General features: G+C 33.1%; 8 protein-coding genes and 1 long non-coding RNA gene across 18 annotated transcripts in view; 3 read left to right on the forward strand and 6 right to left on the reverse strand.

The window, feature by feature from the left end:
- Positions 1 to 9,180, reverse strand: part of LOC110116257 — a 22,051-nt gene extending 12,871 nt beyond the window's left edge. The window contains exon 1 of the mRNA XM_028699110.1: positions 8,999 to 9,180. Coding sequence (XP_028554943.1) covers positions 8,999 to 9,180 — 182 coding nt within the window. The remainder of the gene's footprint in view (positions 1 to 8,998) is intronic.
- Positions 9,181 to 13,632: 4,452 nt separating this feature from the next.
- Positions 13,633 to 20,711, reverse strand: LOC110109065 (telomere repeat-binding factor 1-like). Of its 4 annotated transcripts, none has more exons than XM_020839961.2 (7): positions 20,418 to 20,710; positions 18,870 to 19,065; positions 18,383 to 18,600; positions 17,645 to 17,729; positions 16,397 to 16,480; positions 13,891 to 14,238; positions 13,633 to 13,814 (listed from the first exon to the last, which is right to left on the reverse strand). In XM_020839961.2, exons 2-7 carry the CDS (start codon positions 19,017 to 19,019, stop codon positions 13,800 to 13,802), a joined length of 900 nt encoding a protein of 299 aa, XP_020695620.1. In that variant the 5' UTR covers positions 19,020 to 19,065; positions 20,418 to 20,710; the 3' UTR covers positions 13,633 to 13,799. The 4 variants fall into 4 exon arrangements, with proteins under 4 accessions (XP_020695620.1, XP_020695617.1, XP_020695616.1 ...); XM_020839958.2 differs by having other exon boundaries at positions 18,870 to 19,073; XM_020839957.2 differs by having other exon boundaries at positions 18,870 to 19,096.
- Positions 20,712 to 30,806: 10,095 nt separating this feature from the next.
- Positions 30,807 to 31,377, forward strand: LOC110109061 (photosystem I reaction center subunit psaK, chloroplastic). Its single transcript, XM_020839953.2, has 2 exons — positions 30,807 to 31,024; positions 31,099 to 31,377. Exons 1-2 carry the CDS (start codon positions 30,851 to 30,853, stop codon positions 31,324 to 31,326), a joined length of 402 nt encoding a protein of 133 aa, XP_020695612.1. The 5' UTR covers positions 30,807 to 30,850; the 3' UTR covers positions 31,327 to 31,377.
- Positions 31,378 to 35,982: 4,605 nt separating this feature from the next.
- LOC110109066 (cytochrome P450 84A1-like) lies at positions 35,983 to 37,726 on the reverse strand. Its single transcript, XM_020839962.2, has 2 exons — positions 36,809 to 37,726; positions 35,983 to 36,621 (listed from the first exon to the last, which is right to left on the reverse strand). Exons 1-2 carry the CDS (start codon positions 37,724 to 37,726, stop codon positions 35,983 to 35,985), a joined length of 1,557 nt encoding a protein of 518 aa, XP_020695621.1.
- Positions 37,727 to 50,592: 12,866 nt separating this feature from the next.
- LOC110109062 lies at positions 50,593 to 51,552 on the reverse strand. The gene is made up of 4 exons (XM_020839954.1): positions 51,325 to 51,552; positions 51,155 to 51,184; positions 50,847 to 51,056; positions 50,593 to 50,757 (listed from the first exon to the last, which is right to left on the reverse strand). Exons 1-4 carry the CDS (start codon positions 51,550 to 51,552, stop codon positions 50,593 to 50,595), a joined length of 633 nt encoding a protein of 210 aa, XP_020695613.1.
- Positions 51,553 to 58,205: 6,653 nt separating this feature from the next.
- On the forward strand, positions 58,206 to 66,665 carry LOC110109067 (TATA-box-binding protein-like). The gene is made up of 9 exons (XM_020839963.2): positions 58,206 to 58,766; positions 60,667 to 60,754; positions 62,027 to 62,098; positions 64,207 to 64,257; positions 64,361 to 64,405; positions 64,497 to 64,589; positions 64,760 to 64,861; positions 64,940 to 65,013; positions 66,390 to 66,665. Coding segments are annotated over exons 1-9 (600 nt in total). The 5' UTR covers positions 58,206 to 58,692; the 3' UTR covers positions 66,391 to 66,665.
- Positions 66,666 to 73,454: 6,789 nt separating this feature from the next.
- Positions 73,455 to 84,884, forward strand: LOC110109068. 5 transcript variants are annotated; one of them, XR_003702266.1, is made up of 8 exons: positions 73,459 to 73,950; positions 79,650 to 79,704; positions 79,886 to 79,960; positions 80,513 to 80,604; positions 81,723 to 81,804; positions 84,084 to 84,243; positions 84,371 to 84,454; positions 84,542 to 84,599. XR_003702266.1 is itself a non-coding variant. In XM_028699158.1 (7 exons), exons 1-7 carry the CDS (start codon positions 73,610 to 73,612, stop codon positions 84,591 to 84,593), a joined length of 735 nt encoding a protein of 244 aa, XP_028554991.1. In that variant the 5' UTR covers positions 73,464 to 73,609; the 3' UTR covers positions 84,594 to 84,884. The 5 variants fall into 5 exon arrangements, 2 of the variants coding, with proteins under 2 accessions (XP_028554991.1, XP_020695623.1); XR_003702267.1 differs by lacking the exons at positions 84,084 to 84,243; positions 84,542 to 84,599 and adding an exon at positions 81,255 to 81,429 and having other exon boundaries at positions 73,455 to 73,950; positions 84,371 to 84,428; XR_003702268.1 differs by lacking the exons at positions 84,371 to 84,454; positions 84,542 to 84,599 and adding an exon at positions 81,255 to 81,429 and having other exon boundaries at positions 73,455 to 73,950; positions 84,084 to 84,106.
- A 4,418-nt stretch (positions 84,885 to 89,302) lies between these two features.
- Positions 89,303 to 93,926, reverse strand: LOC110109063 (YTH domain-containing protein ECT4). 3 transcript variants are annotated; one of them, XM_028699159.1, is made up of 10 exons: positions 93,634 to 93,925; positions 93,209 to 93,285; positions 92,954 to 93,116; positions 92,546 to 92,610; positions 91,557 to 92,141; positions 90,789 to 91,328; positions 90,491 to 90,703; positions 90,261 to 90,407; positions 89,767 to 90,064; positions 89,303 to 89,678 (listed from the first exon to the last, which is right to left on the reverse strand). In XM_028699159.1, exons 1-9 carry the CDS (start codon positions 93,659 to 93,661, stop codon positions 89,810 to 89,812), a joined length of 2,073 nt encoding a protein of 690 aa, XP_028554992.1. In that variant the 5' UTR covers positions 93,662 to 93,925; the 3' UTR covers positions 89,303 to 89,678; positions 89,767 to 89,809. The 3 variants fall into 3 exon arrangements, with proteins under 3 accessions (XP_028554992.1, XP_020695615.1, XP_020695614.1); XM_020839956.2 differs by having other exon boundaries at positions 89,303 to 90,064; positions 91,581 to 92,141; positions 93,634 to 93,926; XM_020839955.2 differs by having other exon boundaries at positions 89,303 to 90,064; positions 93,634 to 93,924.
- Positions 93,927 to 106,512: 12,586 nt separating this feature from the next.
- Positions 106,513 to 107,279, reverse strand: LOC114580713. The gene is made up of 2 exons (XR_003702265.1): positions 107,131 to 107,279; positions 106,513 to 107,038 (listed from the first exon to the last, which is right to left on the reverse strand). It is a non-coding gene; the product is annotated as an uncharacterized LOC114580713 (long non-coding RNA).
- Between the last annotated feature and the right edge of the window lie 415 nt (positions 107,280 to 107,694).

Consider the following 107,694-nt stretch of genomic DNA (forward strand, 5'->3'; position numbering starts at 1 on the left):
AAATAACCTCAACCAAAACACCAAACACGAAAACCAAAAACACTTATATGAACACAACATTCAAACTTTCAAAAATTTACATACACACATTAAATAATTACACACATTACAATATATTACACACATTCAACAATAACACACATTTATAATATAACAAATAATATTTATGACTCTCCCTTTTGACAACAACAAAAAAAGGAAGAACCTTGAAATAAAAAAATTTTTTTTTATAGATAAAACTAAAAGGAATTAAAGGTGAAAATGAATTTTAACCAATTACAAATACAATATTAATTTGTTAATTACGAAAAAAAAAAAATTTTAAATCAAGACAACTAAGATAAGAAATAGGTTCAGCCAAGTCTAATTATGGTATGCTAGACAAATTTAAGATAAAATGTTATTACAAAATGACGGAAAATGAAGATTAATTAAGTTTGAATCAATATTGAATATGATTGAAAATTAGATGATTTGTATTAGAGATTGGGATGATAAAGGAAAGAACACTATAAATCACTTTCAATTAGCGGGACATTACACATCTTTCCAAAATATTTATGACACACATTGATATATCTTTTTTATTTTGGGCTTAATTTTGTGCCTCTTTTTCACTTTTGCGATACCATTGTGCATATATTTCTATTTTTTGCCATCACTTTTTGTATTTTTTTTTTTACTTTTGGGTCTTTTTCAATATCAGTAATCTAAATTCAAATTTCCACTAATAATAAAAATAAAATAGTATTTGAAATATAGAATAAAAATAATAAGAAAATCAATCTTATAATAATTATAATTTAGATATATTGTCTATAAGAAATATGAAATTGATCTCATATCTATATTTAGTCATAATTTTAATTTTAAACTTTTTGAAATATTTAATTTTATAAAGAAATTAAATTTATAGAGCAAAGTAATTGAGGAATCCATTTCTAAATGAATCAACTACAAAAGATTTTTCTATTAAAACAATTAATAAACATTCAAGAAATGTAATTCAATGCAAGTGAATAAAATATTCCATCATTCCATTGATATCAAGGAGCATAGATAAATATATATGCTCATTTCATTCCACGATAACAAACATTCAACTAACACCATCACTGAGATTCAAAACAACATATGGAACAGCTAAACTCATAGAAGAAATATCAAAACAGTAAACACAAAAAACTCATAGAGCGACAACGATCAAGAATTACATTCTAGGAAAGCTAAGGGGCCCTCTGATCTGGAGGAGGTGGTTGGTTGAATATTGAAAAAGTAACTATTCATCATAGCTACATTCATGTTGTCCGTGTCAAATTGACCACAGATACAACCCATGACTTCTTGATATCTTACATCCTGCTATTTAGGTGATTCTCAATTTGATCAAGCATTGATCCAAATGAGTTTCCAATCTATCAAAGCACTGGACTATTTCTTGATAGAAGTTATGGTCAGGTCAAGGTGTAGGTGCATGTGCTGGAGTAGGAGCTACCCCTTATTTCTCTAAATCATCACTCTTAGAACTCTGATCCCGCCCAAAAAGTGCCTGAAAGTAGGCATAAGTAGAGTAATTAGGGAGTTCAATGGGAGAATTAGGATATATCAGATTGTACTTATTTTCTAGGATGTAGGGAACTAAATGTCCTAAAGCCACATTTTTCTTTCTTTTATGATGAGAAAGTTCAATCTTAGAAAAATTATAAATATAATCCAAAATAAGTTAATCTTCATCAAAAGGCTTTTTAGTCATTATCAAATAAGTGATTGTAGATAAAAGAAGAGTTATGTTAATATGATCACAAGCTTTTAGAATAATTGAAGTTCTTAAAACATGCTAAATGACCCAGGCATTTTGATTTAGAGTGTAAATCCTAGACAAATGACTCATTGAGCGACACCTTTAAGAGTTTGATTAATTTCAGACCAATCAAAGTTGGCTCTAGAGGTCAAATTATGGGCTTGAATTCCTTGGGTTCTTAGGTGGAGAAAGTTTCCTAAATCTTCCTTTATAATATCTACCTGTTACTTGAGATCATAGGAAGTAATCCTTGAGTGGTCTTGATTAACTCTCATGTTGGCCATAAAGAGATGGAATGTCTCTTTATTGTAGGCATATATGAGAGTTAAGATGAATGAAAGTTGAGATGAAGTAAATAAGGGCATGACAGAGAAATGAGTATCACCCTGTATGAGAAGCCGGGAAGGGGTGATTTTAACAGCATAATACCTAAAGTAGGCATCCTCATTCTCTTTGGATAAGAAGTTATTATCCCTAGTAGTTCTAAATAAAGATCCCTTAGAGAGGTGGGGTCATTTGATGCTACTAGCCATTCCTAGGATAAGGGCTCTAGAGGGTTTGGAACAAATGAGAAAGTGAATGAAAAAATGTTTTCAAAGACCCTTTTATTTAAAGGAAAATGACCTATCATACAGTACAAAATTTAAATCGTAGGTATGATTTTAAAATCATACGGGACGAAATAATTTTTATACGTACGAATGAAAAAGGCCAAAAATGAAACGGCTCTTTGTAAAATGTCATTTCCTAGGCATCCTTTCATGCATGCTTTTTAACCATATGATCATACAGATAAATATGTTTTCATCCGGAACGATCAAAATATTATAAATCATTTTAATGACGGTTAGGTTCGTCCCCCCACAGAAACTAACAATAGGATCATTCATTTGAAATGTAATTTTATATGTACGATCTATATTTAATAACTGAACCTAATTGGAAAATCAGCCCCACTCATACAGATAAAATTGCACATATCGTATAGTATGTTGATGCCATCATACAGTACGAAATCCTATGAAAAATTAAATTTCGCTTGCTCAACTCAGAAACCTATCATGTACAAGATATAGAATTCTTACAAGACAAAAAAAATTCATGCATTATGAAAATAACACTTAGAAAGTAATACATGACAATTAAAAAATCTTCTAAAAAATAATCATCTCACATCCAATGACATGCTTCATAGTAAAAATAAAAACAAAACTAAAAAGCACAAAATTAAACACAAAAAAAAATAATAAATAGAGACAAATTAAACAAACACATATTTATAACATATTAAGTTTGCAGAATTTTTAATTTAAGCATTAAGATCAATTACACCTAACCTGGTTCTTAAGGTGTTAAATATGTCAAAGGCCATTAGTTTTATTAAAATATCTGCAAGTTAAATTTTCAAAATAATGTGATTCAATTCAATCTCCCCCTTAGCTATATGATATCTAATAAAGTGATGTCTTATGTCTATATGCTTTGTTCTAGAATATTAAATAAATTTTTTTGAAATGCAAATGACACTAGTATTATCATAGTAAATCAAAAGTATGCAAATAGAAAATACTAAGTCAATCAATTATTATTTTAACAGAAGTACTTGTGCCACACAACTACCTAAAATAATGTATTCTATTTCAGCAGTAAATAGGACTACTAAATTATATTTTCTACTAAACTAGGAAACTAAAGAGTTTCCTATGAATTGACAAGTTTTAGATATACTTTTATCAAAATATCCAATTAATTCAAATGAAGAGCTGTGCTTGGGATATCAAATCTCTAAGTTTTGAGTTCCCAAAAGATATCTTAGATTTCTTTTTACTAATGTCAAATATGATTCTTTTGAATCAGATTGAAATATAGCACACAAATAAATATTGAATATTATATCTAGTATGTTAGCAGTCAAATAAAGTAATGATCTAATAATTCCTCTAAATTTTTTTTGTCAACAGATTTTCTCTTAGAGTCCTTATCAAACTGCACTAAGGAACTCATTGGTGTAGTCACTAGTTTAGTATTATCCATCTTATATTTTTTTAGAATGTTTAATATACTTCGACTGACTAAAAAAATATTCTTTCCTCATTTTATTTTATGGTAAAATTAAAAAAATAACTCAAATATCCCAATAAGCTCATCTTAAATTCACTATTCATTATTTTAAAAAAATCATCACAAAGATTTTTATTTGAAGATCGAAGCAAGATAGCATCAACATATATTTGAATAAAGAGTATTTCATATCCTATCCTTTTCAAAAAGAGAGTTATGTCTACACTTCCTTTTACAAATGATTTCTCTAATAGGAAAGTGCTTAACCTCTCATATCAAACCTTAGGTGTCTATTTTAGTCTATATAATACTTTTTTTAATTTAAACGCATGATTAGAGAATTTAGAATTTTTAAAACTTAGAAGTTGCTCAATATAAATATCCTCTTATATTACCCCAGTCAAAAAGGTATTCTTAACATCCATTTGATATAATTTAAAATCTTTAAAATAGGCTAAGGCTAATAAAATCTTAATTACTTCAAGTCTGGCTATAGAGGCAAAAGTCTCTTCAAAATCAATCCATTCTATTTGATTATACCCCCTAGCCATCAATCTTACCTTATTTCTAATCACAATTCTTAAATCATTCATTTTATTTTTGAATACTTACTTAGTTCTAATAACACTTTGATCCTTTAGCCTTTCAATCAATTCTCAAATATCATTTCTTACTAATTGATTTAACTCTTCTTGTATGGCCAAAATTCAAAATTTATCCAAAATTTCTTGATTTATATTTATGGGTTCAACTATCAATATAAAGGTAGAATGATTCACTTTTTAGCTAAGTCCAAGCATAATCCTAATACCCTCACTGGTTCACCTAAAATTAATTCCTTGGGGTGATTTTTAAAAAAATTTCATTCCCTAGGCAAAGGGTTTTCTTTTCCAATATCTTCTTCTAAATTTATCTTTTCAATTCCTTAGGAGTTATGTTCAATATAATCCTCTTCCAACCTTGACTCTTCCAAAATGCTATATTTATCAAACATAATATGTGTGGTCTCCTCAATTACCAAGGATCCAAGAAAAATTCATTCATTCATATTTTGTATCAAATTATTCTAAAGGAGTTTTTCCATTATTATGAATGAATATCTTATATCCAAAAATATGCAAATATGACAAATTTGGTGTTCTCCCCTTAAAAATTTCATAGAATGTTTTATTCAATTTTGATATAATATTCATCATATTTAGAACATATCAAGTTGTACTAACTGCTTCAGCTCAAAAATATTTTGAAAATGAGTATTCTGCCAACATGGCTTTAGCGGCTTCAATTAAAGGAATAAAATGATGACTTCATCTATTTTCCTAATTGACATACTTCACGCAGGTAATCCTCAATAAGTCTAGTTTGGGTATTCCTCTAACAAGTTTTTTTAGGTAACTTTTCTAAGATTTTTCATATTTACGTGACAAAATCTCTTATGTCATAACCATGATTCATCAATAATTATTTTTAGACAAAATACATTAAAAAATTTAATATAATTCAAATCAAACATGTATATATTATTTACTCTAGTTCCATAAAAAACATTAATTCCATTTTGACTTATTATGCATCTAGTGAAAAAAAAATTTTTACACTATAACCCTTATCACATTGCTGATTAATACTCAACAAGTTGTGCTTTAAGCTTTCTAAAAGTAAAATATTTTCGATAAAAAAATTGTTCAAGTTTCTAATCATACATGTGCCTACCACTTTCCTAGTGGTATTATCTCCCAATATAAGCTTACCTCCATTCCTGGCATCCAAGGATATGAATTATATAGTGTCTCCAATTATATGCTTCAAATATCCACTATTCAGGTACCAAATACTTTCACAAGATCTTGTATGAGATCATTTCTATAAGATAATCAAATATTAGTCTTAGAAACTCAAATAAGTTTGAGTTCTCCTCTTAACAAAATTAATCTAGATGCATATTTGATATGCTTTATTTTATGCATATTTTGTCTCCACATTAGATATTATTTACTATAAATAGTGCAAGTGTGAGATATATGGTCAAATATTCTATAAGAAAAACATTTAACTACGGGAATAGAATTTATTAATCTACGTGAGTTAAACTATTTTTTCCTAGGTTTTAAATTTTTTTGCTTCTGATCAGGATTAAAAAATTATGTAGGTGTGGGTAGAATCCTATTTTTCTCAAGTGATTTTAATTCAATTTTAAAAAAAGAGTTAGCACTTTCTAAAATAGTATTGTCAAGTTTTAAATAGTGCTCTCTATTATTAGATTCATTCATAAATATTTTAAGACTATTTTCAAATTTAGTGTGAGATGATTTCAATAGTTCATATTATTTGTTTAATTCATCAAACTCATCCAAAAGTTTTGTGATTGCTATCAATCAGTATGTGATCTTTCCTAAGAATTTCATGCTCTTTTTGTAATTCTAAAAATTCAATGTTCACCGCTCGTGGGGTACAAACGCAGAGGGTACGGCCGCACTATCCCGTAGGACAAAACGATCGTAGACCTCTACACTCGACATAAACAGGTCGATGGAATGCCAAATTGGATCGTGCATACCACTAACCATTGAGGATAGAGGCTTTCACCAATACACATCGATAGCAATATACACGACCCAGTCACAGGTTTTCGTCATCCGATACAACAGTTCGAATGGGGTAGTAGATGTGGGACCGAGTTTCCCACGGGCGCAAGCCCCCGTGGTTAATTACATCCCAGGACGGAACCCGAGAAAACTCTCGATAAATGATCATACATTATCCTTCCCAAAAGTGGGATAGGCACAGGGGCATAGACTAAGAAGTCCTACTCATAAGGAAGAAATGTCTCAAAGAGGCTCAATCAACATGCGTGGCTTATACTAGCATTCGGAGGCTCTATGACACTATACAGAAACTGGAAAAGAAAATTAAGCACTCAATCACATGCGTGAGAGGAGAGATAGAGGTGGCATCATCTCGTGACGCAAATAAGTAGGATTTATAGTCCCTGAAAGGAAGGGACCTACCTACTATTTAAGGCATACTACGAGACCGAATGTAGTAGTCTCGAATCCTAAATCTAGGTTGGGCTTAGTGTTATACGAGACACTAAGACCCGTGTCCTAGCTAATGTAGTGCAAAATCTGGACTTACCCCGACCCGGATTGGGGAGCCAGCTAACCACCTAATCGCTTTAAAACCATGTTATCAAGTCAGTTATGAAAGATGTGTGGGAGGTACAATTTTTGGAAGTAGGACCGATATCTAGAGAGTTTCCAAAGTGGTATTGGACTTATGTGGGTCAGATGCTCCTAGCTAATGCAATTAAATTTTATTTAGTTGGTTACTAATGCAATGCATGCTAGTTGAAATGTCAGCTCATGAATGTTATAGAATTTTAAAAATAGGCTTATAGAAAATAATTTTTTTGAAAAGACTGGGTCTCCCTAGGTCCGGCACTTAATCTTCATAGGCCAGATTATCCGAACTCTACCCGCAAGCAGAGAGATGTCTTATAGCAAGGAAAGAATAATGCAGTAATATGCATGCAACCCCGGACGATTCCGATAGTTCCCTAGGTTCGTTAGATTTCTATGTTATTTAAATCTTAAAATTTTGTAAGATTAGTTATGAGTAGAAAAAATTTATAATCCTTAAAAGAGCCTAACGAAAATCCAGGCGAAAGCAAAAACGGGTGGAGTAGATGAAAGGTTTTTCTAGAAAATTCTAAAATAAAATAAAAATTAATTAATTAATATAATTTTTGGAATTTTAAGAGACAAATTAATTATCCTCATTTAATATATAGATATATATAAGAATTTGAAAAGCCACTCTAGAATTTTCTAAATTTTTTTATTAGGGAATTTAAAAAGTAAAAAATAAACTCTAATAATAATAAGCTAATTTAATATTAATATATATTAGTTATTTCTAATGAGTAGGCTGCTATTTTATATTAATTATTTATAATTAATATGAGGCAGTTGCTATTTCATATATGGGTCTTTTAGCCTTCCCATTAATTAATCTATTAATAAATTGTTACGAGTTATCAATTAAGTATGAGGGGGATGAACTAAATATATTTATATATTCAATATTTAACAAAAAGTTTAATTATTCCATATAATTATAGATAAAATATATGTTATCTGAACTATATCATATATAACATATAACTTATATTTAATCATATTAGTTATGATTTGATCACTTAATAATATATTTTTGGACTTTGGTATGAATATATGATATCATAACTATCATAATTAATCAAGGATAACTATCAAAATACTCCTTGAAAATATTAAATATATTATTTGGTCTAATTTTATTATGGCCGCAATGTTGATATGCGATCTTATTTGATCTAATGACATAGGATATTATCCGTAATATTATCGATATTATCACAGATATATCAAAATTATTCCACAAAAGTATGAGAATCATCTATTTGAGCAAATATGAATCAAAAGTCCCAATTTATTCTAGGTTTAACATTCAGGAGACAGTAAAGAATCATAATAATAATTATCAGTCACAAGATGCTCGAAAGGTACAAATATATATTTTTGGACAATACAAGTTTCGTTGTCCAAAAATAGGGAGCAACTGATATGTCACCAAAAATAATCTTAATCAAACACAAATCTCGATGTAAATATGAGATTGAGGCATCAAAAATTATCATGGGGACCATCTAAACTTTTATTTAAGCAAACTTATAGTCGAACTGAATGTCTTGGAAAGACGAACTGATCAACACCAAATCCAGCCAGATTTGAGCCCAAATCAGCCCAAATCAAGAATTAAGAGCATATTTGGAAGGTTCAAAGTATAATTTGGATTACCAAACTAATTCCGAACATGACATGCTTATAATCAAATCGAGCGACTAGGCGTGACAAATCCAACAAGCCCAAGATCATTGAATTCTGATATTATTAAGACATTCAAATGCCTAATAAACGATCAATGATCAAGGGGATCAATATCGGCCATCCATTCAAATCATTCCAATTTTGACCTTGATCATCAACATATTTACAAGTCATGTCACTCTCAAAAAACTATAAATAGCTCCCACTCTTCTCATGAGATAAAGGAGAGAAGAAGGAAATGAAGGGAGGAGTTTGGGAGCTCTCTTGCCACCGACAACCGCCGAAGTCTTCTCGAACACCATCGAACTTCAACCAATCCATCGACCACTGCCGAAACTCTTCCCCACCACCGCCGGAGTTCTTGCCAGAGTTCCTCTCAGCCACCATCGGTGTTCCTCCCGGCCACCGCCAGAGTTCTTCCCGACCACCAACGGACTTCCGCCAGTCCATTGACCACCGCTGGAGTTCTTCCTAACCACCACTAGACTTTCGCCAGTCTACCACCGTCGAACTTCCACCAATCTGCCAACCACCGCTGGAGTTCTTCCCAACCACCACTAGACTTCCACCCATCTGCCAACTACGATCTTTTCTGGCCTCTATTGTCTCGCTGACTATAGACCTTCCGACCTCCATCGCCTGTCGACTACGATCTTCATGACCCTCGTCATTATTTGACTATGGTTTGCCCAACCTCCGTTACCTGTGGATTACGGTCCTTTCGACCACCGTCACCCCCCTACTATGATAATTCCAATAAACATTGCCAACTATTGTCATCCCGACCTCCATCGTCTATCGACTACAATCTTTTGGACCTTTGTTGTCCACCGACTATGGTCCTCCCGACCTCCATCGCCCACCGATTACGATCATTCTGACCTCTGTCATTTGTCAACTACGGTGCTCCTGACCTCAATTAGCCATTGATTATAGTCCTTCTGACCTCCGTCTCCCACCGACTACTATCATCCCGACCTCTATCACCCCCCGACTATTATCATCCGGACCTCTGTCGCCTTTATACTACAATCTCTTGGACATTCATCATCCTCCAACTATGCTCCTCTAGACCTCTATTAGTAGTCGACTACGGTCCTCTCAACCTCCATCGCCCACTAACTACAATCCTTCTGACTATCGTCACCCACCAACTATGGTACTCCCAACCTCCGTCATTGCCGACTACGGTCCTTCCGACCATCGTCATCCAACTATGGTCCTTTCAACCACTGTCATCCAACTACGGTCCTTCTAACCTACATTGCTCGCCAACTATAGTCATGCCACCAAAATGAATATATCAACACTGATTCTTCCAACTCCTACCATATAATGCACTCTATATGATGTATATTTGCTACTTTGAGCCATGACCTTCCTCCTAAGGAAGGGCCTCATTTGTAATCAATTGCAAATAGTAGTGGATTCATTCAAATTGGGTTGAGCCCCGTGGTTTTTCTCGCTTTGAGAGGTTAAATTTATGGTGTCTTTAATAAAAGCTATAACCATACTCTCTTATCTATTTGTGTGTTGGATCTTTGTACAAAGTTAAGACACTAAATTATATCACTCTCTACCGCCTCGAATATTTTAGGACGCAACACTTCTTTTATAAAATTTTTATCAAATATATTAGAGATTACATAAATGTAATACACTCATCGGAGAATGAACTTGGTGATGGTCGACAAACAGAAAGAGGTCTGACAGTGGTCGAGAAGAACTCTGGGAGAGGTTGACGAACGGAGAAGCTCTGATGGTGGTCGGGAGGAACTATAGTAGTGGTCGATAAACAGATGAAACTCTGACAGTGGTTGGGAAGAACTTCGGTAGGGTCAACAAATGGGCTGAACTCCAATCGTGGTCGGGAGGAACTCTGGCGGTGGTCGACAAATAGGCGAAACTCTAACGTGAAAGTTCTTCAGGGATGTTAAGCCCTTATAAACTAGTCCCGAGTCTAACCAAGAGGGGGGTGGGGGTGAATTGGATATTTAAAACTTTTTTAATTGAAAGAAATGTCTTTTTATATCTTGTAGTGCAAATAAAATCAATCAATAATAAAAAGATTAATCAGATATTTCACCCAAGCAGTTAATCGTAATACAAATAAAATGAAGAAATAATAAAGGAAAGAACACACCAGATTTATAGTGGTTCAGTCAATTTGACCTACGTCCACACTTCGGAGCATCTCCTCCAAGTATTGCACTAAACTTAGTGACTCTCCTTTTGCTCCCACAATAAGGCGGAGAAGCCTTTACAAACCACCTTTCCACCGATACCGGTGAGGCAGAGAACCCAACTCTTTTTATTTCCTCCTGAAGCAGGTAGAGAACCCAACTCCTTTTTCTTTCTTCTGAAGCAGGCAGAGAACCTCGATCAATTGCTGAAGTATACCTCTCTTGAACATCCAAGAAATCAGGGATGACAATCAGAGAAGAAAACTCGGATCCTTGCTTGGAGCAACCTTTTATGAAACCCCTCACAACCCCCCCCCCCCCCCAACCCCCCCCCCCCCCCCCTCACAAGATCCTTTTTCTCTCTCCCTTACTCTCCCTCTCCTCTTAGCTCTCTCAAGCCAAGACAACAGCAAAAGATACAATTTTGGGTAAACAAGAAGTCTTATATAGAAGAGCTTCAAATTTGCTCTTTGTAACACAAACCGACATAATCGTTTTGGACGATCAAAGGATCATCCTGTACGATTAGTACAAATTCAACTCAATCAGCCAGGATGATCTGGGAGAGTCTGGACGATTAAAGGACTTATTTATTCCGATCGTTCTATATGATTAGTTCAAAATCATCGAGTATCGTTCAGAACATCACTCTGATTGCATGTCTGGACGATGGAAAACTAAACTGATCATCCCAGAAGATTAGTTCAAAACATCAAATATCGTCCAAAATATCGCCCTGATTGCATGTCTGGATGATGGAAAAATAACTAACCGTGCAGGATAATTTTATATCATCCCTGATGATTAGTGCAAAATAATACACATAGTCTAAAACAGTGTTCTGGTCGTCCAGGAAGAAACTAATGTATGTTTAACTGATCGTCTCGGACGATCTTGAGATTGTCCAAGATGATAAGATCGAGCAATCAAGCCTTAATTGCTTCCCTTAATTACCAGACTAGTTTAGGCATAATTGCACTACATCGTCCAAAATGATGTCCAAAAATTAAAAACATGCCTAAAATGATCTAGAGACTGATTCTTTCAAATTTGAGCCTATCGTCCAGGACGATGCTAATATTGTCTAAGACGATTTGCTTAACTATGGATGCCTTAACCATGATGCCCTAATTAGGGTTTCTATTTTTTCTGATCGTCTAGGATGATTTTGGATCATCCTGAATGATGTGATAAAAAATAGAAAACTCTAAAATCAGACAGAATTTTTCTCTGTGTGTGTGTAATGTTACTTAGCATTGGGACCCACTTTATTTATAATTGACTCAAAAAAAGTAAAAAAACAACTTAATATCTATTTACAGACAGACTCTGTCCTAATCTACCCAATCTTAAACTGGCTTGATTTGCAATTGACCTTATGGACCTGAAACGTTAATAGGCAAGACAGTCATAGAAAAATAGAAGTGTCAGAAATGTTTGCGATCATCAAAATTATAATTCATGAATCTAGATTTGTAACACGACGGTGGCCGGAAGGAACTCTGGTAGTGGTTAATGAACGGGCCGAAGTCCAGTGGTGGTCTAAAGAAATACTGATGGTGATCAACGAACGAGTGAAAGTTTGGCAATGTTCAGCGACAAGTATGCTCTTAAATTCCTCCCTTTACTTCCTTCTCTTTCTCCCCCCTTTCATTTGAAGAATGTGGACCTATTTATAGGTTTTTGAGAGTGGCATGACTTGCAAATATGGGGAGGATCAAGGTCAAATGAACAATTATTAAGTCAGGTGTCCTGACGTAGCTCTACGTTCGGATGCCAATAACATTTCGTCACGTGCTCTTACTCTTTACTGCACGGCCCGACGACTTGACCCGAACAGGAACCCGGGATTGCTATGTTCATGTATTGCTAGGTATTGCTCGGTATTGCTAGGTATTGCTCAGTATTGATAGGTATTGCTTTACAATAATGAAAAATATCGCTCTGTGAAAATCAATACCGAGCAATACCTAGCAAAACTCGGTATTGCTCTTCACATAATGATATTTCTCGTTATTGTAGAGCAAAATCGACCAATACCTCGCAATACCTAGCAATATGTGAACATAGCAATCCCGGGGCCGTTCCGGGTCGAGTTATCAGGCCGCACGGTAAAGAGTAAGAACACGTGGCACTATTTTACTGGCGTCCGAATGTAGAACTACGTCAGATCACATGACCAAATAAAAGTTCCTTTATGAGACTCCATTGGTATCAACTTATGCTTTGATATTAATGGCTACTTTAGGGTTTGCTTTTGATAATATTTAGAGCTATCTAATATCTCCTCACAATTCTATACAAAACAATCAAACTCATAATGGTGCTGGATTAAACTATTAAATTCTTGCTCACACAATAAAGCACTTGCCCAATTTGTTAAGGTTTTGTTTGGGATTGTTTTCTTTCTACTTGTTAAAGCAACTTCATAGTATAAAAATTAACTTTAAGAAGCAATAAGAAAATCATCCTAAACAAAGCCTGAATTAACATCAATAGATTTGATTTATATTGATAATATTCATTAAAAATTTTTCATAATTTTAGCATTATAGATATCATGATTTATTGTTCAAGGTGATGGTGAAATAAACCCTCCTGAACCTGGAAGGATTCAGGAGCCATCCCTCCTAAACCTTGAGATTATTAATTAACCTTCTATTGTAAGCATATAAATGAACTAACAGGGGACAGATAAAATTGTTAAGACAATCAGAAATGTATGAAAACTGAAGTACAAATTGATTATGAAAAAGTTATATAACAAGAAGCTGTCATTATGTGAGAGATTTACAACACCTAGTACTACTGCATCTATATATGAACATAATACAGGCTGCTCGGCTTGCAAGCAGAACATCAAATACAGCACAAAGAAGCCCCCCATCAAAATTGAAAATTCTGCACAGGAACGAGTACCAAATCAAACTGTAAGTAAATCATCAAATGTATAAAGAGATGAGTGAGGTTAGAATACCGATTTAGCTCTTTTCTTGAGAGTCTTCAATGCGGCTTCGGCAAAAGCCTCAGCTGCTTCGGCATCAGCTTCGGCAGCCTCGGCTTCTCTCGCTGCTTCTTCAGCTTCAGCCATGGCTTCTTCAGCTTCAGCAACTGCTTGAGCAGCAGCAAGAGCTGCTTCCTCTGCGGTCATGTTTCTCATTCTAGCTAATTCAGCATCAATCTGAGGTTTTGTGAGTGCTTTTATGTCCTTCTTATCTACTCTAGGTGGTTCTTTTTGTCTTCCCTCTGGAAGAAAGAGCTTCGATTTGGTTCTTCTATGTTCTGATTGCGGTAAACTTTGAGGTATTCGATATCTGCGTTTCACCTTTAAAGGCAAGCCAATTAATGTAAATAAAGAACGAACTACATTCTAATGGACTTTTCCCAAAGTTTCAACAGAATGCAAGCAGAATAAAGATGAGGAAATACCCTACACTATGATGTTCAAAGCTCATCAAAAGAATTAAACATAATTTCGACTGAAAATTGAATTTCTGATTCCCAAATCAGGTTGGCCAGAAGAGTCTACATTTGATCACAGTAAATTCTAACAGTATAGCAGACAACCGTTACTCTAAAAGGATAGAGCGCAAGAAGATTCTTTTTGGAGCTGCGTTTTGAACGCATTTTATTTTATCGCGTTATAATAAAGTCTATTTGTTTTTCATGAACTTCCAGTGAACTCGATTACCTACTTATTAATATGAGCAAAAAAAATGGAAGTGCACTAAGTTTGTGATGGTTGAATATTATTACAAGCAAATGATAAAATTGATAGCGAATTACAATCCTTTATTTTGGATTTCACTTCTCACCATAATGAAGTTCAATTTCAAGCAAACAACTCTTGACTATAAGAGCACAGATTGATGTATCAATCTGTCTAAAGAGTGTTTTTCACTTCGGTTACCAAACAAACACTTGAACTCAACTTGAAATTGTAATCCCAATCACTTCTACATTTTCCATCAAAACAAACAGCTCTTGGACACATCGGCTATATATAAGAGCATTCGATTGATATATTAAACTGTTCATGAGTGAGTTTTACTTCGGTTAGACATTCATATTACCAACAGTAGTCTATGTATATTGGGGTGGGGAGGGGCTTGGCCCAAGATAGTAATCCGTTTGAGACTACTATTTTATAACTTTGTTTCCAAGAATATTAATACACTTCTGTTTGGATAAACTTTGTTACTTTTCAAAAATTTTTGTGATGAAAAAAAATTTCTAACGAGATTTGCTAATACAATAGTTGTAAGGGAGTAGTAGTTCAAATTTTCAGGAAAAAAAAATCTATAATATACACACAGCAAGTTTGAAAAAGAATCTACTTTTCCACTATAGTTATACAGCTAGAGTTGGAGATGTGCGTGTGGAAGACAAAAACCATTAGAGCAATCAGGCAATCATTCTATAATTATTTTTGTAGATAGTTGTAGCTACCATAAACAGTCCCTACAACTAAAAAATTTATATAAACAAAATTCCAACTGCCATAAAGCACGCGGTATATGAGGTCAAAATAGATGGATAAATAGATCGTAACAATTATATCAACCACAAAAATGCATCATGTGGGCTGTGCCAAAGGGGTCTAGTTTAGATCAACATCTACCCACTGCAAAGGGCATATCTACGTGAGTCCTGTGGAAAGGTGGTTCTTCAAAAGTATAGAATTATTTAAGGGCTGTTTGATTTTAAGTAAAATAATTATTTATATGTGTTTTGAAAATATTGATGTTTGGTTTGCTGAAGAAGACATGCAGAGTAATAAAAAGAATGCAATGCAAAGTGTTTTAGTTTATTTTTTATGTAAACTAGCCCAGTTCTGAAAGAAAATCATTTTCACTGCAAGCAACCTCTCTTGCCATGGCTAGTTGCCTGCCACCACCTCACCACCCCCGCCTCCTGCCACCACTACCACTCTGTCACCGCCACCTGCCACCACCAGTCGCCGCCACCATCTTTGAACTTTAAACTATATTCATTTTACTTCAAACCTAATAAAAAATATATATATTCACCAACATTTATCTTACGCTCATCCAAACAACACCAAAGTATTCCTTTTACAAAGCATTTCTTTTTCAGCCAACCATACGACTCCTTAATCAAGAAATTGTCCTTAGCCAGCAAAGAATTTCACAAGCAGACAAAGTCGGATACAAAAATGCAAATCAACATTACCTATGTCAAACAATCTCTCAAATAATTAACAACACTACCGGACAGTTTCAATCTTCATTTTGCAAACAAATTTCAATCTCACCAAGTCCAAATGATTTCTTATTCCTTGTGAGTTCTAGCATTTGCAAATTAATTTAAAATTAACAGTAACAGATATAAATAAATGAACTAATGAATAAAACCGATCCGGATAGTTCGGAAATGGATAAAGATGCATCTGATGGAGAAAAACAGCATATATGATTCATAAAACACATAATTCAAGAATATTGTGAGTTTTATTTCATTACCTTGGATAATTTCCCATTTGCAGTCAAAGCCTTGAGTTTAATAGATAACAATTTTTTTAAATTTGGCGGAGCAGAGTACTGATCCTGCGTATCAAAAGAGAAGAAGTATGGTATCTTGCTTAAAAACATTATTAAATAATGCCCACTATTGAAAAAAACAATATTCTCTATAAACAACAAAAAGGAGAAAAAACATAAATAAGGCACCGGGCATCCATCCCATATAATTAGCTGAGAAATGTACATCATACTAAAAAATGAACAGCAAATATGCAAGTAACAAAGAAAGTAAAACAATGCCAACTGCTGCATAACAACCAAGCTTAAAGCATTCCATAAATTTTTTTATTCATGGAAAGCACTCTCAATGTGTAGACACCCCATGATATCACGAACATGGAGAACCTACTTTCAAAGTAACTCAACCATATATGAGAGCGTGGCAGAAAATTAAATCACAAAGCAAAGCCCAATATGACATTACCAAATGAAGCCAATTATAGTTTTGATTCATGAAAAATAGGTTATATAACAATATTGCAGCAAAAAGAAAAATTTACAAGCGACTTCAAAAAACTACCCCTCTAAAATTGTAACTTCATTCATCATCCCCAAAACAAACCAAACTTTTCTGAGTAATTCTATGATGTATTAAATAACCTTATTCATTTTGCTCCTCTAAAAAAGTGTATTACTTGAAAATTCTCATTTAGTAATTTATTTGAATAATATTTTCATATTTCCATTTTTTTTTTCATTGTTCAAACGTTATTTTCAACTTTCAATATAATCCTATTGTACTCTCTTAATAAATCTAACTTTATCAAACTCTCCAGATTGAGATTTTGCATGTTTCACTAAAGCCACAATCTTAATTAAACCTTTTGGACTAACTAAATCACCATTTTCTCCTCTAAAGCTTTTAAGCTTTATTGTGCACACAGGCATACATGAAAAAAAACAATCCCGCCACCGCAATACACGGTAAGAATTCTCTCCCATGGCGCTTATTGATCATTCAGGGAAATGCCAAATAAATTATATGAAATTCCTACTCTATTGTAGATAACAAACTCACATCCAGATATAAAGGGAGGACGAGCAGTTATTAAAGAGTAAAATATTACACAAGAAAATAAAAACAGAGAGGAATAGGTGGTACATATAGTTGTTTATAGCACGACATAGCACGCAAACTGACCAACATAGTTAAAAAGTTGGAAGAGAATTGAAGGCATTAATTTGTACCTCTATATACATGGTGATGGCAGTTTTATTGGACCCACTGGGCTCCTTCAAATTAGATATGGCTTCAAATATGAGACTGTCTATCCTACATGCGTTTACAAAGATCAAGCAGGTACTCAAAAGATAAAGTCAACAGCAAATAAAATTAACAAACAAATAGCTTCGTGAAATGGTGCCATTCATACAAATTTCTTCTGATGGCCAAAAGTAGGCCGCATATAAACACATTATTGGAAATTGAAAGGAAAATAAGAACTTTTTTAACACTTTGACACTAATTTTTGGACACATTTTTCATCTACCCTTCTTCATAAATTACCAAATCTATTTTCAACAAATTTATCTTCTCAATAAATGTCATTCCAACTGCCTCTCTAATATAATCATTCCTACTTTTACCATACATTCATCTTAATATCCTCATTCCTCAAAGTTTGACTTAACTAATGATTACTTTTTTTCTATCCATATAATATAATAATCAATCTAATTGCAATTTTAAAAACTACAGCAATATACCATCTTAACATCAACCTATTTGAAAAACCTAGAGTTCCTTTGAATAAGGAATCAGAAAAGGTTAATGCGAGAAGTTTTAAAAGCTACAAAATAGATGTCTTTGGACAATGGAAAAAATGAGCCAACTGATGTTGTGTGTGTGTGGGGGGGGTGGGGGTGGGGGCGGTGAAGAGAATAGTCAAAGGCAAGGCAAACTATTCACCAAACTAAAGCACTAACTTTGATACCAATTTTCTTGGAGCAGTAAGAAGTGGAAGCGGGCTTGCTACAGCAAGAGGTTTAACATCAACAAGCTCATCATTGTGATCATCAACCGCGGTTAGGTCCAAAGGGGCCTCTTCTTGTTTAGGAACCTGTCGGCTCTTTCTCAAGGCCATCCTAGCCTTCTCTCTAGAACCCCAACCATTTGCTGTGACACTCATGTTTCGCCATTTATCCTATCAATTTAGAGAAAAAGTAAGTTTGATCATAAATGAAAATAATAATGATAGTACCAAGTTATCATTTGAAATCCATATGATTATGAATCATGAAAAAACAACAAGCTTCGATATTTCTTTTTGGTTGAAATTAAACAAACACATGAAATCCCAAATAACAAAGCCACAATGGGAGAGAAAACATAAGCAAAACATAAAAATAAATTTTAAATGAAGTCTTATTATGCAGCAAAACAATTAGAAGAACATCAGTCTTAGATTGGTACCTTGAGGTCAACATTTGATCGCAAAGACAAAACACTACTAAATTCTGGATCTTTTAATATTGTGCGCCATTTCCCAGCTCCATGCTTAACAACTCCAGCTTTGAGAGCTGATTCCTCCTCGGATGTCCATTTCTGCTTTGGAGCACCCATTGACAATAGCACAACCACCCTCCCAAAGGAAGTTGAATTTGCCCACCTAATAGCCTATATAGTCTGTGTAAGCATTTCTAAGGACAATATATTACAAAAAAGAAGGATCAGCACTACAAAAAAAAAAAACTCAAATACAAAAAACAATAAATACTACCACCATATTGAACCCCACCTCGTTGTCATGAGAATGAATTTTCCAACATATTTATTTTAACATTAACAGGAAGTATGTACGTACTTATAGCCAAAAAAGTTCCTTAGCATTAACAAGAAGTAGCGGCAAAGGCAGCCTATAGTCTTAATGAAGATTAAAATTGCATGCAGAGACAACAGTACATAATGTTTGATAACTTCAATACAGCAAACAACAGTACATGTCAATAAACTTAAAGCTCCAATAGTTTGATAACTTACTACATTGAAAGCTATCTTTGATTTTAAAAAGACCTTCCAAACTATTAGCTTAAGAACATTTTACTTGGGGGCTATTTGGTTGCAATATTTAGTTAATATTTAGCCAGGATTTAGGCTAAATCTTAACAAACAATTTTCGAACCACATTAATACAACTATTTTCTTAAATTCGGATTTCCTCCTTGTTTAGGCTAAATGTTACCAAGCAATTTTTTTGAGCCAAGTAAATCCTATTATTGTCTTAAATACAACTTTCCTCCCGTTTTAGGCTGAATCATGGATTTGCACAATTTATCCTTGCTGCGCCTTTCTTCCCCTTATTTAAAATTCTAAATATTAAAAATATATACCAAACAATTTACAAGGATTTAACAAGATTCAAAATCTATGATGCCAAAACAGTTTTCTATCACGCCAAAATAGTTTTCAGGATTTAACGCCTCAAGGATTTATTAATATTATATCCTAATAATCAGCTTTCAGGGTTTAAAAAACTCAGCCTTATTGAAGATCAAATTTGCAACATGAGACCAGCTAGCAAGCAATGCACTTCAAAACAGCCAGAAACAGTCCATTCCACTAAATTTAAAGCTCTGATCGTTTGATAACTTACGACATGTAAAGCCACGTTTGACTTCAATACTACAAGAGATTGCTTAAAAAAAAAACTGGTCATAATTCAAATGCCAAGAAAACAAAAGAAATTAGGAAGTAAGCTATCAATATAATTTCGAGACACTTTAACACTCAATCAACTGATTGAAATCGCAAATAATACAAACTGATAGCATAAAATATATAAAGCTGATGGTTGGAAAACTGCACTGTAAACAGACCCTGGTGAGCGATAACAATTGGAAGGAAAATCTAACCAATAAACTAACAAACAAGTAAGCCTAATAAAAGGGGAAATTCATAATAAATAGATGTGGAGAGCAAAAAAAGGAGCGAAAAATCAGAGATCGGGAGGGAGATGTAAACCTTAGGTGGGGATGGCCATTAATCCAGTTCCATAACGCGATATTTTAGGGGAAAGGGGGGTGGAAGAGATGTGTTTGGTGGCTGATGATTCATGCGCACGACCAGAGTTAGGGTTCATACGAAAACTGTTCTAAACATCGATGAAAATCAACGGTGCAGTCGAAATCATCTTGGCCGTGCTTTTTTCATTTGGATGGCCGGGATCGAACTGTTCTTAACGCGTTGCGACAGTTCGCAGCTGAGTAGACAAATGGAAGAAATTTTTTTTTCTTCACGCAGCTCGCTTCATCTTGGCCGGGAGGTTTAAATAGCACAAATTTTTTAACTTTCCACAATATCTATGATTATTAATGATATTGCATAATTTTGTCGATAGATCTAAGAATTGAATCAAGATTAAATTTTGATTGGAGATCGTGCTGTACAATCTAAATCTTACATTCTAATTAAATAGAGAGTTCAATGGATAAAATTTGATTCATCCTTAAGATCCCTAATTCGATATAGGTGACCGTATTCTATGAACAACAAATATGATAGTCTTGACCAAATATCTGCCAATCCTTATTTTTTCAAGATTTGGGTTTGGACATATGGTGATTGCAATCGTTCATAAGTTTTGATTATTTGGAAAAACATTTGTTTTAAATTAATCATTAGTAATTCTATAGCTCTAAAATTTTAAAGAAAAAAAAAAACAGTCTAAAACAAAAAATATATATTTTTAGGATTATTTGCTTTCATAGCATCATTATTGTTATCCAAAATTATTTTTTGTTGCATATTGATTTGTCGCTCTTTAGTTAAAATTTTTAAAGTAACAAATTAACCGTCCTCTTAGTGTGCCATAATATTTTCACAAATATATTTGATCATGGCTTGATGTAGGTTTGAACTTGTTTAAGCACGTATTTGAATATGATTTGATTCATATTCGATCTATGTTCAAATTATATGCTAATGAAGTATTTCTATTAGTGAGTCAATCATCAATATTTTAACATTTTAATGGTAAAGATAAATTGAAGCTGGTTGGACATTAATCGGCAAGTAGAGAAAATGATTGATGGTATAAAAAAATATTTCCTTTTAAAATCTCATCATTCTTATATACACGACGATAGAGGTTAATAAAAAATATTATTTTTCTGAAACTGAAATAGGTGTGTCAATATCTGACCCGATCCGACCCGAAACCTACCTAGAATTGACTCAGAAAATTCCAGGTTCGGTCAACCCATTTTCAATACAGGTCGAGTCTAGGTTTAGTAAACCAACTCGTTTTTAAAATCGGGTTGGTTCATGTTGAACTAGAAACCTGACGCTGACCTGATGATAACCCGCATCTTTTTTTAATTTAGGGTTTAATGGCATTGCAACTTGCATGCGGCGTGCTATGTGCTCAACTATTCTCATTTCTCCACTTAGGAATTTCTGATTTATGATGTCTTGACTCTCGACTCGCGTTCTCTCTTCTTCTCTTTAAGAGCTCGTCTGTTCTCAAATCTAGACCTCATATGTATTGTATACTATGTTTCTCTTGTCGATGCATATAGCCTTCGATGGAGCTGCAGTTTGCCACCTTCCACGTTGGACCTTTTTTTTGTATCTCTTTGCCTATTTTATATTTTAGGGTTATGACTATTTTGTGTTGATAATTTTGGAGGTCATTGGGATTAGAGACTTAGATGGGGTGCAAATTAAATTAAATAAAATGTTTGTTTATAAAATAATGTAAATACAATTTGTAATTTTTATTTTTATAACAATGTAAATCACTAAATGTGATGTATATTTTTAGTATTTAGTTAGTATTTTGCTAGTATTAAAAAAATTAAATTATTGTTAGTATTTTGTTTTTTTTGCTTCTGATACATAACTGAGAAAAAAATATCGTTTGGATTCCTTTTCCTTTTACCGTTCTATAATCTGTGAGATACTCTTGTTTCTAGGTTAGGATTTCTGAAAGCTAAGCTGAATCCTACTCTTGAAAGTTGAATCTATAAGCTATTAAACCATAAATAATTGATGAAAAAATAGTGCTTCTAAAATCTAAGAACTGAAAAATAAATAGTGCTTCTAAAAATCTAAGAAATCTATTTGTTTGCATTTGAATGATGACTAACTGTAGAATCAAAAAATTTCGGCGGAAGAAGCGAAGAAATCAGCGAAAGAATCAAAGAAATGGGCGGAAGAACGAAAAAAATGTCGAAGAAGACTTACCAGAGCACTTAGAATGATGAAAAATGAAGTCCTTTACGGTCGCCTCCTCCAATTCAAGCTTCAAGAACAAAAAATCAAAACAGCCGGAGATGTAGATGGCAATCGCGTTCGTTCGGAGCCAGGGGCGGAATCGTGTTCGTTCAGAGCAGACAGCGGAGCGACCGAGCGAGTATCGCGTTATTTTTTCGTTCGGCGGGGCAAATGTGGAGAAAAATCTGATATTAGGGCAAATTTTAACCTATTGAAGGGCAAATTACCTAACAGCCCTTACACTTAAAGGGATTTTACATTTTTTCAGGGGGGGCAATTGCCCCCCCTGCTGCTACAGTGATTCCGCCCCTGTGCATGAAGCATTAAAAATAGTTGGTTGAATCAAGTTTCTTATCAGCCTGCTCACTAGCTTTAAATGATATTGTTCATGAATATAAAAGAGTTGGAACACATAGTTATTCAAGCTTATTTATTTAACTATCGAGCACTTTACAAAAATATTCAAGATTGTTTTATTACTCAATCAAAAGATTATGAATGAACTACAATTGATCTGAGCCCTGAGTAGTTTGTCGAATGCTCAGGTTATTTGTAGCACTAAGTTTGGACTAGTCTTCACATTCTTATTAATATACCCCTTTAAACCTCTCACCCTTCTACTATAAACTCAAGAACACTTATTATTTTAATCTCATTAATCTCACCAAAGATTGCCCAAAACCATCATATTTGGAATCAAGGTGATTAATATGTGAATTAACAAAACTAGTAAGAACTTTTGGACAACATACAGACAATTTTCTTTTTACAAGCTTTCCTCCAAAGGCTTGTGATTCACTATAGCAAGTTTTGGGTTAGTAGATGCTTTGTATGATAAATTTGTTTTATATTAATACCTTGAATGCATAGTATATTTCTTACAAGTATATAGTGTAAACACAAAATTCAATTAGTAAAGCCTGATAATTTTCCATTGTTAACCTATTAATAAACTTTTATCTTGAGTGAAATCTTAGTAAGAGTGTGCTTCACCTCAAGAAAATTATAATAGTACATTGATGCATGCAAAATTTTATGTAACCTTCTTTATCTTTGGTGTTAATTTCTTATTGTAAGCGTGATTATTTATTTGTTAAAATTTAAATAATTTATCATCTTAATGGCTCGGGCTTATAGACCTAAGCATATTTTTCTTACATTCATTTGCATAAATATATATTCATATAAAATTAGTATTTTTAAAGTTAAAAATTATCAAAATAGCTTAAACGCCTAATAAGGGCTTGAGAGGTAAGAGGACTTTTATGCCCTTTACACTTGGAAGTTAATTTAACTTAAAATTTATTTTATTTTATATTTATATTTTAAATTTCACACTCTATCATCTATACCCCTTTTCTCCTCATCTCTCTCTTCAGCTTTAAAAAAAAATCTCACAACACCTAAATTAGTTTCCTCAAACCAGATTGAATATTTAACTCAATGGTTGATTCCTTAGACATTAGGACTCATGAAAATGAAAATAAGATTAAAAATCATTTAAGTGAATAAACCCAAATGTAATAACTTAAAGATCAAATATAAGCTATCTTGAATCATCTACAAAATAATAAAAATTATGGCCTATGTCCTACCCAAAATCATAAATTATAGTGCTTTTTACATAGACTGATGAGAAGACCAATCATAAATGATGGTGCTTTTGAAAGTTAGTTAGGGATGTTAGGCCCCTTATGAACTGGCCCAAAGCTAATTAATAGAGAGGTGAATTGGTATTTTAAATATCTTTAAAACAAAACTTAAACCAAACTAAAATTCACCACAATGAAAACACAATGAATAAATTAATTTTGAAAATAATAAAGGAAAGAACACATCAGATTTATAGTGGTTCGGTCAAACCTTGACCTACGTCCACTTCTCGGAGGCACCCTCCGAGTATTGCACTAAACTAAGTGTCTCTCCTTTAGCCCCCACAGCTAGGCGGAGAAGCCCTTACAAAATCACTTCCACTTTTCCCGGTGCGGCGGAGTCGCCGGGTACTTTGACACCAAAGAGATATTCTTCTTCTGTGAACTTCCCTCAAGATAAGCATTGAATCCGACGATACTAAGGTGCAAGCTTGCTGGCGCAACCGTGTGGAATGCCCCTCCACACTCCCTTGAGTCCCCCCTCACAGGATCTTCTCCCTCTCTCAAACTACACCCTTTCCTCACTCCCTTTCAAGCTCTCTTAAATTTTCCCCCAAAAGAATGAAGCTACAATGGCTGCCAAAGACGCTTACAAAAGTGCCATGTCAAAAGCTTAAATTGAAGATCTCAAAAAGAGCTCATTAATGCAACTTGCCGACTTTATCAACCAAGACGATAGGAATATCGTCCTGGCCAATTAGTATAAAGTAAGCTCAATCAGCCGGGATAATTTGGGACAATCAGAAGAAAATTGGTTACATCATCCAGGCCGATATAATATCGTCCTGTCCGATTAGGTCAAATCTGAGTACAATCATCCTGGACATCGCCCATAATAGAGTCTGGCAGATGTTAATCGTCCAGGCCATCATCCTGGCCGATATTGACCTGCATATTGATAGCATCGCCGTGCTTTGATTTTAGTTGTAGGCTTTGGTGACCTGCTGGGCTTTGTAAGCTCATTATATGTGGTTTAAATTTTTAGGTCCGAGCAAGACAACTAGAATGGAGTTCGATCAGAATGTCAGACGAATCCTTTCACTATTTGATTCTGGGGCGTTACATAATTGTGCTGCATCGTCCAAGCTCTTAACATATACAAGAAAGCTTTTATGTGATCTATTATTGATATTTGATGGATTAGTCCATATAATAGTGATATGTTTAAATGGATAGTCAATGCTTTTAATTCATGAATAGGTGCCTTTAGAAAAGAGGTTTTTAAGGTTTCCCAAGAGATAATGTATCCAAAACTTCATTTTTGTCATTAAATATTATAGAGGCTTCACTAATCATCCAAACAAAATCTCCATCTACTTCTTCTAAGTCATCCTGACATAATGGCAACTCCAAATAAATACAACTCAAATACCCATTCATAACATCCTCCACACAAGCATCAACTAAATCCACTCTACATCAATCCTCATTTTGATCCTTAGGAAACATCATATATTTAAGGATATTGAAGGTCACTTTAGTCCTGAACTCTCATAATAAATTCTCCCTTCATCACATCAATCATAGCCTACCTATGACTAAGAAAGGTCTACCCAAGCTGATAGGTATTTCTTTATCTTCCTCTATATCTAGTATAATAATTTCTATAAGGAAAATAAACTTATCTAGCTTTACTAATACATCTTCCATTACCCCCTTAATATAGATGGATGAACGATCAACTAACTAAAGGGTTAATAGTGATATGTTGGACTTCTCCTAGGTCTAGTCTTTTAAATATGAAAAAGGTCATGAGATTGATGTTAGCTCTTAAGCCACATCTATCTTCCTCTATATCTAGTATAATAAAGTCTATAGGGAAAATAAACTTATCTAGCTTTACTAATACATCTTCCATTACCCCCTTTAGACAGGTAGATGAATGATCAAATAACTAAAGGGTTAATGGTGATATGTTGGACTTCTCCTAGGTCTAGTCTTTTAAATATGAGCAAGGACATGAGATTGATGTTAGCTGTTAAGTCACATAGTGCTCTCCCAAAAAGCATATCTCCTATAGCCATAAGGATGGTAAAACTACCAATATCCTTAACCTTCTATGGGATCTTCTTTTGGATGACTGCACAACATTCCTCAATAAAGGCTACTCTTTTAAAGTTTTCTAATTTTCTCTTTTTGCTCAAAATACCTTTCATGAATTTAGTATATGTATGCATCTTCTCTAAGGATTCTATAAAGGGTATGTTAATTGTTATGTTTTTAAATACCTCCAAAAACTTAGAGAATTATATATCTAATTTTTTCTTTAATAACCTTTAAGCTAAAATGGTGATGGTCTCTCAACCTTTCTAACTAGTTTTCTACTTCCTTAATAGGTTAAGGTTTTTCTTCATACTTAGTAGGCTCTATGGGTGCTTCCTCTAAAATCTCTTCTACAGACTTCTCCACTTTCCTAACAACTTACTCTAACTCTCTTCCACTCCTTAATTATATACTTTCAACAAAAATAAATAATAATGTCATAGATCAAGTTAAATAATGATAAGGATAAGATTAAATTAGTAATTCATTCAACAATATAAAGTGCAAGACACCAAAACTTGACTGGTGCACTACTATAATTTAATTGCGGTTACTAGGCAATGGTGTAAATCATATTCTATGTAAGTATATGTGTTGTTTCAAGTAATAAAGTGATAAGAAGAGTATAATTCCTATGAAAATTTAAATAATTACCCTAAGTCATTCTAGTATTACTTATATGAACTACTAAATTAATTTTATCGATTGAATAAAAAGGGTGTGCAATTCAAAATTAACAGCTACTAATTTAAGAAAATAATTTTATATTTAAGTATTATGTACCTATTATACTTAAAAAATTATGTTTATAATACTTATATTTTTCCTAATATAGTTATGAATTATAACATAATTACTCCTCATCTCTGTCGGTCTCATTACATAGCTTAGTTTTCTCTCAACTATAGTTTTGATATATCCTAAAGATCCTATAATTCTAATCACCATATATCTATGTATTGCAAAGTTAAGTTTTAAATCTCCTAATTATTCTTCTACTCCTGCATTGAGGTTGTAGATCACACTATAATTTCAATTCATGCAATGTCTCTACATAAACTAAATTAAGCAAGTGGAAGTTTTAAAAATATCATTGAATATTTCTTATAATTATAAATATAATTTAAAGTAAAATATTTCTCTAAATTATCACAAGTCTAGAGAAAAGTTTTTAGCCCGATATTAAATTTACACAAAAAAATAGGCTTCAATGTAATATAGAAAAATAAAATTACAATAAATAAGTAAGGATAAAAATCACCAGGAAATCTTGTACAATTGAATTATAAATTCCTTGCATTTCTACCTCTTCTCTTCAGACTCATATTGGACTTAACACAACATAAGCATTTGCTAGCCTTAGGAAGCCTATAAATGTCTTAATATACTTCTTAGTAAGCTTATAAGTTAAGGGACACACTAAATTAAACCTTAGGTGAAACTTTAAAATTATCTATGCTTAAATAAATACTCCTAAATCATAAGCTTTATCCTAGGTAACCCATAACCCTAAGGCTTAGCCTGGAAGCCTTACACTCATCTTATGAGTTAAGTAGTATTGGTCAACCACTTTGAACCTTAGTAAAAGGTGATTTAACTAAGGTTAAACTTTAAACTCTAAAGCTACCTAAAAATTTAAAGAGGACATCTATCTGGCAAATTGAGCTACAACACTCCTAATCCATCTTAAGAATGTTTTGATTTAGGCTTGACCCATGGTCAAACCCCTTTAACTATGGTCAACACAAGTTTGACCTACCCAAATGTCCAAATCAACTATTTTTCCCCTGGGATTGGATATAAATGATTTCAAATTCATGTTAGATTCATTTGAAATCACTTCCTACTCTTAGTCAAACTATTTGACCAATAGTGGTAAAATTACTAAACTACACCTAAGTGCCATATGTGGACTTCTCAGGTGAAAACCCCAAATTAAGCCCTGAAATTAGTTTGAAATGATCTTAAATCCATTTTTAGTAACATTTAAAATCATTTCATAACCTTGGTCAACTCTTTTTGAAAAAAAGGTAAAATTATCAAAATACTCCTAAGAATCCATCGTGGAATTCGTAGGACTATAGCCATAGATTTTGAGTTAGCATTGCTCCCAACTAATTCTAAACCCTTTTATAATTGGAATCATGTGTGATCAATGTTGAACCTTTGTTACCATAAAAGACAAAAGACTCAAATTCCTTGTAGGTTCATATCCTATTTATCTTAGGAAATTCTCTTACAATTGGCCCTAGGTTTGCATCCAAATTCCTTTGACTCATTCAAATATCATCCTAAAGTTCATTTAACCCATGGCCAACTGATGTTGACCATGTTTAGGTCAAAATTTTAAAATTGTTCCTAAACTTTCTAATCCTAGGTTTCATAGGATATTTTATCCATTTCACATTAGCTTTTGGATCAAGTGATTCAAACTCACTTAAAAATCACCTTTGCAATCACCTATCACTGGTCAACCCATGTTGACCATGGTTAGGTAAAAAAGACCAAAATTCCCTTAAGTGAACAAATTTAGATTTCATAGAATTAACTCATCATGGCATTATTTTACAAAGGTTCCTAAGACCTTTGTCATGATTCCCTAGGCAACCTAGCCCATCTTGCTAACCCAAGTAAATCAACTGAGTTGATCCAAGGGTACCTCAAGTGTCAAATAGCAGTTCAATGAAACCTAAGCCAAATTGACCTAACCTATTACATTTGTTAGACTCGTTACCCTTCTTCCTTTAACCTCAGGAATTAACAGTTCTAAATTTGAACCAATCCTATTTGAATTTTGAAAAGAATATCTTTTTTTTTAATACTTTGAAATATTAAAAATATTTATCACTACTTTAATTGAAAGTTTTCTTAGGAGATTAATCTATCGTGAGATATAATTAACTATAAGGGCTAGTTGTTATAGTGAAACTATACCTAGAACAAAATAAACCAAATCTCATTGATATAAGGTAGGGGAAGCCTTTATGAACATAGATATTTTTGCCAAAACCCTACTTTTATTTTAAAATCCATTATTGAATATAATTTTTTGCCATTTGAGATGGCATGTTATTCTCAATGTTGCATTTGATTACAAAAATAGAAATATTAAAATCATGTGGTTTTTATTCCTACACATGGTAATAACTTTGTATTTACTTTCCCTTAACCCTTTTGTAGCCCAATTAATTTATGACCATTAACTCACTTGTCATTTTCACCATAGCTCCTCCAAAGGTTTAAGGGAGTCTTGGAACACTCACATATGAATTTTCAAGTATTTAATAGGTAGTCAATAGGTCATAAAAGGTGCATTCATACTCATGGACCTTAGTAATAAAGACTCTACCAAGGGTCAAAAATCCCCAATTTAGTAAAATAGGTAAAAGGGTGTTGTCTCCTCAAGTTTGCATCATAGGTTAAGGGTTCATATCAATCACCTAGGTCGAAGCTCACAGCCCAACAATAAGCACCCATCTATATACTCACCACCACATAGGATGGAATGTTATTAGTACTCATTTAAGTTACATGGAAGGATACTCTCGATAAGATTCAAGCTTGCCTGATTGTGCTCATGTAACTATGGAGTCTATGAAGCAACATTTGTCTATTGTTGAATATGATGGTTGTCTAACATTGCTTGAAACAATGCCCCCTCCCACAAACCTCATGTAACATGATGATAACTTAATCGAGGCAAGCCAAACAAAACTCTGAGTTTAGCAAATCCAAAGCCATTCATATTTTAAATTGATCAATTTTGTTGTCTATGAGCTCAACATGATGCAAACTTCATTTGAACAGGCTCAAATAGTTTATTTAAAAGCTCTGAGTTTGGATTATTGTTCATGCAAGTTTCAACAAATGATTTTTTTAACATACTAATAACATCTCACATAGACACACACACACACACAAACTTCAATTGACATCTAAGTTAATCTTTCATTGATAATATTTTATTGTCTCAAGATTAGTTTGTTTAGAGGTTTTTGTTCTACTTATTAAGATTTGAAACCTACATAATGGTATCAAATTCTTAGAGGCTTGGAAGGATGATGTAAGTGCATTCTTAAGTCTAGTTTGTAAGGGTCTTTCTTAATTTACATTCAATTAAAATTTGTTGTAATGAATTGTGAATTGAAGATCTATAGAGGTTGCAATATTTTTTTTTTAATATTGAAATTGTTAAAGAACTTATACATGATAAGTATTTATTTTTAATGTATACTTCCTTTAATGAGCGGCCACAAAAATGACTCAGCGGCCCATTTTCTTCCCGTGGATGCCTCACTTATGAAATCTTATCCAATCTAAGATGAACCAACCAGTAGTCTCCACATCAGCACATAGCATCCATTGGCTTCAATGTAAGCCACTAGTACTACCCACTCCTCTTCCACCATCTTCTTCCAATCCCTTCTGCTCTTATAGGCCTCCTCCTCTCTATTCTTCAACTCTCTCAAATCAGCAGCAGCTCCCATGGCTTCTAAGCTCTCTTCTCCCACTGCAATCTTATCCTCTCTCCCCCAATTCTCTGGCCTCAAAGCTCAACAACCATCAACGGTGAAGCTTCCGGCCAAGGCGGGGCGGCGACATGGGAACGGAGCTCTCTCCGCTCGCTGTGACTCATTCATAGGCTCACCAACAAACATTGTGAGCACATTTTGATCATCAATCATGCTTAGACAGAACAGATGTGATGTTATTATACCACTTCTTTGTTGCAGATAATGGTGACGAGCACGGCTTTGATGTTGTTCGCCGGGCGGTTCGGTCTGGCGCCGTCGGCGAATAGAGTGGCGACGGCGGGGTTGAAGCTGGAGGCCCGAGACTCGGGGCTGCAGACTGGGGATCCGGCTGGCTTTACTTTGGCGGATACATTGGCTTGTGGTACAGTTGGGCACATTATAGGAGTGGGAATTGTGTTGGGACTCAAGAATTTGGGAGCTTTGTGAAGAGCAGCTGGATCTTATGGAATTTTTCTGCTCTTTTCAATTATGTTGTTACAGTATCTGTAAATGAAGTGTTTTGTGCTTTACTCTATCAATTTTAGGCTAATTTTTTAGCTTATTTTGATCCAGTGAAATTACTATAAGATTGGAGAGCTAGCTTTTATCCAACTATATGTTGGCGGTTACATGGATCCTTTTCTTCATTGTGTCATGTTAAGGAGCAATTATTACATCCGGTGTCTGAATGCGTTCAGAGACCAATAATCACACGCCACATCACCTAAAACTCGGTATTGCTTGGTATACATTCGGACCGTTCGGTTTTTGACCGGATGTAATAATTTCTCCATGTTAAGGGGCTGTTTGGTAGCAGTATTTAGGCCGGATTTGAGCGAAATCCACAAATGAAAGTCGTCGTAGACGGAAAATTCTGCCTTTTCGAGCTAAATCCCGGATTTCCAAAATCCTATTTTTTGTTGGATTTACGAAATACATTGCCTCCAAAGGAAGAGTCTGTTCCTTAAATTGCTTTATAGCCAAATAGTCGCTCGGGATTTAATAGGATCTATCATGAATGTTACGAAAAAATCGCATGGGATTTAATAGGATTTATCATGAATGTTACCAAATTGCTTTCAGGATTTAGGCCCATCAGAATTTCTGAAATTTGGATTTAGAGGATTTACGAAGTCCTGCTTAAATCAAATCCTAGGTGCTAACAAACAGCCCCTATGAGCCGGATTCACATTTAAATGTACTAAAGAAAGATCATTTCTAATATTTTATAACCAATTTTTTTTAGGTCTATATTTATCTTTCTTAACATAAGTCAAATACAATACATTTATTTTTCTAACTAGGTCATCGTAAGGCAGCCGTTTTATGTGACCGAATCATCTAAAGCAACTCTCTCTAATTTTACCTTCGACTTGAGCTACTTCAACCTTATCATGTGATATTTTAAGATTGGAAAGTCATACATCAGAAAAATATTTGATCAGTTTGAGTTTTTAATCATAGGGATAAATGAAAGCTAAGAATAACTGTTTATTTTAAACATAATTTCTAATTAATAAATTTTATATGAGATTAATTAAAAAAATTGATTAATGATGTATCATACTCATTTCAATTATTTATTTTAATTAGTTATTGAAAAAATTAACGGTAATGTTTGTATCATGAAATTTAAAAGAGAGTAGAGTGATAGGGTACTAGTCTACTAGGAGATAGAGCATTAATAGAGGTATTATTTTACCAATATTTATCTATATTGTGATGCTTGGTCATGTAAATTTGGACTATTATATATGAATATTTTGGAAGAAATGATAAGCTGAAAATTGTATAAGTTATATTTTATATTATTTTTGGAAGTTTAGTGGCTCTAGAAATATGACGCTTGAGGTTGAGACAATCAAATTTAGGATCTATTTCTTCCATTAGAGCTAGTGGTATGACAATGTGGTATCAAAGCAAATTTAGAAGAATTGGATAGTAACCAAACTGATCTATAATTGAATAGGGAATAATTAGGGATCATTAGCATTATTTTATGTATAATTAATTATCATTTGTATGTATAGTTAAACTTTTCGTGTTACATAGAAGCATTGTTGATATAGACCCCGAGATCAATAAGCAACTAATGGACAGTGTTCCAGTAGAGCTACAACATTATAGAGTATAGTGGGAGTGATGACTTCTGAAGAAGTGTTAATGTAGTAAGTACTGTGAAGCTAATCTCTCCTTTTTGATGCTTGGGAGCAATGCGGCATTGAGCTCTCTATCTTGAGCATTTGGAATATCGTATGACAGCGCTATGGTGCTTGCAGAATGAGCGACGCAACATGTACAAATTTTGAAGTTTTTATATAAATATATAAAAGCATATCAATATCATCCCATTTCTTAATTTCGTTCACCATAAATGTTGGAGAAGGGGCAGAGAGGAGAAAAAAGAGAATGAAGAAGAGAAGCTAGGTTTTTGAGGTTATGGAGTTGGTTTCATCCCTTTAGCTAACGGGAAGAATTGTTTAGCTCAAGTTAGGCTTCTAGTATCCTATTTTATATTTCAATTTTGACATTTGCAAGGATAATTTTGGAGTTTTATTTTATTTTATTAAGTTTTGACAAATTTTCCACCATGAACATTTTTATAATGCATGTACACTTCTAGAATTGATTACAGCTCATTAAATTCTTTAAAATGAAGTTATAAATGTTCCGTATGAATAATTTTCTAAATGGTTAATATTGAGTATGTATGCAAATTTTATATATGTCATCTATTGAAATATCGTAAATATGACCATTCATGCAATTTTATTTCCATGTTAAATTTTGCATATACATGTTGAACATATTGATATTTCTATGTGTATGGTATGTAAAGGAGCAGGAATGGAGGTTATGTATGTGGCGGCTTATTATGTTTGTTGTAATACAAGCAGAGTTATAAGGGTGTATTCCCATTTGTATATGTTTTCCTCCATCTATCTTAAACATATATGAGATATCAAGTTGAGGAATATGTGAAAGTGAAGTTATAAGGGGAATGAGGCTATCATAATCAGGTGGAGGTATAAGTAAAAGTAGAGATATAAGTAAGCATTGAGACATGTATATGTCATATTTCATAAGTTGTGTTAAGCATATCATCTTATATATTGATACCTATGAACAAGTCTGAAAAATATTCATGTTAATGTTTTGATACCTATGTTCAAATTCAAGCAATGCACATGTTCAAATTCAAGTAATGTACATGTTATCTTTTCTAATGAAGCCTCAAAGTACAATTACAAGTTCTTGTTACTGCCTTGTAAATGATAAAGTCCCACACCATTACATAATATTTTGATTTAAACTATACAATTTTCTATTGCTTTATATGTAAGTTTTACTAATTTGGACTTTGACTTTTTTTATTTAGAATTGTGTAGTCTACTAAGCAATTGGTTTGCTCATTATGTATGTTAATGTCATTTAAAAAAAAAAAAAGATAAACCCTCACAAGTAGATTAGAGGTTGATAAAGTAAAGATCCGATTAGGGATGCATTCAATGTAGAGATATTCTTTTGATTATTCCAAGATAAAACTGGAAGAAAGAGAGGTTGAAATGGATGACATAATAAATATTTAAATTAATTAAATGATATCTAAATAACAAGATAACAATATAATAATTATGAAATAATATAAAGTTATGATTAAAAGATAAATAAAATTTATACACAAATAATTGATTTTATCATTTTAAATTTAAATATTCTCAATCATTAATTTGAATTCAAATTTAATATAAATAATTACTAATTTATGCTATATATTTAGGTGTAATTTATACCAATAGATTATATAAAAAAATCATATTATAAAATTAAATTACATATATAAATTCATGTTGCATTGTTTATATTTAAAAGATAGTTTTAATATTAGTTTTTTATATTATATAATTACATAACTAAATATATACAAATTCAGTATTATTAATTAAAAATATATATTATTTAATTACAAAATTTAATTAAAAATTATGTTTAAAATATATAGTTTATGTGTTGTAAACTTAAGAACTTAGCTTTAGTTATATAGTTGTGCATCAATTAGCTTGGACACTTTGACTTAATATTGTTTATATAGCATTTTTAGTTTTAAAAGAATTAACAAGCTGGATCATAGTGAGACTATATGAATAAGTTTGCTTTGAGATTGTTTGATAAATAATTTTATGAAAATTATAAGTCATCTTAAGATTAAAATATATTAAATTTAAATTAATTTTATATTAATTTATTTATGTAAATGAGATAATATTTGAAGCGGCTAAGTCCATAACTCAAGGCTTAATTGACAAGTTATGTAAAAGTAGACAATCAACTCTTTGTACTCTTTTTTATTTGTGCAATCTTATCTGTTGGTCATATCTCTAAATCTAACGTCTAAGAAAATCATATGTTAGTTAAGCCTCAGCTCAAAACTATAAATTAAAGGCTCAAGACATGTGAAGATTTTCAATATATACTTGAGCTTAGTTAGGTTTGATTAAGGATGACTTTTTTACTATTTTTTTTTTAAATAACTATAAATTTTTGTACTAAAAAGTATTTTACAAAGCATTAAGAAAGCCGCCCCAAATAAAACCTTAGTGCAATCTCATAGTTTCTGACTCTAAAATCCTCTTTCACTCTCGTATTCTTTGTTCACTCATTTATTTTGGCAAAATGTAAGGTTCTTGTACAATTTTTGGACATATTTAGATTTAGTTGCATGACCCAATATAATCATGAAGTAGTATCATTATTGTACACATTGCTAGCAATGTTTCATACAAACATATTTTTTTACATGTCTCAAATCAACTCATACACGACCCACAATCATAAATTAAAATATTAAGGTTTCATTTTGGACGACTTTCTTTGTGCTTCTTAAAGCCGCTTCTTAGTAAAAAATTAAAAATTTTATACTAAAAAGCAGTTTTAAGAAGCAGTAAAAAAGCCGTCCCAAACGAAGCCTAAATATCATGGATAAAAAACAGCAATTTGAAGATTATTTATTAAAAGACAAGCAAGCACTACAGTTCTTTGAAACCCACAGAAACAAAATAATTAACAGAAAGCATAAAGCTTTTTCACCATATTTTCAAAATTTTAAACCTCCAACGGGCAAGAGAGCCGTAGGGTTGGCACAGCCACCAATCTGAAAGCACGCGGCACAGTGAGACCGAAGGAATCCTCCATACTTAGCTCTGAAGAGCTCATCCCATCCGGCAGCTCCCAATCGAAGCAATGCAGCAACTCGGCCAACGCCAACTCCATAGCATAGAGCCCTAACTGCATTCCCGGGCATGATCGCCGGCCCGCCCCGAACGGGATGAACTCGAAGGAGCTCCCTCGGAAGTCTCTGTGCGCTGCCTCTCCCTCCCCTATCGCGAACCGTGATGGCCGGAAGGCGTCGGGGTCCTTCCATGCCGACTTACTCCGACCGATGGCCCAGATGTTGATCATAACACGAGTGCGAGCAGAGACGAAACGACCGTCGAGAATAATGTCGTCGGCTGTCTCATGGGGGGCGAGGGGGATCGGAGGGTGGAGGCGGAGGGTCTCTTTCACGACATAGTTGAGGTAGGTTAGTTTGTCGAGGTCAGATTCTTCTACTCGTCGGTGGAGTCCGACGACCTCAGCAAGCTCAGTTTGTACCTTATGTCTCTCGTTTGGGCAGCTCATTAGTTCTGCCATTGCCCACTCTATTGCAGAAGCAACCGTCTCTATTCCACCAAACATAATGTCCTACATTTTTGGCAAAAAAATATTTTTAAATTAGTCGAGTTCGAATCGGTTCGACTCACTTACACTCCTAAGTCCAATCATAATAGACACTCATTGATGCAAGATATTCATATTTAATGCTGAGCATGAGCAGTTTTTCAATAAAAAAAATTAAGAAAGAGATAAAGAGAGATTATCCATAATTTACCATGATGATAGCCTTAATGTTATCTCTAGTAAGTCCCAGATTCTTGAGCTCTTCAGCCTGGCCAAAGTTAGATTTCGCAATCACTTCAGTATCCTCAAGAAAATCAAGCATTTCATCAACCATATCCCTATTTACATCATCCTTTGCCTTAGGATTCTCCCTATGCTCTTCAATAATCTTATCAATAAAGTAATCAAGCTCAAGCCTAGCTTTCTTCAACCTCTTATTCAGTCCATTCAAATCAAGCCATCTCAGCCATGGAAAAAAATCACCAATATTAAAAGCTCCAAAAAGCTTAGAAAATTCTTGAATTATGCCTATCAAGTCCTCATTTCCATGAGAATGTGACCCAAAGGCAGCTGAGAAAATTATACTCTTAGCCAAACTGAAAATCATCTCCCCAATGCAGACGGGACGACCAGAGCAGTTGGCAATGGCAACGACGGTGGAGGAGACTTCACGGCGAACGCTAAACCATGAATTTTTATGACGGTGGCTGAATAGCTTTGTAACACATAGTTTGCGCATGTGGCGCCAAGTTGGGCCATAGTGGGCAAAGGCCATATCAGCACGATTGTAGGTGAGGTAAGTGATGGCGATGGAGGCAGGACGATTAGAGAATACAACGTCATGAATTTGGAGGGCTTGTTTGGCCATGGGAGGAGTGGAGATCGTCAAAGTGTTGAGATGGCCAAGACGAAGGCCAAGGAGTCCCCTACCATCAGTGAAATGATCTGCTAGGTAGGTGAGCCCTCTATGTGTCATTTGACTGGCAAGCAACATGTGACCGATGAGAGGGAGAGGTAGGGGTCCTGGTGGCAATGAAATATGAGATTTTTGCAATCGGTTGAGGAAGAGACTGAGGAGTGCGAGCAAGAACAAGAGAGATAAGAGGACGAATGTCAATATCCAATTCATCTTTTTTCTTTCTTCCTTGTGTTTTATTGGAGTTAGAATGCTCAAAGGAAGCTTTGGCTTTATAGTGCTTGCACCATTAATGAATTAGATGATTCCTCTACCTTGGTCTATTTTAATTCCTTATCATAAATGACGGTTTATAATAATTTATCTAATCTTGCCTCTAGTTGTTAGTTGTTGCACATTGATCAAAATTTTAAAAGGTTATGCAATCACAATGATAAATTGAAAAGAAGATAAGGTGAATATTCCTCTCCTTTGTGCTCTTTTAATTCTCTATTACACGTTTTGTCTTTTTTTAGATTTTAAATATATACATTTTTTTTTAAATTACAAGTAATATGTTACTAACATATCATTGCATGCAATGTTTCTTGTTTTTAAAATATATTGGGCATATGCCAATCATGAGAATTATTGATCCCCCTTTCTAAGTACTAAGATACCTTCTTGTCCTTCTTGATTTTTTACTCACTATTTTTATATGAGGATAAATAAGAATTTAATTCTTAACATGACATAATGGAGAATAGGGATTAATGTGTAGCTGACCTCACGTAGTAGGATAAAAGCTTGATGTTTTTATTTTTGCATTTTTATATTAAGATTAAAGCCACAGATGCAAGAAGGGTTACATGAAACATTATAAGAAAAATTATATGATTGAGTTTGATATAGATAGCAGTGTCGTATATAAGAAGAATTAGAGTTGATAAGAAAAATTAAAATGATTGAGCTCAAAAGAATTAGGATTGTCAAGAGGAACTCAAAAACGCACCAGTAGGATGTTAAGAGTCAGGCTCCTTGATGACCGAGAATTGTACTGATGAGTAAGTGCAATTAATAACAGTGTAATCCTTTTTTTTTTTTTTGCGAAATTGGCATTAAAATCAACATTGCTTTACAATATTTTGTGATCATAACTTATTATTTTAAAATCAATGTTCTAGTTAGTGTTTATACCTTATAATTAATATTTAGGAGCTATCCAATTATAATTGATATTTCATTTAAAATTTATTTATATAAGTGTGTTTGTCTGAATTCATCTAATCATATGTGAGATCATTATACAACCCTAAGCTCTATATGTTTTCATGATTATTGATACATCATCTTCATTTGATCGACTCAAATCTCGAGGCAATATTCAAGTTGGGAACTTTTGAAATTAAATTTAGGATCATCTGACTCTGATTTTAGCAAATTTATAATCAAACCATATGTTTAGACAATATGAACCCAAATGCACTAAAAATAATCCAACTCAAATCAAAATAAGCCCGAATCGAGCACTTAAGGTATGATTAAATACTTCATGGCACTAATTAAAGTATTAAATAATATCTCATCATCGTAAACTTATAATAAAAATAACCAGTTCAACGACAAGAATCTAATGAATCTAATATAAGCTAATCATGAAGTCATTAAGACTTTAAAATATTAAAAGAAAAATATATAATCAAGTGAATCACACTGGGTTGTTCAATGGAGTGTTTTGGGACTCTATCTAAAATAACCAACATTTCACTCTCCAAAACTATAAATAATTTCTCATTCTTCATATGAAAGGAGATATTGGACTTTAAAGAGTTTATATATCTAAATAACTTCAGATTCTTATTTACAGTTTAACGCAAATGATTCCACAAGTAACTGCCATCATCGAATCAATTTTGACCATCAACAATCATTTGAATATAGTTGCATGCTCATTGTCGCATGTCTACTATCATTTGACCATAATGACATGAAATTCTTCTTTTGTCAACTATCATCCAACCGCTATTGCCCACATATCTAGGAGGAAATAATTTCCACGCACATTTGATGCTCTCTTATTTTAAAATCAAATACTGTATTGAGAATAAAGCACTATCTTGGGAGACTAACACAATATTGAGATTTACAATTTAAGATGAAATTTATTATTTAAGTTGACATTTTATTAGAAAGATGAGATTATATTTTTGGAGGGTGTGGACTTAAGATTTTTGCTAAGCCTCAAAATCTAAAACTAAGATAAACCACTATAGGGTAGTGATTCAAATCTAATCTAATGATATGCATAATAATGAAATGGGCCATATATCTTAGACTCATTATAAGATAGTTTTTGGAATGTCCGACTCTTTTGGTGTTATACTTTCACCTAGGTTGAGAATGCCATCTACAATTCCTCCTAGTCACTTCAAAACTATAACTCAAGTTTTTTATGAAAGATAGTTAGACTATTATTCATTCGAAAATGGGAATGACATCTAAGAAAAGTTCTAAATAGTCCTAGATTATGAATGGTAGGTTATGATTCTAAACTAGCGTAATTAATTTTTTTTTAAATTAGTTTCTAATATAAAACATGCTAATTGACTCTTGTGCAATAAATCAAAATGAAAATTTTTAAAAAGGCTTAAAAATAGGTTTATCCTAGAAGAGAAAAACTCCCCTGAGTTAGAACTTCACCCTCATAGGTCAGGTGGTATGCTTCAACCCACAAGCAGGGAGGTGCCTAAGAAGGAAAGAATGATGTCTATCATTTATGCAATTCCAAAAGAGCTATAACTTACTTTCTAAACTGATTGTCTTGCTATGTAATCCCTAAAATTTTTGTTAGTTTTGAATAAAATTATTTTTATTTCCTAAGATTCTAAGTGGCATCTAGGCAGAAATAAACACACACAGAAATAAACCTAAAAAATATAGGAGTTCTAAAGCGATAAATAATAAACACACCAATCACACCAGAGCAAAAGAAAGTAAAAGAAAAAGTCCAAAGTCCATAAGGCAAGTGACATACAACCCAGGGTCTGTAGGAAGTAAATGTGTCCAGAACCAACCAATAATAACTTAAATTACTAATCCTATGACTGATGCAAGTCCTTATACAAAAGTAAATTGGTTTGTTTATTGGTTTTAAAGTCTCCTATAATTGGTTATCCTCTAGAAATGCTTCCAAAAGAAAGAAATATCCTAAATGAGGAAGAAATCTCTTTACTTGTGGTTCTTTTTATTCTTAAATAAACAAACCAATTTTATAATGACTTTAACAACTCCTTTTTTACTCAAAGTATATTTAAAAAAAAAATAAAAAAAGACTTTAAATTCTCTACATGATTAGTATGCTTATAATTATAAAAAATAATCATACAATCACTAATTATCATCACTTTCTCATTTATGAGTAGCATGTGTTAATGCCATGCTTTTAATAATTGGGGGTTAAAGCAGCATAAGAACCTATACAAAATCTTGTTAATTTAATGATTTTAATTATAACTTAACTCCCATATAGCTCTGTATAAACAAGACCACATGCATAAGATTGAATTAGCAAACATGAATATCCATATCGTTCCTAACTTAGGGGCAATCTAATACACCCATGACAGATTATAGAACACTATCATATAGTAAATCACATCTAGCCATGCCAAACAACATCACACACCCACAAAGACAAAAATCATTTTTCTATTTCAAAAAAGTATAAGAAATAATAGTGTCCTAACCTAAAGCTAGAGGTGATTGTCTTAAAAAAAATTCTAAGTGTGTGCTAGATGATAAATGTAAATAATATATTATCTTATGTATTATATTTTTAGTAAAAAAATGTTATTTTAATTGTGTTGTGTAGGAAAATTATAAAAAGGGGGCACAAAATTCTAAGTATCATCCAATACTGCAACACCATCAAGGACACTGTCAGAGCATCATACTTGGACATGACAACATAGTGTTCACTGTCTTCAAGCACTGTAAAGTCAAAATAGTCATCATGGCAGCATCGTGTTCACGATCTTCAAGCATCGCGGTGTTATAATCTATCATGCATTGGCTCTAAATTTGTCACTTAGGCACCACAACATTTAAAATTTAGTAGCGCCACGTCGACGTAGTAGTTGTAACTTCTAAGCGACACAATCTGTTAGCAAAGCGATGTGACTGTTCATTAAGTAACAAGTCCATATCAATAAGCACCGCAGTGCCGGAAAAGTTCTAAGGCCAAAGTGCTAATTCATTTTACGAGCATTGCGACATAAATTTTTAATGTGTCATGGTGTCACCTGTTATTTTTGTGTTTTTTTATAAATAGTAATGAAGTTTTATTTGTAAGAGAGTTTAGTCACCTATCTAATTTCAGTATTTTTTAGAGTACTTCTTTATATCTCTCTTAGAATCAACTCTAAGGGAGTCTAGAGAAGTGTTAGATACAGTCATTAGAGTATTTTAGTCATTATTTATTTGAGCAACTATGTACATTAAGGAACACGGAGTGTAGAGAATGTAAATTGATCCTTCCTGGTGATATCATTCTCATGTATTTTTGTTCTTCTATAATTTCAATGAAAATGCATTTGTTTATCTTTTCTTTTATGTCTAGCTAGCTAATTCATTAGTTTTGGATTGATGATATAGAGAATATCTAGTAATAATAAATATTCTTGTGCTATAAATTTAAATATATATTTTTAATATTTTTATTCTTTATTTAATGCATATAGTGACTATATGTCTAGTTAAAATCTAGTGTGATGTATATCGTCGACAGAGGAATATAAGAACAACCAGGAATATTAAAATAGTATATTTTCATACCTAAATATAGGATATAAAATATGTTAGGTTTTTAAGAAGATGATATAACTATAGGAGGTTGAAAAATATCTTTTAGACCTCTTAAGAATTATACAAAACCTTTAGTAGACAGAATTCATTAGAGCATTAATATGCTTATAATTCAAGCTAATAATTTTGACTTAAAGCCTGTCATTATTCAAATGGTTCAAAACTCTCAGTTTGGGAGAACATTTGTATAAGATTCTAATTTATATTTAACCATTTTTTTATAAATTTATATAAATTTAAGTATAATGGTGTTAGTGATTATGCTATTAAACTTAAATAATTTCTCTTTTATCTAAGAGATAAATCTAAGATGTTCTTTAATTCTTTTCCCCCAAGCTCTATTGCTACTTGGAATGAGTCAGCTCATAAGTTTTTTGTTAAGTATTTTTCACTTTCAAAAATTACAAAACTTAGAAATGGCTTAACTTGTTTTACTTTGTTTGAAAGAGAATTCATTTATGAGAGTCGGGAAAATTTAAGGAATGCTTAGAAAACACTCTCATCATTTTTTACTTGATTTTTAAGTCATTCAAACATTTTATAATGGATTAGTATGATCTCATAGAGCTATAACTGATGCTACAGTAAGATGATCATTTATGTCCAAGCTATTTGAGGAAGCCTATGAATTAATATAGGAAAAAATAATGATAATTTTCAGTAGCCTGTTGATAGGAGAAATCATAAGAAAAGTAGTAAGAATTTATCGATCTAACGCTTTATTAAATTTTAATGCATAAGTTACAGTAATTTCTAAGAAGTTGAATACAAGAGGAGTAAATTTTGGATTATGAACTGAATCTTTAAGGGACTAAAATTAAATTTAAGATTATAATATTCAAGGGATAAAATAATTAATTTAATTGGATGACATAATAATCAATATTTAAATACATATAATTCAGGTTGGAGGAACAATCCTAATTTTAATTGATTAAATAATATGGGTGATAACAATCAATGGAATAATGGGCAAAATAATCAAGGATTAATTGGATCAATATTTAATAACCTGTTGTTAATCCTAGACTTACATATCCTCTAAGATTTATTCAAAGAAATTAATTTGGAAATAAAAAATTAGCATGGAAGATGCATTAATGCAGTTAGGGAATTATTCACAAAATTTATGCTACTTCTATTAAAATTTTGAAAACTCGATTAAGTTAGCTTATAATTTAAGTAAGTAGTAGACTTGGATATTTACCTAGTAATACTGAAGTGAACCCAAAAGAAAAAGAAAAAGATCTTAGCAGAAGTCATTTGAAGAATGGAAACTATGTACCTCAGCCAAATCAAAAAAATATTGGCATAGTCTGACTAAAGACTTAAAACTTAGCTCTTATGAGAGGCAACCCACTAGTGATGATTGGTATGGTGCGTTAAAGCACTAATTATCTTGTACTTGTGTTTTATATTACATATTTTATGTATTTCTATCATTCATATGAAAATATGCATTTGTTATATTTTATTTATGTTGTAATTTACATTGTAATAAATTCCCCTCATACTTAAATTTTTATGTTGTTCCTTATTAGTATCTCAGCATTTTGATTATTTAACTATCCTTAATAAAAAATAAAACTAAAAATTAAATAAAATTAGGATAATAATAAAATCCTATATCATAGTTTAATGGAACATTACTTTATACTTCAGAGGTTGAAAAAAACAAAAAAAATTAACTAATTTAGAATATTTAAATTATTGACTTAATTAGAATACATTAGTTATTGATTTATATATTAATCTTTGAATTGAAGATGAATAATTATGATTAAAGATTAGATATGAGTAGATGAAAATTGAAAATTATAAGCAGCCTTAATTTGGAATTTGTAATTTTATTAAATCCTTACATAAAATTCATTAAGAGTATAAAAGGGTTTGAAGCAAAAAATAATATTCAAAATTATTAACTATGTACTCCATAAAATAAAAAAAGAAAAAGAATTGTGAGAATAGTTATAAAATGAAAAAGAAAAGAAATAAAAGAAAAAGAAAATATGAGTATATTAAAAAATTGGTATCAATTAAAGCTTAGAATCTGATTACAATCTTATACTTAAATTTATAAATGATAAAAATAAGAAAACTAGTACAAATGATGATGAATTAATAAAGTTTTAATTTTAATTACTAATATATTTAATCATTTAAGCTGCATTATTAACTTTAAAATTTAAATATTAATAATTAAATATATAACCTATGAATTCAAATTAAGCAACAACAATGATGTCTAATTAGTATAATTATTAGTTTTTTTCCAAACTAGAATTATAACTTTATTCATTTTTACTTTTTTTAGATCATGATGTATATCCTATAATTTAGTCATTTTAAATTGTCAGTTTTTACTTTGGTTAATCATTTAATGAGAATTACAAAAATTTTATTTTCTTGAGGGTAAGCAAGAGTTTAAGCATAGGAGAATTTGATAAGTGTAAATAATGTATTATTTTATGTGTTATATTTTCAGTGAAAATATGTCTTAGATGTGTTGTGCAGAAAAAATACAAAAATAGCCTAAATTTTAAGTATCATATAGCTCCGTAGTGTCGGACAAATAAATGCCACAACGTCATCAAGGACACTGCGAAAGTGCCATACTTGAAAATGGCAACGTCGTGTTCACTATCTTCAAGCGCTGTTGTGTCAAAATGTTTAGCTTGGTAGTGTTATGTATAATGTCTTCAAGCACCACAACATTACATTCTATCATGCCTTAGAGACAAATTTGTCACTTGGGTGTCGCAGCATTCAAAAGTTAGCAGCGCCGTGGCATAGAAATTGTAACTTAATTCCATGGGACATGATTTTTCAATGAAGTGACATGACTGTCCAGTAAGTAACTGATCTACATCAGTAAGCATCGTGGCGGTGCAAAAGTTCCAGCGTCAAAGTGCTAAAATTTTACGGGTGTCGTGGCCTACTCTTTCAAGCACCGCAATTCCACCAACTATTTTTGTATTTTCCTATAAATAATTATGATGTTGTGTTTGTAAGATAGTTCATTCACTTGTTTAATTTTAGTATTTTTCAGAGTACTTCTTTAGATCTTTCTTAGAACCAATTATAAGAGATATTAGAGAAGCACTAGATACAATCATTATAGTATTTTAGTCAGTGTTTGTTTAGAAGATACATTGATCCTTCCTGATGATTTCATTCTCTTATATTTTTGTTCTTCTATGATTATAATGAAAATGAGTTTTTTTATCTTTTCTTTCATGTCTAGCTAATTCTCTAGTTTTGGATTGATGATGTAGAGAACATATTAAGTACTAATGAAGATTCTTTATTTTTATACTCTTTTTATAATGCACAGAGTGTCTATATATATATATATAGTTAAAATCTAATGTGATGTATAGCCTCGACGGAGAAATATAAGAACAATCAAGAATAGTGAAATAATATGTTAGCATACCTAGACATAGGATATAAAGTATGCTAGGTTCTTAAGGAGATGATATAACTGTAGAAGGTCAACATATATCCTTTTCACCCCTACAAGCTCGATAAAGATCTAGGAATGCAGATGTTTTGAATCACATTACAAATAAGAATTTCATTAGGAAAGATATGCCATTTTCATTATCAATCCAAAATATTTTATTTAAATATTGTATCCTTTATTTTATTATTTTTATTTAGTGATTGAATCATACATATGCAATTTATTGCATCGTTTATTATTTTCTTTAATTCCTCTTTTTTCTATGAACAGAATGAATGAAATATATTTGGAATAATATAAAGAATATTCATAATTATGTAATTCATTTGTATTTAATGCTCTAATAGTAAACAACAGAAATCACTAATTTGTCGATTTGTTTCAAAATAATTTCTATGTTTCAAGACAATTCCAACAACAATGTTACTTTTTTTATTAAGTTGAATTTCGTAGATGTCTTTTTTATCAAAATGTTAATGTTAATTAAGCTCTAAAAGAGTTTGTTAATTAAATGAGCTTAACAACTTAAACCAAAGAAGATAAACCTTGCAATTGGAGATCATTCTTGATTCCATTGCTTCCTTTAATTGCTTGTTCATTTAAGAAGAAGCAATAGTAGTATTGGAACAACACCCATATTAAACATGGAAGATCGCCGAAATTGTCGCCGGTGATGAACTATTTTCCTACAGTGAAAGTCATTTATTTACAAATTTTATCCTTTAAGCATAATCATCTTCCCATCACAGCTAAAATATGCTTGCTTAAATATCTGACCAACAATTGCTTCGACAACATCATCTGTGAGAAACATAGAGAAGCAAGTGTAATCTACTTCTGTATGGAAACAAGTTTAAGTATTTGCGTTGTGGTTGTTTTGATCAAAAACCTTTTTTATTGAATCAACGCCTTTGTCTTTTTATGTACTTGGATCGACTAAATAGAGGAAATGTTCAGACTCCATCTCTCGTTCATAAGAAGGCCAAGCATACAAGCTTGCTCACTCGTCAGCCCTCTATCTCCTGTCCGGCTATTCGTCTCTGGTTCGCTCCATCAAAAAGAATGCAAGAGTCCCTCGAGAAATTATGTTGTGTGGAGTCCGGATGTAATTTTGTGTTCGCTCTCCAATAAAATCATGACAAACGGATTGGACACTTAGATATTCAATATGAATTTTGTATTTTATTTCTATCTTATCAACCTGTCTGATCCAATCCAAAATAGATTTCTTATTTTATTTCTATTTTGTCAGCCTGACTAATCTAGCCCATAAAATTTTAAATTTGCAGGAGATCAAAATCCTCGGAGCCTGTTCATTTTCCATCATTAGATTCACTTTTTATTTTCAACATTCACTGTTCACTTTCTGCTTCAACATTCAAGATAGTTCACTGTTCAACTGCATTTATGTGCTAAGTTCATCATCCACCAACAAGGTTAGTCCATCATTCTTGTTCAGTTCATCTTTGAAGAGATACTTCTTTAGGCTTATCTCTCAAAATGGGGTTTAGAGCTTGATGTTTAGGGTTTTAAGGGCTTATTGTATATTTACTCCATATGAACATCATATTTTTTTAGTATGAACTTCGTATTAACCGTGTTTGAAACTGCGTATTAACTATATATTTATTATGTATTTACTGCGTATGAACTGGATATTAATTATGTATTTACTGCATATTCACGGATATCGACTCTGTATAGACTGTCTTTCATTTCCAAAATTATATTGCATAGTTTCTAAATTTTTATGTGTTAATTTTTATTCATTTTGTGTATCTTTTTCAACTTGAGTATTTACTCCTTATTCACTTGTATCAACTCTGTATTGATTGTCTTCCACTTTCAAAATTATTTTGCACATTCTCTATGCATGGTTTTCTAAAATATCACTATTGAATATGTATAAAATAAATTAACATCAACATTAAATCCCAAAAATAAACTATAAAACATACATGCATGCATGCAAACATAATACAAAAACACAAACATGCAACAAATTGACACAAATAAAAACTCAAACTATATATATATATATATATATATATATAAAGATACAAACTAATCATAGCATGTAGTGGCCCCTTAAAAGTGAACATCCACTGCCAGGTACTATATGCCCTTGTTAGACCTCTTGCGAGAGTAATAACAATAATAATAAGCCTTTATCCCAATATGTGGGCTTGGCTCTACATGAGCATTTTTTCACTATTTTATCCTATTAAGAGTCAACTTCTCATTTAAATCTAATAAAAAAGGTCATTTCTAATATTTTATAGCCAAGTCAAGTCTAATACATCTACTATCCTAACTAGGTCATCAAAAGGTCAACGTTTTATATGACCAAACCATATAAATGTGACTCTCTCTATTCTTATATTGCCATCAGAGCTACTCCAACCTTTTCATGTATATGCTCATTTCACATTCTATCTCAAGAGTAAAGCCATTCATCCACCTAAGCAGCCTCATCTATGTAACACTTAACTTAATTTTATGCTTCTTTTTTAATGACCAATATTCCGCACCATAAAGCATTACAAGTCTCACCACCATTTTATATAATTTTACCTTAAGTTTGAGGAGCACTTTTCTATCATACAACATATATGCCTGATCCATTGCTCCACTTCAACCATAAATCAAGGGTTAATTTTAGGAACCCAAGTGGGTTTGGGTCCCTCCGTATAGTGCAATGAATGTATGCTAAATTGTGCAGATGATGTCTTGGGCCTCTAGACTCTATGTGATTATGGTGGATTCTTTGTATGCAAATGCTTGCAATATGCCACAAGAATAATGTTTAATCCTTTAAAATGGATGCACTAATCTATATGAAGAGTGATATCTACTTTTGAAAGATAGTGGTGCATGTTGTGTTCTAAGGTGTGGCTTTTAAGCCCTAATACATTTTCTTTAAGTGCTTTTATTTTATTAATTAAACTTTCATTTGTACTCTTATATATGCCTAATTGTACTAATATTTTATAATCATCACTACCCATTTTTAAAGCTAACACTTCTTGTTCTTTAAATGTTTCCTCTAATTCAATATGCTCTTTATTTAGGTACTCATACATCTCTTATAATTCAATAAGCTCTTTGTTTAAGGACTCATACTTTTTATCTAATGTAATATGATCAGTTCTTAAGTTTGAATAATTATTAATCGAATTGGTATGCTCTTCTTACAATATTGAATGCTCACTTTTAAGATGTGAATGTTGTTTTTTTAATTTTTTTATAAGCGTCATACAGTTGCTTTGAAAAAGAGCTTAATTTATCATAGGAGCTATCACATACATGATTAATTTTTTTATAAGCATCATCACATACATGATTACGTTGCTTTTCATCACCAGAGCTATTTTTATCCATGAGACATAAAACAATTAATTCTTCTATCTCTGATGAATCTGAATTAGAATGTACTAAAAAAGCCTTCTAAAATGTTGGTTTGCCATTTTTACGTTGCTTTTCTTCTCACCCTTTTCCATCACTAGGTGGTTCTTTAAGCTGGGACATTCATATAAGATATGACCTGACTTTTTTGCATTTATAACAAATAATGTTAGTGGTAAAATTATATAACTTTGAGTTCTTACCTTATTGTTTGTCATTAGGGTGCTTATACTTGTGTTTTAGGAATATTTTTAATTATTTGAGCATCACTGTGATATCTTTGTTTCCTTCTGAACTAGATTCTTTGCTATCCATATTGTTAGCTTTGAGGGATATTATCTTCTCCTTTTTATATTCACCTGCAACTATATTTCTTTGACTAAACTTTTGCTCATAGGTAATCAAAGATCTAAGTAAATTATCAATAGAGTAATAATTCAAATCCTTAGATTTAAAAATGACAATAACCTTGACATCACAAGATTTAGGAAAACAATGTAAAATTTTGTTAAATTTTTAGAGTAAAAAATATCTTTACCCACAAAATATAATGATGTGATAATTTTTATAAATTTAATATACTTATCAAAAATTGATTCACTAGATTGCATGCAAATAGTTCATATTCATGTAAAAAGTAAATTCATGAGAGACTATTTTATTTACTATGACCTTCATAAGTTATGCAAAGTCGATCACAAAATTTTTTCCCACCAGTACAAGTAGAAACTCGCATATAATCCTTAATTTTTAAAGCACATAAAAAGAAGTTATTATATTTTGTATTTAATTGTACTAAACATAATCTTTTATGAATAATTTTAAAAAAAGAATCTCTATTTTAACTCCATTTAAAATTCTAAACTGTAAAACAAAATCCAACTTGTATAATATGCCATATACAAAAATCTATGAATTGTAGAAAAGTGGACATAAATATTCCAAAAAATTTCGTATAGATTCACAAAAGGTTCATACGCAGCAATTTTTGAACTATTCGTACGTACGAACTTATGATCGTACACGATCCAAAATGAAAAATTTCAATTTTCTGGACGTTTTTTCATATATTTCATATAAAACACTACAGAAAAAACAACCAATACCGAAGGCTTTTTCCGGCAATTAATATGGCTATACTGGCGGTTTTTAGAATTACCGGCGGCTCTCCGGCGATTTACTGGCAGCCGGAAAAATGGTCGTAGGAAAAATTGTACCGGCGGTTTTTACCGGCAGCTTATTTAACCGGCGGTTTACTAGTGGCTTGGACCGCCGATTTATTCACTTCTGGGTCCCAGCGGTTTGCCGGCGGTTGGGCCGCCGGTGATTTTACCGACGGTTCACTGACGGTCTTGTCACCGACGGCTTACCGGCGACTACGGCGGCCGGCAAACGCCCGATACACCGCCGGCAAAGCGTCGGTACACCCCCGGTAATATACCGACGGCGACCGGCAGTGCCGGCCGCCGGTACGACCAGCGGTCAAGCCCGTCGGTCTTTCATCGGAAGACCGCCGGATGCCGTCGGCGTTCTGTAGGATTGCAGCTCAGCTTGCATTTCATTTTGAACCCTTCTCATTTCTTCAATCTCTCTAGTCAATGCTGCAACCCTCTAACTCACAGTTTCTTCAGCTCCACTTGGATCATAAAATGCTGAGGTAGATGAACTGCTCTCATAAGCATAGCCCTGCAAACCTAAGCCATATATCTGCCCCCTCTGTCTTCCATCAACAACATCAGACCAAGTATGATACTCAAAAGTGTGAGCTGATCCTGAAGATGACCCCTCGCCAGTGGACTGGTGGCTTTCTCGAGCTCGTACAAAATCATCCTGCGAGAATAAAGCCAGAAAATAAATTGTAAATTTATATTACAATTAGTTTTATTAAAATAAATATTTATTCCAATTTTCCAAAAAAATTTACTCACATGAGCCTTCTTAGCCTTCTCATCAACCCGCTGATGATCAGCTTGATGTTAATGAGTTCTTGTATGTAACTCCAGTGGTGTTGGCTCCCGACCAAGGTACTCTTTCTGAAAATTTAAGATATATTTATAAGAACATAAATATATTTAATAAACTAATTTAAAACTCTTACCAGTCGCCGCCTATGTTCCGTATGAGGTACCGATCCACCAGTATGAAGAGAGCTTCCTAAACCACCACAGTCAGAGGCTATGTTCTGTTTATTCTGCTCTCTCATTTTTATAAACTCAGGGGTCGCCCAAGCACTACTCAAATCAGCCCAAACGCCCTCTCCAATCCAATGAGGACACTGCCCGGACTTTCTAATGTCCTGAACATGTCCATGAGACGGGTCGCTCATCTCCTCTCAAAATTGGTTCTAATCCTTGTGTAGTGCTCAGGCAACCACCTAAATTCTTTCTGTAAAAATTTAAACAATACCAAAAAGATTAGTGCAAGTTAAATGACATATTTGAAATCATACCAAATAAACATACCTGAAATTCTCCAAACCACATATCTCTAACTGGCTTTGGGATCTTCTTCTAGGATAAGTATGGAGCATCATATTTATTCTTTTTATATTCCTGATCATATGTATAGGTGGCCTTAAAGGATTGAAGCTGCAGGTTACTTTTTTTGTCAATAACATGTGATATATTAAAATACAAACAACTTAATACCATAAACTGAACTTACTTATCGCCCTCAGGCTCAATGTATTGACGCTTATCTGTTGCAGCTGCATGCTCACTAGTGCCAACCTCTGGTGGTCTAGATGGTCCACCATGTTCATGATGCAACGAATAGGGGTAGTAATATGGGTAGGGGTAAGGAGGGGGAGGAGCAGTGGATGGACTAGCTGCTTGTGATGATGGTGGAGGGTAATATGGATAAAATGGAGAGGCATGTGTCTGATCTGGAGATGGGTAGTGAGGACTCGCCGAGGGAGGAGGAGGGAAGTGGCCAGAGAAGTATGGAGGTACTGCAGGTGAATCTGAAGGTCCCTGACCCTGCTCAATAGGGGATTGCTGCTGGCCCCTGGGCGTTGGTGTAGGTACAACAGCAGGTGGAACTGAAGGTCCCTTACCTTCTAGCTGTGTGGCTCTGCTGGCCGGAGTAACAATAAACTTCTTCCGGCGGAACTTTGAGGCAAATGATTTCCGAGGAGGATCATCGCCTGAAGCCATCTGCTTTAAAAGAAACAAATTAGTAAATCATTGTAATATATAAAAAGGACAAATAAAAGAAGCAGTTAATAAAACAGTTAATCAAGCAATTAATGAATTACAAAAAATAGCTAATAAAGCAGTTAATGAATTACAAAAAATAGTTAATAAAATAGTTACTAAATTATAAAAAACAGTTAATAAAGAAGTTAATAAATACAAGTTAAAAATTAACAGTTTTATTTTTTAGAAATCAGAAAGTACTATTCAAAATATTACAAAACAGTAAAATTCTACAATTCTAAATAACAAAAACTACTCAGAATCATCAAAACTATTTTCATTGCTCTCAAGGGTATCTTCACTTTCATCCTCGTTCTCATCTTCGTCTGAACTAGTTGAACTATTCACATCTTCAAATTCCATTTCAACACTAGAGGTTGTACTTGGCATCTCCTCAATTTCAACAGGCTTACAACTTGACATCTCATCCTCTTGATGTGCAGTTGCTACAATGTATTGTTGATCAATTATTCCCCGTGCTTTTGTTTTTATGACAGCTAGCCAATCTTGTTTGTCTCTACGACCACTCGGATATTTGCTAAAATAAACTTGAATAGCTTGACTTGCTAACACAAATGGATCAAAATTTTCATATATTCTACTATGTTTTACATCTATTAAACCATACGCAGGATGAACCCTTGTGCCTCTATTCTGTACTGGATCATACCATTGACAGTTAAACAAGCATACAAAATTCTCATCTTCGCCTGGATATTCCAACTCAAGAACTTCATTCAGAATACTGTAATAATCACACTCATCTTCTTCATGAGTATTCCCTCTAACACATACTCCATAATTTTCAGTTTTTCTTCCTTCACATATTGATCATTCTGGTCGTGCTTTATTCTTAACATATTTCTTCAACTTGTTCAAATATCTATTAAACAATTACAATCATTAAGTTAATAAAAATATGTTATCTCAACTTATTCAAAAATATTGAAGACTTAATAAAAATCAGAACCCATTTACCTTTCGAAGGGATACATCCAACGATATTGTACAGGTCTACCAACTCTAGCTTCGTAAGGTAGATGAATTGGAAGATGTTCCATGGAATCAAAGAAACCCGGGGGAAATATCTTTTCTAACTTGCAGAGGATGATTGATATGTTATCCTCGTACCTCCATAAAGCATCTTCGCTTAGTTTAGATGAACATAAATCTTTGAAGAAAATGCTAAGCTCAGTCAATGGATTTGATATGTAATCGGGTAACATACAGACTATAATCGGAAGAAGAACCTCCATAATTATGTGACAATCATGACTTTTGAGTCCAAATAACCTTGCAGATTTCATGTCAACACATCGGCTTATATTTGATCTATAGTCATCAGGCATCTTTAAACCTTTAAATCACTGACGTATCGATCTTTTCTGATCTAACGTGAAAGAGTACGGAGCTTTGGACTTCATTATTTTACCGTCGAGTGTTGTTATTAATTCCAGATTTTATTGCCGGCAGTACTCTTTAATGTCCATCCTTGCTTTGACATTGTATTTGCTCTTACCTTTAACATCCATAATTGTATTAAAAATATTGTCCAGGAAGTTCTTCTCAATGTGCATAACATCCAGATTATGTCTTATCAAATTAGTTTTCCAATATGGTAATGTCCAGAAAATACCTTTTTTTAATCCAATTATGTTCAACACCATAACCCGGAAATTTAGACTCTGACAGCATTGGAAAATTAATAATTATTGGAATGTCGAAAAGTCTCTATAGTATATCATCACCACTTAATCTGGGTGGAGGAGGTGACCGTTCAATTCTATTTTTAACAAATGCTTCCTTATTTTTCTGAAACTGATGATTAGCATATAGAAACATACGATGACAATCAAACCAAGTTATTTTTCCCTCCATGTTTTAATGTGAAAGCTTTATTATTCTCCATGCAGTAAGGACATGCTAATTTTTCTGCTGTGCTCCAAGCAGACAACATACCATAGGCTGGAAAATCACCAATGGTCCACAACAATGCAGCTCGAAGGAGAAAATTTTATTTTGTTGATATATCATATGTGAGCACTCTTTCTTTCCATAATAACTTTAGGTCATTAATTAATGGTTGAAAAAAAATATCAATTTTTGCTTTCGAATTATGTGGTCCATGTATTATAAGAGTTAAGAACATGTACGGAGTAGTCATACACATCTCTAGTGGAAGGTTGTATGGTGTTAATATAACTGGCCAACAAGAGTACGGTGTAGCTGTTTGACTATAGGGTGTAAAACCATCAGCACATAATCCCAATCTTATGTTATGGGGCTTAGCAGCAAATGTAGCATTCACTTGATCAAAATGTTTCCACGCTTCAGCATCTGATGGATGAGAAAGAACATCACTTTTTGCTATTTTCTCCTTATGCCATCTCACATGACCTACTGAACTCATTGATGCATAGAGTCGCTGAAGTCTTGGAATGATTGGTAAATAAAATAAATGAGAATATGACACATCTTTTTTTAGACGACGTTGTTTTCCTGAGTTTGACTTAAACCGAGGAGCATTGCAGGTGCGATAAATAATTTCTGCTGCATCATCCTTATAGTATAACATACATCCATTGATACAACAATCAATTTTTGTAGCAGTGAGACCCAACTTGGATACTAATTTCTTCGTTCAGTACAATTCTGAGGGAATTAAATTGCACGCTGGATTAGTTTCTTTCATAAGACCAATAAAGTCATTAAAATAATCACGGGGTATATTATACTCATTTTTAATACTTAGCATCCTCACTGAAATGGATAATTCTGAATGTGTACTGCAACCATCCCAAATTGACTTTTGAGCTGAATGTAATAACTCAAAGAATTTTTGTGTTTCTGCATTTGGTGGCTCTTCTACACTAGACCTTAAATTATGACCTGCTGCATCAAAAATAAGGTCTTCATAGGGTCTTCTCATTTGATCTTCATCAAATGTTTCATAAGCTGTAGATGAACCGGCATAATCATCTCTATGTGACTCGTACTCGCCATGTGATGTCCAAATCCAGTAATTTGGAACAAATCCCCTACGATATAAATCAAGCTTCACATCATCGGGCTTCAGGAATGCTAGATTTTTATGCTTCGAACATGGACATCTAAACATTTTATCAAACTAAAAGGAAGATAGTTGAGATGCAACTTGAATGAAAGTTTCAACTCCCTGTATAAATTCAACTGTCAATCCTTTTCGACCCGACAACAATGTGTTATACATCCAATATCTCTCTTCTTGGATAGTCATTTAGATGTTGAAGCAAACGTCCCCCTACATAGTTATGAAAATATTTATTAGAACACATGTGCAAACGTGTTATATCTCAAACCTTAAATTAATTGGTAACCTTTCTCAAACCTTAAATTTGATTCCTCGTAGTATAATTTCTTTAGATTATGCATTTTAAATATCAATGCAAATGAAATGACAAACTAAACTTGCAAGAAATATAATCTAACATATGAGTTTAGCAAAAGTATATGAAAATTCAAACACAAGTTAGCAACACATGAACAATAGCTAAAGATGTTTTGCAAGAGGAGATACATAAAAGATTTCAAACAAAGTTTGAATCAACACAAGAATGATGTCAATAGCAAGAGATCACAAGGTTCAAATAAACTTTTATTTAACTACATGAAGGATATGATTATGATAAAATATCAAACTAACAAGAAGAGTATCAAAATTTGAATCCAAGAAAAAGTTACTTCACAATTTTGCACAATATTTAAAGAGTTAATATAACATAATTGAAAAGAACTCAAAAAATTATATTCTTGAAGTTTGAGAAGAGTGAGAGAGCATGGAAGACACTTTTTCATGCATGAAAGACCTTGAAACCTATGACAAAGGAAATAAAAATGATCTAGCACTTAAAAATCTGGTGTTTCTTCACCTCAAACAAAAACTAGGGCAGCCGGTGTGAGATCGACGGCGGCAAGATAGCAGAGCACCGGCGGCGTGATAGGCGGCTAGTGTGGGGTCAGCGGTCGGACAAAGTTTGTCGGCGGTCGGCGGCGGCAAAACGATCGATCGACCGAGAAGCGGGTGGAGGCGACGGCAGAACTCGTCCGTAGAGAGAGAAGGAATGAATAGAAATGAAATGCGAGGCTCGGGCCTGATTATTTTAGGGCATTTACCGGTGGTCTTCCGGCGGTCTGACTGCCGGTAATAGCATTACTTATCAGCGGCGGTCTACGCCACCGGTAAACCGCCATTAAAATCATTAGCCGGCGGCTACATGACTGTCTCTATTTCCGGCGGCGTAATGTTTCAAAGCCGCCAGAGTAGCCACCGATATTACGCCGGCGGTTTGGCCGCCGGAAAACCGCTGGTAATACCGGCGGTCCTAAAATCGCCGGTCATGACCGCCTGTAATTGTTGTTTTTCCTGTAGTGAAAGGTCCTTTAAAACTAACGTAAAAAGAATTCTTCTTCGAGATTTTTCAAGAGCAAGTGAAAGAGTATATTTGGGAGAGTGTTCAAGAGAGATTTTTTGCAAGAGAAGTGTGAAGGGTTCATAAGTTTACTCAAAAGTAAGGATATCTTTATGTTTTTTGTTACAACTCATCTTTTCTTCTTTCTAGTTGCTTGAGAGAAGATCCTTGAAATGACGACGGTACTTTGCCAACACTTGGAGGGTGTGAACAAATGACGGTACTTTGTCGACACTTGGAGAGTGTGAAAGGATGACGTTACTCTGCCAACACTTGGAGGGTACTATGAAAGGACGACGGTACTCTGCCGCACCGGAGATAGGTAGAAGAGAAGGAATCTGTAAAGGCTTTTTCGCCTTGCTGTGGGTGCTAAAGAAGAGTCACTTTTGGTAATAGTGCAATACCTGAAGAGGGAGTCTTCAGGGAGTAAACGTAGGTCTTGTTGGACCAAACCACTATAAATCTTTGTGTTCATTTTAATTTTCTACACTTTTATTTTTCTGCAATTTTGTTATCAAGATTGAAAAGCTCATTTCAAACGATAATCAAAGTTGGAAAGTTATAAAATGATTTTTTTATTAAAAATCAAAGAGAAAATTTTTAATTACCAATTAACCCCCCTCTTGGTTAACCTTGTGACAATAGGTTAGGTTTAACAACCTATACGAAATCAACAAACCCCCACCCCCCTACCCGCACGTCATTAATCGTCATTGGCTCACTACCGATTTTTATCACCACCTATTATTTCCCACCACTGTTGGACACCAGCTATCATTATTATTGAACTTTACACTACATTAATTTTACTTTAAATTAATTGAAAAAAATAATTATACACGCTTATTTTACACACATCTAAAGAACTCCGTACATTTCAATTACATTACAACATATTTTATTTTAGTTTTCATCTTTTTTTGGCATATCAAATATCTCCTAAGAATTATAAATATCATATTTTATATATTTTTGAAAAAAAAAAAAGAAAGTTCTTTGCTCTACTCAGTGTCAAACATTAAAAATAATGCAAAATAATTATTTAAATAATACTATTTTGGGCTACTTGATAATAATATGTAAATCAATAACTATCTTCTTTAAAAAATAAGATAAATATAAATAAAATTAATTTTCTTAAGAAACATCAATATTTTTTAAAATAAAGATTGAGATTTCTTGTTGGTACGCTATGAAGATATATTTTAATAATAATACATTATAAATGAGAAAAAAAATTTCAATTGTTAGTCACCGGCTGCAACCTGTCCTAGCCGGTAATTTCTTAAAAAAGTCAAGTTGGAGGTAACAAAACCGCTTTCTCTCGCATAAGATCGACTCCCGACTTTCTCCTCTCCATTTCTCTCTCTCAATATCGCAATGAAACCCTAAGACGAAAACATCTATATCTACCTCCAAATCCCATTCCATACCTATAAAAGGCTCCGTTTTCAAATCCTCCCTTGTATAAATCCTACGGACTCCTCATTTCCCCGCCAAAATCCAACTTTTTTTGCTTCTGATCGTCGAATCGCTCATTGAATCGGCAGAAATCACTGTCCGTCTCCTCTGCTTTCGACCTTAGTTTCAATCTCGCCTAGATCTATCCAACTTTGCTGCGAACCCATCGAAAAATTACGTTTTGTTTCTTCTTTGAGCCTTTTGATCTCGATCGTTTCAAGATCTCCCTTTTTGTCGGATCTGTTCTCATATATTAATCATTGTTCATCTCTCGCTAAAAAGATCGGTCTTTGGAGAGCGTTTGTTGTATTCGAGTTAGAGGAAATAAGGTTTAAAAAGAGTTCGTGACGATCTTAGAATATGGCAGAGGGCTTGGAGGGGAGTCAGCCGGTTGATCTAGCCAGGCATCCTTCTGGTATTGTCCCCACGTTGCAGTAAGTTTGCTCCTATTCCTTTTTATTGGATTAATTGTTGGTTCGGAGGAATAAGCTGCAATACAAGGACCGTAATTATAATTTTCACAGCTCTTGGAAAACCTGTAGAAAACCCTAAGGGGCTGTTTGTTATCGGATTTATGATTTATGTTAACCATCGTTCGGTGGATTTACGGATTTACGGACTCGGATTTAGTTGAAGAAGTATCGTTACCTTTGCGAAAGGGAAGAAATAGCGTTCCCTTCGCGGCGAACTTCTGTTGTAACTTCCGATCCGACATGAACAACGTCTTTGGAGGAGTCAGAGATGCTTTGATAATTGCAGAACTCAACTTCATGCGAAGCAAAATAATAATGAAGAAATACAAAAGAGGAAAAGCAAACCCTAGACAGGCAATGGTAAGCGACTCGTTCGACCTCACATGAACCAATGAAGCCTTTACCTCACACGAACCAGCAAAGCCTCTAACTCATGCAAACCATCGATGCCTTTACCTCGAGCGAAAAGCTACGAAGAAATAGAAAGAGGGCTTTTTGAGAAAAACAGGAAGAGGAAAGTGTTATAGGATTAATTCTAATTTTTTAATTAGATAATACTTTAATTGTTTAATTAATATGATAAGTAATAGTATAATTATCATTAAATTAATTTAATTCATATTTATAATTTGTTGGTTATTATATTTATTAGTACTATTATTATTAGGGGGATTTACATACATATCACTTTATTTCATGCTATTTACATATCTAACAACACACCCAAAACTTTAATATTATATTCTTACCACTCATATAAAATTTTAATATCACTTCTATATTTTATTCTTATCACTCATATCATCCTATAAACTTTAATATTTCATTATATGCTCTCATATTTATTCTATAGGTGATAGACATCTAATTTTAAAGTTTTAGAGGTTAGAAATGTAAATAGCATGAAATAAAGTGGTATGCACATAAATTCCCCTTATTATTATTAAATTAGTTTAATACTTAAATATTTAATTAATTAGGATTTAGTTAAACTAATTTCTAATTTGATAATTAACACCTAAATATTTAATTTGATAATTAATAATAATTAATCTAATTTATAATTATATTAATTAACCCTACCCTTATTAAATGTAATTAAAATTAAAGTTGATAAGTAAATCATTATTAACTAGCAAATTAAATTCAAAACAACTAACTGCTTTAAATCTTGGATTATGTTGTTAAACAGTTTCTCAGGATTTAACATATGTCATACCAAAAAGTTTTTGAGATTTAACACCTTCCATATTTACTAAATCCGGATTTACAAGATTTATTAAGTCCCACTAAAATTAAATCCAATTCGATACCAAACATCCCCTAAATCCATTCATCATTCTTCTTGTTTTCTTTTGTTTGTTTCGTTCGGTTTGTTCTGGAAAACCTAGATGTGTTTATCGGATGAATGTCTGGTATTGAACAGATCATTCATTTCATTTATTTTATGCTCGGTTGTGACTTTATCTAGCTGTAGGCTTCAGCAAAATGTTTTCTTAGATGTTTTTTTTTTCAGTCAAGTTTGGATGTTTTTCCTCCTCATAGGTCTATCTTTCTTGTTTTTAAGCTTTATCAGCGTTTTTTCGATGCTTTATTTGCTACCATGCTATCATTGTGGTTGTTCATACGGTCATAGACTGTTGAATAGTCTTGTAGAGTAGAAAATAAAGTTTTTAATTTTGAAATAGAAAAAGAGCTTGTTGAATGATAGCAGCATTCTGTGATTTATATTTAAAAAAAAAAGCAGTTGTATTCAGGCTTCTATTTTAGAAAGCCAATATAAGTATGGAAAATTATACAGGGAGTGCTTAGTCACACTGAACTGAAAATGACAGCACTTTGGCTGTTGATTGAACTCCAGGAATATTGTTTCAACTGTTAACTTGGATTGCAAGCTGGATCTTAAAGCAATTGCCTTGCAAGCCAGAAATGCTGAGTACAACCCCAAGGTATGGCTACAGCTCTTGTTTTGTGATTTGCGTGCATCTATAAAAACAAATGTTTTTATGTGTCGGATGTAGCTTTCTTTGTTCTATTAACATAAATGGAGATGTGGAGTATCATTTTATAAATCGTAGATTTGGTTTTAATTTAGGGGTCATGCAAGGTTTATAGAATGATTATACATGTAGTATTGTTTGGTTATTTACATGCATGCACACGGCACACATGCATGTGTTCTAGTTGAAGAGTGGAATGTAGCTATGTTTTAATAACATGAAGGGGGATCCCTTTGGAGTATATGGCTTAGCCATTCTTATGGGTTTATCTTTTTCTCTTTTGTTTTAAATTTTATTTTATCAATCATCAAAATGAGCATATATGTGAAAAGGTTGGAGTAGCTCCAGTAGAATATAAGATTAGAGAGAGTTGCCTTAGATGGTTTGGTCACATTAAATCCTTCCGATGATCCGGTTAGGAAAGTTGAGGTATTAGATTTGACTTATATTAAGAAATGTAGGGTAGACCTAAAAAGACTTGGTTAGAAAATATTAGAAATGATCTTTCTTTATTAAATTTAAATGAGAATTTGACTTTTAACAGGACGCAATGTCGAAAAAAGATTCAAAAGCTTGATCTTGTTGTTGTTGTAGTTTCTATTATGCTTTCTCAAAAGTAGCTTTTTAAAGGCAAAATTTTGAAAAAAGTAGTGATAGAGCTGTCATTCAAATAAAACTAATTTCTATTGGATGTTTTTGGTATCACAAAAGCAATAAAAAACATATGTCAAATGAAACCTTAATTTGGTGGGAATGTGAAGTACTTTGTTTCTATTAATGGCTCTAAAATAGGAGAGGAGGAATAGGCACATGTAATTGAGCTTTTATTGGTTGGTTTGGTCTAAAGACTTTTACTTTCCAAAACCCACTTGTTAAGCTTTTCCTTTCATGAACGCCCTGCAAAGTTGTCAAATTGGCTGTTGATTTTGTAGGGGCATGCATGCTTGCATATATTATGTATGCATGCATGCGCATATTTAATGAAAGGATCAAGGTGATTTTTTAACTTGATATGTGCTTGTTTGATCGGAATCTATTTTATAGGTAGTTACCCCTTTTGTTTCTTTTCTCTTTCTTAATCAAGTGGTTTCTTTAGTTATATTTTCAGGTTATTAGCTTGTATTATTCGTTTACCAGATTAAAATTTGTTTATTCTAGAGAATACTTTCAGGGATTTTTATCTTGTTTCCTGATGGCGCTCTTTTTGTATTCATTTTCTAGCGTTTTGCAGCAGTTATAATGAGAATTAGAGAACCTAAAACCACTGCACTGATCTTTGCATCAGGAAAAATGGTGAGTTTTTTATAAACGATTAATTTTGCTCAATTTGTAATCTTCCATTTATTAGATGAGCTGACGATTTATCTTATTTGCTTATTTCATTGAAATTTCTGCATCACTTTCTAGAAATGATGCACAATGAATTCAATGCATTTAATCTAGTCCCATGACTATTAATCTTATTAATTAATGGCCTGCTTCTTAATCTCATGGAAATTTCATAAATGGTAAATGTACACAAATGGAAAACTTTCTTATTCAGACAGAGGTGCTTGCACATTTGCATACTTAGAAAAAAAATTGTATTGGGATATTATCATTAAAAATTGATCAAGATGGGTCCTAAAAGCTCTTGAGATGAATGCAATATAAATTACCTACTTATTACACTCATCTAAAAATAACATCAAAGGTTGTAATACCCATCCTAGCTACATTTTGGTCAAAATATATGCTCATCCAAATTTATTTTCATATATATTGATACGTCACACAAAAAGTATCTTGATCGGGCACGAATCTCGAGGCAAAAATCAAGTTGAAAACTTCAAAAATTAAATTTGGGAGCACTCGAACTCCGATTTCAGCGAGCTTACAGTCAAACTGAGCGTCTCGGAAATACGAACCCAACGACACCAAATTCAACTCAATCTGAGCCCAAATCGAGCACCCAAAGCGCTATTGAAAGTTCGTACCACAATTTGAGTTGTCAAACGGTCTCCGATTTTGACAAGCTTATAGTCGAATCGAGCGGCTCGACAAGACGAATCCAACGAGCCTAAGATCAATGAATTCCGAGATCACTAAGCCTTCAAATGTCCATCAAACGGTGCACGATCGAAGGATTCAATATCAGCCGTCCATTCGACCACTCCCTATTTGCCCATGTTCTCACACCTATTTATAAGCCATGCCACTCCAGAAAAATTATAAATAGAGTCCTCATTCTTCACAACGGGGGAGCAGCAAGCAAGAAGAAGAAGGGAAAAAGAAGAGAAGGGGAAGGAGAATTAGCTCCTCCTCGACCCCCGCCGGAGTTCTTCCCGCCTCTCGCCGTCCTTTTGACCTTCATCGTTAGACACAGTCCTTCCAGCCTCCGTCGCAAGGCAACTGTCCTTCTGACCTCCGTCGCCAGCCGACCACGATCCTCCTGACTTATGTCGCCCGCCGACTACGGTCCTTCTGACTTACGTCGCCCACCGACTACAGTCTTTCTGACCTCCGTCGCCCGCCGACTACGGTCCTCCTGACTTATGTCGCCCGCCGACTACAGTCTTTCCGACCTCTGTCGCCCGCTGACTACGGTCCTCCTGACTTACGTCGCCCGCCAACTACAGTCTTTCCGACCTCTGTCGCCCACCGACTACGGTCCTCCTGACTTACATCGCCCGCCAACTACAATCCTTCCGACCTCCGTTGCCAGCCGACTACGGTCCTCCTGACTTATGTCGTCCACCGACTACAAGCCTTCTGACCTCCGTCGCCCGCCGACTACGGTTCTCCAGATCAAACGAACATGTCAATAATGATTCTTTGTATTCACATCATGTAATGTACTCTATAAAATGTACATCAACCTAAGGCCTTCTCCCAAGGAAGAGCCTCATTTGTAATCGACTGCAAAACTAGTGGATTCATTCAAACTGGGCTTTGTCCCTTGGTTTTTCCCCCTTTTCAGGGGTTTTCCACGTAAAAATCTTGGTGTCTCATAAATGCTAGACCCTCTCTCTTATCTGATTGCATGCCGGATTTTTGTACAACGCTAAGACGATAAACTTTATATTTCTCTACTGCCGCGAATACTCCTGGACGCAACATATATATATGTGGATAATTCTTACTAGTAGTCTTACAGAAAACTAGTCCAAGTTAAGATAAATATGATACTTAAATATGTATTTTTGTCGCATATTTGTTCTTCTGTTTTATATTTAAATACTGAAATTTTATGCTCAATTATCTTAATGAAATGTGTAATATTCGTTCTATGTGGCATTTGAACCTAAAATACTTCAGAATGGTTTTTTACTCTTATTGATTATAATTATTGTCTTTAGAGTTTTTTTTTTTCCTGTTTTTGGCTGCATTATAGATTCTTGCACGCTTTAACCTTTACTCAGGTGTGCACTGGAGCTAAGAGTGAAATGCAGTCCAAGCTTGCTGCTCGGAAGGTACTTGGCTCTTTTCAGCTTCATGGTTTATGCATAATAGTGTGTAATGCAATTAACTTCTACGAGCTTACCATTGATTATTTATCACATCTATTGATTACAGTATGCTCGTATTATTCAGAAACTTGGCTTCCCTGCCAAATTCAAGGTAATTTCTGTTATTAATGCTAGAATTCTTGTTTTTTTTTTTGTTTTATCAACTCTTTATTTCCTAATTTCTCATTCCTTATACCTTCTAGGATTTTAAGATTCAAAATATTGTTGGTTCTTGTGATGTGAAGTTTCCCATAAGGCTTGAAGGGTTGGCTTACTCACATGGTGCTTTTTCTAGTGTAAGTTATGTGCATCAGACTGCTACTTTATTTCATTTTTTCATTGGCTCATTTTCTATACGTTTTTGCTTTTTGTAATACCATTTATTCTAATTTTTTATTTATCTCATATTTTTGTCATTTTTCCATTTAATGGCTGATTTAAAGGTTGTTTTTAATTTGATAAACAGTATGAACCAGAATTGTTCCCTGGTCTGATTTATCGAATGAAGCAGCCAAAAATAGTGCTTCTCATTTTTGTTTCAGGCAAGATTGTTCTTACTGGTGCAAAGGTAGTGAGATTCTTCAATGGAAATTATATGTTTGATCTGTACGATTTGCTTTGAATTAATTTCCTTATTGAATTTCAGGTGAGAGATGAGACTTACACAGCATTTGAAAATATATATCCTGTACTGACAGAATTCAGGAAAACCCAGCAATGGTATGTGAAGATCCTCATTTATTGGCCACATTTAAAAATACAATACAATCACCCTGAGGTATGTTTTTTGTTGATGATATTCTTCTTGTTGATAAGACTAGAGAGAGAGTTGAAGTTAAACATGAATTATGGAGGTTAACTTTAGAGTCTAAAGGTTTTCATTTGAGTAGATCTAAAACTGAATATATGGATTATAATTTTGATAGTAATAGATCTAGTGGAAGATTGTGATTTTGGGCAATCAAGTTATTAATAAGAGTACATGTTTTAGATATATTGGGTCTATTGTTCAGAGTGATGGTCAAATAGATGGGGATATTATTTGTAGAATTCAAGTTGGTTGGTTGAAGTGGAGGAATGCATCGGGCTCATTGTGTGATAGAAAAGTCCCCCTCAAACATAAGGAAAATTCTATAAGATGGTGGTGAGACTTGCAATTTATGGTGCAGAATGTTGGCCATTTAAAGAAAAACATAATATTAAGTTAAGTGTTGTAGAGAATGTGGATGCTCAGGTGGATGGGTGCTTTACTCTGGAGACATGATACGAAATGAGCATATGCGTGAAAAGATTGGAGTAGTTCCAATGGAAGATAAGATTAGAGAGAGTCGTCTTAGATGATTTGACCATATAAAATTACGGCCTTCCAATATCCAGTTAGGAGAGTAGATGTATTTGATTTGGCTTATATTAAGAAAGGGAGAGGTGGACCTAAGAAGACTTAGAAAATATTATAAATGAGATGTGGCAACACTGAATGGATTTTTGGCTCTAATTGAACCACACAAACAAAGCCTCGAGCTAAAATATTTGTCATTGAGTCAGATCTTCAAGCTAATTTCGAGCTGGGCCAAATATGATTGAGCAGGCTTGAGATTATCTCAATATATTTTCCTTATAATAATATGTTACTTTTTATTAGATTTAGATGAAAATTTGACTATTAATATGAAAATGTGAAAAAAAAAATTCATGTAGTTGACCCCATGTAATGGGATGTAGACTTGGGCTTCATTTGGAATGACTTTTTTATTGCTTCTTAAAACAGCTTTTAGTAAAAAATTAAAATTTTTTTAACTAAAAAGTTACTTTAAGAAGTAGTAAAAAGCCGTCTCAAACGAAACCTTGGTGTTGTTGTTGTTGTTGTTGTATGATAGTATATTTTTTGGTTTTGACTTTTATGTGTAGTACCAAAAAATTAATAATATATTCACATTTCACTAGAGTATATAGAAAAACTAATTAGAGAACATGAGAGATATTTGTTCTCTTCTTCTTCCTCTTTCTACTTCCATGCCACCTATGAAATGTCTCTTATGTTATAGCACTACTGAAGCTATATCTTGACATGTCTCCTTTTGGCTTTTGCATTTCAGATAGCAAATTGAGAAGGTTAAAAGCCAGCTGAAGCTCAAACACCCAAAGCTCTCAACTGTATATATGCATGGGGATGAATGCTACAATAGGAATATTGTTGCAGCAGTTTTTTGTTTTCCCCAAAACTTGCTATTTTTCATACCAGGATTTTGAGCTTTTCATGATCAGTATCCACTTGTTAACTGATAGATGGCCTGCAAAATTTGTTCCTCTGCAAAGATCAAATATTCTAAATAGAGCTAAATAAAATGTGTTCAATGACCAGCTTGTTACTATTTTTTCTTGCAGCAACTTCTATAACTTGGTTCCTTTTTAATTTCCCTTGATCTTCTATTCTGCCCTGTGATTAGAGAAATTATTACCTGTGGAGTTCGGACATAGATTTATGTCGTCCATACTTTCAATTAAATGGAGACGTGTATTTTTTCTAGCGTGATCTGACTATCCGGCTCGGTCTAAAATGTGTATAAATTCTCCTTGTACATACATTATGTACAAGCTGCAATGTGCACAAATGGGCCGGGTTTTCGGGTCACGCTAAAGTTATGTGTCTTTATTTAATTGGAGTCTGGATATATAACTATGTCCGGATTCTACTCAGTCCTGTGATTTTTATTTTTTTAACCCATATAGAAAATAAGATTGTTTTAGGTGTACTCAGGTAACATTTAAGCTCAATTTGAATTAAAGGAAATTCGCTTCATCAGCCAGAATCTTCTAATATATATATTTTTTTTAGAAGATTTTTTTTTTAATAGAGTAAAAAATTATCAAAAAATTTCATCTGATAAGTCTATGCTTTTTATTGTTGCTTTTCTATTATAAAATTATATAAAAAACATAAGTGAACAAAAATTTAAGACCTATGATTCCATATTTTTTTATAAAATTGGTTGCGAACTTACTGTTGTGAATATAATTTAGGCTTTTTTTGGGATGACTTTTTTTTTAAAGTAATTTTTTAGTACATGATTTTTTTATTTTTTTTCTTAGAAGCTGTTTTAAGAAGCATTAAGAAAGTTGCCACAAACAAGTCTTAGGCTTCGTTTGGGACGGTTTTCTTACTGCTTCTTAAAGTGGCTTTATGGGAAAAAATTAAATATTTTGTACTAGAAAGTCGCTTTAAGAAGCAGGAAGAAAGCCGTTTCAAACGAAGCCTTAGTTACTTTAGATTTTATTTGTAATAGCTTTTTTGTTGCTTTTAAAAGCAGCATTTTATGAGAGGTATTTTTGTACATGTATTACAAAAGTATACGGGCAGCAATGACCAATACAGCAGGTGCAGGAATTGTAAAGTGAGGCTGATCTAATTGATTTTTATTAACTAATATGATTTTTTATTAACTGCCTAATTTTAATATAAATTAATTTCTGATGTTTTTATTTTGGTCAAATGGTTATAATAAAAAGTTTAGATGTCCTAATAAGTTGGACTCCTCACTGGTTTTTATATTTTGAACTTCTAAGTTGAATATTATTGTTATTTACTAGTTGAATATTTTATAAATAATTAAAATATGAGGTTCCAAAATTTTGATATAAAATTATTGCGGCCTAGAAATTTAGTAGGGGTAGAGTGAGAGTATTGTGTCATTATTTTACATAAAGATTCATCACATAAATAAATAAATGAAAAAAGTATGGTAACATGAGAGTTTTTTTATGAAAAACCTAGAAGGAAAGAATCACGATGGCTTGCTTAGTTGAATTGATTCCACTATATGAGCATTGATTAGAAAAGCTTGTATGTCCCTTAATTTGGAGGTGACATGATTGAAAGTGCTCTTATGGCACTAGAAAGTTTGTTAGGGATGTTAAGCCCTATAGAACTGGCCTAAGGCTAATAAAGAGATAGAGAGGTGAATCAGTATTTAAAACAAACATAATCTTAAATCCAAAAATAAGATTCACCACATAGAAACCAACGATGCGGAAATTAAAATACGGAAGCAATAATAAGAAAAGAACACACCGGATTTATAGTGGTTCGGTCAAATCTTGACCTACGTCCACTCCTTGGAGGCACCCTCCAAGTATTGCACTAAAATAAGTGTCTCTCCTTTAGCCCCCACAGTTAGGCGGAGAAGCCCTTACAAAATCACTTCCACCTTCCCCGGTGCGGCGGAGTCGCCGGGTCCTTTGACACCAAAGAGATCTTCTTCTTTGGTGAACTTACCTCGAGACAAGCCTTGAATCCGATGGTACTAAGGTGCGAGTTCGTCGGAGCAACCGTGTGGAATCCCCTCCACACTCCCTTGAGTTCCCCCCCCTCACAGGATCTTCTCCCTCTCAAACTCCACACTTTCCTCTCTCCCTTTCAAGCTTTTCCTCAAGTCCGCACAAAGAAACAACTAAAATGCTGTCAAAGACTTTACAAAGGGCTTGTCAAAGCTTTAAATTAAGACTAAATAGCTCATTAATGCAAGTTGCCGACTTATCGTCCTGGACGATAGACATCATCGTTCCTGTGCCGATTAGCTCAAATATGAGGAAAATCGTCCTGAATGATCGCCCAAGATGAAGCTGGACGATGTCTAATCGTTCCGGACGATTTGCGATCAGCCCCGGACGGAAAATCACCATTTAATTCTTTCAAAATTACCTGAGAAATTTTGGGAAAAATTGTTCCTTGGATCGTTGCCTGGTACACATTTTATAGTCCGCCATCCAACCAGAGCCGATATTCAAATAAGATATCCTAAGTAATTTGACGACTATTCTTTCTGAATGAGCGCTATCGGTCCTGACCATACAAAATCGTCCAGACGATGTGTTTGCATAAAGACGGCTCGTTTAATGAGGTGCCCTAATTAGATTTCTCTGTTGAACAGATCTCACCGGCCATTATAAATATGTTCCAGGAAGTCACCAAAACAGTAACTCAGCGAACAGTCAGAAACCTAACATTACAAAGCTCTCAGGAGCCTACAAACAAATACAATATACCAAGAAGAAAAAGTGTACCAAACTGACTCAGGACCTAGTCTAACCAATCTTGAGCACTGATCCAAATTGCAGGTCCGAATCGTGATGAACCTGAAAGTCAGACATAAGACATCTAGAGAAATAAAAATATTGCATCATCAAAAATCATAAACCATTGATCCCCAACATATTACAAGATTATTGATAGCTAGTAGAAAAATTGCATGGGTTAATATGAGTAAAGGAGTTCAGATGATATATAACCAATGATATTATCAAAAGTATAGTTGAGCAAGACATCATTATATGAAATCATAATGATCATATATTAATACACAATAATGAGCATGGAAGCCATCGAGTGGTTAAGGCGTGCTTCCGACAATGGCGATCAGGGCGTACATGCATGACTCTGAACGATTGGTTATGATCGATGAAGTATTGGTGAGTATTCACAATAGAGTAGGCGATTGATAGCTAATGAAGGAGCAAGTGAGTTGGACCATATCAATAGCTGAACGATGGGTCAGGATAACTCCGAAATTCTTCAATCCTAAACCTTTTGAATCTCAAGGCTATGCTTCTCGTTTAAAGAGTAGGTCTATTATTAGATTCTAAATGAGTGCCCCATAAATATGAAAAAAATTGAAACACTCTCATCAAATGACCCATATTATATTATTTAGTATTCAATAGCTAGTTAGATTGTAATCATTGAAATCATGATTTTATTGGAAATAAGCAAATCTTGTCTCGTGATTCTGCCTTTTCGAGATGCTCGATGATTAAAAATTTTACTAAATTTAATATCATCATTTATTCCTCCCAATTGAATTTCTCAAAACTCCAACTAGCTTAAGCTCTGATACTAGTGTGTTTGAACATAGATCATATTTTTTTGGTATCATATGGTTGTCAAAAGCTAATCAATTAATTGATACTCTTTGTTAAAATTAGAGTTAAGGGATGGTCATTAATTATATCTACTAAGTTTTTAATTCAAATATCATAGAGATTTGTGCTGACAAACCGATCTATTATTGATGTAGCAAGAATCCATATTCAAAAAAAATTATCAATGGGTGGAAAATTTCCGGATTAAAATATTAATATTTACTAGAAAATTATAAATTATTGTATAATGTTTATGGTCAATCATATTTAAATATTTTAATATTCAACATCATCAACAATCTTTAGCTGTAAGCTATCTTCTTACTTCTTATTCAATGTTCAAGTCCAATTATAAACTAGCACACACTTTAAATCGATAAAAAAATTAAACTCCCATATAATGTAAAAAATATAAAAATATAATATAATATATTATATATAATATATTATAATATATGTGTTGTGTGACACAAATAGGGTAGGTTGTGTGTTTTGAAAGTAAAATTTGGAGAAATATGCCTGTTGATTGTTTTTTTTTTTTTGAGAAATATATATGAATGTTCATTTTAGAACAAAATACCATCACTATTCTTCTATCCCGTTGTATAGGAAGAATTATGTCTAGTCCTTCCAAATTCAAAATTTTCCATTATCATCGTTGTCGTACTTTCATTTGAGATTTCTTCACTTAAGAAGGATTGCGTTGGTAAAATTCAAAATTTCTTCATTTATCGAAAGCTTCAACATACATATATACTATTTTCTTTATGTTTATATCTGTTGCGGGCTAGAATATACGCGACGATAGAGTTAGAATACTACGTCTTAGCGTTGCACGAATATCCAGCTCACACAAAGAGAACACAGGATTTTTTTACTTAGAAAACCCTTAAAAGGGGAAAAACCACAGGGCCTAGCCCAGTTGAAAAGATTTCACTAGAACTTGAGTTGGTTACAATGGGCTGACTCGCCTCTGAGGGCAATCAAATTACAAGTAACAATTGTATAATAGAAGTACAGGTGTCGGGTAATGATCTGGCAGGAATTTGGGCCTTAGATGATGATCTGACATAACTCCGTGTTTTAGATAATGATCAGGCAGAACTCCGGGCCTTAGATGATGGTATGGCATAACTCCGGGCCTTAGATGAATGTCTGACAGAACTCCAGGCCTTAGGTGAAGGTCTGATAAAGGTGAGAATCTTCAACGATGGCTTATCAAAGATGAGAGTCTTCGACAGTGGCTTGGAAAATATGAGAGCTTCAGGTGAAGGTCTGGCGGAGCGTAAGGCGTCCGACGAAGGAGAGGGCCTTAGGTGGTGATTCAGCAGAGCACAGGACGTCAGGTAGTGGTCCGACAGAGCGACGGTGTTAAGCGGTGATCCGGTGGAGCACAGGGTGTCAGGTGGTGGTCTGGTGGAGTGACGGCTATAGGCGGTGGTCCGGTGGAGCACATGGCGTCAGGTGGTGGTCCGGCGGAACTCCGGCGGTGGTCCGGCGAAACTCTGGAGGTGGTTGAGGAGGCTAGGAAGCAAGAGCGATCTTCGATCTCTCTCTTTTTTCCTTAGGCGTCCGGCGAAGGTGAGGGCCTCAGGTGGTGGTCCGGCGGAGCACAGGACGTCAGGTGGTGGTTCGACGGAGCGACGGCGTTAGGCGGTGATCCGGTGGAGCACAGGGCATCAGGTGGTGGTCTGGCGGAGCGACGGCGTTAGGCCGTGGTCCGGTGGAGCACAGGCGACAGGTGGTGGTCCAGCAGAACTCCGACGGTGGTCCGGCGGTGGTCGAGGAGGCTAGGAAGCAAGAGCGATCTCTGATCTCTCTCTTTTTTCCTTAAGCTTAGGGGTGCTCTTTCAAGAGGAGAGGGAACTCTATTTATAGATTTTTGGAATGACATGACCCGTAAATAGGTGGAGGATCAAGGGTAAGTTGGGAGTGGTTGAATGGACGGTTGATCTTGAATCTCTTAATTATGAACCGTTTGATGGACGTTTGAATGTCTTAGTGATGTCAGAATTCGGTGATCTTGAGCTTGTTGGATTCGTCTCGTCGATCCACTCGATTTGACTATAAGTTTGTTATGTTTGGTAATCCAAATTGTGGTTTGAACCTTTCAACAGCGCTTCGGGTCCTTGATTTGGACCCATTTAGACTCGGATTGGGTCGAATTTGGTGTCGTTGGATTCGTATTTCCGAGATGTTCAATTCGACTGTAAGTTTGCTAAAATCGGAGTTCATATGCTCCTGATTTTAATTTCGAAAGTTTCCAACTTGATTTTGTTTTGAGATTCGTGCCGGATCAAGATAATTTTCGGATGATGTATCAATATCATTTATCATGAAATTAATTTGATGGGCTTGTAAACAAAGCCAGATGGTGTATCAAAGAATGTGTCTCAAACCTTGTTAGAACATGTATGTGAATAATATCTGGATCTTGTTCGAGCTATTATTGAATATGATTCAGTCATGTTCGAATACATATTCAAACATGACCAAATCATATAATTATTCAAACCTCCTTCAAACATAGTTTAAATCATATAGTTATTAAGAAAATTTCAACTGTGACTTTATTTGTAATTCAAGGTGATAAATAAGTATGACATATCATTTGTATATCAGAGAAATGCGTATGGAGCTTACGAGCTGATAAATTTATCAACTCAACTATATTTGACATCCCGAGGCTTGAATTTGTACCTTGGATGCTTTGATCGAAAGATCACTGGCAAGCTCAACTGTGGCTCATTGGACACATGTAGTTTGATGTTTGGCAATCCATTTGAAATTAAAGAAAAAAAATTAAATAGCTCTTTCACATAAAATATACATTTCTATTTTATGTTAATTAGAGGAGAAATAATTCTGTGTGGAATTTGAATGCGTCCGTACTTCAATTAAAATTGATCAGGTCGCATGTACATAAAGTGTTTATTATTAACACAAATATATAAAGTTGCACACAGACTGTGTACAAAGACTCTGATAAATTTAATTAAAGTCTAAATATAAGTCAAAGAATAATTTCTCTAGTTATAAAGTTATAAAGGTTCCTAACAATATATTTGCCGTAGAAACCATAAAAATAGTATAAATAAAATTTAAGAAAGCTCGGCTATCAAGCAATGGAGTGAGAGATATTCATAGTAGCATGCGGAGTAACATGTGGACAAGAATCTTCGGCAGTTTCTACCCTCTACAAATGAACACTTCCACTCAACTGCAGAATACTATTCTTCCTTGGCTTTCAATATTCAAATGTTTTTGTTTTTTTAGTTTTACCAAGCAGCAAAGAAAAATCGTTTTTTGCGTATTAAAAACCTCAACTTCGATTAATCCATATTCCAGTAAGGGGATCATAATTCTTCCTTGAAGCATTTTTGAGCTTTTCTTTGTTGAAATGGCGAGATTCACAGCAAATGGGGGATTGAGGCCGCTTCTTCACGGGGAAATATCTTGTTTTGGAGGTGAGCCGAAGGAAACAATTAGGTTTAGGATTTGTGGAGAAAGAAACTTGAAGAACCCGGTTAGGGTAAAGAGTAAGGGCAGAAGCGGATGGCGTCAAGGTTTTGCTAGGGTTTCTGCTGCGGGGAAGAAGGCAGGAAATTCTAAGGTTGGGGAAAAGTTAAAAAGGGAAGATTTTGATGATACTGATGTTGAGGAGGAGGAGGAGGATGAAGATGAATTTGGTGTGGATGAATTGGCCTGTTTCAGAGGGTTGGTGCTTGATATATCTTACAGGTAAGTAAGAGCTTTCTTCTCCTTATTCATTTTCTCTAATTTTTTGAAGTGATTGCTTGATTATTGTTGTGGAATTTGTTTGGTGCTATTTTTGATGAATTTATGAGGCTCTTTACAGATTGGAAGTATGATTGAACTGTCAGGATATCATCTTTATGTGTTTGAATACTAATTAACACTTACTGATTCTTGGAAGAGTAGAATAACCTAAAAATAAACTAACCACTAAAAGATAACTTCTTTAAAGAAAATAATCCAAATAGCCTGAATATTAGTCGTGAGAAATTTTGTACTTTTTTTTAATTTTATCAAATAAATCAAAATTTGAATATCGTATTTTTCATTAATTCAATTTTCATTAATAATTCTTTTAAAATATTGACACAATTCTACTTTTTCCCAAATGATTTCTTATGGATGTGTGTATCAATTAACCAAGAACCAAAAAACCAAAGTTAATCCCAGTTGGACTCAAAGACGTGTTGACCTCATTATTTGAGGTAAATTTCTCAAAATTAATCATAGTACCTAGGTCTTTGTGGCCTAGTGTAGACATGCCCACTAGCAGGATTCCCTTTAGGTGGATGCCTATTGACATAAAACTGACTTAGCCTCTTAATTCAACCTAAATCCAACCTAGATTGACCCAAATCCAATTTGATTTCAAGCATAATTGTGTAATCGAACGTCATTAGAATTAAGCGGGCTCGATTTGAGTTCAATTTCAACTCAATATGTTCTATCGACCTTACATAGCCGATCTCTGGTTAATTGGAATTAAGTGGATACTGAGCGGAGCTATTTGAAGTCAATAAAAATTAACTTCACTAATTTTGATGCTATAACCTAATTTAATTAAATCAACATCAATCATTCAAAATTACTCAATTCAACATGATCTGAATTAAACCAGATCGTCTCAAGGAATGTCGACGCAAATCGACACAATACCGATCTAAATCGACTCGATTTGAGTTCAATTTAACGTCGTCAGCTTCGATTAGCTCAAATCGACTCGATCAATTGAACTCAAATCCAATTCTAATAAATTTGATTCAACCTTATGTACCCAAAAACATTTCTCCCAATTCTCATAAAAATTTAGCTTCAATCTTAGCCTTTAGATCCCCTCTCTAAATCATGATTTAATCCAAGCCTTCTATTTCAAAATCAAGAAAGTGGTAGAATGGTCTTTAGCGGCAAAGAGAAGTTTCTAGGGCTTGTAAGGAGAGGGAGTTAGGACTGGTCTAACCCCCCCCCCCCCCCTGGTCTAACCCCCCCCCCATTTCCTCGCCTTTTCATTCATACTATCTCATCCCTTTTTCATTCGCGAAACCTCCCTATTCGTGCGACCCAGAGACGAAACCCCTCTCCGACCCTGCTCTCTATCCCGTCGCAAGCCCCATCCCTGTTTTCTCACATTGCCGTTCAACCGTACCCGTTGGCAAAATCAGTAAGTTCTCCTCCTCCTTCCTCTTCTTCTTTTTCTTCTTCTCAATCTTCTTTTTTCCTTTTCTTTTTACGGAAATAAAAAAATTATGATGTCTTCTCCTTATTAAATATGAGGGTTTCTTTCTTTATTTTTAAAATGCAAGTGTTGTAATGCATTGGCCTTGAATTCAATAGATTTTCTAAACTAATTTTTCTTCATTTAAGCTTGGAATTGGCAAAGTTCTCCTCTCTTATTATTAACTTGTCTTCTTCATTAATTTTGTAATTAAGGATTGAAGGGTTGAAACTTAGCCTTTTCTTGATTAAAAATTAAGAAGTTTCTTAAGCATGCATAAAAATGAGGCAAGTCAATATCTAATTCTTCTTGTATAGATATCAAGAACAATTTTATGAAGTGAAATAAACCAATGGGGTTAGGCTCTTTATAAATGAATGAGTCTCTTAAATATTTCTTTAACATAACATGAAATAGTGCTATATTGTAGTAATAACTCTGTCTATGTTTATGTGCATTGGTATCTTACTCATTTAATGCAAAGTACATGACTAATGACATAGGAAAATGAGTAATTACAACAAGATTATATCGCATCCGATTTTCTTCTCTTACTATATTACATGACAAAGTAAATATAATCAAGTCGATTACCAACGTTTTGTTTGAGATATGAATCCTTGTTAAGAGGGAGAATATATATATATATATATAGAATTAAATTTAGCACTAATGTGAAGTTTTTCGACTTCTGTTTTTCTTAATGATATTTAGCATAATTATTGAGATGAAATGAGAAAATGAAGTGGTGTTTGGTGGTTACGAGAAGTATTGCTTTATTCATATTATTTGATCAATGCATCATTCATTGTCAAGGCTCTTTTTATTTGTTGCTTTAGCTTTAAAGAGAATGTTGGATGCTTACTTGGTATTTAGTATTTGTTTCTTTTTTATGCTTTATATATATGGTGTTTGGTGGCTACAAGAAGTATTGCTTTATTCATATTATTTGATGAATGCATCATTCATTGTTAAGGCTCCCATTTATGCACGCTCAAGAAACTTCTTAATTTTTAATGAAGAAAATGCTAAGTTTCATCCCTTCAATCCATAATTATAAAATTAATTGAAGAAGACAACTCAAGAATAAGAGATGAGAACTTGCCAATTCCAAAACTTAAATGAAGAAAAATTAGTTTAGAAAACCTCTTGAATTCAATGCCAATGCACTACAACACTTGCATTTTCAAAAGAAAGAAAGAAACCCTCATATTTAACAAGAAGAAGACATCTTAATTTTCCGATTTCTGTAAATAGAAAAGGAAGAAGAAGATTGTGAAGAAGAAATGGAAGAAGAGGAAGGCGGAGGAGAACTTATTGATTTTGCCAACGGGTAGGGTTGAACGGCGGTGTGAGAAAACGGGGATTGCTAGGGCTTGCGACGGGATGGAGAATAGGGTTGGAGACGGGTTTTGCCTAGGGGTTCCGTCTCTGGGGTCGCATGAAAAGGGGAGGAGATCTTGCGAATGAAAAGGAGGAGAATCATGGGGTGGGGGGGGGGGGGGTAGACCGGCCCTAACTCCCTCTTCTTTCAAGCCTAGAAACTTCTCTTTGCCAGCTAAAGACCATTCTACCCCTTTCTTAATTTTGAAATAGAAAGCTTGGATTAAATTATAATTTAGAGAAAGGATAAGATTGAAGCTAGTTTTTAGGGGAATTTGGAGAAATGATTTTGGGTACATAGGGTTGAATCAAATTTGTTAGAATTGGATTTGGGTTTAATTGATCAAGTCGATTTGAGCTAATTGAAATTGCCGATGTTAAATTGAACTCGAATCGAGTCGATTTAGATCGGTATTGCGCCAATTTGCGTTGACATACCTCAAGATGACCTGGTTTAATTCAAATCATGCTGAATTGAGTAATTTTGATTCGATTGATGCTGTTTTAACTAAATTAGGTTCAATTAGCATCAAAATTAGTGAAGTTAATTTTTGATTGGCTTTAAATATCTCGATTCAGTATCCACTTAATTCCAATTAGCCAGAGATGGGTTATGTAAGGTCGATCTAACCTGTCGAGTTGAAATTGAAATCGAATCGAGCCCAATTAATTCTAATGATGTTCGATTACACTATCATGCTTGAAATCAAATTGGATTTGGGTTAGGCTAGGTTGGATTTAGGTTGAATTAAGAGGCTAAGTCAGTGCTACATCAATATACATCCACCTAAAGGGAATCCTGCTAGTGGACATGTCCACACTAGGCTGCGAAGTCCTAGGTAGTAGGATTAATTTGAGGAAATTACCTCAAATAATGAGGTCAACAAGATGTAGTGGTAAATTTGGTTGATATTGCAATATGAGTTGTGTTATCATACTGCTTATTTGATGTAATCGACATGATTTATTCAGTTTCACATAGAAAATACAAAATAGATTTCACCTCCATAAAATATTTAGGTTCTGATATGATCTCATGCTTAATACCAATTTGAGATTCAAACTCTGATTTTGATATGATATCATAGTCAATTTCAATTTTACACTAAAATTTTGGTTCTTGATCAGGTATAGAATCTGACTCATGAACATGATCTAATATAGGGGTAGATTCATGTTCAACAACATTAGATATTGATTCATATTATAATTAAATCATCTTATGCATCCATTATATTCTTAAAAGAATATTTATGGACTTCAAATTTTTTTTTTATTGAATTGACTTTAATTATACATAATTATTGTGTTTGTAAATGCTTTAGATGAGATTTTTGTTGACCAATGTTTTTTATTTTTTTTATCCCCGCTGGTAGAGGGGTCATCAAATTCATGTCAGCAGGAAACAACTTCGATTGTTCCTCACACTCCACAACAAATCATCGGTGAAAACCAACCAAATAAATTACTAACTACTCAAGACGAATGCAACTCTCAAGAGGTATTAAACTTTCAAAATGATGCATGCATGGTTGAAGAGCAAGATGATTGGAGACAACCTTTCATCGATTATTTCAAAGAATGCAAGCTTCCAGTAGAGAAATCGATAGCTTCACAGATTAGAAAAAGAGTTTTGTGGTATGCATTTGTTAATGACACTCTTTATTAAAGATTTTTCTTGAAGAATATTAATCAATTGTGCAATAGCCCTAACAGGAAAGGACATATAATTTTGCTTAATATTTAATATAATTCATCTCTAGTTTTTATCTTATACCTTTAATGAAATAGATGATGTAACATAATAGTTAGAGGCAAGTAAAATTTAGCTACAAGCCCTATAAACCTACATAATATTCAAACACAATATAATCTCTTGTTTACAATTCTAATATTGATAATGCAATTATTCACTGAATGATAAATATAGCTTATTTTAGTTTATGTTCATATCATTCTATGTAACTTTATTAGCAACATTTTCTTAAAAATGATTGAGCATGTCCCACTAATTTTGATTTATTATGTGCAACTCAAACATAATATAATGTTCAAAGACATCTTTCAAATTATCAATTCAATTAAAAAATTCCCCAACATTACATCTCCTATTTAATATAGGAATGTAATTGTGAACCTCATGGTATTCTTATTGCTGCATTGCTTACCTAATTTTCTTTGAAGTTCATCTTTTTATTGTTTGTGGATTGACTCAATTGTTATGCCTTACTTCTCTTTGTCATGATGATGCAATTTTAAGCTCGCCTGCTAATTTGATGCTGGATACTTTGTCTAGAAATCCCAGTGCCAAGTAAAGGATGATGCAATGAATGAAAAGCAATCAAAGTGTAGAATTCAGTCTAAAGAATACCAATTTAAAATAAATGCTTGCTTATGTTTGATACAAACAAAAAATTACATAGAATTTGCCTTAAATAATAATTTAATAATTGTCAAAATAGAAATTTTGTGAAACTTTTGAAAAGAAAAACACCCATTTGGCCGTAGATATATAGAAATTGGCATTGAAAGTCAACAATATCAAGTAGTATTCCTAAAACGAATTTCAAATGTAAGGTTTGCATCTAGAAATGCTAGAGAATACATCTTGTTCTCATAGACAACATCAAAATCTCCATCTGTTACCTTATGAAAGCAGTGCTAAAAGCTTATAAGGGTCCTATGCTCACTTTCTTTCACAACAACAAAATTCCATTACACTTGTACTTATTCACTTTTGGTATATTTCAAGTGTTTATGCTATGCACTTGACAAAATGATGCGACTAACTTTATGCATAATTTTTCAGACCTGTCAATGTTGTTTGTTGGAAGCGTGCAATTTGTCTGGAGTTTATGGAGAAGGTTAGGTTGCTGCAATACTTTTCATGCTATAGATCTCCTTCTCATCAGAAGGAAAAATGAAGTTTTCTAAAGCTATGTGATTCTCTGTCCTGTAACCCAAAAATATATTTCTTTCTGACTTGCAAATATTTACCAGCATATCACCAGATGTTTCACATTGAAGTTCCAATTAATCTGACAGGCTGATGTTCTAGAATACTATGATCAGACTGTGTCCTCACCTCAAGGCTCCTTCTACATTCCGGCTGTTTTAAGGGTATGAAAAGTCTTTTTGTTCAGTTTCTGGGTGCATTAGATAGCATTGAACTTTATAATACTAAAGTTTAAAGATTTATCTTTGTATATCACTATTCATTGCATATTGACATCAATTGTTCATGTTTAACTATATTCAACTTGATAATTAGCTCAAGTTCGAATAGTTTTTATAAGCTCATATATTTAACAAGTCAAATATGAAGATTTCCCTGTTTGATAGTATTCAACTGGATGATAACTTGATTATGTTTATATGTTATATGTATATATGTGTTCGTGTGTGCATATTTATAAATAAATAACAGAGAGAGATTGTGTATTGTCACACATATTTATGTATTTATAAGTGGTAATATGTATATTCCATAATCTATTTATGACTTTCAATTATATTTTATACTCGTTACGTGAATAAATCTCGTTCGGCTAAAAAGTTAATGAGCCAAACACAAACAAAAACTTATTACTTGTTTGATTAATGTGCAGAGCCAAACAACACTTGAGCTCACTCAAGCTGGCTCACTTTCTAACAGCTTTTCACTCTCTACAGGTACCGCACTTGCTTCAGGCAGCGAAACGAAGGAGAATAAAGCACAGTCTCAGTCGGAAAAGCATATTTTACCGGGATTCTTACACTTGCCAGTAGGTTCACTTTCAATAATGCAATTTGGGCTGTTATAACTTACGGATGTAGGAAGTGCTCCAGGCTCATTTGATGCCATATTTTTGGGAAAAAGAGTAACAGCATCACTGTTATAACTGTTATTCGGCCTTGCAGTTATTGAAAAGATCTGGAGACCTCTTGAAAATAGATTTATAATACTGATTATTTTTTGGCTGAGAAAACTTGATCATTTATATCGCACAAATAGCTTCAATGATCTACATTGTGGATCACTTAAGGCTCAAACCAAAATCAATTGAAAAAGTGCCACATTTATCCTAACCCACTGTGCACATTGGAATAATTTGTTGCATGATTGAAATGCTTGTTTCTCTCCCAGTGCTATTCAAATAACTTGACAATATCTGACCGTGGATTCTTTTCCCATTTCAAAATATATATTATTATTCTTCTGAGCGCTACAATCTTCATATTCTAAGTGTATAGATTTTATTGCATATAACCATTATTTCTCTGCCCAATATTTAAAGTATAGACAAACAATACCCTATTTGTCAAGCTGACTCCTAACAAAACTCGTCATCATTAGTGATCTAACTTTGACAGCTTCTCTACTTCTGATGCTGCCTGTGCTCCATTCTCATTTGATGTATCTGTATTCGCTTAGATCCTTAATGGGATATTTGGCAACGATTCGGGAAACTCTGAGAAGCCGAAGTTCATCAAAGGCAAGGAGGAATTTGCGAATCGTGCATCAACAAGATTTTAGCCAGCTTTGAGGCGTGGCAAGCAGAGATTGGTGAATGGTGGTGGGGTTGATGAGTGGATTTGACATAGAAGAGGTGAGCTAGAGGAGAGCAATTTCGAGATCATGTCTAGCTTCGTGTTGGATAAGCTTCTGGAGTTCTTTGACACAGATCCATATGATATGTAGATATAGATAAAAGTGATTTAATCTTTTAAGACATAAAAACATCATCCTGCACTCTTCCAACTTCTATTTTCTAAGATTATATCTGTCTATTTCCCGTTCATTTAAGCAAATTATTTTCATTCATGAAAGGTAAACAAAACCTAGTTTGCACTGCTTGCTCTGAAAGTCATGCTGCTAAGAAGCTGTTGTTTTTATCAATAGATATTGTTCTTCTCGTCAAGACTGCACTATTGACCACGTCTTACCAATTTCAAGGGGTGGTGAATGGAAATGGGAAAATTTGGTAAGTTTTTTACTTTCTGAAATATCTTCTACATTTCTGTTGTGATGAATTAATCATAAGATTTTCATCTTATCTACCACTACTTGATTACCACATTCATGCAAGCTCATGTGGCTTGAATCTTTTTTCTTTTATATTGCTTTAGAATAGTGAAGGATTTAGTTCAAGTGAAGTGTATTAAGCATGAAAATCAAAAAGTTCTTTTATTAGAAAAGGATATTCAACAAAGGTGGATGAGATATTTTGTTAAACTTCTTAATGAAGATTATGAGAATGTAATTGACTTTAGTGATTTTAGCACCCTAAATGAAAATAAAGATTTTTATTTTTATTAGTGTATTAGTAAAATCGAAGTTAAAGAGGCTTTAAATAAAATGAAGTGTGGAAAAGCTGTTGGACTTGATGATATTCCAATAGAGGTGTGGAAATGCTTAGGATACGAAATAAGCATATACGTGAAAAGGTTGGGGTAGCTCCAGTGGAAGATAAGATTAGAGAGAGTCCTTTAGATGGTTTGGTCACGTAAAACGGTGGCCTTCTGGTGACCGGGTTAAGAAAGACGTATTAAATTTGACTTATATTAAGAAAGGTTGATGTGAAACAACCAACGGAATTGCAGGATCTTATTAAGAAATTTGTTTCCGCAATGAAATTATAACATTAATGATTCACTAAGTTTAGGATTTTCAGTTTTCGTAGTTATTGACTTGCTTCTAGCATGCGGTTACACGTTAGATAAACATAGCGATCCGAAATAATGACAAGAAAATAGTAAACAAATATGCGATTAACAATAATCCACCTCTTAACAATTATAACTTTCACCTTAGAGTTTCCCTCTCGATCGTTCTTTGGAAGTAGGTTTAGCGGAGGAAAAAAGTTAGCAACCCCAGTGATGCCACTGCGAGACAGAGGATGCCAGAGATTTTGATTAACGGAGAGTTGGCTGGAGTTGGAGAGACGGGTGGTCGTCCTGCGATCTTCCATGATCCTGTAGGTTGTTGCTCTTTGTTGACGTCTGCCAAAGTAAAGAGAATACACTCCACGTATTCTTCGACGGTGCCTTCAGACCTAAATCCGGGATCGAAGAATGGTGATTGAATGATGTCGACTTCCTCTTGAGAATCGTAAACGAATCCATGATCAACTTCCGGATTCGCCATTCATGTTCGTATTGAATGGAGAAGGGAAGAGAGAGGGAGAGGGGAGGTGGAAGTGTCGGTTTGGGAGTGGGATGGGCTTGGCCATGAGCTAGAGGGAGAGGGAGGAAGTGGGCCGTGAGGGTGGACGGGTTGGGGTTCGAGTGAGGGTGACTAGGGGCGGGTGGGCTAGGTAGAGGGAGGGAATAAACTTGAAATTAATTTCAGGTTTCCAAATAATGAGAGGTTTAATTTCAAATTCCGAATTTTAAATTTGAAATTTGGCTAGGAGGGAAAGGGGATTAATGGTGTATTAATGGGAGAGAGAGAGAGGGTGGGGTGGCCGACCATATAGGGAGGAGAGAGGGGCTTGAGATTTAATTGGGGGGGGTGAGGTGATGCTTAGGTTAAGTAGGGGAAGAAGAAGATAGGTGTATGGGAGAGGGAAAATTTAGAGAGCTCAAACCTCAAGTACCACCTCCGAAAGAACTCACAAAGAGATCCTCAAGTACCACCTCCTCAAGAACTCACAAAGAGATCTTAGGAATTTTCACGAACTCACAAAGAGATCAACAATAAGAAAATTTCATTCATCAACATCATTCCAAAATAATACAAAGACTAGGCCTTCATATATAGGCCTCCAAAGCACAAAATGTAAAAGTCACAAATGCCCTCAGGCTACAACATGACACAAATCCCTCATAGGGGTACAAATGGAAAACTAAAAAATAAATAAAAGAAATGCACTAGAACACAAATAAAAACTATGAATCATAGCCGTCGATCTATGATCCCGCCAATGTCTAAATGTACGGTGGATGTCCTCATCAAAGGTAGAGGTAGACTTAAAAAGACTTGGTTAGAAAATATTAGAAATGAACTTTCTTTATTAGATTTAGATGACAAATTGACCCTTAATAGAAGACAACGGAGAAAACGGATTCATGTAGCCGACCCCACAGTGGGATAAATGCTTCTTCTTGTTGTTGTATTGCTTTAGAACAGTGTTACAATATGTTAATTTTCTTTACATTGCATGGGATATTGATTCTTAGCCTGAATTTAGTGCTATAATTATTTTCTCATAAATTATTTATTTTGTGCTACTGTGCATTTAAGTTGAAACTGTGCATGCAGAACATATCACCATTTGACATGGCTTTGAATACCTTCATTTTAACTTTCAAGTATAATATGGAACAAAGATAGGAGCAAAGTTTGTCGAAGTTCGATCAAAAATACAGTCATTTCAGTTGAAAAGCCCGAGACAATGAAATCCCCCATTTTGATATCACAAGTACTGAACAAAATCATTAGTCATTAGCTTTCCTGATGTAACTATATATCATGGAGCTCCATCAAATTTTAGTTTTTTTATGTTTTATATCACCATTTTATTCCATTTTTGTTTCTTCAATTTGAAGGTAACAGCTTGTACCAGATGCAACTCAAGAAAAGGTCACAAGTCCCTTGAGGAAGCAAACATGAAGTTGATTAAGATTCCAAAGGTTCCTCTACTTAAATGATTATTAGTTCTTTGTTATGATATTTTCTTCATCAGAGGCAAATCAAATGCCTTCTTGTTATTCATACAGGCTCCAAAAGACTATGACATACTCTCCATTCCTTTGACATCAGCAGCTGTGAGAATGCTGAAGCTTAGAAAAGGAGTTCCAGATGAATGGCGCCAGTATTTGCCCAATTGATGAAATTCATATTTTTCTTCATTTCTATTTATCCAAGTGGGTAATATGGCCTCAATTCAAATCAATATGAGGTAATGTCATTATTACTTTCCATTGTATATTTCCCATTCAGCCTGATTAATATAAACTGGCTGTTATAGTAATTTAGATTTCCATGACTTTTGACTTCAATTAACTGTACCTGTAGCAAATTAAAGTGTTTAATACAATGCATATTTCACCTTGACTTGAATGAAATTTTATATATTGTGATGATTATTTTTCTTAGAATTATTCTATGCATATTTTAGATTTCGTTTGAGATAAATTTCTTGCTGTTTTTTTAAGCAGTTTTTTTTTTAAATTATAATTTTTTGTGTTAAAAAATTACTTTAGAAAACAGAAAGAAAGCTTTCTCAAATAAAGCTTTTCATCAGTGGAATGCTGTAGACTCTTAATACCATAACATTAATCAAGAAGTTAAAGACTGAAAAAACTACTAACAAGGGATAAGTTGTGGTTCTTTTGAAGAAATTTGGCAATATTTAAGTTTCGTTTGGGATAACTTTCTTACTGTTTTCTAAAATAAATTTTTTAATTCAATAACATTTTATGCGTATTAAAAAGTTACTTTAAAAAGTAGTTAGAAAGATGCCAAACGAAGCCTTAAAGGTTTAGACATTTACGCCTATTTTGGATGTTGGATGATCTATGATGCACAGACATGGAGACGGCGACACAGACATGACACGGACTCGTCAATTATTGAAAATATATGACACAGACATGAGTTGGACACGGTATTATAGTTTATATATGTTAAAAATAGTATATAAAATTTGAATAAGTATAATTTTAAAAATAATTTAGAATAATAAGTCATTTGACTAGAATTTGTGTTTAATATTAGGATGTCGAGAGTCAGGTGTTGATGTCGTTTATCAATCACCTAGAGATGAGATAACAATGTTGTCGGTCGAGAATTGGGCATTGATGTTATGTAATAAATATTAGGCGTCAATGTTAAGAGAGTGTTTATCATCGATGTTGAGAGGACGTTAGTCGTCGATGTTGAGAAGGCGTAGGACAAAGATGAGATGTTAAGTTGTGGGTGTAGAAATGGCTAGCATCAAGCATCGATGTAAAGACAACGTCAAACTTTGATATGGAGATCATTTTGAAATGTTCATGTTGTAACGATGTTAGATATCGATGTTGAGATGATATCAGACATTGTTGTGAAATCAAAGTTATAACCTGCTAAAGAGAAATGAAAATGAGAATTTTCGCTGAATGAGATATTAAGTGCGGACGATTGATTTGGTGTTGTGGTTATGAAATAAGAAATTTAATTTTTATATTTTAAATAAGTAAAAATTTTAAATACAAGAAATTATTTTTTAAAAAAATTCATAAAATATTTAAGATAAGCGTGTCAAACACGTGTCCTATTTGTATTTAATATTTTTTTAGTCGGACACATCTGACACATATCGGAGGAGTGTTGGACGCGTGTCATATCATATACGTGTCAGACACTGCATGCATCTTTGAGGAGAAGTGTCTGTGCATCATAGTGGATGATTAAATATTTGATTTTTTGTTTTTGTTTTATTTTATCCCTTGAAAGTAATTGTTAAAATTTATAAAGTACTAAGAATGTAAGATCTTGTTTGGGACCGTTTTTTAGTGCTTTCAAAAGTAATTTTCGAATAAAAAAATTTTACTTCAAGAAATTTCTATATTAAGAAATCACTTTTGAAAGTAGTTGAAAAGTTGTTCCTAATGAAACCTAAATATTAATAGAACATGCACAAAAATTGAATAAATTGAATATTTATATTACTTAGGCTAGGTTTGGGACAACTTATTAAGGCTTTGTTTGGAACGATTTTTTTATTGCTTCTTAAAGTAAAAATTTATTGTACCAAATTTTTTTAAAAAATAGTAATAAAATAGTCTCAAACAAAGTTTGATGTTCATTTATTTTTTACATATAGGGGGTTATATTTATAGTTACGCCCAAAATTTGGAAAAAAAAAAAAAAACTTTAGAATTCTCTAAGATCCAACCAAAATGGCATTCAATTCTCTATTTGGTTTGAATGAATTAAAGTATATAAAAAATAATTTTTTTTTGTAGTGAATTATGTTTTTGCCTTCTCCTTAATGAGGAAAAAATTAATGATTTCTTTATTTATATTATTGATGAGAAATTAAGATATAATTTTTAGGAGCAAGAGGATATCACAATGTCAATCAAGTCAATAATTTTCTTTCTCAAATTTCATTAAGATTTCTTAGGGAATTATTCAAAAAAATTATATTTACTAATATTTTAAGAAAGATTAATTTTCAATATTGCATTTGGACCACACCTAATATAAAAATTGTGAATTCAAGATACATCTTCATTACCCTTCATAAAAAAATGGCGTGATTAGGCACGAATTTTAATGCATATTCGAATTTGAAATTTCTAGAGTTAAATTTTGGATCTTCCGGACTCTAATTTCAATAAACATATGATGAAATTGATCGGCTCAACGAGATAAACCCAATGGCAAAAACCAAAAAATTTCAATCACAGTCTGAAAGCTCATATATATGAGAGATTATTTCGTGCGGAGTTCGAACACGTTCGGAGGTCTATCTAGACATGCCATGTCATCCAATGAATTGTACATTGGGTGATGTGGTGTGTCCGAATTAATCTCCGGACATGTTCGGACACCGCACGTTCTAATTTTTTCATATATTGAGCTCAAAGAATAGTTAAAATTTTGAAATTATAATTCGATGATAAAATGAGTTCTAAAATTGTCATGTTTTTACTCGAAATGGGTGGCTTGATGAGATGAATTAAACGAGCATACGATCACTTAATTATGATAATGTTAAGGCCCTTAAATGTTAAATGAATGCTCTGTGATTAAGAGAATCAATACAAGACATTTAATGGAGTGTTCCAAATTTTCTTCCTATGTATGGGACATGCCATTCTGCAAAATTTATAAATAGGCCATGGATTTATAACAGAATATTGACTAGAGATTCAAGAGAGTTCAAATAATCTCAGCGCTCCATCTAAGCACCATCACTCTTGGATTATTTGTTGACCTCATTTTTTGTATGTGGTGAAAATTTTCTATCACCTCCTTCTAGCCTTTAAGTATTGCAATCCCTTAAAAAATTGACACAAGTCGATAAAAGTAGATTTTTTGAGACAGTTAGGTATCTGTTATGTAAACTGATTTCATTTGAGTTTTCTAGACATATTGGAATATTTTTTTTTATAATTTTTAGATTCTTGAATTTGAAGACAGAAAAAAATTTATAAGAATTTAATGTTAAAACCTAAATAATTGATATAATTACATTCATACCCTTAGATTATTTTTTCAAAAATATCTTTAAGCACTTAAAATATTTATTAAAGCTTTGTTTCCGCTTTCTAATTCATTGAACAGAAGAAAAAATGAAAAAGTTAAGATTTGGAGGTTTTTGAATCATTTTTACTTGTCGGTATAGTTGAGAAATTCTCTCATCTCAAGATAGGCAATCATTATCCTACCTCTGATTTTAATAATTTTATATATTTTTTATTTTATGAGTTTTAATTTCATTAAAACTTGCAAAAGTTATCTTAATTTTTTTATAAATTTTCACAATGTAATTTTTTGAATAGGATATATATGTAAGGATGAAATCACCACATTAAATGAGAATGTTTTGCCTTCCTCTTCATAATTTTTCTTATGATTTCATTTCTATGATAATGCATTGAATTTATTGATAGATAGAATTGAAGTTGTATTGATAGAACCTACATTGATACTAATACAACATAGCATATAATACTTATATGACCTGTTGATTGAGTCCTCTTATCAATTTTCTTATAATTTGATATATTTCTTTTGACTTCAATGATTATATTCATTTTATTCTTAATTTTAGAAATTTCCTATTACTCATATAAATTAATGATTGATATTGATTAGAATTAGAGCAAACATATTGAATCTTTTACGCATTAGTAAGTTTTAGTTACTTGCTAGACTTTGTAAGCTCATTATATTATTTTTATTAATTTTAGATCTGGGAAGGGATCAGGACATCAGGAGTGAGGCTGATCAGTATTTTTTAGGTTTCCATTTATTTCTATATTTTGTTATATTATTTTATAGTTTGGAGCTTTATGATGGATATATTGATATTATTGAAATCTATGACTAGTTAGTTGCAGTATCTTAAATTCACTATAACTAATACTATTACTTACTAGTTGAGGCTAGAACTTGAATTTAAACTTGAGATTTTTAAGAGAGCACAGAGCTCCTATAAAAAATGCAAACTTTTTTGAAAACTATTGTTATTACTCAAAAATTTTTCTTTGAAATATTTTAAGCAATAAATTTTTATAATCATCAATATAGTAAATTGAGTCTAAAAAAGAATTTCTCATCACAAAAAAGTAAAAAAAAAATAAAAATATAATTAAATAAGACTATGATAGCTTTAAAAAAATACTCCAAACAATATCTTTAGTCATATTAAGCTTATTAAAAGATGGAGAGGAAGATTGTTGATCTGTGATGAATTCCCTGTTACCATACTACTCTGACAAAATTTACAATAAATTCCTTACCAAAAATCACAGGGAAACAAATGAGACACATTTGACCATCCAACTCTCTATATTGCATCGCAGAATGCTATAAAATCTTCCAGATTCTTATAGGTACAAAAGCCAAAGAGAAGGCCTCTTTACAAAACTTGAGGGCTCAATACATGAAAGGACACCATACTCAAGATCTTAACAAAATCTAAACGCTAAGACAGTAAAGGAAACAAAGTACTCAAAAACACCAAAGGAAAATGACCCAATCCAATAGAAACTAAGAATTTTAAAACAGGGAAGTATGGTAGACCAGGTAATAAGCATCTACCAACTACACAAGAGGAGGCTCAGGAAAAGAGAGACAAAAAACACAATTTACCCCCAAACCTTGCCAGAGCTCAACTTAGAACACCATCATCAGCAGCTGCCATTGAAAACTCAGTTTGATTACCTATTGAGAATTTTTGTGCCGATTTCAGTAGCAAGTAGCACACAGAGATGCTGAAACAGACCTTTCAATCGAATCCATGGCTGCTGTTGTACTAAAGATTGAGACTAGCATCCATTTACAGTGCCATTCGAAACCATTCTCTTCTCAGCCACTGAGTTTACTCCCTTCGGCGCATCACTGTCACCGTCAACCGGTTGCAGGCAATCATCATCACACTGCTTTTGTTCGCCGAGGTCAACTGAAACGGCTTCCTTCTTCAGAACTGTTACTGATTCCGAAGGTTTCTGCAATCCACCATTCACATTGGACCCATCTTTGCCTTTTTCATCAACAGGGTTGGCCAGTTTTACCTCAACCATCTACAGAAAACATTAAGATTATAACCATGAGTAATTATTATGATTGTAGTGAGTAAACTTAATGGGTTAATGGGCGGATAGCCAAATCGACCTAGCTCATTAGCTCAGGAATCTACTCATTAATATAAAATACACTTAAAATATATTATAAGTCATAATTTTAAGTACAAAATTATTAGAAATATTTGAATATTACTGGCTTGAGAAGCAGTTGCGGTTTGGATCTCTTTTCCTGCATCACCTTCTGGCGAGCCTCGTAGAAACCAAAATCATCCAGAATAGATGTCTTGCTGGTATGCTCCTTGAAAATTTTGAGCATCTGAAGACCTTGCTCAAGCTTCACCTACAACAAGAAAAACACTAAAAGAAATGAGAATTAAATACAATATTTTGAAATGTAGAAGAGTTAAATATAGCTTTTCACACCTCCTGAGTGTCTCTACTGTTTGTAACTGGTTTATTGTCATTGTTTTCGATTATAATGTGCTTCAGAATGCTGTTTGGTACATCTTTTACGATATGCCACTTGACATTGAAGCAACCATTCCACTTATCTTGCTGCCAGTAATCAACTGTCTTATTGAAGTCAACCGGACCGACCATCTCAGCTACACCAATGAACTGCCCACTTGTATTCACCTGCCATTAAGTCAACTAAATGATTGGCAAAAAAATTAAATGTAAATGAAGCAAATATTAACTAAGAACTGCATATGTATCTTACAGAGAAGAATAGAAACACAGGACATTCAACTCCCTTGTCCTTTGCCTCCTTGTAAGCAACATCAAGCTTCTTGTTTCCATTAGGTGTACTAGCCCACACATTATACTTTATGCTCTTGTGAATATCATCCTCACTATATGATTTAATAACAAAAAAATTGGCCTCTGAGTATCTATCAGAGAAATCAGCTCTATTGTATTGCTCTCTATCAGGAACAACACTAGGATCTTCAGAAACAGGACCCTTGTAATTTTTGAAGCGATTTGCTCTAGGTCCTCTGTTTAACTCGCTTAATCCATCTAAATTCTCATTCCCATAACCATAAAAGCCATTGCCACGGCCTCTAGGTTTGTATTTTCCATCGAAAGACATCCCCCATCGATCATTCATACGGGAATCATACATATTTGATCCAAATCCAAAGCCAGGCCTATAAGCATTTGCACAGTGCCCATACATTTGGTTGGCTGGGTACATCCTGTTCATGATACCATGAGCTGCTGGTCCCATTGGTGTTGTTGGTCTAGTAGCATTGAAGCCCTGGAGTAAGTGAAATTATACATGAGTTACATACTAATACATCATGATCACACAATCAACATTGAAAAAAGTGATTTGAATGGAAGATACATTTCACAAAAATCAAAATTAAATCGATGAAGCAACAAAAGAAAAACAAGAAATATGCAATAAAAAACCAAAATATATGCATGTGGCGGTGTGTTGATGTAATTAGTTAGAAAAACAAGTGATACACAGATCAAATACCATTAGTTGAGGAACAGAACGTGCATTATGGTTTCTTGATGATTCCAAATTACTATTATGTGGAGCAGCTAAAAATGAAGCATTGGGAGTAGTTGATCTGGCATAGGGATCTGAAAATGCAGGTCCATCAAACCAAGAATTGGGCGATCGAATACCATCATAACTGAACCTAGGGTCCTGATAACCAGAAGGAGGGTGCCCGCCAACTAAAACACCACTACCATATGTACCATTACTAGTCAATTGTGAATTTTGCTGCCTTTGCTTTAGAGGCACAAAGTCCTTGAACCCATTAGCATTTCCATTATTAACCTCGGTTGAATTTGATTTGACAGATTCAACAATTGCAGTAGGTTTATCGGCAACAGCAGTTGCATTAACATCCGCCTGAGTAGCAGAGATGTTGGAAGAATATGTTCCATTCATGTCTGTTTGTGGCTGGAAATATGGAGAAGGGTACTGGTAGTGTTGTGCGCCATATATGTGGCCATCATGACCCATGGATGGAACAGGGGAACCAGAAGAGTGATAGGCACTATAGGGTGCATATCCATATCCATGGTGATACATATCACTATAAACTCCCTGAGAAAAAACAAATTCAAACCAGAAATATAATTTTAGTTCCATAACAACCAATATAAACATCAAAACATAATAGTGGGAAGATAATCCAATTCTTCAAGTTAAAGCACAACAAAAAGTCTTTTACTTTTTTTTATGCTTGCCTCTTAACAAGTTAGAATAAACATTACAAAGTATATTAACAAATTATTATGGGATCACGCTTATAAAAAAACAAAAAAAAAAGGATGTTTGGATTACACTTTAGAAGATAGAATATTGTATACTGGTATAAAATATTACACTTTAGAATATAGAATTTCGCGAATCATAAACAATACATGCAATCGTTGAAAAGTAAAAACATATAAATGGCTCAACAGAAGTTTTGCATAAACATAAATCTACATGGTAAGATATCTTACATGTGCCACCTCCAATCCTTCAGTGTATCGAGAATAATCCCAATCATTCACTGAACCATCATAAGCTGCAATAAACAGTCCAATGTACTGTTATAATATACCAATCCAGCTGAAAAAAAAGCTGGAGCAGCCAAAGCAGCTGCCCGCTTATTTTTAAAAAGGAAAATTTGTTAATAACTTCAACTAGTTTATTTTTTTACATTTAGAGTCTAAATTCCTATAATATTTATATCTTCGCTGAAAATGATAATTAAAATTAACTAGTTTAGTCATTATATTACTAGTTCCCACATACAAACACCCAACTTCATCCTCCAACCAAAAAATCATATATTGCAGTGGAAAACCATTAATTATTCAATAAAAAGTTTGATTGGACAGAAGACTATATGCAGTGAATTAAATTACCTCCATAATAATAAGCTGTTGATGGATATCCGTTTGGCAAATAGCAGCAAATATTATGATCCACATATTCAGGTAGCACAGGGGTCACAGAACGCTCTGATAATGGCATCTGAAATTTTGGTGCTTCAACTCCATTTGCAGATCCATACTGAATTCCAGAAGGCTGAAAATTTTAAACAAGAATTGTGAGCAATATATCCATAGAACTATTACTCTGAATTCTCAAGCAAATCCAGTTTGGAGGAAGAAGGATACCTTCATGGCAACATCATGACCCTCTTGAGTTTTGTTCTTGGGTTCCATCGTAAGCTTCTTAAGCAACTCTGTTGCTTCTGTGGAAGATAAGGAATTAAGGGATGAAACAATAATTACAATTTCCATACCCCAGGTCGTAAATCCAAATAAAAAGGATCGAGAAATCAAGAAAAGAGAACGAAATAGGCACAAAACGTTAAGGGAGGCTATAAGTCAAAGAAAAAAAAAATTAAAGTTCAATATTTTCCACAAATCTAGATCTCCGATCTGCAGTAAACCCTAGTAAAACCCTCAATTTATAGCGCGTAAATTAAAAATGATGAATCAGCTCAAGATAGATTCAGATCCGATAAAACAGAACCAAATTGAAAAGCGATAATTAGAAATTAAAATATATAAGCGAACCGTATTGAAAAAAAGGATACGATCCGCAGCTGAAGCAACAGCCGCCATGGTCGGATCTTGAAACGCCGAGCTGGGTTAAAGGCGGATAATGATTCCAAACACACACCGTCGATAGAAGAGGCCGAGACCCGAGATAGAGCAGCAGAGAGAGAGAGGACGAGAACAGAAAACCCTAGGAGAGAGAAAGAGAGAGGAAGACAAGGAGCGCCGCACAAGCCAACGAGAGGGCTTTTGGTAAAGCGGAAACGGTGATTCAAATAGCTTGACGGCTCCGCCTGCAACGAATTTTTCTCTCAACCAAAAAATTACAAAGAATTTAATAAACAGGTTTGCGGCCAAAACCCTAATTTTGACCACGTTTTCTAATGCTGTATGCATTTGATGACGTCCGGACACTACAAGAATTAATTTTTTTATTTTTTTTGTAACGAGGAAGTACTGTTTTTAGGTCAGTGAAAATTCCGGTCGGCCTAGCATGCAACTAACATCAATTTACACGGGCAAACACTTAAGGCTTTCACTGCTTGCCAAGGGATTCGAACAAGGGACCTGAGTTTTGCCCAGCCGGCTTTTCACCACCCGGACAAGCAGCGGTGGGTAGTATTAATTTTTTCGATAATAGACATGTTTTGGCTTTGTTCAGTGTAATTTTTTTATTGTTTTTCAAAATAATTTTTTAGTAAAAAATTTATTATGATTTATATATGAATTATTTTAAAATGTATTGAATTGATATTAATATTATTGAATTATTATTTAAATTTAAGAATAAAATTATTATTTAAGATGATGATTAATTATATATTTTTTAAATTATTATAATTTTAAGAAAATAGTTTTAGGAATATAATATTCTCTCTAATTATCTAGTAATTTAATAGAATTCAAATTCAAAAACCATAGGAGCTACTTAGTTTGATGAACTTCAATATATTAAATGATGAATTCTAGTAAAGTCATTATTTCTAAACATTGAATGAGCAATTAAAGTTATTTGTACTACTGATATTTATTAAATAATAGGATTAAACAAATTAAAATAAATGTATTAAAAAAAATAAAATTAAGACTAAATAAAACATTTCAAATAGGATAAAGATTTCATACAATCAAACAAATTTTGTGGGATAAACCAGAAATAATAACTTGTTAAAATTTGATGTTAGATGGTATATTATTTAACTAAAATTTGGCTAAATATAGAACTTATTTAATTCTTTTTTAATGATAATATACTATATATTTATTATTAATTTAATTGAGGTTATTTTACCAATTCTTATCTCTTATTATTTTCACATTTTGTTCAAGGCTAATAAGTTCTGTTGCTTTTAGTTGCATGAGGACACTTGTGTGGGTAAAACACTAAGGGGTTGTCTAGCAACAAGATTTAAGTAGGATTTGAGCAAGATTTAACGTAAATCCTATCAAATTGGATTACAACTTGGCATATATCTCACAACGGAATAAATCCGTTGTTATTAATTTTTTTAAATCTATTGTAATCATCTTTTTGCGATAAATCCCATATTTACTAAACCAGGAAGTTCGGGGAATATACGGGATTTGGCTGAAGAAGCACGCGAAAGGGGGAAAATGGTTATCTTCACTACAAGCGAGCTCTTGTCGTCGTTACTTTTGATCCAACAGAAAATGACGATGGAGCTATTGTGATTTTTGATCTGACAGGAAGCAACATATAATCGAAGGAGACGAAGAAGTCTTTTAACGACTAATTAATTTAAAGCTTTAACTCACACGCAAAGCATGCAAATTTGAATTGCTATGAATAGCTGGAGAAAAGGAAAAGCAAATCCTATGCTAGAACAAGACAGAGCAAAGAAATTCTTGAAATTGGTAGTCAGGCATTGGCATAGAAGTATATCACAGGAATTAATTAATTTAATTCGACTAGTTTAACAAAAATTAATAAAATATAAAATATAATTAATAATTAATTAATTCCTAAATTAATTGATAATTAACTAAAAATAAAATTATATTATTTATACTATTTCTATTAATTAGTTATTAATGATAATTAAAATTAAATTTAATAATTAACTCATGAATAATTAAAAAATATCATAAAAATTAAGATTAATAAGTAATTTCATAATTAACATAGTTTCTCATTATATTATTTTAAATTATAATTTATTGATGATAATTAAAATTAAAATTAATAGATAACTTATACTTAAAATATAAATTAAAGTTAATACTCAAAACTCAGATGCGCCACCATCCAAATTTGATAAAAAATCTAATTTAGCTTAATTAATATAATTAAAATATTAATAATTAATTAGATTAATTAAATAATTAGTAGTATAAATAGGAGTATATATAATTAATTTAAACTAGCTTAACTAAATACTTAGTTGTATAATTAGTAATCAAATGTAATATAATTAGCTTATTTAATATAGTTTGAAATTTAAATTATTTATTATATAATTAATAGTGTAAATAATAATCAAATAATTAATTAATAGTTGAATACATAAGTGATTAATGAGATAATTAATTGTATAATTACTAGTTAAAACTAATTAAATAGCACTTGAATAAATAACTAAATTATTAGTATGAGTATTAGTTAAATAATTAGGTATTTCAAAAAATGATGAACTAATTAATTATATGTCAAATACTTATTAAATTAACACCTAATAAAATAATTTGATACTTAGTACTATTATTAGTAATTAAATTATTTGATAATTAAGCTAACTTCTAATTGTCTTATTTATCATTATAACTTACTGATGGTAATTAAATTAAAATTAATAAATAATTCATACTTAACACATAAATCAAATTAAAAACACAATAAATTTAATTTTTAAATGTATTAATCGCCTTAAACACTGGATTATGTTACCAAACTATTTTAAGGATTTAACATACCCAAAATTTACTAAATTCAGATTTACATGATTTATAGAATTTACTAAATTCGGATTTATAGTGCGTGACTCACATGAGTATTCCTATTTAAGGTGGGCACAACTTTTATTCTTCTCTTCCCAACTAGCTTGTAATTGATGTAACAAGAAGCTGCTTGTGAGCATGCTGAGTTGTAGATATATCTTCTCTAACATGCCAGTGTGACAATTGGAGTTCAACTTCAAGGGAATTAAAGGAGAGAGGGCAAGAGACCTAAAGTAGTTCAGATTGATAAAAGTTCAAATCCTAAAACTCTCACTACTTTCACTTAAATTTCATGACAATATTAATTAAGCTACATGCTTTTCTCTACATGAAATTAACTATATATTTATCTCCAATATCTTGACCATTAGCTCAAAACAAACAATCATCAAATAACTTTATGAAATCATAATATGCAAACATTATTAGAACTAACAAATCAACAACATCAAACCTAGCTAGCAAAAATAAATACTAAATTATAAATGTATGTAACAAAATTGGTCATTTTATAGAACTCGTTAGTTATAGTCATTTTTATCACTGGCTAATGATCTGATTCGACCATCGATGAATTAATCAGTGAAAAATCTTAGAAATTTCATTGGAGGGGGGGGGGGGGGGGGGGTGGGGGGGGGGGGGGGGGGGGGGGGGGTTCGGGGGGGGGGGGGGGGACTTTAACGTTGTTTTAGCTTAGGTTTTATTATTCAAGAATTCAATAAATCACTTTAATTTTTATATGTATTACGAAAAATTAATATACTCTATAAAGATATGCTTGCAAATTACAAAATTTGCCCCCATCCACAATGAAATTAATCATATGTTAATAAATAATAAAGGAACCGAGGTAAATAATTCACTCGTAACATGATAAAATTTAACAATCAAAAGAGATATAATTTATCTTATCTTCTCAGTTAAAAGGCTACAAAAGCTGCAATCAATGCTTTCTTGTACGATTGACACCAACAATACCAATAGTCATGCCCTCAAGATTGTAAGCTCAATAAATTATTGAAGCAAAATTCCATTCAAGTTTTTGGAGAGCCTATATGAGAGGTAAGATAAGAGAAAGTGAGAGATGAAGTCAAGGAGATATAGAGTGTGATAGAGAATAAAGTACATACAGAGCCAAAAGGGAGAGAGAAGATGAGAAAAGCGATATGCCACCATCAAACCCAATGTAGATGTCGAAGCTGTTGTTAGATTGTTTTTGTAGAGGTGATCTTAGGAAAATAGCATGTGGAAGTTGTTGAGTCTAGAGCAAGTGCAAATCTTCTGAAATTGTTAGGAGATAACTATACATTTGAACAATAATGTTTGGAATCATCAAAACTACATAAGTTGCATAAATATAACTCATTCAAATAGCAACTATTCAAACAGAAGTAAATGTAGTCGAGCGGAGGAGGGAGTTACGACTGATTTACGTTGAAGAATAATGGAGTGAAGCAGAGCAGATGAATTGCAATATCAGGGAATCACGATAGGAAATAAAATTAGGACTTATGGCGGAGCAATGGGATGTCTCCAAGCATTTAGGGATTTTTTGGAATTTTTAAAATATTTGTAATTAATTATATGAATTAATTGTCAATTTTCCTAACAAAAAACTAAGGCTAAATTTAAGGTCAAACAGACTTTACCTTCTTATGTTGAATTTAAAGTTAATATTCATGGTGTTATTGTGATGGGTGGTTTTGGCTGTGCATGGTGGTTTGATCCATGATTATACTGGCAAGCCTATGAGTGGCTTTGGTTGTGGTATTCCTAATTATAACATTTTAGGTGTTTTTTTTATGCCCTACTTAATGGTTTGATGATTTGTCAAGATAATTATATTAGGAACTTATGGTTTGAAATGAATACTATAGGCTTGCTTTCTCTGATTTTTGTCAATAATTGTCCGAATGCTAGTCATTTTTATCTGTTTCAAAAAATTTTCTTCTTCTCAGTATGTTTAGATACAAAATTTCTCACATTAACAATGTTGCTAATGCTTGTGTGGTTTGGTTGGTCAAGGAGGGAACTTAGTGTAAGAGCTTAATGATTTTCAATATGTTTAATGCTCCTACTATTTTGAAAGGAAAAATCAGTCTTGATGTTTTTTGTTTGCCCTATATCAGCTGATTTCTGGCAGTATTGTAGTCTGCGTGATGTTTTATATTCTAGTTATTTGGTAGGTCCTTTTGTGTTCTTTTACAAGATGTTGGACTTTGTGTTGTCATGATCTTTTATTTAACTTTCAGAGGTAATTAGTATATGTTTTTATTGTTCAATTCCTTATAGCATATTTATTGTTCATTCACTTATCAAAGACAAAGACTTTGACATTGACATTCCTGATTACTAGAGCTTCATTGTTCGGCTATCTTCATAGATCAAAGGTTTTTTTTGCATTTGTTGGCGCTGTTTTGTTGATGATCTTGTTGTGGAGTTGTTCGTTGTGTTTGTGGGATCTCTGGGTGATACTTTGGTCATTATTCAAGTTTGATTGCATCCCTCTATTCTCTCATGATATATGCTTAGATGATGATCATTTTGGTTAATTTTGGGATTGGCTTCTTGTCATCCTTTTTATTTGTTTGTTGTTGTAACTAGTAAGAGATTTTAGACTCCGTAAGTTTTATTTTAATTTTGATTGTAGCTCTTTGTGCATTTACTGAGTAGTATATTCATAGTAAGGACTTTGAAATCATTTTTTTTTTAATTAACACGTAAACCATTTGTAGGTTTCTACCAAATTAAAAAAAAATATCACTTCCCATATTTTTCTAGAATCACATGAATCTTTTTGTACCCTCATACGCACCTTACTATTGAGAGTCATAATTAATGAAGGTAGAATTTGTTTTAAAAAAAAAAAGGTTTTGCATAAAATGGGAAGAGATTTATGTTTGGGAGATAAAAATGGGCATCTTATTATTATTTAGACGATTACTTTTATAAGGAATCTCTTTAAAGTTTTTTATATTATTCAAGTCCTACCATTAATACTGCTAGAATTCAATCATTGGCTTGCTTGATTTTTTTTTTTTTTTAATGCCAAAGTCCAGTCAAAGTCGTCATCAACCATAGAAGAAACAAAATTTCAGGCTAGCACGAGCTGTTATTTTCTGCCATTACTTTTCTAATTTTCATTTATTTAAAGGCGAGGTTTGGGAATTTGCAGTGTAATGAAGCTAATTAACCTATCTTAATCATGCTTTGCTAATGCAAATCTCATTTTCACTTACAATCTTGTAAATGCAAATTAAATTATTCAATGAATCTTATAATTAAGACTTCGTTTGAGGAGGTTTTCTTCTTGTTTTTTTTTTTATATATTTCATAATTGCCTATTTTGTCATATATTTTAATTGTTTGCATCCTTATTACATCAATTATATTAACTTTAAATAAAATTAGTATTTATAGCTGACGCCTAAGGCTTCGTTTGAGACGGCTTTCTTACTGCTTCTTAAAGCTGCTTTCTAGTTCAAAAATGAAAAAATTTGAGCTAAAAAGCAGCTTTAAGAAGTAGTAAGAAAGCCGTCCCAAACGAAGCCAAATTTACTTCCACATGTTCTTACAGAAACGGTAGCTGCTTATGGGTGAAGAAGCTTCAAGCTTATAACCAAATGGAGTATGTCATGTCTCTCCTCATGGGTCTTTTTGCTCATGTATGTTGCCAGATCTTGCTTATGGATCCTATACCTCCCATTAGCCGAGTTTTCATTCTCCTATCTCAAGAAGAGAAGCAGAGAAGCCTAGGTTAATAAATTTCCAATACAATCAGAAATGAGGATACTGCGTATGTTGTTAAACAGATCAGAACTTCTAACCCTTGATCTAACAAAACTATAAGGAAAGAATGCCCAAATTGTACCTACTACAAATATCATGATCATGATGTTATAAGATCCATGGCTATCCTCCAGGATATAAACTTTGCAAATCTTCTCATAAGAACATGACACCTAGCAATGCAAATGCAGTGAAGACAGTCTCCATGGACAAATCAGTCGAAATCAATACCACATTGGCTGATTTGGATAGTGACCAAGTACATCGTCTTCTCTCAATTCCTACATATTTCTTCCCAACAAACTTTGTCGATACATGTCAAAATGATACATCGTCTTCTCTCAATTCCTACATATTTAGTTTTATTCTTATCCATATTTAATTATATTTTCTTATTTCATTCCACCACCTGACCAACTCATGCTCTCACATATCTCTTCCTTTAACACATGTCTTGCTATGTATCTACAACTCAACACGTTTCCTGCATAATTCATATTCTCAGCCCACATATTGCAATCCACCTGTTGGATAAAATGACATGCAAAGAGCCGGCCACATCTTCCTTGATTTTATAAACTTCAAATCATAACAGCCACTCTTGTTCCTCTCCACTTCGCAAGCTTTCTCACGTCCCAGCTCAAGCCAGCAACCCGGCCCTCTGTTCCTCTTGCCGCAACCAACCCCCAAACCTCTCAGCCACTTGTTTCAACTACCAAAACCTGCACTCAACTCCCTCTCACAGCAACCTGAACTCCAAATCTCTCCAACTCTTTTAGCAAACTGAACTCCAAATCTAGTTCTCCCTCACAACCCATGTCTAATCGCCTCTCTGCCACTTGAATTTTTTTTTTCTTTATATATATCCTATGTTGATGCTAACGTAAAAAAAAAAAAAAAAATCAGCTACCCTTGGCTCAATCTCAACATACATGCTGATATAAATTTAAGAAATTGACCACACTTTCTTGTATGAGCTTGAGATGCATCTTTATCTTGTTAGAATTAACTTGGTCCAAGCCAAATATTAAAATAGTGGAAAACCCAAATAAAACTTTGATTCTTATTTGGTTGAAAAGCTTTCCGATTGATGCCATGAAGCGTCAAAATGAGACTCAACAAGTTATACAAGTGCCTCCAACTCCTTGTGATTCAAATCATTATCGGATTTAAAAAAAAAAAAAAAAACCCTTTCATTCCAGTTAATCAAAAAGGAAAAGAAACTTAAATAATTATGAACTCATGGGAAACTTTTAAATGAAGAGTTCATGATGCACTTTATAATATGTCATCAATTATAACAATTTCATCTTAAGATGGTTGTTGTATAAGCTTCAATATCATATTGAAGTTTCTGTCAAAGTCTTGAAACATCGTAGTCAACTTGTTTGATCGCCACATCTACAGTGCAAAGAAAAAGAAGGCAACCACTAAAAGATAGATATTTGGGAATACTTAAAGATGTTTGCCAGCAAAATCATTGCTTATAGTTAATGAGAAAGTCATTCCATTTAAGGTGGCTATGCTTTGTGATATAAATTATCAGAATTCCTTAAAATGGGTTACATGCTTTAAGCTCACACAGTGGATTATCATCTTAATTTTTATGGAAGAAAAATGATTATCCAATATGAAGCAGTAACTGCCTCAAAATTGCATGAAGAGCAGTAAAAGTCTCAAAGTTCTATCTCGAGAAGAATATAGCTATTTAGAAGAGCAGTAACAATCTTAAAGCACCTTAGCTAACTCGATATCAATAACTCCTTAATTGGAGACCTATTTAAAGAAGTTTATACGGAACTTACACCTGGATAAACCAAACATGGGAGTCATCTCAATCCTATCATTAATCTATTTGTTTCTTACAAAAGTTCAAATACAACCTCAAACATGCTTAACGATAATGGTACTCTAAATTTTCTAAGGCGGACTATTTTCTTTTTATCAAAGGGATTAAATCAAATTTTCTCACCTTTTTAGTTTATCTCGATGGCATAATCATTATAAGCCCATCAAGAGATAAAATTCACTCTCTTCGAACCTTCCTCCTCCAACAATTCCACCTAGCTGGTTTAGGTGACGTAAAGTATTTTTTAGGCCTTGAAATTGCTCACTCCTCCACCATCATCTTTCTTTCACAACATCAATACACTCTTTAAGAATTAGAATACACTGGCATACTCAGTTGTAAGCCCTCTAAACTCCCTATGACCACCAACAATAGTATCCATATATTAAAAGGAGATTTAACTCCTGATGCTTTTTGGAGTATCGATGTTTAATTTTTCAACTTTTATACCTCACTTTATCTTATCCTAACATCACCTTTGTCATTAATAAGTTGAGCTATTTCTTATCTCAATCTCATACATCACATATGGAAGCCACACACCAACTACTCCTCCACCTCAAATACACCCTCGACCAAGATATTTTCTTTTCAACTTCATCTAATCTCCAACTAAAAGCTTTATGTGATGCAAATTAGGGATCATGTCTTAACACGTGGCATCCCATTAGTGGCTTATATATATTTCTCAGTGACTCCCTCAAGCCTTGGAAATATAAGAAATAATATGTTGTATCAAAATCCTCTGCCAAAGCTGAATATCAATCTTTGGTTGCCAAAATTAGAAAATTAATCTGGCTCACACAATTATAACATGACTTCTATATATCACCTACTATCCCAGCTCTTATATTCATATCACCTACTATCCCAGCTCTCATATTCTTTAACAATCAGGCTGCCATCCATATTGCTACAAATCTTACTTTACATGAATTTACAAAACACATTGAGATAGATTGTCATTTTTGAAAGTTCAATTTATGATTTTTAAACCAATTGAACTACAATGGCATACCAAGGGAGGGTGGGGCGGGGGGTGTGATTCGGTGTTTTAAAAAATTTTCTATTCACAACTGTAACTTTAAAAATAGATTTTCTAAAACGAAAGAGATTAATAAGAAAAATTAAATATTATTTTCCCTGATTTTTGTAAAAAATAAATAGCAAAATATTTTTTCTTTTTTTTTAATTTTATTTCTTTTTCTTTGCTAATAAAAATTAAATCCAAAATAATCTTAAATTTTTTAACTTGGACATGTAAGAAGGTAAACATGCAATAAAAAAAAATACAAAAAAAAAAAAGAATAAACATACCATAGATTTATAATGGTTCAGTCATCATTGACCTACATTAACTTCCCAAAGACCACCTCTCTGGTTATTGAATTAAACTTTTCAGTGCCTCTCATTTTGCTCCCACAATAAGGCGAAGAAGCCCTTACAAGAATCTCTTACGCCAACTCGATGAGACAGAGTAGCCGAATCCCTTTCACCAATAATGTGGCAAAGTAGCTAAATCCCTTTCACCAATGGTGCAGCGGAGTAGCCGAATCTCTTTCACCAACGGTGTGGCAGAGTTGGTGGTGGCCCTTTGACTCCAAAAGGTTCCTCCTAAAATTTTCCTTAAGTAAAACCTTGACCCTTGGAGGAAGAAGACGAATGTTGGCCAAAGTAATCATGTGTAGATTGTAATAACTCAAATATATGAAATATTTTTTTTTTCAAAAAATATGAAAATTAGGAAGTAGAGCGCTTTAGCAATGATATGGTAAGCACTATATATATATATATACAATTTAAGTGATACCTTATTGATCCACGTGATTCATTGATTGAGTCATAAGGGGCTTGATATTGATTGGAAGTTATAAGGAGTTGGTATGACTGATTCATGTGATTCAAGGAAAATTATAAAGAATACATGAATTAAGAGTTATAAGAGGTGACTAATTGGGAGTCATAAGTGCAAGAGCAAGATACCTTTAAGATATACTCATTGAATATATGGATACTAATACTAATACTGTTGTGAATATTATATGATATTGTGATTGATAATAATATTATTTACTATCAGGAACACTAGTTAACATTATTGATAATGATAATGATATTATTATTGATAATAATACTATTGATTGTTACTGATATTATGATTGATGATGTAATGGATTGAGATGTGATGAACTTACTATAGGAAAATCGCTTGTTACTGACATACAAAATCCATCGATAATAATGACAATCCACCAAAAATTATACATTTCATATGGAATATTGTTCGATGGTAAATCGTGTATCGAAAAGTCTATTCTGATGAAAATTATCCATCAGAAATATTTCTGACGTACGTACCGATGGAATTCTAGCAGAAAAAGGTCAGCATAAACTCTGTTTCCCTTGCATGAGTTCTGACATTTTATCCACCAAAATTTTTGGCAAAAATCTATTGCCAATATTTTTGGCGGAAATCTACCACCGGAATTTCCAGTAGAGTATTCGCCGGACTATTCCACCAGATATAGACTGACAAATGACGGATAATCCACCAAAAATACCGGCGATAAATTTTTGCAGAACATCGATACATTTCATCTTATCGTTGCTTCCGATAGAATATCCTCTTGGTAGATCGACGCTTATACTGGTGGATAAATATCCGACGGAAATTCCATCGATAAATGGATATTTTATTGTAGTGACTCTAGAAGGATAAATTGATACCTATAATCAATATCGACATTTATGCATATATATTTTTTATCTGATTTATAGCACATTATTCAATTTTATCATGCATTAATTTCAATTATAAGATTTTAGTTATTTATTAGGTTATGTGCTCATAACGTGATTTTAAATATTAAAAAAAAAATAATAAGAATCCTATGATATGAGGCTCCAGATAAGACAAAAATATAATTATATTTCTTTTCGTTGTTCATTGATAAGCTCTAATTAAATGATAAAAAAGCAATACACATGTGATTCTTCTAATACAAATCATGGAGTGCGACATAAAGTCTCTCTCACACACTCTCTTGATCCCACAAGGCTATTCTACCTCTCTCACTCAATAACACTTCTCTCCTCCTTGCCTAAAGCTCACATTTCAAACTCTCTCTCACAGGAGACTTAAGCCCCTAGATTGCCAAAGACTTCTCTAAATAAAATAAGAGTTGTTTAAATAGTAGGCTCCAAGAAAATTGTAATTTTTAATTTAGCCATCACTGTTCATACAGTACGATCTATCGATCTTATAGTGCGATTAGTTCAATTTTTCCTTCTATAGTACTCTACGATTAATAGTATACAGGACGATCAGTTAAAGTCTGTTAACTAATTATACTGTATGAAAGAATAGTAGTACAATATAATTAGTTCATTTCAAAATTGGATCAAACATGGTAAACCAAAATTATCTAGAGATCCCTTAGGTGATTATGATAGTAAGATTTTTGAATCGTATTGGACGAACCAAACTTTGTCTATAGATTCTTTGGGTAACTCGTACAGTAATATATTTGTATCTTACAGTATGATCAATAATCAATCAGATCTGATTTGATTGCTTAATTAACTAACCTAATTAGACAATTCTTTAAAATATTATACAATATGAAATAATTCATACAATACGAATAGTTTAAATTTCAAAATCAAATTTATTTATTTTAGATAAGTTAGTTCGATGGCGAGGTTTCTGATTATAGTTGTTCATCCAGTATGATGTGGTGTTCGTATTGTACTATTAGTTATATTACAAATTAATTTTTTTCATTTGAAATAAAATATTTTAATTAATTTCTATTTTAATAGATCATAGAATACAATTTATAGAAAAAATTAAAATATTTCTTTTACACTCCCTGTTTGTGTATGTCCATGGTTGAGAAGCTAACATACATTTTTTACGATGCATCAACTCAAGAAAGATATTTAATTTAATCTTATAATGCCCAATCTTGAACCATGATCATTTGATATAGTGCTTGGTATATTTTGTACATAAAATATTAGCCTACACAGAAAATATATGCAATAATAACAAGTATGAGAAACTAAGTAAACTCCAATAATGCTTGTAATCTTCAGAATATAAGATTGGACTCCGAGATTATAATAATTTTATTCATAAAAAAGTACATTATTGGTCTGTTAAACTACTCCCTATCCGGTCTAACCTCCAGCTCGTCGTCATCCTTATCAAATCGATTTCATCCACTCATCTATCCTCATTTCTATCCAAGATGAGCATGAAAAATATCTATGGCTCCTCGTGAGGGGGGAGTTCAAATCTTTTTAAAATTGACAAGTCAAAGACATGAACTATCATAATTCATAACCCAAAGCAGAAATTAACCCCGCAAATCAGTACAGATTCCACAACAATTTACACATTAAATATTAATGAAGTCTGAGCTGATAATGAAAACTTGTATAACAAAGTACGCATTATATATAAGCATGAAAGTGCAATTACTGTTCAATCATACCGCAAAAAACTAGTAAAGAGCTAATTAAAATTTTGTTTGAGACAACTTTCTTACTGTTTTTAAAGTAACTTTTTAGTAAAAAAATAATAATTTTTATACTAAAAAACTACTTTAAGTAGTAGTAAAAAAGTCGTCTCAAATGGAGCCTAAGCCCTTGCAGATCCAAACAGCTGAGTTGCTAAATCATATTGATTAGCTGCTATTCCAGCTTCTTCATTCTCTAAATGACCAACTAAGGCTCTGTGATTATGATCTCCTTCATACGCTATATCTATGTTATTTGGATCATTTGGTGGCCACTCCACCTTCTTCCTCGCCTTACAGTTCTTGTTCACACATTTGAAATAACTTCTGCATGCACATATTTATAAAATTTATAATGCATTATTCAAATTTATGAAATTCATAGATATGCACGTAATTATATAAAATAAAGTACGTACCTATTTTTCTGTATACTTCTAATATACTTTTGTCCATATTTTTTCCATTTGTAATCATCTTCTGGGATAATAACTAGGCCATTACCAAATGCAACAGCTCTATTTTGCTCCTGGACTTGCTCTTCATCACTATTTATCAAAATATCACGAAAATTATGAACTTAATTATTCTAAATATTATCATTGATATCTTCTGGATTAAAGCTTGATCAAAACTAAGAGTAGAAAAAGAAGTAAAATACAAGATTAAAGAATTAGTTAAAAAGCTAGCTACACTGGCCTATAATTATAAATATAACATATTTTTATTTCAGTCGCCATCCTTAATTCAACCCCACATAATTATTTCGTCTTCTTATGCTTTGGGGTTAGACTTCTTTGCTCACTTCCTTATTTTCTTTTAGTATGTTATTGTTTATTTTGTAATAGATAGGGATCTTTGGCTCTGAGGATTTTTTTTTTAATTTTTTTATTGTAGCTCTTTGAGCATTAGTTAGCTACTGGTCCCTCTAAAGACTGGTAATCTTTTTCTTAATCAACGCGTAGGACCTGTATCCCCCATCC

The sequence above is a fragment of the Dendrobium catenatum genome, unplaced genomic scaffold, assembly GCF_001605985.2.
Source record: "Dendrobium catenatum unplaced genomic scaffold, ASM160598v2 fragScaff_scaffold_1220, whole genome shotgun sequence".
Lineage (NCBI taxonomy): Eukaryota > Viridiplantae > Streptophyta > Magnoliopsida > Asparagales > Orchidaceae > Dendrobium > Dendrobium catenatum.

Bases quoted from the DNA above. Each gene is read 5' to 3' on its own strand.
- LOC110109065 (XM_020839961.2), bottom strand. From the start codon at position 19,019: ATGGGTGCTCCAAAGCAGAAATGGACATCCGAGGAGGAATCAGCTCTC. The intron at 17,730-18,382 runs GTTAGTGCTTTA...AAACGCATGTAG, and splicing joins CCAAGAAAATTGGTATCAAA to GATAGACAGTCTCATATTTG. The intron at 16,481-17,644 runs GTACAAATTAAT...TTTGATACGCAG, and splicing joins CCATCACCATGTATATAGAG to GATCAGTACTCTGCTCCGCC.
- LOC110109061 (XM_020839953.2), top strand. From the start codon at position 30,851: ATGGCTTCTAAGCTCTCTTCTCCCACTGCAATCTTATCCTCTCTCCCC. The intron at 31,025-31,098 runs GTGAGCACATTT...TCTTTGTTGCAG, and splicing joins TAGGCTCACCAACAAACATT to ATAATGGTGACGAGCACGGC.
- LOC110109066 (XM_020839962.2), bottom strand. From the start codon at position 37,726: ATGAATTGGATATTGACATTCGTCCTCTTATCTCTCTTGTTCTTGCTC. The intron at 36,622-36,808 runs GTAAATTATGGA...CCAAAAATGTAG, and splicing joins ACATTAAGGCTATCATCATG to GACATTATGTTTGGTGGAAT.
- LOC110109062 (XM_020839954.1), bottom strand. From the start codon at position 51,552: ATGAGCGACCCGTCTCATGGACATGTTCAGGACATTAGAAAGTCCGGG. The intron at 51,185-51,324 runs GTAAGAGTTTTA...GCTGATCATCAG, and splicing joins CGGAACATAGGCGGCGACTG to CGGGTTGATGAGAAGGCTAA. The intron at 51,057-51,154 runs GTGAGTAAATTT...TTATTCTCGCAG, and splicing joins AGAAGGCTAAGAAGGCTCAT to GATGATTTTGTACGAGCTCG.
- LOC110109067 (XM_020839963.2), top strand. From the start codon at position 58,693: ATGGCAGAGGGCTTGGAGGGGAGTCAGCCGGTTGATCTAGCCAGGCAT. The intron at 58,767-60,666 runs GTAAGTTTGCTC...ATTGAACTCCAG, and splicing joins GGTATTGTCCCCACGTTGCA to GAATATTGTTTCAACTGTTA. The intron at 60,755-62,026 runs GTATGGCTACAG...TTCATTTTCTAG, and splicing joins ATGCTGAGTACAACCCCAAG to CGTTTTGCAGCAGTTATAAT.
- LOC110109068 (XM_020839964.2), top strand. From the start codon at position 73,610: ATGGCGAGATTCACAGCAAATGGGGGATTGAGGCCGCTTCTTCACGGG. The intron at 81,805-84,370 runs GTAAGTTTTTTA...TTCAATTTGAAG, and splicing joins AATGGAAATGGGAAAATTTG to GTAACAGCTTGTACCAGATG. The intron at 84,455-84,541 runs GTTCCTCTACTT...TTATTCATACAG, and splicing joins AGTTGATTAAGATTCCAAAG to GCTCCAAAAGACTATGACAT.
- LOC110109063 (XM_028699159.1), bottom strand. From the start codon at position 93,661: ATGGCGGCTGTTGCTTCAGCTGCGGATC. The intron at 91,329-91,556 runs GTATTTGATCTG...CACTTACTCCAG, and splicing joins GTTCTGTTCCTCAACTAATG to GGCTTCAATGCTACTAGACC. The intron at 90,065-90,260 runs GTAATATTCAAA...TGTTTTCTGTAG, and splicing joins CGCAACTGCTTCTCAAGCCA to ATGGTTGAGGTAAAACTGGC.